Consider the following 111,580-nt stretch of genomic DNA (forward strand, 5'->3'; position numbering starts at 1 on the left):
AGTTTGAATCCAACTCGAAGCTGAAACGATGATTCTGTTTCGCACTTCGTGATCTCACAGCGGTTTGAATGTACGTGTAGTTACTGTTCATTATTCATCTCTTAACTCCCGCCTGAACCGAGAGCATTTTCTCCAGTTCAGCTTTACCCAAATCCTGTCGGCCAGTGTAACGCCTCATTTGAAAGACCTACAAAACTAAATTGATCTTTTTCCTCCGATCAGATATTTTTTTCATCACTTTTTCGATTTTTTTTTGTCCAAATTATTCGCATTTTTTTGTTAAATTCTTGTCACTTTTTCGTCCATTTTTTCCAAAATGTTTCGTCAAATTTTTCTCACTTTTTTGTCAATTTTTTGTCGTTTTTTGGACGTTTTTTGTCACTTTTTAGTCAATTTTTTCTCACTTTATTGTCAATTTTTTGTACATTTTTTGTCACTTTGTCAAATTATTCGCTTTTTTTTTGTCAAATTCTTATCACTTTTTCATCCATTTTTGTAATTTTTTCCTCACTTTTTTGTCAATTTTTTGTCACTTTTGTCCATTTTTTTTGTGTCACTTTTTTGTCACTTTTTCCACATTTTCATCATTGTTTTCGTCTCAGTTTTGTTGCTATTTTCACACCTTTTTTTCAGAACCTCTTGAATTGGTCGATACATATTTTGACTTTTTGTACTAAAATATTGACAACTTCAAAAGAACCTCAACTCAAACAACCAAGGAATGTTTTTTGCATTTTTACATAAAATGTGTTCCTCAAAGTTTGGATCCAACTCAAAGCTGAAACGATTATTCTGTTTCACCAGCGCTTTGTTTCGCACTTCTCACAGCAGTTTGAATGTAGTTACTGTTCATTATTCACCTTTTAACCTCTTAACTCCCGCCTGAACAGAGAGCATTTTCTCCAGTTCAGCTTTACCCAAATCCTGGAGGCCAGTGTAACGCCTCATTTGAAAGACCTACAAAACTAAATGGATCTTTTTCCTCACATCAGATTTTTTTTCATCACTTTTTCGATTTTTTTTTTTTTCTTTCATTTTTTTGTCACTTTTTCTTCCATTTTTCTAATTTTTTTCATCAAAATCTTCTCATTTTTGTCGAATTTTTGTCCATTTTTTGTCACTTTTTTTTTCCATTTTTCTCACTTTTTTCATCACATTTTTCTCACTTTTTCTTCCATTTTTCTATTTTTTTTCCTCAAAATTTTCTCATTTTTGTCGAATTTTTGTCCATTTTTTTGTCACTTTTTTTTTCATTTTTCTCACTTTTTTCATCACATTTTTCTTACTTTTTTGTCAATTTTTTGTCAGTTATTCATCAAATTATTCACATTTATTTTGTCAAAGTCTTATCACTTTTTCGTCCATTTTTCTAATTTTTTTGTCACATTTTTCTCACTTTTTTGTCGAACTTGTCACTTTTTCGTCCATTTTTTCCTCACTTTTTTCACATTTCCATCCTTGTTTTCGTCTCAGTTTTGTTGCTATGTTCACACCTTTTTTCCAGAAGCTTTTGGATTGGGATAAAGCTGGAGAAAATGTGCTCTGTTCAGGTGGGAGTTAACGGGTTAAATGTCCACAATTTGTTTATGAGACTGACATTTATTGCTCTTTCCTTTTACTATCGTTTTTGCTTTTGAAGGGTATACCCAGTAATGCGGACATGCGTGGTCAGTTACTGCAGGTTGTAGTATTTGCATGTGTTTCCCAGACCCGTATCGGCCTATTACATCGCATTTAGATTCAGCTGATACTCCATTTCCTACAGAGGACTTCCTTAAAGGGAAACCTCCCTGCAGTGCAAACAAATTACACGCTCGCGGACCGGGGGAATCCCTTCATCATTGACTTATTGCAAACACTGGCAGCTGCCCATCACCAGAGGCCTCATGTAAAGTGTGGACTTCCCCTTTCCTCAAACTGACCCTCGTTTCATTAACTCAGAACGTCCTCTTCACACCCTCTGACCTGGCAAAGGATTTAAGCAAATGGTTTACAAAAATGGGAATCCACTTTTTGTTCAAAGCAATATAGACTTTATATCCTTCATAATGTTCACTCTTTATATAGACACAGACGGCATCTCGTCATAGAAGGGGGCGTGGCTTCGCCGAGGGGGAAAATAGAATCTTTAGAAAAACACAATTTTTCAATCTTTTTTTTGCTATTTTCTGGTGGAATATGAACTTATTTCACACATAAATAAAGTCAAGTGTAACTCGGGCCCATGTGGATATTTTCTCACAGCAGATTGTTCAGTAGAAGTGAAAACACGGCAGTTTGCAGCAAGCGCTAGCTAACCGTTAGCATTAGCCCGATGCTAACATGAAGCATCAGGTTAGCATTCTCCGTTATTTATGTATTTATGGGATGTTGAACCACTTTGCTCCTCCCCATGTCTTTGTATCTTTATGTAGTAGAAACTATATTCATAATTCAGCATTTGTTCAGCAAGTAGTTTTTGAACAATTAGAGAAAGTTTAGATAGATAATATAAGGGGCGTGGCTTCGCCGAGGGGGAAAATAGAATCTTTAGAGAAACACAATTTTCACTCTTTTTAGCCATTTTCTGGAGGAATATGAACTTATTTATCACATAAATAAAGTCAGGTGTAAATCGGGCCCATATGGATATTTTCTCACAGCAGATTGTTCAGAAGAAGTGAAAAAACGGCAGTTGTAGCAAGCACTAGCTAACCGTTAGCATTAGCCCGATGCTAACACGTAGCATCAGGTTAGCACTCTTATGTATTTATGGGCTGTTGAGCCACTTTGCTCCTCCCCATGTCTTTGCATCTTTATTTAGTAGAAAACTAATTCAGCATTTGTTAAAGTAGTTTTTGAATAATTAGAGAAAGTTTACATTTTTTCAAAATTGTTTTCCCCCTTAACTGTTTTCAAACATGCCCATATATGGTCATATTGGAAAACAGTTAAGGGGGAAAACAATTTTGAAAAAATGTAAACTTTCTCTAATTATTCAAAAACTACTTTAACAAATGCTGAATTATTAACATAGTTTTCTACTAAATAAAGATACAAAGACATGGGGAGGAGCAACGTGGCTCAACAGCCCATAAATACATAAATAACAGAGTGCTAACCTAATGCTAACGGTTAGCTAGTGCTAGCTACAACTGCCGTTTTTTCACTTCTGCTGAACAATCTGCTGTGAGAAAATATCCACATGGGCCCGATTTACACTTGACTTTATTTGTATGTGATAAATAAGTTCATTTTCCTCATTAAAAAGGCAAAAAAGAGTGAAAAAATGTATTTCCCATAAGATTCTATTTCCCCCCTCTATGACGAGATGCCGTCTGTACACAAAACAAATGTTTCCATCCAAAATATTTGCACACATGCAGCCAGTGCATTCGTAAAAAAAAAAGATTTATAATAAATGTGAACAGGTAACATTATAATTTAACATTGTAAGTCTGTGGCTTCTCTGCACTCGGTAACGTCAGTCTCGGTCACTCGAGCTGGTTCTTCAGAGTCCAGAAGGTCCAGTGTTCTCCCGTATTCAGCGCCGGAGATTTCACTACAGTCAATACTTGTTGATTCCAAATATTCGCACTCCGTGAAACTGGGGCAGTTTGGGTAACAGGACACTCAGGAGGGAGCAGGTGTTGACTAAGAAATGTGTCGCGTCATATTTGGTGTAAAAACTGGCCAGAATGTACCTGTGGAGGAGAACACAAAAGGAAAGGTTTGAATACTCGAAGTGTTTCCCACAGGTTAGAAAAGAAAAAAAAAGATCATCACTTTCAATTTGTTTGACGCTGAATGTTTCATATAAAATACGGCAATGATCAAACAGTCATTTTTGTTAAGCAGTACTAAGTAACTTGTTCACCTTAAATCCTTTCCGTAGGCGCTCTGGGGGTAATTAGCTTGTTGCACGGTGTGGCTATGCTAGTTCCTCTGACGTGAAGTTGTGAGCGGCAGTACTTCCTGTCTGTTTTCTTTTCCTGGAATAATAATCATATTGTCTATAAATTATGTTGTGGCAGTGAGTTCCCGGTAGATGATCATTTACTGTGTTCAAATCTTGATGTAATGAGTTCAGAAGAGACGCCTGTGATCATAAAGGATAGATAGTTTGTCTAGAAGCTAAAGGCTAACATGATATAATTTTTTAAAATAAAAGGCACTATTTCAAATTGTATAATGGATGAAATGAATGTTAGCCTTTAGCTTCAAGACATACTCACTGATCCTTATAAACATAGACGTCTCCTCTACGGAAATATTAAAAGGTCTAAGCTAATCTTAATGGAAATTAATACGAACAGGAAGTACTAGCGCCCACAACTTCAGCTCAGAGGAACTAGCGTAGCCACATTGTGCAACAAGCCCATACAAGTCTTAAAGGAATAGGCCACCGTTTTTACATACTGAGATATGTTCTTACCTTAGCTTTGACGAGTTCTTTAGGACCTGTCTGATCTTCAGTCACGTAAACACAGCGCAGACGGCGTTAGCATTTTTTTTTTTTTTTTTTTTTTTATTTGTATTTTTTTATTTAATTTATACATGGCACATAAATCACTGCAGTATAATACAAAACAAAACAAAAAAAAAGAAAAAGAAAGAAGAGGGAAAATAATAATAATAATAATAAAAATATTGAAAAAATGTAGATGAGAGAGAGATGAAAGAAGAAAAAAATAAATAAGAATAAATAAATAAATAAAAATAAGTAAAGAAAAAAAAAAGAATAAATAACTAAATAAAAAGTTGGTAGGCAGTGGGGCTAATCCAAATACATAGTATTTAGTCAAGGCTTCTCACTGGACAAGTCATCACCTGAGAGTATTTGTTAACAATAATAATAACAGTAATATCGTTGTTGTTATTATTATTATTATTATTATTATTATTATTATTATTATTATTATTATTATTATTATTGTAGTTGTTATCATTATTACTTATCTTTTTCCTAAATGCTAGGCTGTTAGCATATTATTTGTCCTTAGTGCCTTGTTTTAATTCTATTGGGTTCTGATATAGTGTGGCCTGGGGGCCTCACAGGGCTAGATATAGAGTTGGTCTATTGTGCCTTTTTGAGAAGCGTTGACGTGTACATTATGATACAGTTACTCCATTACTGGTTGTTTTAATGTATTCCAGGTAGTCCTTCCATTTTTCAGTGTAGCTCATATTCCGGTCCATAATATTAAATGACATGTGTTCATATGAAGCCACCTTGGCAAGTTCTGTAAACCATTCTGCAAAAGGGGGTTCATCCGCATCCTTCCAGTGACGCATTATTACTTGTTTCCCAATCATGATACTGGTCTGGATGAGGTCCGATGATGTGCACCGTGTGGTCATTTGTGGATCGTTCAGAATAAAAAGCCGTGGAGTGAATTCGAAATTAGCGTGAGTCATGTTTTTTAGACATCCATAAATCTTCATCCAGAAGTTTTGAGTTTTGGGACATTCCCAGAGGAGATGTACCAGGGTTCCTTTATTATTACATCTCCAGCAAGTGTCCGAGTCCACAAGGTTTAATCTGAACAGTCGTGAGGGAGTCCAGTAGTAGCGATTTAATACTTTGAAGTGAATTAGCTTGATCTTAATATCTCTAGACAATTTGTTGGTATTTTTACATATTCTTTCCCAGTCTTCATTTGATAAGTGAATTTTTAGGTCTGAAGCCCAGATCGATTTCAGAGCGTATGACCTAGGGTGTTTCTGATGAAAAATTAAACTATAATAGAAGGATGCCTCATGTCCCGATCCCATTTTTTTAACTATTTGTGATAGAAGGATTGAATGCTGTGGTGGGGAATGTTTCCCTATAGTGCTAAATAGTACATTTCGAAGTTGCAGATATTGCCAGAAATGAGTATTCTTCAAGTTATATTCAGAGATTAATTCTTCAAAAGATTTAAGTACGTTTCCTTTATATAGGTCTGCAAGTTTTTTAATTCCCTGAGCAAGCCAATCCTTCCAAACAAAAGAGCGTTTACCTATTTTAAGTTTGGGGTTATTCCATATACAACTTTCAGAATTCAGATAAACATTAACATTGAACATAAATGAAATCTTTTTCCATACATTAAAAAGGTTTGCAATAATGGGATGGGATTTGGTAGTTGAGGTCATCTTGGTTGATAGCGCGTCTATTGGATTGAGTGGGGAAAACAGTCTGGACTCCATCCCTATCCAGGGTGGGGCTCGTTCAGGTGGCAGTGCCCATTGAGCAATATGTCTCAGGCAGAAGGCATAATGATATAGAATTAAATCTGGAAAACCCATGCCTCCTTTTTTAACAGGCATTTGCATTTTACTGAGTTTTAATCTCGGACGTTTCCCATTCCACATGAATTCTTTGCAGATACGATCAAATTTATCAAAATATTTTTTGGGTATAGCAATTGGTAGACATTGTAGTAAATAGTTCAGCTTTGGTATGCTATTCATTTTCAGCACATTGATTTTTCCCCACAATGAGAGGGATAATAAAGCCCATCTTTGTGTATCGAGTGTAATCTTCTTCAGGATTGGGTCAATGTTTTTTTCTATAATTTTGTCAATTTTGTGAGGAAACAAAATTCCCAGATATTTTATGCCTTCTGTGGGCCACTTAAAAGAGCCGGCTTGAAATAAGGTTTTTGGACAGAATGAAGTTAGCGGTAAGGCTTCTGATTTGGACCAATTTACTTTGTATCCTGATAATTTTGAAAAGTGTTCTATGGTTTCCAACAGTGCTGGTACAGATCTAGTTGGGTCCGATGTGATCCATAAAATATCATCAGCATACAACATAAGCTTATGATTATAGTCATTAATTTTGATACCTTTAATATTAGGGTTATTGCGAATAGCTGTCGCTAGAGGCTCGAGCGCGAGACAGAAGAGCCCAGGAGAGAGAGCTGAACCCTGCCGCGTGCCTCTGCTGAGTCTAAAATATGAAGACATAAGACCGTTAGTCAGTACCGCAGCTGTTGGCTCAGTGTACAATGTTTTTATCCATTTTAGAAAAATGTCACCAAACCCAAATGCACGAAGCGTATGAAACATATACCTCCACTCAAGACGATCAAACGCTTTTTCGGCGTCTAAAGATATTACAGCAGTTGGATCGTCTGAGTCTTTTACGTGCCACATTGTATTGATAAGTCGTCTGACATTGTCTGATGAGTGTCTTTGCTTCACAAAACCCACTTGGTCCGGGTGAATAATTAATTCGAGAATTTTGTCAAGCCGCTTGGCCAGTATTTTCGAGAGTATTTGACAGTCTGCAGATATCAGACTGATGGGGCGATAATTTTTGCAGTCAGTCGAGTCTTTGTCTTTTTTGAGAATCAAAGTAATTATGGCTTGATTTAAAGATGGAGGTAATATTCCTGTTTCATACGCCTCTGAAAGCATCTGATGGTATAAAGGCAGCAGGTCTTCTGCATAACATTTATAAAATTCAAACGTGAACCCATCTGGGCCGGGGGATTTTCCTGATGGTAGAGTCCCAATTATATCCAGTATTTCTTTTGTAGATATAGGAGAATCTAAACAAACTTTCTGTTCCATATTAATCTTTGGCAGCTTTAAATTGTGAACAAAAGTTTGAATTTCCTCATCTATCGCTGTACTTTCAGATGTATAGAGATTGACGTAATACTTTTGGAATGCATCATTTATATCCTGGGCTTTATTTCTTAACGTACCCTCAGCATCCCTTACTGCTGCTATTAATGATTTGGCCTCTTTTTGTTGGATATAACGAGCTAGCAGTTTACCTGCTTTGTCACCAGATTCAAAGATTCTTTGTTTGGATTTAAACATATAATACTCAGTTTTCTTTGAAAGAATAGAATTATATTCATATTTTAACTGAGTCAGTTCATTTAGAGTCTTGTCTGAGATATTTCTTTTTAAATTATCCTCAGTAATTTTTATATTTTGTTCTAATTGTAATAATTTGGCAGAGTCGGTTTTCTTTTTGTGTGAGGCATATTGGATAATATAACCTCGAATAAAGGCCTTCATCGCCTCCCATGCAATCATAGCAGAGGGTGCTGTGGGTACATTAGTTTCCATATAGAGTTTAATTTGACCTCGGAGTTCTTCTTTGAACGTTGCATCTTTAAGTAGTGATGAGTTTAGACGCCACATACGGGTTCTTTCATTATCATAATAAAGGGTCAGCGACAATCTTACAAGGGCATGGTCTGAGATAAGTATATTATCTATACAGGAGTCAACAGTTGAGGATAGTAATTGTGAGGAGATGAGAAAAAAATCTATTCTAGAAAATACCTGGTGAGCTCCTGAATAGAAAGTATAATCTCTTTCTGTAGGGTGTCTAAGCCGCCAAACATCTATAAGACCGAGAGAGCGACAGATTCTTTTAACTATTTCAGCAGAGTCTGTCGTTCGGTTGCGAGTTGGTCTTGTACAGTCCAGTATATTATCAAGAACAATATTAAAATCTCCACCAAGAATTATGGGATATTGACCAAGCATATTTAATTTATTCTCGAGATTTGCAAAAAATTGTGGGTCATCAATATTAGGGGCATAAAGACAGCCTAGGATTAACGTTTGTCCACATATTTCTGCTAATATTAATATAATTCTGCCATCTTCATCTTTAATCTCTTGTTTAAGTTTAAAATGTACATGTTTATTTATGAGTATTGCTACACCTCGGCTTTTAGATGATCCAGCACAAAAAAAAACATGCCCGACCCAGTCTCTACAAAGTTTTGATGATTCGAGCGGGGACATGTGTGTCTCTTGTAGAAACACTATGTCTTGCTTTTTACTTTTAAGATGCCTTAGTACCTTTTCTCTTTTGCTCGGTTTACCTAATCCGTTCACATTCCAGGTGGAGTATTGTAATGTTGTTCTTTTACTGTTCATTTACGTAATTTCATACATAAGTGCACATATATCGATATTGTGTAGCCCACACTGCCTAAAAAGGAAAAGAACAAAAAAGAACAAAAATAGAACAAAAAAACAGCAACAAAACTGGGGAAAAGCAAATACATACAGCACTGTTTCTTTTAGGGTCTCTCCATTTAAGGGAGACTTAGTGAGCTGTATTAGCAGTGATATCAAACTGTTTGTGTCCATGACTTACAAGGCAGTAAGTAAGTGCCCAAAACACAAAGAGCCCCCTGCTTGGGTAAGATTAATACACTCGTATCATTTTTGGAAATTAATATGCTTTTATTCAGTTTAAGAAGAAGGTAAAAAAACAAATAAGCATCTCCTTTACCATGAAGAGATTCCTGGGATGGTGACATTGGCTCGAACCGGCCAGCGTTGTTTCTCCAGGTGAGCCTATCTCAAGGCTCCCTGGTTCATCTGTAACTTCAGTAACAGATCATGTACCTCCCAGTGTCTTGATGAAATCCATGGCGTCCCTTGGATCCTTGAAGAGTTGTGGCGATGCAGTGAAGATCTTCATTTGGGCAGGGTAGAGAATTGCAAATTTAATATGCAACTCGTGTAGTGCCCTCTTGCACTCGTTGAACGCTTGTCGCCTCTTCTGGGTTTCTTTGGAGAAATCTGGGAATATCATCACCTGTTTGCCGTCCCACATAGTGCGTTTCTTGCCGCGTGCAGCATCCATAATGGCTTGTCGGTCTTTAAAGCGTAGGAAGCGGGCAATAATCGCTCGAGGTTCCCCAGGTGTCTCTGGCTGTGGGCCCATCCTATGCGCCCGATCCATTTCGAATCCTCCTGGCGGGGGGTTAAGGTCCAGAGTTGTGGAGATAAAGTGGTTCAGAAAAGCCACCGTATCCCCCTTTTCCAATTTTTCGGGTATCCCGACAAAACGGAGGTTGTTGCGTCTCGATCGGTCTTCAAGAAGAGCCACTCGATCTGTCAGTGTCTGTACGTCAGTTTTAGTAGCAGCTGGATTAGCTTTAATGCTAGCCTGCATGCTAGCTTGCTCGTCTTCGAGTGTACTGACACGCTCTTCAACTGTGGTTAGGCGTGAAACAATGGAAGACAGTTTTTGGTCCACAGAGTCCACAGAGCGGCGAATTTCTTTTAGGTCAGCAGTTTCCGCCGCTATTTTGGCAAGCATATTGCGAATCTGTTCCATGTCTTCGGGATTATGAGCCATATTGGAGGTGTCCTGCTTAGCCTTCGCTTGTGTCATCAGTCTGACTTTCCCAGATCTAAGTTGCTTAATGTCCCCAGCCGGTACTGACTTGGGGTCCAAGGGCATATTTTACCCCTCAACTCATAGTCCGAAAAGTTTGAGTGTAGTGGATTATTTCAAGGATATATAATCAATGTTTTACCCTTTAGCAGCGGGAGCACACGTTTCAGGCGACCATCCTACGCCAGGTCACGTGACCCCGGCGTTAGCATTTAGCCTCTCCCTCTCTCCTCTATAGCTCCAAAACAGGTCAAGATAGAAGCTACCAAGCTCTTCCACGTTTTCCCTATTTAAATATGGTTACGTGAAGTGTTACACTACAAAGTATAATTACACAAAATTAAACAATGTGGATTTTCTAAGCGGATAAAAGGGGGAACTATATTGTAAAGCGTAATAATACCAGGAGTAATTTGGCATCCGCACAGAAAAGTGAAGATATTACTGCGCAGATGTCAAACTACTCCTGGTATTATTACGAAGAGCTTGGTAGCTTCTATCTTGACCTGTTTTGGAGCTATAGAGGAGAGAGGGAGAGGCTAAATGCTAACACCGTCTGCGCCGTGTTTACGTGACTGAAGGCACGGGTGAAGATCAGACAGGTCCTAAAGAACTCGTCAAAGCTCAGGAAAGAACATATCTCAGTATGTAAAAACGGTGGCCTGTTCCTTTAATGGGATGATTGGGGGGTCTTTAATCTCCCCCTGGTGTCTCCAGCCAGAGAAACACACTTGCAGATTTTCCTGCTCCGACCCGGAGGCACAAACACACACTAATGGAATCACCAAGAAGAAGCTAGCAGGCTAACGGGCAAAGCTAACTGCGGGCTAGCGTCACTTTAAACAGTATTTACAGCCAAGTGTGAGTGAAAAACAATCTCCGTTGTGTAATTGGATGCACAATATCCCTCTGTCCCTTTGCCTTTTCTGTCAGCGTAGTATTTACTCTCACAGACGTTTAAGGAATAAAAAAACTTAACTTGCTACAACACCTGCAGTGACGCGTACGGCCTCTAGGGGTGTGAGTTACTTGGTACTGCTTTAAACTGTCACAAACCACTGGCTGACAAGACTGAGTTATTACTATTGTAACATTGAGCATATCGTCCGTGGAAATAAATCAACAAATAAGCTGAAAAGTACTGTATAAAGCCAAACAAAACCGGCCCTCCATCATCAAACTCGGGCCCTCGAGATGATTTTGAGAAATATTATGACCCAAATTGGAGATCAAATGCCTGTTAAAGGACTCTAGAAATGTGAAAAATACTGTCAATTCCTTCAAATGTCTTGGCAGAGCAGCTTTTTATAATAATCCTAAAAGAATAATCATCTAAAAGGAAGAAATGACTTAAATCTACTTGAATTAAGAGGTTAAATCTAAAGTTTGAGTAGATTTGGTCTGACCTAAGAGCAGATATAACCTATTCTTACCAACGGAACAGGCAAGTTTTTTCTTTATTCAGATTATTTTGTACAATTTCAAGTGATAAATAAATCATTTTACAGTAAAAGTTAATTTGTCTGATTTCCATTTCTTCGATTGGCATAAGCGTTTTCATCTGATCTTAGATTAGTTCGAACCGACTCTTTATTCAAGCGATTTAAATTTTCTAGGGATGCACCGATACCACTTTTTCTAAAACCGATACGAGTACTTGGATTTAAGTACTCGCCGATACCGAATACCGATACGAGTACAAGGCATTTTCTTCAACATTCTTACTTTTCTCACAGCAGATTGGTTTGTAATTAGTTCATTCACTCATGTACATTTCCTTAAGTAAAGTAGGCGACACTTTTAAGAGCAGTTATATTAGAATTGTGCTGAAGCCATTTATTTATTTATTTTAAATTCAATCCATCACAGACAGAAAAGCCCATGTCCTAAAGCTCCACAATGCCTGAGCTTTATTCATTTATGTGTTTTTATTTAACAATAGTATTGAGATGTGACTTAAATGGTCTCTTTTCGTCTTTACTTCAGCTCCTGTAGATTTTCTCGTGTGTTTGTAGTAACTTAGCGAGTAGCTACAGCGTTTTCATTGTTCTGCTGCAGCTCATTTTCCCTCAATATAAACATGCTGTATGTCTTTCATTTGGATTTTCTGAGGACTTAGTTAGTTTTTCAGATGAATAAACCCCTGGGCATAAAACGGCGTCAGAATGGCCAAAACTGCTAGCCGCGAGTTAGCAACGTTAGCCTGTATGTTGTAAACACTGCAGACGCTGCAGCACGAACAACATTAAGCTCTGGTTAAATCCAGCTCAGACTCTGGTTTAGAGAGCGCAGTCTGTAATAAAGTCAGCTCTATGTGGAATATTGTGTTTACACTAAACAATTCTCCAGTTTGTTGTCTTGAGAGCTGCGCCTCGTAGGTCAAATGGTATCGGTTTCTGGTCTCGGGACCTCATGAATGAGTACGAGTATGAGTACAAGCATGTGGTATTGGCCCGATACCCGATACTGATATTGGTGCATCACTATTAAAAATGTTAAAACTAAGTATTTTCATCCTCCTACATGTTCCAGCCATGTCCTAATATGTAGAATGAGCCCAGACTTGTTCTAAACTGCCTCTAAAATCCTGCACCGTCACTCAAAAAGGTGTTAATTTGAGCTTAATATAGAAGCTGCAGCTACACACAAGACCTGAGGTGGCAGTAGTGAGCATAAAATGACTAACTTGCATCTAACCCCTTAAACTACAGTTAATGCCCAAGTTAGTGCATAGTTCTTCACATACTTATTCATTCATACATATTCAAGTGTTAGTCCCGCTTAACTGATAACTTGTTCATGATGAATTATGTGTTAACTCATAATTTATTTAAAAAAAGTTGTAGTTATTATAAAGTGATACCAAATTTCGATATACATTTCTGTCAACATTGCTCACCCCAGTCGGTGCTATTTCAGCGCTGACCAGAGTTATTTATGTGGACACTTTTCAGTATACTTCATGGTCATGGGTTACTACAATGATGCACTTCTTCACTGATTCCCTCAGGAAGGACAGTCCTGCGCTGTGTTGAGAGACAGTGGAAATGACTCACAGGACGATGGGAGAGATGGTGAGGAATTTGCGCGAGGCGGTGAACTGCACTCCATAGTCCATCTGTTCCCAGTGAGTGAGCAGCCGAGCTTTGCCCTGGTCCGGAGTCTCGAACGGGGTTCCCTTCACCGTGTGCAGGAAGAGGTACATCACCTGCACGACACACAACATGAGGCTCGGTTCACTCTTTCTGTTCATCTCCCTCTCTCAAACAAACTGTTGTCCTGCACCACAGTCACGTCTCCTGAATATAATACACCACAGCACTAGGTGAAGGAATATCCACATCAGAAGAATCCACAGTGTATCGCAGAAGCAGTGAGGTCTTCCATGTGGGTAATGAAGGTTCTTGGGTCATCTTCTGTTCTCTAGAAGAAGTGTAGGACGTTTGACGAAGCCTTTTGGATGAGGCGAAACGGCTTCAACTACAGAGTACAGAAGATGACTCAGGAACCTTCACTGAAGATGGACAACTTCAGAAAACTGCTCAGTCCTGCTCATTAATATTTCATAATGTAGCTACAATTAGGCCCATTAAGAAAACATAACCTAACCTGGCTAACCCATGCTGCTGTGTGCGCTTTAATCATTTGGAACTGCACAGCAGCCTGGGGACCATGGCCCAAATTTTCGCATGGATTTGGGAACCAATCACAGAACGAGGAGGGACGGTAAGGCGATGACGAGCTATTCGATATACGGAAGCTTGGAGTTTATTTAAGATTTAAAAAAAGGTTTATTTACGGATCCAACATGACAGCAGCAGACACAATGGTATTTTTCGATCAAGCTTTAGACCTTGTTCTAAATAGTTTAGCTAAAAAGTTTACAGCGGGTACGTCACACGTCATCTCATACGATGATACAATTAAGTGGCCTCGTGCAGATGCATGATAGACATTCGTATCGCCCAATAAGCGACTATGGACGATCTTAAACCACACCTCTCCTACGAGAAAATGAATTGGTGACACCAGACTAAATATCACTAGTGATTTTAGTCTGGGGTTAACCAGGCTAAACATAACCCTTTCTTTAAAAAAAAATATTTCTGTTTTAGATATTCCTTGCCTGCTCTCAAAAGTAAAACCTCTTAATAAACCATGGAGTTTTCAAAAGTGTAGTTTTATCGTCTTCATGCCTCTGCTGTGATTGACAACTGTCTCCATGGAGACTCAAGGGAAAGGGGCGGAGTTAAATGGTCCGCTCAGAGCAGAGTGAGAGACCGGGGAAAGTGAGAAAGAAAACTCCGCCGTGTCCTCTTAAACACAACACGTGGCCTTTGTGAAGCAGCAGATCGTCAGAAAGTCGCTGCTGGTGTCACTTCACTACAGAGCGTCTAAAACGCTGCTAAACTGGCCGCACGTAGGGGGGACATGGAGCGGCAGACTCGATTTTACGATTTAGCCATTTTCCAAATCGGCCGTTTTTAAAAGCGTGAATTAATCCGATTAATCGCCCAGTCCTGGGACCATCGGTGTATTCTCCCCTCTCTCAAGACTGTTTAACAGTGGAAGCACTACATCATAGGATGTCAATGCACAGAAAAGTAAAGGTACTTTAACCTCTTAACTCCCGCCTGAACCGAGAGGATCTTTTTTCCTCACGTCATCAGATTTTTCCATCATTTTTTTGTTGGGCATTCAACTCATTTTTGTAACTTTTTCGTCAATTTTTTATCACATTTTTTTGTCATTTTTTTGTGTGTCATTTTTTCATCTTTTTTTTATCAAATTTTTGGCATTTTTTTGTCACATTTTTATCCCATTTTTGTCATTTTTTCTTACATTTTTTGTCAATTTCTTGTGACATTTTTGCCCCTTTTTCATCAATTTTTCGTCACTTTTTTGTCAATGTTTTCTCACTTTTTTGTCACATCTTCATCATTGTTTTCATCTCAGTTTTGTCGCTATTTTCACAGCTTTTCCCCAGAAGCTTTTGTATTGGGGTAAAGCCAAACTGGAGAAAATGTGCTCGGTTCAGGCGGGAGTTAAGGGGTTGATGATACTTGGTTTACAACTGTGCAATAGGAAAAACAATATTCCAATACCTATACTACAATGTGTGTCATCTAGAACCAGAAAACAGAACAATCAATTGATTGATAAAAAGACAATTTATATATATTCCAGACAGTTGTAGAATATTGCAGTTCTTCAAAACATTGTGCAGTTTTTTAATTTATGTCGGAGTTCATGGGAATGGGCTTTCCAGAGAGAACTTGTGGTTTATGAAGACTTGTTCAAATGTTGATGATGATTGCATCATTTTACACTGGATGCCCTCCCCAGCTCGCCCCAATATTACACTATATATTTATTAAAGGAACAGGCCACCGGTTTTCCATACTGTGATTTGTTCTTACCTGAGCTTAGACGAGTTGATCCGTACCTGTCTGGTCTTGGTGTGTGTGAAAGAGTTCTTCCAACTTCACCCGTTTGGAGCTATAGGAATATGTTGGGAGACGCCAAATGCTGCTAACATCATCTTTGGTCGTTTTGCGTGACTAAGGGCACGCACTACGACCAGGCAGGTACACATGAACTCGTCTAAGCTCAGGTAAGAACGTGAGTATGTAAAAACGGTGGCCTGTTCCTTTAACCCCTTAACTCCCACCTGAACCGAGCACGTTTTCTCCAGTTTGGCTTTACCCCAATCCAAAAGCTTCTGGGGAAAAAGGTGTGAAAATGGCAACAAAACTGAGACGAAAACAATGATGGAAATGTGACAAAAAAGGGAGAAAACATTGATGAAAAAGTGGCAAAAATGTCACAAAAATGTCATGAGAAATTGACAAAAATGTGACAAAATGTGACAAAAAAAACTACAAAAATATGACAAACATTTGAGATAAAAATGACCAAAAATCAACAAAAATAAATACAAAAATGTGACAAAAAAATGACAAAAAATTGATTAAAAATTACAAAAATGTGACAAAATGTGACAAAAAAAAACTACGAAAATATGACAAAAATTTGATAGAAAATTGACAAAAAATGTATTTAAAAAAACGGAAGAAAAAATGACAAAAAACGACCAAAAAAAAAATACAAAAATGTGACAAAAAAATGACAAAAATTTGATTAAAAAAATACTAAAATGGACAAAAAAAATTGGACAAAAAATGACCAATAAAAAGACAAAAAATATGACAAAAAAATTACAAAAATATGACAAAAAATTGATAAAAATTTGACAAGAAATTGAAGAAAAAAATGACAAAAATGTGACAAAAAAGTTACAAAAATTAGTTGAATACCAAACCAAAAAAATGATGGAAAATAAAATCTGTTGACGTGAGGAAAAAGATCCTCTCGGTTCAGGCGGGAGTTAAGAGGTTCAGTAGGTTGTGATGTCACATGACACAGCCTGTACTGCAATGACAGTGACTGAAAACTATGACATTGTGTGTGTCCATAGACTATGAACAGTTAAAGGAACAGGCCACCGTTTTTCCACACTGAGATATGTTCTTACCTGAGCTTAGACGAGTTGATGCGTACCTGTCTGGTCTTTGTGCGTGCCCTTAGTCACGCAAAACGACCAAAGATGATGTTAGCATTTGGCCTCTCCCAATGTGTTCCTATAGATGGTTTTCCATTGACGTCACGCTCCCGCACAGTTCCATACGGCGCCATCTTGTGTGTCTAGGGTCTAATTGTTTGTGTTGCGGATCATTGATAATATGGTGATGAAATAGCGCTCACACCTGTGTTGTGTGGGGCTGATCCCGACATGACGAAGAGAAAACGTCTCAATATCCCAAAAGTAATTCATCACTAAGGAACAGAAACAGAAAAACTACGAGAGATTTAAACTATGGCCGCCGACCGCTCGTCCCGGGTGTCTGAGTCTCATGCCTTGGCTGATGTTCCTGGTTTTGCCCGGGTCTGTCAGCTTTTATCTGACAGATAAATGAGAAGAAGTGGCGTCAAACAGATTTGACAGCGGGGCTAGCTGCTAGCATGAAATAAGGCAAGTCTACGATGAGCTCGTAATAGACTTGTATGATTTCATGCTGCTGCCAAACGCAAACCAGGAGCAGTTAGCAGCTCGCAGAGAGAGGAGACTCGGGAAGTGAGACCCGGCGAGAACGAGAGGCGGCCGGGGAAGAGCGTGAGGAGAAGGCCGGGGAGGTGAGAGCGAGGCGGCCGGGGAGAGTGTGAGGAGAAGGCCTGGGAAGAGCGAGAGTCGGTCGGGGAGAGCGAGAGTCGGTCGGGGAGAGCGAGAGTCGGTCGGGGAAGAGCGTGAGGAGAAGGCCGGGGAGGTGAGAGCGAGGCGGCCGGGGAGAGTGTGAGGAGAAGGCCTGGGAAGAGCGAGAGTCGGTCGGGGAGAGCGAGAGTCGGTCGGGGAGAGCGAGAGTCGGTCGGGGAGAGCGAGAGTCGGTCGGGGAGAGCGAGAGTCGGTCGGGAAGAGCGAGAGTCGGTCGAGAAGAGCGAGAGTCGGTCGGGGAGAGCGAGAGTCGGTCGAGAAGAGTGTGAGGGGAAGGCCGGGGAAGAGCGAGAGTCGGTCGGGGAGAGCGAGAGTCGGTCGGGAAGAGCGAGAGTCGGTCGGGGAGAGCGAGAGTCGGTCGGGAAGAGCGAGAGTCGGTCGAGAAGAGCGAGAGTCGGTCGGGGAGAGCGAGAGTCGGTCGAGAAGAGTGTGAGGGGAAGGCCGGGGAAGAGCGAGAGTCGGTCGGGGAGAGCGAGAGTCGGTCGGGAAGAGCGAGAGTCGGTCCAGAAGAGTGTGAGGGGAAGGCCGGGGAAGAGCGAGAGTCGGTCGGGAAGAGCGAGAGTCGGTCCAGAAGAGTGTGAGGGGAAGGCCGGGGAAGAGCGAGAGTCGGTCGGGAAGAGCGAGAGTCGGTCCAGAAGAGTGTGAGGGGAAGGCCGGGGAAGAGCGAGAGTCGGTCGGGGAGAGTGTGAGGCGGCCGGGGAGGCGAGAGCGAGGCGGCCGGGGAGGCGAGAGCGAGGCGGCCGGGGAGGCGAGAGCGAGGCGGCCGGGGAAGAGCGTGAGTCGGCCGCTGTTACTCTCTTGGTTCATCAGGAGGTAAACGCAGCACAGATCAGCACTGATACACGTTATAAATACAGCCATTCCTCATTGTTTAACCGCTCACATGACGGCTGTTTGGTTCGATGGACAAGTTTAAGCCCACGCTGTGCCCTACGTGTTTTCCTGTTATGATGACCGTGCACGAGTACATCACAATGATTAAGTTAGCCTCCCCATCACACAGCTCATTGTGAGTGAAAAAAACACATTAGCGACTAAAGAACGGCCGCAGTCGACACAATTATTCATGAAATGTGCATGCGAGTCGTGCATGAACATTGTCGAACGCCACACAAAATGGCGGCGCGGCACAGAGGATCATGGGAACGGAAAACCATCTATAGTTGGAAGCGACCAAGCTCCTCCACGGGCACAAAGACCAGACAGGTACGGATCAACTCGTCTAAGCTCAGGTAAGAACATATCTCAGTATGGAAAAACAATGGCGTGTTCCTTTAAGACCCAGCTGTAAAATGTCCTCTGACTGACTGCAGGACTCCGTTGCACTGACCGCATTGTGGATGACGTTAGTGAGGGTCCAGACCAGGGGCACAGTGAAGAAGGGGATGCTCAGGAGGACGATGTGCAGCACGACGGTCAGGAGCAGGTACGTCAGCCAGATGCCACGGCTGTTCATCACACGCGTGTTCGGGTTCACCTCACTGTGAGCTACGCCGACATTCATCTGCAGTCAACACACAGGGAATGTTAGGATAAGGTGGATCATCAAAACATCATTACTACATGTATTATCATCAACACATTTCATCAAAGTTGTTTTTAATGTATATCAATGTTTGTGAAGCTTTGGAAAAGGTAAAATGTCTGTTATATGCGGATGATCCCAGCCTGTTCTGCTCTGGGAAGGACCTGAAACGGCTCCTTTCTACAGCAGAAGACGAGCTCACAGTCCTAAAACTATGGTTTGATCTAAACAAACTCTCAATGAATCAAAGTAAAACAAAATATATTATCTTTGGAAATAGAAAAGGCAGGGATCATACATATTTGTTGGAATATTGAAATGTATGTTACTAACTCCAGATACATGATTATTTCTCTTCTGTTTGACACTTGATATTGTTCATTATTTATGTTTTGTTTTCTGTCTGTAAAACGTTTTCACTTCAGCCTAAACCCGTTCGGTCGTGTTGTACAAAGAATTGGAAATGTTTGTATAACGTCTAACGTCTTAACTCCCGCCTGAACCAACAGCATTTTCTCCAGTTCAGCTTTACCCAAATCCTGTAGGTCAGTGTAAGACCTACAAAGCTCATCTAAATGGATCTTTTTCCTCACATCATTTTTTTTCGGGGGGGTTTTCAACTAATTTTGTAGCTTTTTTGTCATTTTTTTTAATCATTTTTTAAAATCATTTTTTGTCAGATTTGTCTTTTTTTGGGTCATTTTTTGTCTTTCTTGTGTGTCTTTTTTAGTCACATTTTTGTCAATTTTTTTGTCTTTTATTAATCATTTTTTTGTCTTTTTTTAATCAATTTTTTGTCTTTTTTTGTCACATTTTTTGTCTTTTTTTGTCACATTTTTTGTCTTTTTTTGTCACATTTTTTGTCTTTTTTTGTCACATTTTTTAATTCATTTTTTGTCTTTTTTTAATCCATTTTTTGTCTTTTTTTGTCACATTTTTTGTCTTTTTTAATATTTTTTTTTTTGTCTTTTTTTAATCATTTTTTTATCACATTTTTTGTCTTTTTTTGTCACATTTTTTGTCTTTTTTTAATCCATTTTTTGTCTTTTTTTATCGCATTTTTTGTCTTTTTTTGTCACATTTTTTGTCTTTTTTTAATCAATTTTGTCACATTTTTTGTCTTTTTTTAATCATTTTTTTTGTCTTTTTTTGTCACATTTTTTGTCCTTTTTTAATCAATTTTTTGTCAAAATGTTCTCACTTTTTCCATTGTTTTCATCTCAGTTCCGTCTCTATTTTCACACCTTTTTCCCCAGAAGCTTTTGGATTGGGGTAAAGCCAAACTGGAGAAAACGTGCTCGGTTCAGGTGGGACTTAAGGGATTAAAGAAATGAACCGACCGAATAAACTACATAATAATAAACTTTTACATAACGAGGTAAACGATTGACTTTGTCCAGTATGAAACATTCCCTGTATTGATGTCCAGTGACTCCGCCCCCTTCACATCCCTTATTAAATTAAACTAATCCACACGAGCAACAGCTTTGTCCGTTTTCTCCACCCTTTACACAGACACGTTGAATATAAACTGTTTCCGAGCTAGTTTTGGGGGCTTTTCCTCCCAGCTCTGGACGCTTTTGAGCCGCGTGCTAAGTTCGCTAACTGTTGGCTCGCGCTCGCGCTCGTGAGCAGGAACGAGCTGGAGCCGAGTCCGCGTCAGTCCACGTGCGCAGCTTCTTTCTCCTAAATGTCAGCGCACGTCCTGAACTACAGTTTGTGGATGAAACAATCAATTGGTGGCTGACTAAATACTTTTTTGCCCCACTGTATACATATTTGTTGGAATATTGAAATGTTATGTTACTAACTCCAGATACATGATTATTTCTCTTCTGTTTGACACTTGATATTGTTCATTATTATGTTTTGTTTTCTGTCTGTAAAACGTTTTCACATCAGCCTAAACCTGTTCGGTCGTGTTGTACAAAGAATTGGGAATGTTTGTATAACGTCTAACGTCTTAACTCCCGCCTGAACCGAGAGCATTTTCTCCAGTTCAGCTTTACCCAAATCCTGTAGGCCAGTGTAACACCTCATTTGAAAGCTAAGATCTACAAAACTCATCTAAATGGATCTTTTTCCTCACGTCATCAGATTTTTTCCATCTTTTTCGGGGGGGTTTTCAACTCATTTTGTAGCTTTTTTGTCATTTTTTTTTAAATCATTTTTTAAAATCATTTTTTGTCTTTTTTTAATCAATTTTTTGTCTTTTTTTGTCACATTTTTTGTCTTTTTTAAATAATTTTTTTGTCATTTTTTGTCACATTTTTTAATTAATTTTTTGTCTTTTTTTAATCATTTTTTTGTCACATTTTTTGTCTTTTTTTAATCAATTTTTTGTCTTTTTTTGTCACATTTTTTGTCTTTTTTTGTCACATTTTTTGTCACATTTTTAATTCATTTTTTGGCTTTTTTTGGTCATTTTTTGTCTTTTTTTAATCAATTTTTTGTCTTTTTTTGTCACATTTTTTGTCTTTTTTAATCAATTTTTTTGTCTTTTTTTAATCATTTTTTTGTCTTTTTTTGTCACATTTTTTGTCTTTTTTCAATCAATTTTTTGTCTTTTTTTTGTCAAAATTTCCTCACTTTTTCCATTGTTTTCATCTCACTTCCGTCGCTATTTTCACACCTTTTTCTCCAGAAGCTTTTGCATTGGGGTAAAGCCAAACTGGAGAAAACGTGCTCGGTTCAGGTGGGACTTAAAGGGTCAAAGAAATGAACCGACCGAATAAACTACATTATAAACTTTTGCATAACGAGGTAAACGACTGACTTTGTCCAGTATGAAACATTCCCTGTATTGATGTCCAGTGACTCCGCCCCCTTCACATCCCTTATTAAATTAAACTAACCCACACGAGCAACAGCTTTGTCCGTTTTCTCCCCCCTTCACACAGACACGTTGAATATAAACTGTTTCCGAGCTAGTTTTGGGGCTTTTCCTCCCAGCTCTGGACGCTTTTGAGCCGCATGCTAAGTTCGCTAACTGTCGGCTCGCGCTCGCGCTCGTGAGCAGGAACGAGCTGGAGCCGAGTCCGCGTCAGTCCACGTGCGCAGCTTCTTTCTCCTAAATGTCAGCGCACGTCCCTGAACTACAGTTTGTGGATGAAACAATCAATTGGTGGCTGACTAAATACTTTTTTGCCCCACTGTATACATATTTGTTGGAATATTGAAATGTTATGTTACTAACTCCAGATACATGATTATTTCTCTTCTGTTTGACACTTGATATTGTTCATTATTATGTTTTGTTTTCTGTCTGTAAAACGTTTTCACTTCAGCCTAAACCCGTTCGGTCGTGTTGTACAAAGAATTGGGAATGTTTGTATAACGTCTAACGTCTTAACTCCCGCCTGAACCGAGAGCATTTTCTCCAGTTCAGCTTTACCCAAATCCTGTAGGTCAGTGTAACACCTCATTTGAAAGCTAAGATCTACAAAACTCATCTAAATGGATCTTTTTCCTCACATCAGATTTTATCCATCTTTTTCGGGGGGGGGGGGGGGGATTCAACTCCTTTTGCAATTTTTTTGTCATTTTTTTAAATCATTTTTTAAAATCTTTTTTTGTCAGATTTGTCTTTTTTTAGTCACATTTTTTGTCTTTTTTTGTCACATTTTTTTGTCTTTTTTTGTCACATTTTTTGTCTTTTTTTGTCACATTTTTTGTCTTTTTTTGTCACATTTTTGTCACATTTTTTGTCTTTTTTTGTCACATTTTTTGTCTTTTTTTATCACATTTTTTGTCTTTTTTTAATCATTTTTTTGTCTTTTTTTGTCACATTTTTTGTCTTTTTTTGTCATATTTTTGTCACATTTTTTGTCTTTTTTTGTCACATTTTTTGTCTTTTTTTATCACATTTTTTGTCTTTTTTTAATCATTTTTTTGTCTTTTTTTGTCACATTTTTTGTCTTTTTTTGTCACATTTTTGTCCTTTTTTAATCAATTTTTTGTCATTTTTTTCTCAAAATTTTCTCACTTTTTCCATTGTTTTCATCTCAGTTCTGTCGCTATTTTCACACCTTTTCCCCCAGAAGCTTTTGCATTGGGGTAAAGCCAAACAGGAGAAAACGTGCTCGGTTCAGGTGGGACTTAAAGGGATTAAAGAAATGAACCGACCGAATAAACTACATAATAAACTTTTGCATAACGAGGTAAACGATTGACTTTGTCCAGTATGAAACATTCCCTGTATTGATGTCCAGTGACTCCGCCCCCTTCACATCCCTTATTAAATTAAACTAACCCACACGAGCAACAGCTTTGTCCGTTTTCTCCACCCTTCACACAGACACGTTGAATATAAACTGTTTCCGAGCTAGTTTTGGGGCTTTTCCTCCCAGCTCTGGACGCTTTTGAGCCGCATGCTAAGTTCGCTAACTGTTGGCTCGCGCTCGCGCTCGTGAGCAGGAACCGAGTCTGCGTAAGTCCACGTGCGCAGCTCTTTCTCCTAAATGTCAGCGCACGTCCCTGAACTACAGTTTGTGGATGAAAACGAAATTAGGACGGAGCAAACTTTACCTTCCCTGTTGTCGTAGCTCAGCAGGAAATTCCTCGTTTTGTGAAGCCCCGCCTTTGTTTGACTTGTGTCGCTTCCTGTAGCTGCGGTGCGGTGCGCAGAGGAGTGTGGATTTCTAGAATAGGAAGTTTGAGCTACTTCCCCTGAGGCTACAGTGAAGTAAATATACTCAAGTAGAAGTGCAAAGTAAAACATAATGACTCGAGTTTAAAGGCACTGTGTGAAAATACCAGTTCTGAATGACTGAGCGTGATTAACAACAGCTCAGTGCATGTAGATACTTATATCTTATGTGATTTGGTTTTGCAGTTGCACAAATGCTGCTGGGTCTTTGGGCAAGACACTTTTCTCACAACGACTGTGAACGGTGGATTCAGACAGGACAAGTTTCCACATGACTTCCTACAGAGGCTGCTCAACACCACTGACTGACAGATACAATGATAATAATAATAATATTAATAATAATAATAAAAAAATAATAATAATAATAATAATAATAATAATAATAATAATAATAATAATAATAATAATAATAATAATACATTGCGCATGGAGGGTCAGCTGGTGAGTGAGGTAAACCATGAGAGTGATGCACGCTCAGCTTTCCCTTAAGGAACTGCAAATGCTAAGTTTTTATTATAAAGACAGAGACTTCCAGGTGAACTGTTGGAGTTTTTAACAGTAACGTGTGGCTTTTACACGTGTGAACATTAAGTCAGTGACAGAAAACTTCCTGGTTGAGCCACAGCTGAGCTCACTCTTCTTCTTCCTCCAGCTGGGTTTGCATCACTGCTGTGAGGAAGTGCTTTTCTCTGACACCACGCGCGCGCAGCAGGAAGTACCTGGGAAGTGGCGGATCTGGAGCGGAGTGTTTGAGGAAAGCACAGGTTCCTCCTTCTCTCTGCATGTTTGGGAGTTTTACTGAGTGAGGGAATCCTCACAGCAGGAAACACTAGTCTGTGTCACTCATGAATCACAGATGATCAGATCAGTGTTTTCATTGATGTTTTTATTGAAGAAAATACAGTTTTAATATAAACAGGGCTACAGTGCAGTTTAGAAATAATAAATACAGTTGTATTAAATAGCCTAAATATGTTTTAAATAGTAACTCAATACTTAAATAAATATTATAAATATATTCTGAATAAATATTTTGACATCAAAAGATTCCTTTGGAATTACACAGAAGAAACACTGATACATCAGCTGTTGGCCCACAGGGCTGAGACTCTGATCAATGTGATCAATGTGATCAATGCATTAGTTCCTCAGCGCACAGTCCGGAGCGCTGGGCTCCGCGTGCTTGGCTGGATCCCCGGGGAAATAGACGCGCGCAGTGAGGATGGAGAAGGAGAAGAGGCGCTCCATGAGGTAGTGACACAGCAGCTCCTCCTGCCAGGTGTCCTTCAGGTTCAGCTCATTCACACTCATGTGATGCGCCTTTGGGTTGGAAAAGGAGACAATGAATACATAACAAATGCGTATCAGTAAATGTGTTTTATAAATACAAATCTGGGCTTGGTGTTTTTCCTGAGCTCACCTTCTGTTCGTAGCCCGTCCTGGACCGCACACATGTGCTCATGTCGTCATGCAGATCATTCAACACTGGCTCCACTCTCAGGGCTGAGGAGCAGCTCTCAAACTCAGAGACAACCTTCACAAAAGACTTGTATCTTGTGAGGACGTCTAACATCTTCTCTATGCACGGCTGAAGAAGACAGAGAAACATAAATAAACTTCTGTTTCACATGAATGTTGCCTCATACATTATGTCTGAATGTTTACCCCGGGCGTGTGTCTCAGAGTCCCAGGGTCACACATGTCCCGCGCTTCCATCCAGGCGAGAGAAGTGGTGAAGTCCTTAAACCCTTTGGGGCCACTTCTAGCCTGAAAACAAACGAGAATAAGAGACGTGGAAACAGAGCGAGCGATTTTCTTCTATAACACACAAGAATGTTAATAAAAACTCTTACCTCATGTCTCGCTTTTCTATTAAACTCAAATGCGCTTTTGGCCACGTTAGCGCAGGCATGATCTGCAGTCGGGGCACTTCTAACAGTTACAGCAAAGATATACATAATGTGACAAATAACAACAAGTCTCTTCAGAGTAAAATCCATTTTGCAAGTTCAGGCTGTGCTTCAGTTGGCAAGTGGCAGATGCTGTGGTGATTCCTGCTCTGACCCTGCCTTTATGAGATGCGCGTGACTCAACTGCGGGGTTTTCTCCTCCTCGCGCTACCTGTCCTCCTCTTATTGCGCGGATTTGTGTATAGCTATGAGCAACACAGAGTAAACGGAACCTCCTGAATGAGATAGAAATTAGGAAAATCTAAGTATTTTATAGGCTCGCAGAACGTGGGCTGGGCTATAGGAGTCGCTGGGGAGCAGCCAGGTCACATTTTTGGAATTTCTAGACGCAATAAAACGCTGACATTAACAGGTCCGAAAATTAAGTCGCTTTGTTTCATGTTCAGGGATTGACAGAGTAACCCCAGTTAGGGCTGATCAAGTTTCAGATCTGTTAGGTGAGGGAAGTGAGAAAGCCTTGATCATTTAAGCCTCAAAAACTTAATTGTTCAAACAAACTTTCCTGAAGTGTCCACAGCGAAACTGGCACAAATGTGAGCTCCCAGTGGACAATACGGGCATGTTCCTCCTTAAGGTCAAACCAAACCCAAATAACCACTTTTTTTTTATTTTTTTATTTAACATAAATGTAATTACAAAACAATACTGCAGTATTACCACTAAAACATGTATAATAGGTTCCTCTCTGGGGTCCAGGACTCCCCTGAAAAAGACATTCTTAATGGTAAATGGTCTCAACTTATAAAGCGCTTTTCCACCTACATTAGGCACTCAAAGCGCTTCACAGCAAGGATCCACTCACCCATTCATGCTCTCATTCATACACCAATGCACGCAGACACTGGGGGCAATGTGGGTGAAGTGTCTTGCCCAAGGACACAACGACAGTGTGCACTTTCAGGAGGTGGGAATTGAACCCCTGATCTTCCGATCATGAGACGACCTGCTCTACCATCTGCGCCACCGTCGCCCGAATCTTAGTGGGACTTTCCTGGTTTGCCCTTATCTGAACTGAGCAAAGCTTCTCAGCTACAGCCAGTGGAACACCTCATTTGAAAGCTAAGACCTACAAAACTCAACTAAATGGATCTTTTTCCTCACGTCATCAAATTTTTTTTCCATCTTTTTTTGGAGGGGAGGGTTTCAACTCATTTTTGTAACATTTTTGTCATTTTTTGTCCATTTTTTCGTCAATTTTTAATCAATGTTTTCTCACTTTTTTGTCACATTTCCATCATTGTTTTCGTCTCAGTTCTGTCGCTATTTTCCCATCTTTTTTCCAGAAGCTTTTGGATTGGGGTAAAGCCAAACTGGAGAAAATGTGCTCGGATCAGGTGGGAGTTAAGGGGTTAAACCCAAATGCAAACTTTTAAAGGCGGACCATTAAGGTTTGAGATGTTTCCTGATGTGTTGGGAAATGGGACGACCATCTATGACCATGACTGAAGACTCATCAAATACTGTAGTAGGTGCAAGCCAAATATTAGGGTGACACGATGTCGTCATTATTAACCTCTTAACTCCCGCCTGAACCGAGAGCATTTTCTCCAGTTCAGCTTTACCCAAATCCTGTAGGCCAGTGTAACGCCTCATTTGAAAGACCTACAAAACTAAATTGATGTTTTTCCTCATATCAGATTATTTTTCGTCACTTTTTTAGTTGGGCAGTCGTCTCATTTTTGTCAAATTTTCCGGGTTTTTTTTGTCAAATTTTTTGTCACTTTTTTCACATTTTCATCATTGTTTTCGTCTCAGTTCTGTCGCTATTTTCACATCTTTTTTCCAGAAGCTTTTGGACTGGGGTACAGCTGGAGAAAATGTGCTCGGTTCAGGTGGGAGTTAAGGGGTCAACTTTAAGTATTAGGGTTCGGATTAGGATTATTTGTATTTTTAGACAAACCGACTCATAGATCTATACAAACTCACAGCAGACGTCCCTCCGGAGCAGACAATCTAGCACTAACCATGGACAAACTCAAGTAAAGGCGGCTCAAAGAACATGCGCAGGTCTCGATACTGACTCCACGCATTGTCCAGAGGGTAAGATGTTGAACTGGTGAAGGTTTGTTCAGATTAGGTTCGGGAGTTTGATGATACAGAACATTTAAAATCTATTTCAAAATGATCCTTTCTGATTGAAAAACAAAACATAAACACAAGACAGGAATAGGTTGGTTCTAGCTTTATTCTACTTCTGTGTAGTAGTTTGTTTGTTTGTTTTTAGCACTGTCCCTGATTAAATGAGGTCCATTTAGGGCAGGGGTAGGCAACGTCAGGCCCAGGTGCCAAAACGGGCCCTCCATCATTGAACCTCTGGCCCTTGAGATGATTTTGGGGAACATAATTACACAAATCAGAGCTCAAAAGCCTGTTAAAGTATTCGAGAAATGTGAAAGATACTGTCAATTCCTTTAAAGTTTCTTAGCAGAACACCCATTTAGGCCATGTGTGATGCACAACACAGCCGACAATCGGAGGGTCCGGCCCTTGGTCTTTTGACCATGAAGAAAATTGTCCATCCACCGAGCAAACTTGCCGACCCCCAAATTTAGGGAGTCCCGTTTGTTCCCTGCCTCGCCAATAAAACCCACAACATGAGGAAAAAGTTATTTAGGACTTGCCGCACAACTGTCGCATTGAAATATTGAGACTTGTGAAAATAAACATGAACTCCATTTTGTTTGTTGTCTCTTAACCCCACCTGAGAACATTTTCTTCAGTGTAGCTTTACCCGAAGAAGTAACAGTAACACAATAAAAACGCGACAAAAACACACGACTAAAGAGTGATGAAAAAACAACAAAAACATCGATTAAAATAGACAAACGGAAACACTTCCAAAGAGAGACGGAAAAGCAACAACAACAAAAAAACAAAACAAAATGAAGTCACTTTGGCCTCGTCGCCACGGACCGGTCTTCGGTTACAATACGTTTCCATGGTGACAAGGCAAAAGTGACTTCATTTTGTTCTGCAGCTCAAGAACAAGATGTTCTTTAGTCTTGTGACGTATGAATGAGCCTTTAGTCATGTTTTTGTCACTTTATTTGTTGGGTCACTGTTGCTTTTCCGTCTCTCTTTGGAAGTGTTTTTGTTTGTCTTTTTTAATCGCTTTTTTGTTGCTTTTTCATCACTCTTTAGTCGTGTGTTTTTGTCGTATTTGTATTGTGTTACAGTTACTTTTTTGCTTCTAGATTGGGGTCTTGTGAAGCATGAATGAGCCTTAACCCCTTAACTCCCACCTGAACCGAGCACGTTTTCTCCAGTTTGGCTTTACCCCAATCCAAAAGCTTCTGGAAAAAAGGTGCGAAAATAGCGACAAAACTGAGACGAAAACAATGATGAAGATGTGACAAAAAAATGAGAAAACTTTGACAAAAAATGACAAAAAGCAAAAAATAAAAATGACAAAAAATGTGACAAAAAATGTAACAAAAAAAATGACCAAGAAATGATTAAAAAAATGATTAAAAAATGTCAAAAAATGTGACAATAAATGACAAAAAAATGACAAAAAAGTTACAAAATGAGTTGAACCCCCAAAAAAGATGGAAAAAAATCTGATGACGTGAGGAAAAAGATCCATTTAGATGAGTTTTGTAGGTCTTAGCTTTCAAATGAGGTGTTACACTGGGCCTACAGGATTTGGGTAAAGCTGAACTGGAGAAAATGCTCTCGGTTCAGGCGGGAGTTAAGAGGTTAAAGAGTCAAAAAACAAAAGATCAATGAGAATGAGCAACAAAAAGCTGACAAAAACACACACAAAAACGCCTACAAAGATGAGTTCTGCAGGTCTTAGCTTTCAAATGAGGTGTTCCACTGGCTGTACCGAGAGGCTTTTCAGAAAATGTGCTCAGTTCAGGTAAGGGCAAACCAGGAAAGTCCCACTAAGATTAAGCATGTCTTTTTCAGGGGAGTCCTGGCCCCAGAGAGGAACCTATTATACATGTTTTGGTGGTAGGGGAAACCAGAGCACCCGGAGGAAACCTTCCCAGACACGGGGAGAACATGCAAACCCCACACAGAAAGGAACCCGGGTCCTTCCTGCCGCCAAAATGATATAGTCAAGTTATTGAGTGATTCCAGAACAGGTGCACTTTGATAAAGCCCTGTTAGCATTAGCATGGTGCCTTTGCTGCAACTACAATAGCCCATAAAGCGGATTATTATCAAACTTAACAAAAATATGGTCATAAAAACGCATCAGATTCACAGTTAAGACTTGATAAACCAATGGGGCGCAGTGGAAACAACGCGTCCATCACCAACAGTAAACATAGCCCAGAAGCTAACTAAAGTAACAGTAAACATAGCCCAGAAGCTAACTAAAGTAACGGTAAACATAGCCCAGAAGCTAACTAAAGTAACGGTAAAACATAGCCCAGAAGCTAACTAAAGTAACGGTAAAACGCTAACGCAATCTCTAAAGCAGGGGGGCCCAAACTTTTTGTCTCCGAGGGCCAATATTAAAAAGTGCCTGTGAGTCTCGGGCCAAACACGGCGATGTCAAGCACGAAAACACATATAACTGCAAATATAAAGTTACTTTATTTTATTTTTTCGATAGCCTACATTTGCATTTGTTTCTATACCTGTAAATAACATGCTATATTAAAACAAATGGTAACTATGGCAAAAAAAAAATCAACCATTGTAACAATTTAGTGCAAAAAAACAACAACACCTGTATCTACAGCACCTACAGTAACTTTACCTCATTTGTTAACTGAAAGAAAATGCCACATTAGATTATTTTGAAAGTGTCAGTTCAGCATCAATTCTTTTATAAGTCAGTTTTTAGCATAAACTGTTGTTGATGTCAACGACCTTAGCAATAAAAAAATTGAAAAACTGTGAAAGTTGCTGCTACAACGCTCTGTAATTGATAAATACCAAGACACCACAACAGTGTTTCCTTAACTTTGCGAAAGGAGTGAAACAGCGCCCCCAATTTGACGCTGGTGGTCAAAAAGTGTACTGCACCCATATTTACCTTTGAGAATGAATGAGAGTTAGTATTAATTGGGTAAATCCAAACTGGAGAAAATGTGTTGTGACTAAATTCATTGCCATATTAAAGTGATAGTCCGGAAGTTGAAATGTTTTTTTTTCAGCAAGTGCATTGTGTCACTCATGAATCACACAGATGATCAGATAAGTGTTTTCATTGATGTTTTTATTGAAGAAAATACAGTTTTAATATAAACAGGGCTACAGTGCAGTTTAGAAATAATAAATACAGTTGTATTAAATAGCCTATATATGTTTTAAATAGTAATTCAATACTTAAATAAATATTTTAAATAAAAGAAATATTTAATTTAAATATTTTGACATCAAAATATTCCTTTGGAATTACACAGAAGAAACACTGATACATCAGCTGTTGGCCCACAGGGCTGAGACTCTGATCAATGTGATCAATGCATTAGTTCCTCAGCGCACAGTCCGGAGCGCTGGGCTCCGCGTGGTTGGCTGGATCCCCGGGGAAATAGACGCGCGCAGTGAGGATGGAGAAGGAGAAGAGGCGCTCCATGAGGTAGTGACACAGCAGCTCCTCCTGCCAGGTGTCCTTCAGGTTCAGCTCATTCACACTCATGTGATGCGCCTTTGGGTTGAAAAAAGAAAACAATGAATACATAACAAATGCGTATCAGTAAATGTGTTTTATAAACACAAATCTGGGCTTGGTGTTTTTCCTGAGCTCACCTTCTGTTCGTAGCCCGTCCTGGACCGCACACATGTGGTCATGTCTTCATGCAGATCATTCAACACTTCCTTCACTCTCAGGGCTGAGGAGCAGCTCTCAAACTCAGAGACAACCTTCACAAAAGACTTGTATCTCGTGAGGACGTCCAACATCTTCTCTATGCACGGCTGAAGAAGACAGAGAAACATAAATAAACTTCTGTTTCACATGAATGTTGCCTCATACATTATGTCTGAATGTTTACCCCGGGCGTGTGTCTCAGAGTCCCAGGGTCGCACATGTCCCGCGCTTCCATCCAGGCGAGAGAAGTGGTGAAGTCCTTAAACCCTTTGGGGCCACTTCTAGCCTAAAAACAAACGAGAATAAGAGACGTGGAAACAGAGCGAGCGATTTTCTTCTAAAACACACAAGAGGGTAAATAAAAGACTCTTACCTCATGTCTCGCTTTTCTATTAAACTCAAATGCGCTTTTGGCCACGTTAGCGCAGGCATGATCTGCAGTCGGGGCGCTTCTAACAGTCACAGCAAAAACATACAACATGTGAAAAATAACCACACATCTCTTCATAGTATAATCCATTGTGCTTCAGTTGGCAAGTGGCAGATGCTGTGGTGATTCCTGCTCTGACCCTGCCTTTATGTTGCGCGTGACTCAACTGCGGGGTTTTCTCCTCCTCGCGCTACCTGTCCTCCTCTTATTGCGCGGGATTTGTGTATAGCTATGAGCAATACAGAGTAAACAAAACCTGAACTAGATAGAAATTAGGAAAATCTAAGTATTGTATAGGCTCGCAGAACGTGGGCTGGGCTATAGGAGTCGCTGGGGAGCAGCCAGGTCACATTTGTGGAATTTCTAGACGCAATAAAACGCTGACATTAACAGGTCCGAAAATTAATGTTCAGGGATTGACAGAGTAACACCAGTTAGGGCTGATCAAGTTTCAGATCTGTTCATGTTTCTCCTTAAGGTCAAACCAAACCCAAATAACCACTTTTTTTTTAATTTAACATAAATGTAATTACAAAACAAAAGTACTGCAGTATTGCCACTAAAACATGTATAATAGGTTCCTCTCTGGGGTCCAGGACTCCCCTGAAAAAGACATGCTTAATCTTAGTGGGACTTTACTGGTTTGCCTTTACCTGAACTGAGCACATTTTCTGAAAAGCTTCTCGGATACAGCCAGTGGAGCATCTCATTTGAAAGCTAAGACCTACAGAACTCATCTATGGATCTTTTTCCTCACGTCATCAGATTTTTTTTCCATCCTTTTTTGGAGGGGTGTATTCAACTCATTTTGTAACTTTTTTTGTCATTTTTTTGTTATTTATTGTCACATTTTTGTCACTTTTTTTGTCGTTTTTTGGCACTTTTTGTCTAAGTTTTCTCACTTTTTTGTCACAGAGGTATTCAAATAACCACGTAAAAAAAAAAATGTTTTGGTGAATGGTCGGCAACAGCTGATGCATACAGGTTTTATAAAATGATAGATCTGTTACAGCGCAAGAGAAGCAATGCCCTGTTTATGGACATTGTTTTTTGCTGATTATAGGATTTTAATAAAATGTTTATCAAATATGAAAATGTAAAATGCCGACCACGGCCAACGGATGTGATGACATCGCGATCGCTCGTGTTTTTTCCCTGCCTCGCCAATAAAACCCACAACATAAGGAATATTGCGACTTGTGAAAATAAACATGAACTCCATCCATCCATTTTCTTCCACTTTATCCGGGGCCGGGTCGCGGGGGCAGCGTCTCAGCAGAGATGCCCAAACTTCCCGATCCACACACACCTCCTCCAGCTGTTCTGACCCCGAGGCGACACCAGGCCAGCTCGGAGACATAGTCCCACCAGCGTGTCCTGGGCCTTCCACGAGGCCTTGTCCCACTAGGACATGCCTGGAACACCTCCCGCGGGAGGCGACCAGGAGGCATCCGGAACAGATGCCCGAGCCACCTCAGCTGCTCCTTTCTACGTGAAGGAGCAGCGACTCTACTCCGAGCTCCTCTCGGGTAACTGAGCTCCCCAGCCACCCTGCGAAGGAAACTCATTTCGGCCGCCTGTATTTGCGATCTCGTCCTTTCGGTCATGACCCAAATCTCATGACCATAGGTGAGGGCGGGAACGTAGATCGATCGGTAAATCGAGAGCTTTGCCCCGACTCAGCTCCCTCTTCACCACGACAGACCGATACAGCGACCGCATCACTGCTGACGCCGCACCGATCCGTCTGTCCATCTCACGCTCCATCCGTCCCTCACTCGAGAACAAGACCCCGAGATACTTGAACTCCTCCACTTGAGGTAAGGACTCCCCACCGACCTGAAGAGGGAAAGGAGAACCATGGCCTCCGATTTTGAGGTGCTGATCCTCATCCCGGCCGCTACACACTCGGCTGCAAACCGCCCCAGAGCAGCTGAAGGTCCTGGTTCGTTGAAGCCATCAGAACAACATCATCCGCAAACAGCAGAGATGAGACTCTGAGGCTCCCAAACCGGACCCCCTCCGGCCCCTGGCTGCGCCTAGAAATTCTGTCCATAAAAGTGATGAACAGAACCGGTGACAAAGGGCAGCCCTGGCGGAGACCAACACGCACCGGGAACATGAACTCCATTTTGTTTGTTGTCTCTTAACCCCACCTGAGAACATTTTCTTCAGTGTAGCTTTACCCAAAGAAGTGACAGTAACACAATAACAACGCGACAAAAACACACGACTAAAGAGTGATGAAAAAACAACAACAACATCGATTAAAATAGACAAACAGAAACACTTCCAGAGAGACGGAAAAGCAACAACAACAAAAAAACACAACAAAATGAAGTCACTTTTGCCTTGTCGCCAAGGACCGGTCTTCGGTTACAATACGTTTCCATGGTGACAAGGCAAAAGTGACTTCATTTTGTTCTGCAGCTCAAGAACAAGATGTTCTTTAGCCTTGTGACGTATGAATGAGCCTTGAGTCATGTTTTTGTCACTTTATTTGTTGTGTTCTTGTCTTTTTCAATCGCTTTTTTGTTGTGTTTTTGTCACTTTTTTGTTGCTTTTTCATCACTCTTTAGTCGTGTGTTTTTGTCGCATTGGTATTGTGTTACCGTTACTTTTTTGCTTTTAGATTTGGGTCTTGGGAAGCATGAATGAGCCTTAACCCCTTAACTCCCACCTGAACCGAGCACGTTTTCTCCAGTTTGGCTTTACCCCAATCCAAAAGCTTCTGGAAAAAAGGTGAGAAAATAGCGACAGAACTGAGACGAAAACAATGATGAAGATGTGACAAAAAAGTGAGAAAACTTTGACAAAAATGGACCAAAAAAAAGTGTCCAAAAAAGACAAAAAAAATGTGACAAAAAAAATGTGACAAAAAAATGTGACAAAAAATGACAAAAAAGTTACAAAATGAGTTGAAACCCCCCCCAAAAAGATGGAAAAAAATGTGATGACGTGAGGAAAAAGATCCATTTAGATGAGTTTTGTAGATCTTAGCTTTCAAATGAGGCGTTACACTGGCCTACAGGATTTGGGTAAAGCTGAACTGGAGAAAATGCTCTCGGTTCAGGCGGGAGTTAAGAGGTTAAAGAGTCAAGAATCAAAAGATCAATGAGAATGAGCAACAAAAAGCTGACAAAAACACACACAAAAACCTACAAAGATGAGTTCTGTAGGTCTTAGCTTTCAAATGAGGTGTTCCACTGGCTGTAGCCGAGAAGCTTTTCAGAAAATGTGCTCAGTTCAGGTAAGGGCAAACCAGGAAAGTCCCACTAAGATTAAGAATGTCTTTTTCAGGGCAGTCCTGGACCCCAGAGAGGAACCTATTATACATGTTTTAGTGGTAGGGGAAACCAGAGCACCCGGAGGAAACCTTCCCAGACACGGGGAGAACATGCAAACCCCACACAGAAAGGAACCCGGGTCCTTCCTGCCGCCAAAATGATATTGTCAAGTTATTGAGTGATTCCAGAACAGGTGCACTTTGATAAAGCCCTGTTAGCATTAGCATGGTGCCTTTGCTGCAACTACAATAGCCCATAAAGCGGATTATTGTCAAACTTAACAAAAATATGGTCATAAAAACGCATCAGATTCACAGTTAAGACTTGATAAACCAATGGAGCGCAGTGGAAACAACGCGTCCATCACCAACAGTAAACATAGCCCAGAAGCTAACTAAAGTAACGGTAAAACATAGCCCAGAAGCTAACTAAAGTAACGGTAAAACATAGCCCAGAAGCTAACTAAAGTAACGGTAAACATAGCCCAGAAGCTAACTAAAGTAACGGTAAAACATAGCCCAGAAGCTAACTAAAGTAACGGTAAACATAGCCCAGAAGCTAACTAAAGTAACGGTAAACATAGCCCAGAAGCTAACTAAAGTAACGGTAAAACGCTAACGCAATCTCTAAAGCAGGGGGGCCCAAACTTTTTGTCTCCGAGGGCCAATATTAAAAAGTGCCTGTGAGTCGCGGGCCAAACACGGCGATGTCAAGCACGAAAACACATATAACTGCACATATAAAGTTACTTTATTTTATTTTTTCGATAGCCTACATTTGCATTTGTTTCTATCCATGTAAATAACATGCTATATTAAAACAAATGGCAACTATGGCAAAAAAAATCAACCATTGTAACAATTTAGTGCAAAAAAACAACAACACCTGTATTTACAGCACCTACAGTGACTTTACCTCATTTGTTAACTGAAAGAAAATGCCACATTAGATTATTTTGAAAGTGTCAGTTCAGCAACAATTCTTTTATAAGTCAATTTTTAACATATACTGATGTTGATGTCAACGACCTTTGCAATAAAAAAATGAAAAACTGTGAAAGTTGCTGCTACAACGCTCTGTAATTGATAAATACCAAGACACCACAACAGTGTTTCCTTAACTTTGTGAAAGGAGTGAAACAGCGCCCCCAATTTGACGCTGGTGGTCAAAAAGTGTACTGCATCCATATTTACCTTTGAGAATGAATGAGAATTAGTATTAATTGGGTAAATCCAAACTGGAGAAAATGTGTTGTGACTAAATTCATTGCCATATTAAAGTGATAGTCCGGAAGTTGAAATGTTTTTTTTTCCAGCAAGTGCATTGTGTCACTCATGAATCACAGATGATCAGATAAGTGTTTTCACTGATGTTTTTATTGAAGAAAATACAGTTTTAATATAAACAGGGCAACAGTGCAGTTTAGAAATAATAAATACAGTTGTATTAAATATCCTATATATGTTTTTAAATAGTTACTCAATACTTAAATAAATATTTTAAATAAAAGAAATATTTAATTTAAATATTTTGACATCAAAATATTCCTTTGGAATTACACAGAAGAAACACTGATACATCAGCTGTTGGCCCACAGGGCTGAGACTCTGATCAATGTGATCAATGTGATCAATGCATTAGTTCCTCAGCGCACAGTCCGGAGCGCTGGGCTCCGCGTGCTTGGCTGGATCCCCGGGGAAATAGACGCGCGCAGTGAGGATGGAGAAGGAGAAGAGGCGCTCCATGAGGTAGTGACACAGCAGCTCCTCCTGCCAGGTGTCCTTCAGGTTCAGCTCATTCACACTCATGTGATGCGCCTTTGGGTTGGAAAAGAAAACAATGAATATATAACAAAGACGTATCAGTAAATGTGTTTTTTTTAACACAAATCTGGGCTTGGTGTTTTTTCTGAGCTCACCTTCTGTTCGTAGCCCGTCCTGGACCGAACACATGTGGTCATGTCGTCATGCAGATCATTCAACACCCGCTCCACTCTCAGGGCTGAGGAGCAGCTCTCAAACTCAGAGACAACCTTCACAAAAGACTTGTATCTCGTGAGGACGTCCAACATCTTCTCTATGCACGGCTGAAGAAGACAGAGAAACATAAATAAACTTCTGTTTCACATGAATGTTGCCTCATATTATGTCTGAATGTTTACCCCGGGCGTGTGTCTCAGAGTCCCAGGGTCACACATGTCCCGCGCTTCCATCCAGGCGAGAGAAGTGGTGAAGTCCTTAAACCCTCTGGGGCCACTTCTAGCCTGAAAACAAACGAGACGAGAATAAGAGACCTTTTTTCTTCTATAACACACAAGAGGGTAAATAAAAGACTCTTACCTCAAGTCTCGCTTTTCTATTAAACTCAAATGCGCTTTTGGCCACGTTAGCGCAGGCATGATCTGCAGTCGGGGCGCTTCTAACAGTCACAGCAAAAACATACAAAATGTGAAAAATAACCACAAATCTCTTCATAGTAGAATCCATTGTGAACCTGGGCTGTGCTTCAGTTGGCAAGTGGCAGATGCTGTGGTGATTCCTGCTCTGACCCTGCCTTTATGAGATGCGCGTGACTCAACTGCGGGGTTTTCTCCTCCTCGCGCTACCTGTCCTCCTCTAATTGCGCGGGATTTGTGTATAGCTATGAGCAACACAGAGTAAACGGAACCTCCTGAATTAGATAGAAATTAGGAAAATCTAAGTATTTTATAGGCTCGCAGAACGTGGGCTGGGCTATAGGAGTCACTGGGGAGCAGCCAGGTCACATTTGTGGAATTTCTACACGCAATAAAACGCTGACATTAACAGGTCCGAAAATTAATGTTCAGGGATTGACAGAGTAACACCAGTTAGGGCTGATCAAGTTTCAGATCTGTTTAAAAAAGAAAAGAAAAAAGTTTCAGATCTGTTAGGTGTGGGAAGTGAGAAAGCCTTGATCATTTTAGGCTCAAAAACTTAATTGTTCAGACAAACTTTCCTGAAGTGTCCACAGCGAAACTGGCACAAATGTGAGCTCCCAGTGGACAATACGGGCATGTTCCTCCTTAAGGTCAAACCAAACCCAAATAACCAACAACAAATAAAGTAAAAGAGGTTTCGCACAAAATCATCCATACATATTATCCAGGTAATTGTTTTTTGACTAAATTCAAAAGGGACATTGGTGTGAACTGCTCTGTTTGTGGAGATCATCCAGAGACATGTTCTTGCCCCAAGAAGTTCTGGAAGGACTTATGTAGTTTTATGATTGGACGTCTACACAAGGACTTTACATTGAACTGGGACAACGTTATTTTTTGTTTCTTCAGAAAGCAAAAGAATGAAGACTTATCCCTTTTGTCCAAATGTTATATTCACAAATGTAAATACTCTAAGCAGAAACCCAACTTTACACATTTTTTTAGTGATACTCTCTCATATATCAAGATTTTGGATGGTTCTGATAACAAAAAGGCTCTAAAAAACTATCAGTATTTGCTCACAATACAATATAAGTGTAACTGAATAATTGTATTGTGCAATTCTGTTACCCCCTGGCATACTCTGTATATTCATATACTTTAAAAACATAGAAAAAAAAGAACATAGAAAAAAAAAGAGAAACCCAAATAACCATCATTTTTTTGTCACTTTTTTTTGTCTTTTTTTGTCACATTTTTGTCATTTTTTTGTCACATTTTTTGTCATTTTTTTGTTGGTCATTTTTAGTGATTTTTTGGCTTTTTTGTCATTTTTTTATCACATTTTTTGTCATTTTTTTTGTCTTTTTTGTCAATTTTTTTGTCACATTTTTGTCATTTTTTGTCACATTTTTTTTTGCCTTTTTTTGTCACACTTTTTGTCATTTTTTGTCATTTTTTGGCTTTTTTGTCATTTTTTGGTCACATTTTTGTCAATTTTTTTTGTCATTTTTTGTCACATTTTTTGTCATTTTTTGTCAATTTTTTTGTCAATTTTTTTGTCAATTTTTTTGTCATTTTTTGTCCATTTTTTTGTCACATTTTTGTCCTTTTTTTGTCCTTTTTTTGTCTTTTTTTGGTCATTTTTTGGTCATTTTTTGTCAATTTTTGTTTGTCTTTTTTGTCATTTTTTTCCACATTTTTTGTCATTTTTTTGGTCATTTTTTGGTCACATTTTTGTCATTTTTTTGTCATTTTTTGTCCATTTTTTGTCCTTTATTTTGGCTTTTTGTCACATGTTTTGCCTTTTTTTTGTTTTGTTGCTTTTTAGTCATTTTTTGTCTTTTTTGTCAATTTTTTTGTCACATTTTTGTCATTTTTTGTCACTTTTTTTTTTGCCTTTTTTTGTCACATTTGTTGTCATTTTTTTGTCATTTTTTGGCTTTTTTGTCATTTTTTGGTCACATTTTTGCCAATTTTTTTTGTCATTTTTGGTCACATTTTTGCCAATTTTTTTTGTCATTTTTTGGTCACATTTTTGTCAATTTTTTTTGGCTTTTTTGTCATTTTTTTGTCACATTTTTTGTCATTTTTTTTGTCTTTTTTGTCAATTTTTTTGTCACATTTTTGTCATTTTTTGTCACATTTTTTTTGCCTTTTTCGTCACATTTATTGTCATTTTTTGTCATTTTTTGGCTTTTTTGTCATTTTTTGGTCACATTTTTGTCAATTTTTTTGTCATTTTTTGTCAATTTTTTTGTCCATTTTTTTGTCACATTTTTGTCCTTTTTTTGTCCTTTTTTTTTCTTTTTTTTGTCTTTTTTGGTCATTTTTTGTCAATTTTTTTGGTCTTTTTTGTCATTTTTTTCACATTTTTTGTCATTTTTTTCACATTTTTTGTCATTTTTTTGTCATTTTTTGGCTTTTTTTGTCTTTTTTTGGTCACATTTTTGTCATTTTTTTGGTCATTTTTTGTCCATTTTTTGTCCTTTATTTTGGCTTTTTGTCACATTTTTTGCCTTTTTTTTTGTTTTGTTGCTTTTTTGTCATTTTTTGTCCATTTTTTGTTTTATTTTTATTTAACAGAAATGTAATCACAAAACAAAAGTACTGCAGACGTTCTCAAACAACCACTTTTATGCCACGGAGAATATTTTGTTGTAATAAAGGGACATTCGCGCACCGCTTGTGAACCCACGTGACCCGGAAGTGCTTCAGCGGCCGCGATGTTTTTGTTGTGATGGAGACGAACATGGACAAACTCAAGTAAAGGCGGCTGAAAGAACATGCGTAGGTCTCGATACTGACTCCACGCATTGTCCAGAGATTGCGTTAGCGTTTTACTCGGAGATGTTTGTAGATACGCGGGTAGAAGCTGCAAAACGCTGCTCTTTAGCCCCGTTACTTTAGTTAGCTTCTGGGCTATGTTTACTGTTGGTGATGGACGCGTTGTTTCCACCGTGCCCCATTGGTTTATCAAGTCCTAACTGTGAATCTGATGCGTTTTTATGACCATATTTTTGTTAAGTTTGACAATAATCCGCTTTATGGGCTATTGTAGTTGCAGCAAAGGCACCATGCTAATGCTAACAGGGCTTTATCAAAGTGCACCTGTTCTGGAATCACTCAATAACTTGACAATATCATTTTGGCGGCAAGAAGGACCCGGGTTCCTTTCTGTGTGGGGTTTGCATGTTCTCCCCGTGTCTGGGTAGGTTTCCTCCGGGTACTCTGGTTTCCCCTACCACTAAAACATGTACAATAGGTTCCTCTCTGGGGTCCAGGACTCCCCTGAAAAAGACATTCTTTATCTTAGTGGGACTTTCCTGGTTTGCCCTTACCTGAACTGAGCACATTTTCTGAAAAGCTTCTCGGCTACAGCCAGTGGAACACCTCATTTGAAAGCTAAGACCTACAGAACTCGTCTTTGTAGTTTATTGTGTGTGTGTTTTTGTCAGCTTTTTCATTGTGTTTTTGTCAGCTTTTGTTTCTTGACTCTTTAACCTCTTAACTCCCGCCTGAACCGAGAGCATTTTCTCCAGTTCAGCTTTACCCAAATCCTGTAGGCCAGTGTAACGCCTCATTTGAAAGCTAAGATCTACAAAACTCATCTAAATGGATCTTTTTCCTCACGCCATCCGATTTTTTTCCATCTTTTTGGGGGGGTTTCAACTCATTTTGTAACTTTTTAGTCATTTTTTTTGTCATTTTTTGTCAAATTTTTGGTCATTTTTTTTGTCTTTTTTTGGTCATTTTTCGTCAAATTTTTTGTCATTTTTTTGTCACATTTTTTGTATTTTTTTTGTATTTTTGGTCATTTTTCGTCAAATTTGTTGTCATTTTTTTGTCACATTTTTTGTCACATTTTTTGTCCTTTTTTGTCGCTATTTTCTCACCTTTTTTCCAGAAGCTTTTTTCCAGAAGCTTTTGGATTGGGGTAAAGCCAAACTGGAGACAAACTTTGTTGAGTTTTTGTCACATTTTTGTTGAATTTTTGTCACATTTTTGTTGAATTTTTGTCACTTTTTTGTCACATTTTTGTCACATTTTTGTCACATTTTTGTCACATTTTTGTTGAATTTTTGTCACATTTTTGTTGAATTTTTGTCACATTTTTGTTGAATTTTTGTCACATTTTTGTCACTTTTTTGTTGAATTTTTGTCACATTTTTGTTGAATTTTTGTCACATTTTTGTGGATTTTGTTGTCACATTTTTGTCACTTTTTTGTTGAATTTTTGTCACATTTTTGTCACTTTTTTGTTGAATTTTTGTCACATTTTTGTCACTTTTTTGTCACTTTTTTGTCACATTTTTGTAATTTTTTGTTGAATTTTTGTCACTTTTTTGTGGTGTTTACATCCTTGTTTTCTTCTCATTCTTTGTGGTTGTTTTGGTGCTTCTTTCCCCAAGCAGCTTTTTGATTAGGGTAAAGCCAAACTGGAGAAAATGGGATCTGTTCAGGGGGGAGTTAAGAGGTTAAAGAGGGGAGGAATTTGATTGTTTACTTTCACATTTCATCTCGATCTCCTCACTTTACAAACTTACAGACTATCACTTTAAGCTTTTTTTTTGCATTATTTACATTAAACTTTGCTCTTCCATGACTTCATTTGTTGGCATCATGTTCCAGGTTGAAGCCAGTGGACAATGATGAACTTTGACGGGATGAACCCTGGGATGGGTGAATACGCTCCCGCCCTTCACAGCGCCCTGGAGCCTGGGATAGAGCCCTCCATGGACCCCCACCTGAACCCCAGCCTGATGCCCCCGGGGGTGGAGCTGGACCCGGAGAGCCTGGGCGTGACGGTGCCCGAGCAGGTGCACCTGGTGGAGGGCATGTTCTCGGAGCTCCACAGCGCCGTGTCGGAAGTGGGCATCCCGGTCACTGCGGTGCATTTCGATCTCCAGGAGGAAATGCTTTGGATGGGCAATCACAGGGTAAGGAAATGTTCTTATTGTATCGATTTGAGATTCAAGCAAGACTTTCCTCATGTTGACGTCTTTGCAGGGTCACGCCACGTCCTTCTTTGGTCCGACGATGGGGCGATACTCGTCCTTTCAAGCGCACGCGTCAGACGATATCCGGCACATCCAGAGTTTGGAGACTGGCGTGTTGTTTCTCTCCAAAAACGATCTCAAATGCTGCACTCGAGGAGGCCTGGTCATGTTTGATTACCCGTGAGTTTGAGCAGATGCTTCCCCGACATGAAAAAGACTTTAACCTCTTTTAACTTTAACCCCCACCTGAACCGAGCACATTTTCTTAAGTTTGACTTCACCCAAATCTGAAAGCTTCTTGAAAAAAGTGTCAGAATAGGGACGAAAATGAGGATGAAAATGCAACAAAAGAGCGAAAAATCTATGAAAAAGTTGCAAAAAGCCACAAAAGAGCAACAAAAAAGTGATTAAAAAAAAGAGCTGAAAAAGTAACAAAAGAGTAACAGAAAAGTGATAAAAATGTGTGACGAAAACACAACAAAAACAAGGGTTAGAAAATGTCAAAAAAGTGATGACAAAGCGGCACAAAGAGATGAGTTTTGTCGGTCTTAGCTTTAAATGAGGCGTTACTCTGGCCTATGACTGTAACCTTTTAGATTTGGGTAAAGCGGAACAGGAGAAAATGCACTTGGTTAATGCAGGGGATGTAAGGGATAATGCACTCCAATTATCAGAAATTACTGAGTTATTCTGAAACTGAAAGTGTTCATTGGGGCCTGTTTGCTTATTTTTTTAAGTCCTGGGCAGGAGTTGTTTCACTTTTTGACCAGTTTTACCTGAAAGTAGTTCCAGCTCAGTTGTTTATCGTTACTATGGAAACAGCTGCAAGTGTAGTGATATAGAACGTGATTTAACTGTTTTTTTTAACTGATACATTATGTAAGGATTAAACAACGAGGAGCCGCATTAGACGGTTATAACGCCCGACACAGTGTTGTTCCTCCTGCATTATAACGTCTAACGCGGCTCCTCGTTGTTTAATCCGCTTATACCAGGGTCCCACAAACGGAACATTTATAATAAATATTTGTTTCATTTACTAAAGTCACTAAATCTGCCAGACTACGGGACTATTTTGTGTGGGTTATTAGCCGGTCACTGAAGGCTGGTCTCAGAGCGAGTCATTCTCCGCAGCTATTACGAGGATCTCAGTCAGGCTCAACGACACAACATCAGCACAGAATCACAACACAACAGGACTAACCCGGAAACACTTTTCCCTGGAAGTAAACACCGATATGCGGCACTCGTGGGCAGGAGTTATTTACCTTTTACGCTGTTTAACCTGAAGCTAAAGCTAGCTAGCTCAACCAGCTCAACTGTTTATGGAAACAGCTGCGGTGGAGTCGCTCACACCTGGGCCCCCCCAACTGAAACTTTTATGTTTGACTTTACTAATCCAGACAAATATGCTTCAATGCAGGATCATTTTATGTACGCCTGAAAATGATGAATAGCCTTAACCGTTTTCAATAGAAATGTAAAGCTCATATGTTATTAACAGTAGCTAACCTAGCTGCTCACTCTCCTCTACAAACATTTAGCAAACGTTTTGTTTTGGCCAAAAACGTTGAAATGAAACAAAATCCATCTCATACGTTCCTGTCAGTCACTAATTACGCCTTTATCTGACTCAGCTGTGTCAGGCGTTGCTATGGCGACGCCACAGCGGAGTGATATCCCAGTGATTTAACTACCGGACTACGTGTGCGGTTATACCAAAATAATGCACCTGCCAATCAGAATCCAGTATTCACCCAGACCATGGTATAAGAGGTTAATAATGAAAGGTTTTATTCACATTGTTTTCCTGACCACTCGTTTCAGGATGGAAGAGGCCGCGGACATGCACAGTCTCCTCATGACTGACAACAACACTGCTATTCTGGGAGGGCTCCAGAACTATGTCGTTGAGGTGGATTTAAATACAGTTCAAGAAACGCAAAGGGTAAAGTGCTTAGATCAACTTTTTGTTCCTTAAATAGCGTTTACAATGTAAATCTCACTGTGTTTTCTTTGACAGTTCACTGTGGAGCTTCCAGGAGTGGCAATAATGCGACAAACGGGGCGATTTTTCTTCTGTGGACACACGTCTGGCAAAGTATGGAATAGTTTTTTATTTCTCATGTAGTTTTTCCTCACACACCAAAAAAACAAATAAAATAAACACGCTCAGAATAAATCATTAATAATCAATGAACTCAGCGCCAAATAGACATTGAAGTTTGGGGGGAACTGAGCTTTCAATTTCAAACCTGAGTTTACTGACGACTGACTTATAACCAGAAGTGCAAATATTTTGAGGGACTTTTTCAATGTGTAGAGAAAGTTTTCAGAGAAAGTTCCAAACAAAGTTCAAGGTGGTTTTTGGATCGTCTTTAGTAGTGGAGTAAACAAAACCTCCCTCTCTTGGTACAGTTTTTTTTTTGCGAACTGAATTTATAGTTTCTGTGTTCCACAATTCTGGATGCTTTTGAACGTCTTTGTCGTGTTTGTGTGAGGTTTGGAAGATTATTTTCTCTGCAAAAAGTCCATAAGATTCAAGATTTTTTATTTGTCAAGCCATGTGAATGGTTTGAAATTATGTTTCTCATCCTTGATTGTGGAGGGGGGAGGGGGAAGAGGGGTGGGAGAGAGGTTAGGGAGTTGAGCTTCCCGATGGCCCCTCAGTCGACTGGAACTGGCCGGTAGATTCTGCAGTCTCCTCCCTGAAGGCATAACCTTGAAGAGACTATGTGATGGGTGCGAAGGGTCCCTGGCGATTTTGATGGCTTTGCGGGTGAGACGGGTGGAGAACATGTCCTTAATAGAGGGGAGAGGGGCTCCGCAGATCTTCTCCGCATGCTTAATTATGCAAAATGGACTTTTTCAAGCTTACATCATGTTATTATGTCGTTCCCTCATTAAAAACATGCCTGAAGTGTTGCCTTGGCACATTCACGTATTTTTGAGTAATCTGTAAAAACTCTGATGGCGGCCATTTTAGGGATAGGTTTGCCTGAGTCCTCCTAGGAACGCCCCCACCTCCTGGAGACGCCTCCGAGCTTTCGTCACCAGCCGAGTAACCAACCACTGCTCCTCAGCAGAACCCCCTCCCCACTGATGCCACAGACAGCGTGTGGAGGGGGCGTGTCGGAAAGGCTCAGAGGTTCTTAAAGAGACAGAGGCCTATTTCAAGACATTCACTACAGCCATTTTGAGAGAGACATTTTATACAAGGCAGTTATTCTAATTTACTGCATTTACAGACCAACAGAAGGTTTGGTCATCATTGTAGTGTGATATAGACTGGTGCTATGGGACTGAAAGAAGCAAAATCTTTAAACAGATTAATTGCTAAGCTCTTCCCAGAGGACGAGGAGCTGATCAGTGCAGGACACCATGCTCTGAAACTGGGACAAACAGCTGCACCGTTTCAGAGCATCAGAGGAGACTGAAGGCAGCCCGATCTCCTCCGGGTGCTGCGGTTTCCTCTGACCCACCGAGGCGGCGCGGCTCAGTCGCAGCGGCTCAGAACTAACACCTGAATACTCTCTCGTTGAAAGTACTTGCTTACTGAAAAAGGAAGAGAAAACTATGGATGGATTTGATCATTTAATTGTGACTAAGATACTTAGAGTAAAGTGGCCAAAAACCTCAAAACTAAAATGCACACCTGTTGTGTCCTTGGGCAAGACACTTCACCCTCCTTGCCTCCAGTGTCTGCGTACATTGGTGTATGAATGAGAGAGTGAATGGGTGACTGGTTCCTTACTGTAAAGCGCTTTGGGCCTGATAAAGGTAGAAAAGCGTTGAAAAAAAGCGTAAGTTGAGTCCATTTAAAAAAAGAAGATAATCTTTCCTTCAGTATCTACCTCTTATTTACAATGAATTATTTTTTGTTGCTAACTGATATTACAAAGAGGTCATTCTTTTAGCTCTAGTGTTTTGTTCCTGCTTCTCTCACGCCCCTGTGTCATAACCAGATGACGCTTCGGGATCTGCGCACGTTTAAAACGGAGCAGGAGTTCGACGCCTTCTCCGGGAGCCTCTCGGACTTCGACGTCCACGGGAACCTGCTGGCGGCGTGCGGGTTTTCGAGCCGCGGTCTGAACGGTTTGGCGTGTGACCGTTTCCTGATGGTTTACGACCTGAGAATGATGCGAGCCGTGACTCCGCTCCAGGTTCACGTGGACCCTCTGTTTCTGCGCTTCATCCCGACGTACACGTCCCGCCTGGCCATCATCTCCCAAACAGGTACGAACTGTAGCGGGTCAGCTCATGTATGGAGACGAGTAACTCTAAACTGCGTTCCAAATTATTATGCAAATTGGATTTTTGTGTCAAAATGGTAAAAAAAAAGTTTGAATGAAACTCATGGATGGTTTTGTGTCTCGGGCTCTATGAATCACTGACATTAATCTCAGAGACCTGGGATTATTAGTTTTAAGGTTAAGCCCAGTTAAGGGAAAAATTACTGAAAAAGGGTGTTCCACTTTATTATGCAGATCATCATTTTCAAGCAATATGGGAAAGAAAAAGGGTCTTTCTGCTGATGAAAAGCGTGAAATAGTTGATTGTCTTTGTCTAGGTTTGAAAACCTTCGATATTTCATGAAAGATGAAGCGTAATCATCGTACTGATAAGAGATTTGTGGATGATTCAGAGACACTCCGGTTTGTGCAGATAATGGCACAATATGGACGGTTTCTGCCAGATAAACACATCAGATTATGAGAACAGATGCTACAAAGAAGCATACAGGTATTTGAAGCTGCTGGTGCCTCTGGAGTCTCCCGAACATCAAGGTGTAGGACCCTCCAGAGGCTGCAGTTGTGCATAAACCTTCTATCTGGGCCTCCCCTGAACTGTTCATTGAAGCTGAAGCAGAAACGGCTGCAGTGGCTCAGAAATACATGAGACTCATTTTCAAACAGTCTTGTTCACTGATGAGGCCGTGTGACCCTGGATGGTCAGATCAATGCAGTAGTGGATGGTTGGTGAATAGCCACAATGTCCCAACAAGGCTCTGACGTCAGTAAAGAGGGGGCGGAGTCATGTTTTGGGCCAGAATCATGGTGAGAGAGCTGGTTTAGGATCCCTGAAGGTGTGAAAATGACCTTTGTAAAATATGTGGAGTTTCTGACTGACCACTGTCTTCTATGCTACAAAATGAAGAGCCGTGTTTTCCCGAACGAAATCCTCTTCATGCATGACAACGCTCCATGTCATACTGTAAAGAAAACCTCTGCATCACTGGCTGCTATGGGCATAAAAGGAGAGAAGCTCATGATGTGGACCCCCTCCTCGCCTGACCTCAACCCTGTTGAGAACCTTTGAAGCATCAACGAAAAAAACTTCTATGAGGGTGGGAGGCAGTTTTCATCCAAACAGCAGCTCTGGGAGGCCATTCTGACATCCTGCAAAGAAATCCAAGCAGAAGCTGTCCATAAACTCACAAGTTTAATGGATTTAAGCATTTTGAAGCTGCATCACACAAGGGCTCCTATGGTAAAACATAACTTGACCTGTTAATACTTTTTTGATTTAAATAACTTTTGATTTCAGTAAATATGACCTCCTAATGCTACAAATTCAACAAAGGACCATTTTCAGTTAATTACAAGCTTTCAAATGTATTGAAACGATGAGTTGCATAATAACTTGGAACAGTGGATTTTGAGGTTTTTACTATATTTATTTTTGAAAAAAATACTGTTTTCACTGGGAGATTTTTTCCACCACATTTAAATGATCCTCGACCAGTTAAAGACTTGAAAATGATGCTGACTTTCATTTGAGTCGACAATTTAGAAAATCTTAGAAAAATATCATTTGCATAATAATTTGGAACGCAGTGTATATGGACACTAGTAACTCTAAACTGTCTGGATGACTTGATGCCTCTCTGTTCCTTCCAGGCCAGTGCCAGTTCTGCGAGCCCACCGGTTTGGCAAACATGGCCGATATCTTTCACGTGAACACCGTGGGCCAGCTGCTCATGAGCTTCGACGTGTCGTCCAGTAAACAGGCTCTGGCGTTCGGGGACTCGGGCGGCTGCGTGCACCTCTGGTCCGACGCTCCGGAGGTGTCGTTCAACGATTATTCCCGGGAGACGGAGTTCGCTCTGCCCTGCATCGTGGACACACTGCCTCAGCTGGACTGGCACCACGACCTGCTGCCTCTGTCTCTGATCCCGACGCCCCTCACCTCCGCCGAGCCGCTGCTGTCGGACTGGTCGCTCTCCCTCGCCACGCCCTGCCCCAGGTACGCACAAGAACTCCATTTTGTGAGAGGCAGCAATTGTATCCCATGGACCGTACCAGACAGGAATATTTTCTCTAGAGGGGTGCGTGGGGGGATAGAGAGAGGGATGGGGGGATAAGGGCGAGAGGCGGTGTTACGTGCTGGTGTTGATCACGTTTCTGCTGCGTTAAGAATATAGTATAACTCAGAGTGGATAAATAATGTTTATAGTTTGTCCTATAAGAGCTTAAAGGGGGGGTAATATGCAAAATCAACTTTTTCAAGCTTTCCATCATGTTATTATGTCATTCCCTCATTAAAAACATGCCTGAAGTGTTGCCTTGGCACATTCACGTATTTCTGAGTAATCTGTAAAAACTCTGATGGCGGCCATTTTAGGGATAGGTTTGCCCGAGTCCTCCTAGGAACGCCCCCACCTCCTGGAGACGCCTCCGAGCTTTCGTCACCAGCCGAGTAACCAACCACTGCTCCTCAGCAGAACCCCCTCCCCACTGATGCCACAGACAGCGTGTGGAGGGGGCGTGTCGGAAAGGCTCAGAGGTTCTTAAAGAGACAGAGGCCTATTTCAAGACATTCACTACAGCCATTTTGAGAGAGACATTTTATACAAGGCAGTTATTCTAATTTACTGCATTTACAGACCAACAGAAGGTTTGTCATCATTGTAGTGTGATATAGACTGGTGCTATGGGACTGACAAAAGCACAATACCCCCTCTTTAAAGCAGTACTAAGTAACTCATACCCCTAGAAGCCATAAGCGCCACTGGAGGTGTCGTAGCATGTTGCGTTTTTTTGCTCATTAATTTTCTGTGAGAGTAAATACTACGCTGACAGAAAAGACAAAGGGAGAGAGGGATCTTGTACATTCAATTACACAATGGCTGTAAATACTGCTTAAGTGGGGCTAGCCCGCAGTTAGCTTTGCCCGTTAGCCTGTTAGCTTCTTCTTCGTGATTGTATTTGTGTGTAGTGGTGGTCCCTACCCGGAGGCGCAAAGTTACAATTGTGGTTTTCTGGCCAGACACACCAGGGGGAGATGAAAGACCCCCCAATAATTCCCATTAACTCTTGTATTGCCCCCAGAGGGACAACGAAAAGGTTTTGTTAAGGTAAACAAGTTACTTCTGGCAGGTCTTGCTGACGCACCAGCTCCGCAGAACTATTTCGGCAGGGCTGCGATAAGTCTGGCTGTGATTGGCTGGATTTTTAGTGGGCGGGGTTATTTTGGCGGAAGCGGGAAGCGAGAATCCAATGTTTGCTTCCTAACACCGGTGCGGAAAACGGAGACAACATGGATAGTTTTGCGGCACCGCTGGCGGCAGTAAAATATTTCACATGGCAACAAAGTCCTGGGGAGAAACACACAGACGTTTTGGGCGAGGACGAAGAGGAAACAGAAGAGCCTGGCGCTACCTGCGTGAAAGAGGCGAGTGAGTGATGAAGAAAAAAGTGGTTCAGGCTCGTGTACGGAGGGAGACCAGGCTTGTACATCTTAGACCTTCATCAAACACTGGGAAACGTCACCAATATGTTCAGTGAAGGTTCTTGGATGGACAAAACCTGTACTGAGCTACACAGACGTCAAACAACATGATTTTACCGAGTGACACGGAGGTAAGCTTTGAACGTTAACGTTAACGTTTTCTAACATAATAAACCAGCGGGAGATGTGGCTAAACATGAAGTCAATCTTCAAAATGTTTGCAATATCGTGACTGATACATTTTATAATAGTTTAAACTCAAATAGCTCGTTTTATTTCGGTCATTCCTTGTTTGTTTTGGCTGTGGAAAAAGGGCAGCAGCACGTCTTGGGGAGTATGAGATGTCAGATCCCAGACCAACTTTGTTCTCGTCCTTTTTGCCTCAAGAACAAGAACAAAGTTCTCGCCTCTTGTGGAGTATGAAGAGGCCTTTAGTTTTTACATTTTTTAACTCTGTGTAATCGCTTTAAACCATCGGCTGCTGCAGTTGTGTGTCTGCAATATGACTGCCTCGTCTGAATCAACGCTGCTGTTGCACCAGACTGAAAATAGGACCCGTTGAAAAAAAAATCCTTTATTTGTAGCAACTTTTTGAAGAGGAGTTCTGGCCAAGAAGAGGCAGTAAATAATGCACTTAGTTACCATTATCCTTAGTTCTGTGTGGGCCAATGAACCAGAACAACAAATTATCATTTGAAGTTGAAAGCTCAATTGAAGAAGAACGGACAAACTGTTGCTCAGTGGAACAACCATTGTTTTATTGGGATGTAGTTGGGATTAAATAAACAAGATGAACACAAAGCACATTCAATTCAGACAAATTTACAAAATCTTCGTGAGATCGAATCCCAGCTCCAATAAATTTCTGAATCCGTCTCCAAACAACCTTTTTCTTACTGTACTTTCCTGACGTCAAATAAAACTTGCAGGCCATAAAAAAATCAATAATCTGTCCCATGTTCCTGGTAATAATGTAACGGGGAGGGGGAAATATGCAAATGCAAGAGTCATTGTTTTATCAAGTATACAGATTATTCACTGGGGTTTCTCTATGTAAATTTTGCATATTGTCCGGCTAGTATGACTGTCATGTGCTCATGTGTTGGAAAAGCGAATGTACAACACTGAATGATGCTAAATGAAGAAGTACAGCACGATTATCCTCGTGTGTGTTTGCATTTCCGTGAGAGCGCTAACACCTGATCCGCGCTGATGCAACGATATCGAACCACAGTTAGTTTAGAACATCTTCGTTTATTGATGGAGATGTTTTTATTAGGGATTAGACCCACAAAGCGGCAATTTATCACAGAATTGTTGTTTTTGTACCACAGCGTGAGACAAAAACACATAATACCTTAATATTGCAGTTATTTATATATTTACAATTCTATTACATTTCTCTCCTGTTTATCAAAACATTAGCATATTTTCTCACATCCAGATACACCATTCCTTCCAGATTTCAGTATACCCTTCATATTTTTTAAAGAGGGGGTATTATGCTTTGTTCAATCACACAGCACCAGTCTATATCACACTACAATGATGACGAAACCTTCTGTTGGTCTGTAAATGCAGTAAATTAGAATAACTGCCTTGTATAAAATTGCTCTTTCAAAATGGCGGTAGCAAATGACTTGAAATAGGCCTCTGTCTCTTTAAGAACCTCTGACCCTTTCCGACACGCCCCCTCCACACGCTGTCTGTGGCATCACAACACTGCGCTCGTTGTCTCAACTGTATTGAAACTACGATTGGTGCATTTTCATTTTTATTGTTGGAAAGGAGCTACTGTTTATCACTTTGGGAACAATGGCCACACAGGATATTATTTGGAGACGAACCTTCCACACCGGACGCTTGGAAGAGGCTCCTGCCTGAAAAATAACTGCTGTTTGGAGGCTATCTCTTTGCATCTGCCATGCCCTATGGATCTCTAACTATACCCCCATGGACGACACCAGGATCTGCAGGAGCCCATACGATTCAAAGACGGACATTATCTGTGCAGGTGGACAGTGGTTTTTCGAGGTTACCCGTTAGCTTGTTATAATCGACTACAGCTCATTGTTGATGAAAAGTCTGCAATAAACCACAAATGTGTAAAGCCAGGCTCATTGTGTGATCATCGTAAAGGCTGCTTCAAGTAGTTGCTGCTTTATTGACGTTATTTGTGCATAATATGCTGCCTGTTTTCAATGAATGTTGTGAAGGTGAAGGTTGTTAGCTTGTCGCGGCTAACAGTGCCTTAGCTCCGGGAGAAACCACTCGGCTACGACTCACTGTAGATGAAATGTGAGCAGTAAACTACAAAATCAACAAGCCAGGCTCCGTGTGTGATCATCATAAAGGCTGCTTCAAGCAGTTGCCTGTTTTAGTGACGTTTTCAATGCATAATATGCTGCTTGTATTCAGTGAATTTTCCCGTTAGCTTGTCGCGGCTAGCTTGTTAGCTCCGGGAGAAAGCCACTCGGCTATGACCCATTGTAGATGAAATGTGAGCAATAAACTTCCAAATCAACAAGCCTGGCTCCGTGTGTGATCATTGTTAAACGGTTCTTTATGTGTGTGGTGGTTTTATTGACTTTATTTGTGCATATTTCTCGTTTTCACGTGATTACTCGAGGTTTAGCTTAGCATTAGCTTTCTCCGGAGGCTCTGTGCATCATCAAAGCCCAGCGCAGAACCAGACACTGAAATAAGCGTTCTTGTCACCGGTTTTGATCCTGGGTATTTCGGTAACAGAAACACTGATGTGTGTCTTTGTAAAAGTCTGCTGTGGCTCCGGTTCACAACACATGAAGCTAATCCTCCATGATGACTCTGTTTACATCTTAGGGCTAGACACTGCGGGGAGGGGGTTCTGCTGAGGAGCAGTGGTTGGTTACTCGGCTGGTGACGAAAGGATCGGGGCGTATCCTGGAGGTCGGAGGCGTTTCCTGAAGGAATCAGGCGTTTTATCCCTAAAATGGCCGCCATCGGAGTTTTTACAGATTACTCGAAAATACGTGAATGTGCTAAGGCAACACTTCAGCCATGTTTTTAATGAGGGAATGACTTAATAACATGATGTAAAGCTTGAAAAAGTCGATTTTGCATAATACCCCCCCTTTAACTAATGCTTTTTACACCCGAAGAGGTAATACTTAGGCAGTGTAGTAAATGCCAGTTTCGCCTGTGTTATCTCCTGCTGGCACTTCATATCATCAACTTTCCAGCGGTTAAAACGGTCCAAATCAGAGCTTTCTTTGTCGCTTTACGCTAACTATCAATACTGTTTGGTCGCCGAAATAAATTCCATTACCCATAATGCAACGGCCGACCCGAGATGGGCGTTCGGCTTATTGACTTATCGAAGGACCAAATAGCAGGGTTTATTCTGGCTGAAGTGAATGCATTTTAAAGCAGTATATTGGGATCTGAACTACGGTAGAAGCAGAAACAAACTGGGATATGAAAGAACACTCACAATATCATCAGTGGCTAAAAATGCTTCAATGATCGGCAGCTGGCGTCGTCTGAAAAGGTTGTTGGACTTTTCTCGTTGTAACCACAGCTGTGCGAGCCAGAAAGTAAAGGCCTGTTCATACTCCACAAGACACGAGAACTTATATGTACGTAAGGTGAATATGGTGGGAATATGGTGGGACATTTAACTTTAAAGGTGCACTATGTAACATTTTAGACTTGATATTTGCGTGTATTTGACCTTTTAGAGACTCGGTGGCGTTATAGGGGCAGCATAGCACCTTTGCTTTCCCTCACAGTGGCCTCTATGACGCTCCAGATTCCATTGTTTTGGGGTTTCTTGTCATGGTCTGCTTTCCGTTGCCCTGTTTTGGTTTGTTTTCTTGAGTTTATGTCCTTGGTGTTTTATTTTGACATGTCTTTTTGGTCCGTTGTGATTTTCTGTTTGACTTATTGCCTGCCCCGCCCTAATGTGTCTCACCTGTGCCCCGTTTCCTCATGTATTTCTACCCCGTGTTTCCCTCGTTCTTTGTCAGTTCATTGTCTTCATGTCCGTTTGTTAGTTTGTGAGTTTCAGTTTCTCCTACTTTACTTTTGTTTTTTGTCAGTTTCTTATTTGGATTTTTGCACATATTAAATCAGTTCCGTTGCAGTCTGCATTTTGGGCCATTTCTCTCTTCATTTTACTTCAAACCGTGACATTTCTGCCCCTATTCTGGTATGAACCCCCCCCCCCCAAAAAAAAAAAAACAAAAACAAAAATGATCCTGGAGTCAGGGGCAGACTGGGACTGAAAAACAGCCCTGGACTCTGGTCAGCCTGGCCCAAATTAGCGTAAATGTGACACTTCCACAAATACACATGTGAACTTCTGACCACCCGCCTTAACCGAGAGCATTTTCTCCAGTTCGGCTTTACCCAAATCTAAAAGCTTCTTGACTGGAGAGCAACACTGTAACGCCCCATTTGAAAGATAAAATCTAGAAAAGTGATGGGAACGTTTTGTCACATTTTGTCACTTTTTCATCAGAAGGATGTAGCGCGGGCTTGCTTGTTTTTTGTTGTGTTTTTGTCACTTTTTTGGTGCTTTTCCAGCACAGTTTTGTGTTTGGATGCTTTTCTTTTTAAGCTTTTAGATTTGGGTAAAGCTCGGTTATGCCCAGGGTAAGGGTAAGGTAAAGTGAGAGGCCAGACCGGTGGCCCTGGAGCCAGTGGCCCTTCTGTGCTCTTCCAGAATACAGGACATATGGCCAGTCCACCCCTGTCCTGGAGCGTCATAAAGGCCACTGTGAGGGAAAGCTAAGGTGCCATGCTGCACCCATAACGGCACAGAGTTATTAAAAGGTCAAATGCACGCACATATTTTTTTCTTCACCTAAAATGTTGCATAGTGCACCTTTTAATAGTGATTATTTTTTAATGTGTCATATTTTATTACTAAAAACACAAACACACCTAGATCTGTCTTAGCAGTGGAGGACCACACTTCAGAACAGTTTAACAAGTGGCACAAAATTAAAGACTTGGTTCCATTTCCAAAGTGTCACGTCCCATCTTATTAACAACAGCATTAATATGTTCTGTCCAATGGGTGCTGGCTGCTCTGCTTTGTGACCACGACACTGTAGTACCTCCATATCGCCGCTAGTTCCCCATTGAAAAGCATTGGAGTTTAGACACCTTAAAAACAACCTTAACGCCTGGTTTCAATGTTTTCAACACTAGACTAGGCTCGATATTCCTCCTGAGATAACGCTGGGTTAGTCACAATTTATGAAACCAGGCTGGTTTTCAGAAGAAGAATTTTAGAAATCTCGTGACGCGTGACGTGTAGCTCGCGCTGCTCCAATGCTAACAGTCCGACCCTCATTAAAAGGGGGTGTATTATGCAAAATTGACTTTTTCAAGCTTTCCATCATGTTATTCTGTCATTCCCTCATTAAAAACATGCCTGAAGTGTTGCCTTGGCACATTCACGTATTTGTGAGTAATCTGTAAAAACTCTGATGGCGGCCATTTTAGGGATAGGTTTGCCTGAGTCCTCCTAGGAACGCCCCCACCTCCTGGAGACGCCTCCGAGCTTTCGTCACCAGCCGAGTAACCAACCACTGCTCCTCAGCAGAACCCCCTCCCCACTGATGCCACAGACAGCGTGTGGAGGGGGCGTGTCGGAAAGGCTCAGAGGTTCTTAAAGAGACAGAGGCCTATTTCAAGACATTCACTACAGCCATTGTGAGAGAGACATTTTATACAAGGCAGTTATTCTAATTTACTGCATTCACAGACCAACAGAAGGTTTGCTCATCATTGTAGTGTGATAGACTGGTGCTATGTGATTGAAAAAAGCAGAATACCCCCTCTTTAATATTCAGAACTAGCATAGTAAACCGTGCAATCATCTGCGTACAATGTCATGGATGCACTTTTCATAGTGAAAGGTAAATCATTAATAAAAACAGAGAAGAGAAGAGGTCCCAAACAACTACCCCCTAATCCACAATGCTCATTTAAGTGATTTTATTACCACTGAAAGAATTTATGGGCACAGGGTCTCACAGGAACACACACAAGTTTACACAGATTGGAAAGTCGGCGGGTCTTCAGCAAACCGCACCGTTCTTTTATTGCAAATGCCTCATGATAATGCAGCGGGTTTCGTAAGGCCTGGATGCGTCGTGCCCTCATAGCTTCTGTGCAACATCAAAGAAATCTATTGACACAGGATTGAAAAAAGATGTTCTCAGTACATCGACATTACATCATCCTTCCTCGTTTGTGCCTCTTTTAACGGCAGTGAAAATGGAGAAGTTGGGCGATACACATTATGAGCTCACCCCTGCCAACAAAACAATGCGAGTGTTTGATAACAAAGCGGGCGCGTCATTTCTGCTAAAGCGGCAGATCCGTATTTACTTAAGCGTGCAAATAAAATTAGGCTTACGGGACCAAGAACGCGCAACCCCTTGACCGCAAAAGGTCACGCTCGCTAATAGGGCTGAAAAAATAATAATCACAAATATTATAAAAAAGTCTTTATTTTATTTGTATATTTATTCATAAAAAAAGCTATGCTGGATATTTTCTGTTTTCTGACAAATGATTTCAAGTTTGCCTTGATTAAGGAGAGGTTTCTGTTTCACACCTGCCCCCTGCTGGCCGGCCCTCACACCTGCACAAGCAAACTGAGCAGCGCGGCCTGATGACATCATCACACAGCGCCGTTTGTTTTTGTGTCAGGCAAAAGCACGAGCCGTGGCACGTGAAAAGCGAAGGGAAAATAATCCCAGCGGCCTGAAATAATGCAAGTCTGCTTTGCAAAACAAAATAAAATAAAATAAATCAATTAAAAAAAATGAAATTTTTATTTATTTATTTATTTTTGATTATGCAAATTTTGTAATCGTTTAGGGCAGGGGGGGGCAGAGGCGAAGGGCCGGTTTTCTTCATCGTTAAAAGACCAAGGGCCGGACCCTCCAATTGAAGCACTTGACTTTCTACATATGCCAGAGTTGTACATCATATACGCTGGGAAAATTTCAATCGCTTGAATAAAGAGTCGGTTTGAACTAATCTAAGATCAGATGAAAACGCTTATGCCAGGGGTGTCCAAACTTTTTTCATGGGGGGCCACATATTGGAGCGTACACGGGGTAAAGGGCCATGGGTCGGTGGTTAGTTCCACGAAACCTTTGAGTAGCAGAGGTTTAAATTGTGCCTCATGCCTTTATTTATGCTTAAAACCTTAATGCCAGCTCTGTCTCACAATAAAATGCTAGTTGTTAGGCTAGAATTGTGTAGAATTATTACATATTAATATAAAAAGGTCCATCTCTGATGATGTGAACCGATTCAGCAAGCAGCCCGAGGGCCACCAAAAATTGGTCTGAGGGCCACATTTGGCCCGCTGGCCGCACTTTGGACACCCCTGGCTTATGCCAATCGAACAAATAGAAATCAGACAAATTAACTTTTACTGTAAAAATGATTTATTTATCACTTGAAATTATACAAAATAATCTGAATAAAGAAAAACTTGAAAAAAACACATTTTATTTATCACATTTTTGTATTTTTTTGTCATATTTTGTCACATTTTTGTCATTTTTTCGTCCAATTTTGGTCAATTTCTTGTGACATTTTTGCCACTTTTTCATCCATTTCTCGTCACTTTTTTGTCAATGTTTTCTCACTTTTTTGTCACATCTTCATTGTTTTCGTCTCAGTTTTGTCGCTATTTTCACACCTTTTTTCCAGAAGCTTTTGGCCTGGGGTAAAGCCAAACTGGAGAAAATGTGCTCGGTTCAGGTGGGAGTTAAGGGGTTAACTGCTCATGATTCCTCCTCCTGTTGTTATTATGTCTCATCTGTACATTAGGCTTCTGACGTCAATATGAGGCGGATTTTAGGAATGTTTAAAACTAAAGAACTCCTTTTGCTGCCTCTTGCAAGTTTGCATCTTCTTTTATATTATATATATTACATAATTTTTTATCATTGATACGTCTCTAATATAACTCACTTATATAACGTGTTAAATCTGTTCTTCCAGGCGAGCCCCTCCTGTGGATCCAGAGATTTTGCGAACGATAAAGACTGTTGGGTTCATCGGCTACGCAGCGAATCCTCGCACCCGACCGCGCAACCAGGTCTGAAAACACTAACCTCTTCTTCTAATTACGGGTTCCCACGGGACAATGAAAAGCATCAATAAAAGTGCCAATATTAAGGCTTTAAATTCGATTAAAGCTGCATTATGCAACTTTTTATGCGGGAAAAAAAGTTGATACTTGTTTGTATTCGACCTTGTAGTGACTGGGTGCACTGCAAAAAGTGGATTCTAAGCAAGTAAAAATGTCTTACTTTAAGAAATAAAGTAATTTTTAAATTTTTTTCCCTAAAAAGTAATCATGTCTCACAGAGCAAAGTTTTCTTGAGGAAAAAAATTCTTATTTTAGGAAATAAAATCTAGCCATTTCTTGTTCAGATAAATTCGCTAAAAAACGTGCTAGTTTTTGAATGTTCTTCAGCTTTAGACAGAAGAATAGTTTTTCTTTTTTTTAAGAAAAAATAAGATCAAAACAACTCTTAATGTAAGAACTAATTCTCACAGAGAGATAATACATTCTTTAAAGTGGGCGGCTCGGTGGCACAGCGGTTAGAAGGTCCTGGGTTCGATTCCCACCAGGACGGGGCCTTTCTGTGTGGAGCATGTTCTCCCCGTGTCTGTGTATGTTTCCCCACCACTATAAACATGTACAATAGGTGAATCCTCCAGCAGGTGATTCTGACCATCAGCCTGGCTCCACATCATGGAGACGGGTCCCCGGATGCAGGCAATATTTTCCTTAAATATTAGTATTTATAAAGAACATTTTGCTCAAAAATGGGTGTAATTTAGAACATTTGACTTAAATCAAGCAACATTTTTACTTTTTCACTAAATAAGAATGTTTTCCTAAAATTATTCAATTTTCTGAGGACATTTTGTTTAATTGTAGTTATTTATTTGCTCAAATTTAGTGCTTCTTTCTTGTTTTATAAGAAAAATATTCTAGAAATAAGAATTCTTAGCAAGAAAAAAATGCTGACCCCATTGGCAGAAAGACAAAATCTCTTATAAGATTTTTTCCCCTTGTTTTTAGTAGGGTGCTTTTTGCAGTGTGTATGAGTGGTCATTATGGCGCCTTTACTTTCCATCACAGTGGTCTCTACAACGCTCCAGGGTCCATTGTTTTGTAGGTTTTCTGGCGAGAGGGTCCGTCAGCAGTGAGAACCTACAAAGCAATGGATCCTGGAGAGATGTAGAGACTGTGATGGAAAGTAAAGGCGCCACGCTGACCACTCACACACCCAGTCACTAAAAGATCAAGTACACATAAATATCAACTTTTTTTGTTGTTACATAATGCAGCTTTGAAATTAGAAGTAAATGTCTTGTATGATAATGGCCCAAAACACCTCCAACTGCAGTTTTCTCTGGAATTGTTCACAATGTTTCGCTTAATTGTTAAATATGTAAATTTCCCCGTCGTTCCCTCTGGTGGATGGAATGTTTGCAAATCTTCAGTACGGAAATATGAAACACTTTTTTTTGCATTTGCAGCGTTAAAAACATAGTATTTGGGCATTGAAATCTCACTTAAAAAGCGTTAAATATTCGCTGCCTCTAATGCAAAACCCTATGACCAACTCTGAGCTGTAGTTTCGGAGACTCTCTGACCCCAAAACCCAACAGTTCTCCATGTCATGTGATTCATGGAGGGTTTTTGCGGCGCTTTTGACCCAACTTCCTCACAGTGCAGTGGAAGACAACAGACCTTTTTCCTGTTTCCTGGCCGATCCAGACACTTCCACTTCACTCGAAATCTTCAATGATTCCCCCTGAAGTTGGAAAGTCCTTATTTCCTGTATTGCTTCCTATGCTCTTGACACTGAGTTGTAGTTGCATTAAAATCACATCGGAAGGTAATTAAAGCGTTTTGATGATGTAAAGTCAAAGGGGAAGTGTGTATTTGAGAAGCAGATATCGAAAACATGAATGAGAGATGTCAATTTATTCAGTTAGTTTATGGTTTTATAGGGTTCATGTGAGACGTTCGAAACAATGAGCTGTAAATGCTGAGATGTGATCATAGATTTAGTCACGATTCGATTCAAATTTGATATTATTAAAATGACACGCTTCCAGTTTTTCCTCAATGACAGGTTTTGGTTGTTGTTTGTAGCAAAAGTTCAAGCAGTTACGAGCTTTATTAGTAACATTACAAGTAGGGATGCACCGATACCGATACCAGTGTTGGGTATCGGGCCGATACCACATGCTTGTACTCATACTCGTACTCATTCATGAGGTCCCGATACCGGAAACCGATACCATTTGACGTGCGGCCAGCGCAGCTACGAGGCGCAGCTACGAGGCGCAGCTACGAGGCGCAGCTACGAGGCGCAGCTCTCGTCTGAGGAGAGAAGAAGCAACAAACTGGAGAATTGTTTAGTGTAAATCCAATAATCCACATAGAGCTGACTTTATTACAGACTGCGCTCTCTAAACCAGAGTCTGAGCTGGATTTAACCAGAGCTAAATGTTGTTTAGCGTCTGCAGTGTTTACAACATACAGGCTAACGATGCTAACTCGCGGCTAACAGTTTGGGCCATTCTGACGCCGTTTTATGCCCAGGGGTTTATTCATCTGAAAAACTAACCCAGCGACTAAAAAGTCCTCAGAAAATCCAAATTAAAGACATACAGCATGTTTATATTGAGGGAAAATGAGCTGCAGCAGAACAATGAAAACGCTGTAGCTACTCGCTGATGTAACCCCTCGAAGTTTGACCCAGGCTGCAGTGATGAGACCACTCGAACAGGTTTTGTGGCTTTACATAAATCTCTGAAATCACACATAACCAGGACAGGTGATTACAGGTGGTCTGATTCACTCTTCTGCCCCTAAACGCACCACACCAGATACAAGAGTATTAATTACAAAGCATTAACTGTACATTTTATCCATGGAGCTATGGCAATTACTCCCCTGACAAGCTAACTGACAACGATTGACAACATCTAAACTTGACCAAATGATAATATACATCCTCCAAAATTCAAATAATCACTTAAAACATAGATTTAGCAGTGTTATGTTGCAGATAAAACAAATTAAACTGATATAAAGTTGAGTAAAATTTCCAAAATGATCATAAAATCACAGAGCCAAACCAGTTACAAACCGTTGTCACATCACACAGCAGACAAAGGGGAGGAGCAAAGGGCGTAGCCATGGAAACCACCTCTGCCAGGCAAAATACACTCCAAATAAAAAGGGGGTTAAAGTTGATTATGATTTTAATAATCGGATACATTTTGATGAAATTCAATAAATAACATTTCTTTGTTACACTAAGTTGCTACAAACACAAGAGAAAATCTACAGGAGCTGAAGTAAAGACATAAGAGACCATTTAAGTAACATCTCAATACTATTGTTAAATAAAAATACATAAATGAATAAAGCTCAGGCATTGAGGAGCTTTAGGACATGGGCTTTTCTGTCAATGATGGACAGAGACATAAAAATAAAAAATTATATTGAAGGAAAATAAAAATAAATAAATAAATGGCATCAGCACAATTCTAATATAACTACTCTTAAATGTGTCGCCTACTTTACTTAAGGAAATGTACATGAGTAAATTGACTAGTTACAAACCAATCTGCTGTGAAAAAAGTACGAATGTTGAAGAAAATGCCTCGTACTCGTATCGGTATTCGGTATCGGCGAGTACTTAAATCCAAGTACTCGTATCGGTTTTAGAAAAAGTGGTATCGGTGCCTCCCTAATTACAAGCCCCTGTTGTGCATGCCGATGTGAGCAGACTTGTGCTTTTACTGCAGTGCTTTTCTGACTGTGCTCTGGATTTTAAGGTCCCGTATAAAATCAAAGACGTGGAGCAGGAGTACGACAGTTACAACCAGGTCCCGGAGTCGCCGATCGGACGCGACGAGGAGCCGCACCTTTACATGGTCCCCAAGAAGTTCAGAAAGGTCTCTTTGTCATGTTTTTCATCATTTTTGATTTGACACTATAAATCAGGGGTAGGCAACGTCAGGCCCGGGGAGCCAAAACCGGCCCTCCATCATCAAACTCTGGCTCTCGAGATGAGTTTGAGAAATACTATGACCCAAATCAAAATGCATGTTAAAGAGGGGGTATTCTGCTTTTTTCAGTCACATAGCACCAGTCTATATCTCACTACAATGATGACCAAACCTTCTGTCGGTCTGTAAATGCAGTAAATTAGAATAACTGCCTTGTATAAAATTGCTCTCTCAAAATGACTGTAGTGAATGTCTTGGAATAGGCCTCTGTCTCTGTAAAGGAATAGGCCATTACATACTGACATATGTTCTTACCTGAGCTGTGACGAGTTCTTTAGGACCTGTCTGATCTTCACCCGTGCCTTCAGTCACGTAAACACAGCGCAGACGGCGTTAGCATTTAGCCTCTCCCTCTCTCCTCTATAGCTCCAAAACAGGTCAAGATAGAAGCTACCAAGCTCTTCCACGTTTTCAGTATTTAAATATGGTTACGTGAAGTGTTCCACTATAAAGTATAATTACACAAAATTAAACAATGTGGATTTTCTAAGTGGATAAAAGGGGGAACTATATTATATGGCGTAATAATACCAGGAGTAGTTCAAAATCTGCGCAGTAATCTTCACTTTACTGTGCGGATGCCAAATTAGAAGTAGAAGCTCCGTTGATTTGAATGGGATTTCCCAACGTTCTACCGGTCATTATTTTCTGATAAAGGACCTCTGGAGTTGGTGCTTTCATATCACTCCGCACGTACGTAGTAGCGACACGATCTGTCCCGTCACAGAGAGAGAAGTCGGGGAATCGCTCGTGAAGTTAGCGTGAGTCTGACTTTCAACTTACCCAGAGATTCACCACCATTCCTCCAACTGCGCCTTCAGCTAAGTAGCTAGGCTAGCTGCTAGCCTTGCTGCTTCTAGCCTAGCAAAACGCTGCCGAGCAACGCGCAAACTTTTGGGAACTATTTGTCGCGGAAGTCATTAAATAAACCTTTCGACCTTCATAAAAGTGTACGAAGTTTATGTTGTGTGTGTTCAGTTGCAAATGGCCGTATAATAAGCGGGATAATGTATAGAGCGCTGGTCATTATCGGGAAAATAAGCACCTTCAGGGCGAAACAAGAGCGGTTCGCCCTGAAGGTGCTTATTTTCCAGATAATGACCAGCGTTCTATACATTATCCCTTACTTATAATGAATATTATCAATGCAAAGTCGACTAAATTAGTCTTAAATTTAGTCGACTAAATTGACATGCAATTTTAGTCGACTAAAACTAGACTAAAATTGAAAAGATTTTTTGGACTAAATCTTGACTAAAATTAAAATACATTTTAGTCAAAAGACTAAAACTAAAATATAATATGTTGTCAAAATTAATACTGCGATGAAGAAAACCGGCCCTTCACCAAGGAAACTTGCCGTCCCCTGCTATAAATGAAAGCAAATATGTAATGCTAATGATGCTGATAATGTTTTGTTTGTTTGTTTGTTTGTTAACTTTATTGTCCCCGTAGGGAAATTTGTCCTCTGCACTCATCTCACTCATTTGTAATAAAGTGATAGGCTTCTCCTTTTCTATTATGTGCTGCTGTGAATATTCCTATTATCATGATCTGTAATGTGCTTTTCACCAGGTGACGATAAAATACTCCAAACTCGGCCTCGAGGACTTCGACTTCAAACATTACAACAGGACGCTGTTCGCTGGTCTCGAGCCGCACATCCCGAACGCCTACTGCAACTGCATGATCCAGGTAATGGATTAAAGGGATGTTTCAGGAGTTTTGACATAGGGCCTCATTTCCTAGTTAGCCAGAGGGTTTTTGATTTCTGGAGATATATATGTTTTTTTAAATTCATGCAGTCCTTATATTTGAAGAGTTTAGTGGTGTTAGGCTAATGCTAGGCTAGTGCATGTCTATGGTAACTAGTAGCCTGTATTAAAAACAGTCTGACCCAAGCACAGAGCACCTGAGACAAATCACTTACAACACCAGACTATCCATATAAATGTCTGTGTTGACTGAATAATTTTTTAATATAACCATTTTGCATTTAAAATAACTTATATTTGAGCAGCAGGGTATATGGACCTGTTGGATAAAAGGGGCCCTTTCTCACGACTGGTCCTTTTTAATGCACTTCACAGAATAGGGCACATACACCAACCATGAAATAATGCTTACACACAAATATAGTTGTGAAGATGGTAATGTCAACAAGAAAGCAACAAGAAATAAATACTAATACTAATAACTACAATAAAGATTCTAGTTATTAAAGAGGGGGTATTCTGCTTTTTTCAGTCCCATAGCACCAGTCTATATCACACTACAATGATGAGCAAACCTTCTGTTGGTCTGTAAATGCAGTAAATTAGAATAACTGCCTTGTATAAAATGTCTCTCTCAAAATGGCTGTAGTGAATGTCTTGAAATAGGCCTCTGTCTCTTTAAGAACCTCTGAGCCTTTCCGACACGCCCCCTCCACACGCTGTCTGTGGCAGCCAGGGGCGGACTGGCCATATGTCCTGTATTCTGGAAGAGCACAGAAGGGCCACTGGCTCTAGGGCCACCAGTCTGGCCTCTCACTTTACCTTAGCCTTAACCGTAACCAAGCTTTACCCAAATCTAAAAGCTTAACCTCTTAACTCCCGCCCGAACCGAGAGGATCTTTTTCCTCACGTCATCAGATTTTTTTCCCATCATTTTTTTGTGGGGTATTCAACTCATTTTTTTTGGTCAAATTTTTATCAAATTTTTGTCACTTTTTCATAAATTTTTCGTCACTTTTTTGTCACATTTCCATCATTGTTTTCGTCTCAGTTTTGTCGCTATTTTCACACCTTTTTTCCAGAAGCTTTTGGACTGGGGTAAAGCCAAACTGGAGAAAATGTGCTCGGTTCAGGTGGGAGTTAAGGGGTTGAAAGAAAAGCATCCAAAAACAAAAATGTGCTGGAAAAGCAACAAAAACACAACAAAATGTGACGAAAACGTGACGACAAAGCGATGAAAAAAGCGATGAAAAAACAACAAAAACGTGAAAAATCCCCCCGAAAAACAAGAGACGAAAACACAACAAAAAAGTGACGAAAATGCAGCGACAACATGACAAAAAGTTACCATAACTTTTCTAGATTTGAGCTTTCAAATGAGGCGTTACAGTGTTGCTCTCCAGTCAAGAAGCTTTTAGATTTGGGCAAAGCCGAACTGGAGAAAATGCTCTCGGTTAAGGCGGGGGGTCGGAGGTTAACATGTGTATTTGTGGAAGTGTCACATTTACGCTAATTTGGGCCAGGCTGACCCGAGTCCAGGGCTGGTTTTCAGTCCCAGTCCGGCCCTGGTTGCATCAGTGGGGAGGGGGTTCTGCTGAGGAGCAGTGGTTGGTTACTCGGCTGGTGACGAAAGCTCGGAGGCGTCTCCAGGAGGTGGGGGCGTTCCTAGGAGGACTCAGGCAAACCTATCCCTAAAATGGCTGCCATCAGAGTTTTTACAGATTACTCAAAAATACGTGAATGTGCCAAGGCAACACTTCAGGCATGTTTTTAATGAGGGAGTGACAGAATAACATGATGTAAAGCTTGAAAAAGTCCATTTTGCATAATACCCCCCCTTTCTGTTAATTTCCATCATTGTAATTGTCAACTTTATAAATGATTTACTCATTATAGTATAGCCAACTTTCATAATAACTAAATCAACTAGCCTATTGGTTCACCGGTGATGATTGGTATTATTCAGCATAAGGAAATACATGTCATGAATCACCACACAGATACTCACACCGTTTTGATGCTCACTGATAACCTGAAGGGTAAACAGTTATCCTTTATGCAACACACAATGTACGGTAAAATGCAAATGATGTCAGACAATATGATCTTGTTGTATCACCGAAAGAAGAACTGATTGTAATTCATAGGCAAGTGCACGGGTGTTACTGTGTGTATACTTACATATGGAAACAAAATAATTCTGAATAACAAAAAAAACAAAAAAAGCCTAAAAGTTACTATTGAATATAGTGCGGGTGTGTTTAATAATGATGAATGAGGGGTCGGCGCATATAAGCTCGGCTTCAGCCTACTCCTTATGAGCTTTATTCTGATGAAATGTTTAATTACTGTAAAAATATGAATGTAAACAGCTCAAATAAACAGCTCAATCAAGCTTCCTGGTTGTAGCTACAAGGGCTGTCACGGTTAATTGTGACCAAAATTATCACGTTTTTCGGTTTTAGCGCGGTATTTTTTTTAAATGTGTGTTAATATGTTCAGAAAGCATTGATAGTCCTACACAAACTGAAATAGTTTCAATAAAGTTTAACAGTGCTTATTACATTTTCACATCAAAGTAAAGGAACTATAATGATGTGTTGTTGATCGTTTCGAGGTATCACAGGTACTATTTATAGCGTCTGAAACGAAGATAAACTGTCTATATCAGGAAAATTGTTGTTGTCCTTCCAGTGAGCTTTCGCTTTGCAGATTTGGGAAAATGACATTATTAAATTCATAAAACTGCAGCGAGAGTGAATCTATTGCAATCTGCCACCGGGAGCCCCGTAACATTGTGCCATCGTGCGGAGGTATCCGGACACGGCTTATGCTGGCGGTGGCGCTGCAGCCGCACTATGGGGCGACTCGTTACATTCTCCCTCAACCCAAAGTCCCACATCAGCATTTCAGCTAAAGCGCTAACGTTAGCTTCCTGCTATAGAGGGAGATGGTCACGCTAACGTTAGCTTACTGCTATAGAGGGAGACGGTCACGCTAACGTTAGCTTACTGCTATAGAGCTGTGGGAGACGGTCACGCTAACGTTAGCTTACTGCTATAGAGGGAGACGGTCATGCTAACGTTAGCTTCCTGCTATAGAGGGAGACGGTCACGCTAACGTTAGCTTCCTGCTATAGAGGGAGACGGTCATGCTAACGTTAGCTTACTGCTATAGAGGGAGACGGTCACGCTAACGTTAGCTTACTGCTATAGAGCTGTGGGAGACGGTCACACTAACGTTAGCTTACTGCTATAGAGGGAGACGGTCACGCTAACGTTAGCTTACTGCTATAGAGGGAGACGGTCACACAGGAGAGTCAGAGGTTCAAAGTCTTGCTGCTTTAGAGACACTTTTTCCTGCACGTTCCACAAACAGGAAAACTGTCTCTATCAACTGTCCTTCAGCTTCTTCAAACACACAAACATGTCCAGACTTCAGGCTCGGTCTCTGAGGCTGATCCTGCGCTGTCGTCTCGGACATGATTCCAGCTTAGAGAAAGTTTAGTTTTGGTTGTAGCTACAGAGGCGCCTGCGGCAGCTTCAGCAGAGGAGACGGCGCCTCATGAGGCTCACTTTGCCTAAACCGCGGGCGCCGTAATCCACTGCGGTAAAATATTTTTTCAAAAGCAAGACGGTAATTATTATTGTCAACATTTTTACCGGGGTTTACCGCTACATCGGTAACCGTGACATCCCTAGTAGCTACGCTGCGGCGGAGTGATCTGCTAGGTTACCGGATCTACAGTAGTTAGTATTAGTTTGTTTACCTGCGGCCGGCATTACTATACGTGGCATTCACAAAGGAGCTTTCTATAAATCAGATATGGCAACGTTTGGAGGACGACCCGATGAGTTTGAAGAGGTTTTTAAGGCTGGCTACTAGTTACCATAGACATGCACTAGCCTAGCACTAGCCTAGCACTAGCCTAGCACCACTAAACTCTTCAATTATAAGAACTACATGAATAAAAAATAAAAAAAATGTCCAGAAATCAACACTCTGGATAACTAGGAAATGAGGCCCTATGTCAAAAATCCTGAAATATCCCTTTAAGTTGATTTCTGCTTTACTCTGAACAGTTGAAGCAGGGAAAAAAACAAAACACACATGCGTCAATACAGCAATGAGTCTTTACAACAAAGAAAAAAGACATTTGCCTCCAAGCAGAAGTGACATCTTGGCCACTGCTTCCTTCTTCCATAGTTCAGGCCTCTTCACTTCTCACTCACCCCGACCAAATCCACAAACCACAAAAAATACGCAACATTTTTCTTGATTTCGTCCTCATTTAGTGGTTTTTAAACGTACATGTCAACAGATGAATTATCATGTAGCTCCAGGCTTATATTTGATCTGTCAATCTGTAAATTACGCTCTGTACATCATGTTTTTTCATATTCATTGCTTTGTTGTTTTTGAAAAGGTGTTGTATTTCCTGGAGCCGATCCGCTCCCTGGTGCAGAACCACCTGTGCCAGAAGGAGTTCTGTTTGGCCTGTGAGCTCGGCTTCCTCTTCCACATGCTGGACCTGTCCCGGGGAGATCCGTGCCAGGTACGGCGAATGTCACGAACTCACAGCGCCCTCTTCTGACAGATACAAGCAGAGAAGGAAACAAAAGATACAACTAAGTCAGAAGTAATTAGTGATGACTGAAACTATGACTAAAGTCTCCAGGTTTATTGAATAGTGAATGAAAATGAAAAGGAGGAACTACAAACATTAACCTTCTATTTGACCTTATATTTTAAATTAAATGCCAAAGGAACGGGCTTTTTTCATAAGGGAGAAAGTCCATGAAACAGAGCAATTTCATTAAATACTGTATGTTAGTATAAAATTATACAAATGTAAGTTCACTAAATAAAAGTTATATCTAGTCAAGTAAAGGGTAATTATTTCACTTAAAGGGGGTGGGGTTTAAAAATGTTAAAATACTGTATTTTCCTCCCCCTACATGTTCCAGCCATGTCCTAATGTGTAGAATGAGCTCAGACCTGTTCACCACAACTGCCTCTAAAATCAAAGTTACTCAAAAAGGTGTTAATTCGGGTCCGAAGGTGCAGTTACACGTATGACCTGAGATGGCAGTAGTGAGTGTAAAATGGCAAACTTGCATCTAGCCCCTTTAATCTTGACTCAAGCTTAATTGATTTAAATTAAAGCCGTACTAAGTGACGTGTTTACCTTAATAAATCCTTTCCGTAGTCCCTCTGGGGGTAATACAAGTGTTCATGGGATGATTGGAGGGTCTTTCATCTCCCCCTGGTGTCTCTGGCCAGAAAACCATGTTTGCAACTTGACTGCCACCGGACCGGAGCCACCAATACACACTAATGGAATCACGAAGAAGAAGCTAACATGCTAACGGGCAAAGCTAACTGCGGGCTAACGTCGCTTTAAACAGTATTTACAACCTCTCCAAGACAATTAATAAGTTAAAAAATCGTAACTTGCTACGACACCTGCAGTTGCGCTTATGGCCTCTAGGGGCAAGAGTTACTTAGTACTGCTTTAACACTGATTACAAATCATTATGCAATGTACTGTATTCAACTAGTGTTAGCTGCTTTGTAAAGACTTTCAAATCAAATCAAAGTTTATTTATAAAGCGTTTTCCATATAAACTCAACGGTGTTTGAGAAGAAGAAGCCAAAGTAGTTCTGATAAGGAGCTGGAAAAATTCTGATAAAGAAAAACTCATGGACACAAATATTGCAACTCAAGTAATAATAATAACGATATGACAAGTGATATATTGGACATGACATGATCATCTGTGGAAACTTAGGTGCATCATATACTGACTTTAACCTCTTACCACCCGCCTAAACCAAATGCATTCTGTCCTCTTTGGCTATTATATAGGCCTGTGTAACGCCTCATTTGAAAGCTAAGACCCACAAAACTGATCTTTTCCCTCGCGTTGTTGCTGTGTTGTGTCACCTTTTGTTTGAGTTTTTGTCAACATTTTTTTGAATTTTTGTAATTTTTTTTCTTAGTTTTTGTCACATTTTTGTTGAATTTTTGTCACATTTTTTTGAGTTTTTGTCACATTTTTGTTGAATTTTTGTCACATTTTTTTGAGTTTTTGTCACATTTTTTTTTGATTTTTTGTCATTTTTTTGTTGAATTTTTGTCATTTTTTTGTTGAATTTTTGTCATTTTTTTGTTGAATTTTTGTCACTTTTTTGTTAAATTTTTGTCACATTTTTGTTGAATTTTTGTCGTTTTTTTGTTGAATTTTTGTCACTTTTTTGTCACATTTTTGTTGAATTTTTGTCACATTTTTGTTGATTTTTTGTCACTTTTTGTTGATTTTTTGTCATTTTTGTTGTTGAATTTTTGTCATTTTTTTGTTGATTTTTTGTCATTTTTTTGTTGAATTTTTGTCATTTTTTTGTTGGATTTTTGTCATTTTTTTTGTTGAATTTTTGTCATTTTTTTGTTGAATTTTTGTCACTTTTTTGTTGAATTTTTGTCACATTTTTGTTGAATTTTTGTCGGTTTTTTTGTTGAATTTTTGTCTTTTTTTTGTCTTTATTTTTGTCGTTTTTTTGTTGGATTTTTGTCATTTTTTTGTTGAATTTTTGTAATTTTTTTGTTGAATTTTTGTCACATTTTTGTCACATTTTTGTCACATCTTTGTCACATTTTTGTTGCGTTTACATCCTTGTTTTCTTCTCATTTTTTGTGGCTGTTTTGGTGCTTTTTTCCAAAGAAGCTTTTTGATTAGGGTAAAGCCAAACTGGAGAAAATGGGATCCGTTCAGGTGGGAGTTAAGAGGTTAAAGATATTGACGGAGAAGCAGACATCGATCCTGATAATCATTTCTATGTGAACAGTTTGATTATAGTTATGATTACTACTCAGAAGATGAATTCAATAAATCAGTCATATCAGGAGGAAGTATCTCCATTATAGATCTAAATTGTAGAAGTCTTTATGCCGATCTCGACGAAATGAAACTTTTCACAAACCCCTTTTTACTGCAGTATCTGAGACCTGAATACTGATGAAGGGGTGGATTTTGAGATGAAGCGGAATGATTTGTACTTTAAAAATAGAGAGAACAAAAGGGGTGGGGGGGTGGCCATATACGTAGACAAAAGACTGATTCATGAAGGGGCGGAGGATGTGACTATAGCTCTTGGTGATCTAATGGAATGTACAGTATTACAATGGAAGTTTCAATGGAAAACAACAAAAACATTAATTATATGAAAACAAAAATCGCTAAAAGTATCTGCATAGCTTATATAACACATTGATTGACTTCCATATCTGACTTATTGTGAGATTTAGGGAAACACGTATAACAGTACTTTAATTATCTTACAAAAAAAGGCATTAAGAATTACAGTGCACATGGTCGGTTATAGAGAGCATACAAACTGTTTATTTTATCAAAGCCACATTTAGACACTTGAGGATTTAATAAATTTCAGGACAGCCAGACATTTTTAAAGCAAGACAAAAAGTGCTACCAGAAAATGAACAAATCCGGTTCAAAGAAAGAGATGGTGCATATTATTTAACCTCTTAACTCCCGCCTGAACCGAGAGGATCTTTTTCCTCACGTCATCAGATTTTTTTTCCCATCATTTTTTTGTTGGGTATTCAACTCATTTTTGTAATTTTTTTTTTGTAATTTTCTCTCACATTTTTGTCATTTTTTTGTCATTTTTTGTCACATTTCTGTCATTTTTTAATTACATTTTTGTCATTTTTTGTTCATTTTTTTTTATCACATTTTTGTCATTTTTTGTCACATTTCTGTCATTTTTTTATTGCATTTCTGTCATTTTTTTTGGTCGCATTTTTGTCATTTTTTCGTCATTTTTTCGTCAAATTTTGGTAATTTTTTTTGGTCAAATTTTTGTCACATTTTTGTTATTTTTTTGTCATTTTTTGTCATTTTTTGAATCACATTTTTGTCAGATTTTTGTCAATTTTTTGTCACATTTCTGTCTTTTTTTTTATCACATTTTTGTCATTTTTTGTCACATTTCTGTCTTTTTTTTTATCACGTTTGTCATTTTTTTCGTCCATTTTTTGTCAATTTCTTGTGACATTTTTGCCACTTTTTCATCAATTTTTCATCACTTTTTTGTCAATGTTTTCTCACTTTTTTGTCACATTTCCATCATTGTTTTCGTCTCAGTTTTGTTGCTATTTCCCCACCTTTTTTCCAGAAGCTTTTGCACTGGGGCAAAGCCAAACTGGAGAAAATGTGCTCGGTTCAGGTGGGAGTTAAGGGGTTAAGAAAGAAATGTACATTTAAGTGGCCAAAAGTAAAAACAATATTTGTGTTATTTATGTCTGATTGGTGCTGTTGAACTGTCCCAGGCCAGTAACTTCCTGCGGGCGTTCCGTACGATCCCCGAGGCGTCGGCGTTGGGGCTGATCCTGGCGGATTCGGATGAACAGACGGGGAAGGCTCGGCTGGGGCGCCTCATCCAGAGCTGGAACCGCTTCATCCTCACGCAGCTGCACCAGGAGACGCAGGAGCAGGAGGGTCCGCAGGCCTACAGGGGCAGCAGCAGGTCACTCTCTTATAGCCCTTTTCCACCGAGCTGGTGCCGGTGCTGGTTCTGGGCCAGTTCCAGTTTCAGAACCGGTTTCTTTCGTTTTCCACTGAATAAACGCTGGCTCTTGGTTCCAAAATCTGGTGCCGGTTGGGAACCAGTTAAAAGCTGGACCAAGAAAGGAGCACCAGTGATGTCAGCGGCTGGGGGCGTGGCTCTCTCCTCCAACAAACAATCAATATTACTTAGTTTGTGCTTAGAACTTCCTGGAGAAGCCAAAACAGTCTCTGTGGAGGAAACTGTTGTTTTGCTTTATGCTCTTTAGCTAAAACAAGAGTTAGAAAGAAGAAATCAAAATGTTAACGGCTGCTGTGACAGGAACATAAACTTATTTTTCTGTATTTTATAACCAGAAGTGGCTGTAGTAAGATGTTACTATCCATGTTTGATGTTGACTTCCCAAAGCGTTGCTATGACAAAAGGCACAGCTCTCATTTTGGTGGAAAACCAAGTCAGTATGGAACCAACCCGGCACCAGAACCAGCCCAGAACCAGCACCTTGGTGGAAAAGCCCTATCAGATGTTCCACTAAACCAGTGCTTAAAACAAAAGGGTTTAACATAATCATCATTCTTTATTCAGCCTCTAGGTCAATAGTATAAAAAGACATATACAGACAACCATATACTCACATAAACAATACATACAAGATTAGAAAAGACAGCTATACCTATGTTTCCATAAAGGAGACTGGTCCTGCACAGCACAAGACCTGGGGTTCACCAGAGCCACCGCCAAAGAGTTCACAGAGTCGTTGAGGCACAGGGGCGGACTGGCCATATGTCCTGGAAGAGCACAGAAGGGCCACTGGCTCTAGGGCCACCGGTCTGGCCTCTCACTTTACCCTTACCCCCGGGCGAAACCGAGCTTTACACAAATCTAAAAGCTTAAAAGAAAAGCATCCAAAAACAAAAATGTGCTGGAAAAGCAACAAAATGTGACGAAAACGTGGCAACAAAGCAAAGAAAAAAGTAATGAAAAAACAACAATAACATGAAAAAAAACCCCGAAAATCAAGAGACGAAAACACAACAAAAAAGTGACGAAAACAGGCCATAAAGCCACAAAAAAAGTAATGAAAAAACAACAATAACGTGAAAACCCCCCCCGAAAAACAAGAGATGAAAACACAACGAAAAAGTGACGAAAAAGTGACGAAAAAGTGACGAAAAAAGGCCAAAAAGCCACAAAAAAAGTAATGAAAAAGCAACAATAACATGAAAACCCCCCCGAAAAACAAGAGACGAAAACACAACGAAAAAGTGACAAAAAAGTGACGAAAACACGGCAAAAAACCACAAAAAAAGTAATGGAAAAAGTTACAATAACATGAAAAAAAACCCCGAAAAAAAAGAGACGAAAACACAACGAAAAAGTGACAAAAACGTGACGAAAACAGGCCATAAAGCCACAAAAAAAGTAATGAAAAAGCAACAATAACATGAAACCCCCCCCCGAAAAACAAGAGACGAAAACACAACGAAAAAGTGACGAAAACACGGCAAAAAAACACAAAAAAGTAATGAAAAAGCAACGAAAAAACGTGACAAAAAGTTACCATCACTTTTCTAGATTTTATCTTTCAAATGAGGCGTTACAGTGTCGCTCTCCAGTCAAGAAGCTTTTAGATTTGGGTAAAGCCGAACTGGAGAAAATGCTCTCGGTTAAAGGAATAGGCCACCGTTTTTACATACTAAGATATGTTCTTACCTCACTTTAGACGTGTTAATATATCCCCGTCTGGTCTTTGTCCGTGCGCTCTGTCACGCAAACGGAGCACATACGCAGCCTCTCCCACATATCACATAGCTCCAAAAAAGCTCACGATAGAAGCTACCAAGCTCTTCCACGAGTTCCCTATTTAAATAAAGTTACGTGAAGTGTTTTCATGCGAAGTATATTTACCCAGAAATGTAGCATGATAAGCAGATAAAAAGGGGGACTATATTGTGAGGCGTAATGATACGAGGAGTAAAACTTCCGCGCAGTAACTCCTAAAGGTTATTGACGGAAGTGAGCGGGGGAAGTCTTTAGGAGTTACTACGCGGACGCTGTGCTCCTCGTATCATTACGCCTCACAATATAGTTCCCCTTTTTATTTGCTTATAAAATCGACATGCTACATTTCTGGGTAAATATACTTCGCATGAAAACACTTCACGTAACTTTATTTAAATAGGGAACACGTGGAAGAGCTTGGTAGCTTCTATCGTGAGCTTTTTCGGAGCTATGTGACAACTGGGAGAGGCTGCGTATGTGCTCCGTTTGCCTGACAGAGCGCACGGACAAAGACCAGACGGGGATATATTAACTCGACTAAAGTGAGCTAAGAACATATCTCAGTATGTAAAAACGGTGGCCTATTCCTTTAAGGCGGGGGGTAAGAGGTTAATGTGTATTTGTGGAAGTGTCGCATTTACGCTAATTTGGGCCAGGCTGACCAGAGTCCAGGGCTGGTTTTCAGTCCCAGTCCGGCCCTGGAACCACTGATCTATGGTATAAAATTCAGAAAAAAAGAAAACTTAACGATATGAACAGTTTTCCTTGCTTCGTGGGGAGTTATGAATCTACTTGTTCTGTGTGCAGTGCCCAGGGCTCGTCCGGGGAGTCGGTCATCGGGAAACTGTTCGGCTGTGAGGTGGAGAACAGCAGCCTGTGTCGCTGTGGGAAGGAGACCGTGCGCTCTTCTCTCACCCTCCTCTTCACCATGCACTACCCCGAACAGAGCTCCCAGGGTGAGAGTCTCCCCACAATACTGCCCATCCTCATTCAAACAAGATCACGCTACAAGATTTTCTACATCTGGATGCACCCGTAAGGTCCCTCACTCTAAGATTCATTGTGTTTTCTGTTATCAGATAAGTTAAAGGAGTATGACTTTGCTGAAATCCTGAAGAAGAGCATTTGTTTGGAGCAGAGCACTCAGGCGTGGTGCGAGAACTGCGAGAAATATCAACCCACGGTGAGTGATCCTCTGTGAGGCTGTACATTAAGAATGGACTAAGTGTGGGTGGCTTCCTTCATCGTGTCTGGGTTTTTGAAGCCAGAGCAATTATATAGAAATGGGGTGAAAATGAAAAAATAAATATAAATACCAAAGGAAAAGGTCAGAATGACAAGCCTGTGTTCAATTATCACTTAAAGAGGCAAAAAAGTTTCAGTGGAAAGGCCGTTTGAGCTAAAGGAACTTCTGGAGCCTACCTCAAATTCCTTATGGAAAGAAGGAGGCTATAATCGCCGTTAATACCGGACTATTTTATGATAGTGAATATAAGCCGCACCAACTAAATTCAAAAGGACAAAAGAAAAGTACATATATAGGCCGCAGGTGTCTGTAGATGTTGTAACATTAGAGCTGACAGACCGCCAGGCAGGTGTCCCTCCTCTTTCTCATTCTCATCTCCTCCTCGCTCGGTTTTCCACAAACATCGTGCTGCATTTTCCACACTTTTACGCACTAAATGGACACCAAACTACTTATTTAGCCCACTCTGAGGCAGTGTTGCTTTCGCCAACGAAGACGATAACGATATCTTTTCGTTGACGCCCCTTTTTTTAATGACTATACCGTAACGATGACGAGCTAAAATGAGCTCTTTGGGGACGAGAACATGACGAGACGTTTACGAGTTTACGTCAATGAGACGAGACAAAAATGGGAGAAGGTTTTTGGTCAGATCGTTCACACACAGTAGGGATGGGCGGATCGATACCAAAGTATCGATATATCGATACCAAACGGCTATTTTTAAAGTATCGATATTGGGTAAAAAGTATCGATACTAATTTGCATATGTAAAAAGAAGGCGGGGCAGCAATTGTCAACCCAAAAAGATTATTTATTTCTTTGTTCTGAGCCAAAACAGTCCACAACAGCAAAGGATTGAACTGAGCCGGGCATATCATTCTGTTAGGTTATGTTTGTCATTTAAGTATTAATTTAAAATTGTGTTTATGTATTTAATTTCACATTAGTATTGTTTAATCAACCAGTTAAAGTAATACAATTTAATTGACCAGTTAATTATATAAAATAACCAATTTTAGAAATGAATATTGATTGAAATACATTCATCCATATGAAATGACCAGTATCGGTATCAGTATCGGTATCGACAAAAATGACCCTAAAAGTATCGGTATCGTATCGATTCCAAAAAATGTGGTATCGCCCATCCCTAACACACAGAGTTTGTGCGCGGAGTGAGAGAACACACGGTAAACGTGACCCGGATGTGCTGCTCATGATGCGCCCGGGCAGCGGCACCGTGCTGCTCATGATGCGGCGGCGGCGCCTCTTCCTCTCTCTCTCCCCGTGGCGTGCGGTCACTGCTCGCGTACATCCTCCTCGGAGCGTCTGACATCCAGGTCACAGGGACTTTATTGTTTCTCAGGACAGTTTTCAATACTGTGGCGTATGAACACAGAACGCACGTTGAGGTCGGCTACGTATATGCAGACAGCGCTGTTGGTAAAAAAATAATAATCTGGAAGCGACGATCAGAGGACGAGGAGAGCGGGCGCTTTTGGGAAAAGTCCTGTTCACAGTCGGCCACTTCTGCCAGTGCCTGTCGTGGTGTCATCTGTTTGTCAAAAGCCAATAGAAGTATTATTTATCCCAATTCCCAAGACTTATTGAAATTAATTGTAACTTCTTATAATGAAACAGACGAAAACGTGACAAAAACCTTTTTAATTTTCGTCTGACTAAACGTGACTAAAACGATCACATTTTGAAATTATTAAAATGTGACTAAACCTAAAAGCATTTTCGTCCAAAAGACTAAGACTAAAACTAAAAGGGCCAAAAACAACACCACTGTGAGGTAACATTGTTCTGAGATAAAGAGCATAAAGCGATGGTTTCGGCGTAACTCCAGTGTGAAAGCGCTTGCCTGGCCGTGCTTTAGAAACGTGACCGATACACTCAGCAGGTGTACTTCCACACAGCACCCCCCTCCCTGCACCGCAGTCAGGTCTAAGTGGGGAAAAGGGCTGAACTACGAAACGCTACGCTGTTAGCTCGTGAAAATAAATAATAATAAATAAATTAGCCGCATTGTCTAGGCCGCGTAGTTCAGAGCGTGTGAAAAAAGTAGCGGCTAATCTGGAAAATACAGAAGGTTATTCTTTGATGCACAATCTAAGTGCTCTGCATAATAAAAAATATATATATGGGGATATATATATATAAGAGATATAAGTTATAGATTTAAGTTTGATATATTAAAGGCAGGAAACTGTCACGATGAAAGGTGTTATTAAAGACCTTTTAATGCCACGGAAACTAACTCCTAAGCTTAAAAATTACAGTAATGATCCAATGAACATGAAATATAATGAGACACAGCTCACTTTCGACAAAAAATAAGGTAGAAAAAATGCAAAGAAATGTAGTGACAATAAATGTTGAGCCCAAAAATGTTTCTTGAATGATAAGTTAATTATCGTGACAGCGCTATGTGGAAGTCCAGCCTCTTAAAGTCTCACGTCTTTGTCCTCAGGTGCAAACTCGAAACATCCGCTGCCTCCCAGACGTGCTCGTCATAAACTGTGAAGTGAACAGCGCGAAGGAGGCGGAGTTCTGGAGGGTCCAGGCCGAGGTTAGAGATCGACTCTTTTACAGCAGGAGTGGTTTCAGGAGAAATCTGATGTTTTCTGTCTGTTTCTCCAGTACGCGTTCAACAAAGCCAAGCAGAAAGAGGCGAGTGAACCGCCCAAACCCAAGGACCTGCCGCCCCCCATGCCCACAGAGTGGTGCCTCGAGTAAGATCATGCTCTTACATATACGCTGTAATTATACACAATTATTCACTGTAGGAGAGAGTCAAGTGTTTTGCCCTCAGACCAGAGGTGGAGCCTAAATATTCACTCATGAGTCATAAGAATACAGTAGAAGTTAAGTGTTAAAGGGATATTTCAGGATTTTTGACATAGGGCGTCATTTCCTAGTTATCCAGTGTTGCTGGTACCTGGAGATATTTTTTTTGTAATTCATGCACTTCTTATATCTGAAAAGAGTTTCGTGGCACTAGGCTAGTGCATTTCTACGATGTCAGTTAGACGTTAAAAACAGTGTGACCCGCTCCACAGAGCACCTGAGGCAAATCATTTACAACGCCAGACTAACCATATAAATGTCTGTGTCCATAGAGTAATTTGAACCATTTTGCATTTAAAAGAACTTATACTTGAGCAGCATCAGCTTCGTGGTTGTATAAGCTACGCAGCGGCGGAGTGATCTGCTAGAACAGGGGTTCTCAACCTGGGGGTCGGGACCCACTAGGGGGTCGCGAGACAAATTTTGGGGGGTCGCCAGAGCATGTAGATAAAATATGCATTTTAATATTATTATTATGGTGTCGTAGCATATGTGCTATTTTACCTGGATGTCATTATTTGTTCTAAATTTAATTCATTTTTGTTTTAGCCAGTGTTTTTTCTTTGTTTTTTAAGAGTTATAAAGGTCAACCTCTTAACTCCCGCCTGAACCGAGAGGATCTTTTTCAGACCTGGGCAAAGTACGGCCCGCGGGCCACATCCGGCCCGCGAGATGATTCAGTCCGGCCCATAACTTGTAGGGCATAAATTCATAAGCATGTCAAAAAAAAAGTAAGTCTCTAGCTCATTCCTGTGCGGAGTTATGATTTTTTTTTTTTTATTACCAGAATGCTCACTCCAGCCACTAGGGGGCAGATTAAATAAGAATAAAAGTAAAGAATTCCACAGGTGTCCAGCAAAGGGCACTGGCATAATAAGATATAAGGATATAAACAACACATTGTGTGACTTGCAAGTGGGATATGGACAGTCTGCCCCTGGGCAGCTGTGGCTACAATAGTAGCTTACTACCACGGAGTGCGGAGTGAATGAATATTGACTACAATGTAGCAGAGACTTGTGACACAGGCTTGTAAAGTGCAATAAGTGTAAGCCGTTTTTATGAGGCCACAGTCCTGCCAGGCTCATCATTATAGATTTATTGAAAAAAAGTCCTCAATGTATTTTCCCAATCAAAACATTTTTTTTATTTTGGAGCTTTTGTTCATGGACCCCGGCGATACACTCCCGATATATTATACTTATATCCCGATATAAGTTTGAGTTATTGTTGGTGCGGCTCCGACTCAATTCAGGCTCCTCATGTGGCCCCTTATGAAAATGAATTGCCCACCCCTGATCTTTTTCCTCACGTCATCAGATTTTTTTTCCATAATTTTTTTGTTGGGCATTCAACTCATTTTTGTAGCCTTTTCATCATTTTTTTGCCACATTTTTGTCAATTTTTTGTAATTTTTTTGTCACATTTTTATCACATTTTTGTCATTTTTTCGTCAATTTTTTGTCACTTTTTTTTTGTCACTTTTTTTTTTGGTCACTTTTTTGTCACATTTCCATCATTGTTTTTGTCTCAGTTTTGTTGCTATTTTCACAGCTTTTTTCCAGAAGCTTTTGGACTGGGGTAAAGCCAAACTGGAGAAAATGTGCTCGTGGGGGGTTAATGTCCCTGTTTTTCCCATGGTCTGACCCGGGTGGGGCTCACGATCCTAATTAACTGTTATAATGGGGGTCGCGGCTCTAAAAGCTTGAGAACCACTGTGCTAGAAAATAGTCCCTCAAAATATGATCATTCATGTGATGCAAGGTCAGTTATATTCAAAAAATTATTCTATGCAGTAAGGTGCGCTTATTTGGCCGAAATTTACAGTTTTACTGGTTTGCTGATGCCTCTGACCCCTGCAGAATAAAGTGAAGGTCCCGCTTTACCATAAAGAACCTTCTCCACCACTACAACAAAAGACTCCAAGCTGTCGTTGATGTTAAAGGGGGAAATATATGGTATTAGCAACTGGGGTGTGTAAAGTTTTCAACAGGGTTATTTTGGTATTTTATTTTGTTATTGTGATTGGAAACCATGGGAACCACCCCTAAAGGTCAGCACACACTACACGACTTTTATGCCCAATTTCGCTCTAATTCTCAGTCGTGCCGAGTCTTCTCGAGTCGCGTCTAGTCGAAGGCGGTCACACAGAGTCGGGTCGTGTCGTGTGGGCGGTAGAAAGACGCGACTAGACTCCAGTCGTAGGAAATCAAACATGTTTGATTTTTAAGCCTGATTTTGGACACAGGAGAAACGTGGGTGATTTTACCCCAAATGTGAATGACAGAGTGATATAAAGACAGAAAAACACCGCCGCGCCTCCTTTTTTCACTTCTCTGTTGAACCAGCGGCACAAACGACTCATTTCATGGCCACAGCCCCACACACGAAACAGCACAACTTTATATCACCAAAAGTTCACCACAACCACCTTTTCCAGCTACATTTCAACCACGAACAGAGTTTAGCGGCACTTACTGAGTTTGGAGACGAACTGTTCAGCTTCACCTCGCAGCTAACGGCGGCTAGCATCCCCGCTGTCTCCTCCGTCTCCTCCGCTGTCTCCTCCACCTCGAGGCTGAGGTCCGTCTCCTTTTCTTATTAAATCCACTGAAATACGTCCCGCTTCTTCCTGTCACCAACTTTTATCTCCATTTGACAGAACTATAGCCCAGTTGAAGCTCCGTAGTAGCAGTAAGCTAGCGCTGCGGTGTTGTGACATTGTTGACACCGTTGACCAATCGGGACGCACACGTTTTCCCACACACAGGCCTAACTTTGCGGATTTGAGTTCAGTTTTCGAAGCCGGAGGAGAAATGAAGCCGTAGAGACGACAGACGCGCTGTGTTATAAAACATCAGCTGTTCAGAATCGTGTGTCGCTCTTACGATTCTCAGTCGTCATGTGTGAACCCACAGACGTTCTATAATCGCACTGAATCCAGTCGTGTAGTGTGGACCCCCCATTCTATATAAAATCGTTTAAGACTAGAAAAATCGGTAACACTTTACATTACGGGCCGGTAAGTCCTTGGTACTTACAGTGGTAATTGCAGTGGTAATTATACTGGTAATTCTATGTACTTATTGTGGTTCTTACAATAGTACTTATGGTGGTAATTACAGGGGTAATTCTAGGTACTTATCATGGTACTTAAAGGATACTATAGTGAGATTTACAAGGTATGTACTTCTAGATACAGTGGTAACTCTTAGTAATGAAAGTTGTACTTCTTGTTTTCCCTCATGCTGTTTTATGTTGTTTTATAGTCACACAATCCTAGAAATTACGACTGTTTGTAGAAGTACCACATTTACTACTTATGAATTGCTGCTGTAGTATCCTTGAATTACCAATAAGTACCATAGATGTATCACTGAAACTACTAGAAACTATCAATTAAAGTACCAAAGAACATAGAAGTATGACCTTCTTTACTAAGAGTTACCACTGTATCTCAAAGTAATGAGAGATACAGTGGTAACTCTGTACCTCCCAACCCTAACCCTAATTACTAGTAATTATGACTTTTAGTACCACAATAATAACCTAGAGTTATCACTGTAAATACTAGTACTTACCACTGTAAGTACCACTGTAAGTACCACAATAAGTACCAAGAAGAACCACTGTAATTACACTGTAAATACCACTGTCATTACTAGCAATTACCACTATAAGTACCACGGACTTACCGAAAAATCGTGTAGTGTGTGCTGACCTTAACCCTAACCCTAAACCATCAGGGTGTGAAAACTTATCGGCACGACTGTATAAAGTAATGCGTGATGAATGTAAGTTTGTACTGCCTTTGTAAAAGTCTTTGATGAAGTGACCCGTTTGTTGTGGTCCAGTGTGGAGGAGATGTGCAGCATGGAGGGCATCAGCTTCGACACTCGAGCCGAGGACCTGAGGCACGTGTGGATCCCTCTGTCTCTGAAGATGTGCATCAGTAAAACTCAGGGGCTGGAGATCTGCAGCTGGCCCGAGGGAGACGAGGTGCTCTTTTCGTCCACAGTCACGTCTGCGTCACCAAACTGTGTCCAGTGATTTATTAACTGTGAACGTTTGTAGCTGAGTGCGGAGGAGGAGGCCGAGGGAGCGTCTCTGTATGACCTGGTGGTGTCTGTTCCTCACATTCTGGACCTTCGAACGGGAGGGAATCTCGTGGCTCACATCAAAGTGGGAGAAACCTACCATCAGAGAAAAGAGGTTTGTTACTGGACCTTCTTTCCCAAATTCTTTCCCCATTTGTTCTTAATTTCTCACCTGTGTTTGTTTTCAGGGCGTGACTCACCAGCAGTGGTACCTCTTCAACGACTTCCTAATTGAACCTATTGACAAGGTGAAGAAACGATGCACTGTTACTGAATTAAGTTTGCAATGTTAGTGAAATGCATGTACTTCAGAGGGAGCTTGTTTAACCTCTTAACTCCCACCTGAACCGAGAGGATCTTTCTCCTCACGTCATCAGATTTTTTTTCCATCATTTTTTTGTTGGGTATTCAATAGGGGTGTAACGGTACGCTAAAATTGTATTCGGTTCGGTTCACGGTTTTGGAGGGCTCGGTTCGGTTAATTTTCGGTACAAATAAATAAGAACTAACAACATTTTTCTTTTGAAAAGCTGCCAATACACAATAGAATTCTTGCATAAAATAAATAAAAGTGACCCATTTGGGTGATATTTTAAATAAATTGCTCTCTTATAATGAGAGTTACTGTAACTCATGAGAACCATGTGGATTCAACTCAACAAAAAGGCCACAGTGAACGGCTTTTTACTCTCGTCTACTCGCCAAACTACTGTCCGGATACTCTACACTCAACAGACACAGTAAGAAGAGGGTTTAAATGAGAGTGAGGCCCAGAGTCTGCGCAGAGAAAACATGAGAGCTGCGCCCGGGACACGGGGACGTGATGCAGCCGCGGAGGAGCCGCGCATGAGGCGAAGCACCGGGAGACAGACGGCCGAGCGGGACACGAGCGGAGAAGCACTCGCACTATGGAAGAGACAGGGGGAAGGCGGTCGGTCTCTCCTGCTCATTCACTTCACCAGACTACTCCGTTTTGGTGTTATATGTGGCGAAGTAGGCGGAGAGTGAGTGCGCGCTGGAAGAGCCTGTCCCCGTAACAACAACGCGTTGATTAATCAGTGAAACAACACTACGTAGTTTGCGTATAGGAAGAACCGGCTCTGAGCGCTGGTGTAACTTTTTGGCTGAAGTGCGGACGTGATGGGATATTGTAGCGAGGCTCAAGACTTTTAATCAAATACTTAAAGCCAGCGCCTGTAGTTTCTCTCGGCTACTCATGCAGCTTCAATGTACGTCACTCAATAGCGTCCGTGCGGAAACTCGCGTAGGAACTTTGTTCCGCGGCACTTAATATGACGCTAATAATAAATTTACATTATTTAATGAAAATAATACACCGAAACGGTACGCAAGTGGACCGAACCGAACAGGCCGAACCGAACGGTTCAATACATCCCCGTGAACCGTTACACCCCTAGTATTCAACTCATTTTTGTAACTTTTTTGTCATTTTTTTGCCATTTTTTGGTCAAATTTTTGTTTGTTTTTTGTCACATTTTTATCACATTTTTGTCATTTTTTGTCACATTTTTGTCATTTTTTTGTCATTTTTTTGTCAAATTTTTGTCAATTTCTTGTGACATTTTTGTGACATTTTTGCCACTTTTTCATCAATTTTTCGTCACTTTTTTGATCACATTTTTGTCATTTTTTGTCACATTTCTGTCATTTTTTCGTCCATTTTTTATCAATTTTTTGTCATTTTTTGTCATCTTTTTGTCATTTTTTTTGTCATTCTTTTGTCAATTTTTTGTTTGTTTTTTGTCACATTTTTATCACATTTTTGTCATTTTTTGTCACATTTTCATCAATTTTTCGTCACTTTTTTGATCACATTTTTGTCATTTTTTGTTGCATTTCTGTAATTGTTTGGTCAATTTTTTATCAATTTGTTGTCATTTCTTTTGTCACATTTTTGTCACATTTTTGTCACATTTTTGTCATTTTTTTCTTGCATTTTAATTTCTTGTGACATTTTTGCCACTTTTTCATCAATTCTTCGTCACTTTTTTGCCAATGTTTTCTCACTTTTTTGTCACATTTCCATCATTGTTTTCGTCTCAGTTTTGTCGCTATTTTCACACCTTTTTTCCAGAAGCTTTTGCACTGGGGTAAAGCCAAACTGGAGAAAATGTGCTCGGTTCAGGTGGGAGTTAAGGGATTAAAGACAAAAATCAGCAGATTCCAAAACAAAAGAAAAAAGTGCAAGTCTCTTGGCCAGATCTTGTGCCTGGCGCAAGGACAGCGCAAGCTTCAAGCGCTATGGTTATTTTCCATGTGCCTGCGCTACTTATATAAAGAGAAGAGGTCGACTGAGGCGGGTAAAGACACAACGCTTCGATTCAGTTAACTCCGCCCACTCTCTCCGCACATACTTTACCGTAATATAAATAAACAACAATAAGTGAAATTACTTCACGATGCAGTTATAAGGAGTTGACATCTGCAACACAGCTTCATAAATGGCTAACACACATGCTAATATGCTAACACACAAGCTAATATGCTAACACACAAGCTAACACGCGTTTGGACTGACTCACCACTCTGGTCCATCGCTGTTTACATTATGGGACTCGCGTTGGTTATAAAAGTTAATTCACTTTGGTTCTGGCGAAGGTTCATCAAACATCAATCAGTGACAGTCACAGAAAACAATATTTTGGTGAAAGTCGCTGAATCCCGGAGAAAAAAACAACTTCTGACGGGAGTGGCCTCTTCTTTAGGAAGGTTGAATCATAGATATATACTCCTGTCCACGTAGCCAAACGCGCTTCTTTTTCTCCGTGACTTTATCGTTAGGTAAGAATAAAGAACAGGTGTGTCCAGAGGAGGTAACGAGCTCCATCTTCAGCTACAGCGCAAACATGACTGATCTGTTCAGACGCTCAGAGGATGTGTTTGTTTTGGCCACAGCTGACCTGGAAGCACCTCAGGCACATCCTTTCTTTTTCTTTTTCTTTTTCTTTTTTCCTTTTCCTTTATTTATTTATTTCTTACAACAGAAATAATGAAAACGCTGTTTTACAAATTAAAATCAGGCCGTAAGCATAGAATTAAGACATTACATTACAGACGTCGAGCACTTCCGTTCCGCTGTGACGACACAACTGAGCAACTCAGTCGTTCACCAGGAGAGGGCGGAGCCTCAGAGAGCAGGATTCAGGAGGATTACTGAGAGCTGCGTGAATGAAGCCGCAAACCACTCTGGGGGTGTTTTTGATAAGGAAATAGCATAAGAACATGGCTAAAAGCTCCAAAAAGTTGATATTGCATGATATAGGACCTTTAAGTCTGGAGTGGCAAGATCTGAAAGTGCGCTCTTACACTGCACTAAATGTTTACGGTATAGTCGGCGTTTAGAAGTACAAGATTGGACCCTCTATTTCTTATGGTTCCAAGATAAGACGCAAAAGTCGGCAACATGAAATTTATAAAAAAGGTCGAGAAAGTACCAAGTAACAAATAACAAATACCAAAACTGATTCATGGATCTTGATTTTCCTCATTTTGTGCTTTCTCTTTCTCTGTGAGTATTTAGATCTTGCATTGTATTCCACAGCCAAAATGTAAGTCACTCAGGGCTCAACACTGTCAATAGTAAGGACTAATGCTTCCCCTTTGATACCAGCCTCTGTTTAACCATGTGTATTGTGTCGAAACAACTATAAATATTGGATGTCGTGCTCTGTTTCTTCCCCCAGACTGAGGCCGTGCAGTTCGATGTGAGCTGGAAGGTGCCGGGGATTCTGTATTACGCCAAAAGAAACTACCACAGCAAATACGACCCGCGCAGTAAGTCTCCGATCTGCTCGATTCCGAAGAGTTGGACTGACGGTGCATGTTTTGAATTTGCTTCCGTTTCCTTCAGTAAAGAACCCGATCGATGCCAGTGTGCTGCTGACGGAGGCGTCCCTGGCTCGGAAGCAGAGGAAGAGCCACGCCACGTTCATCCCGCTCATGGTCAGCGAGATGCCGCAGGCGGGAGACCTGGTGGGGCTGGACGCGGAGTTTGTCACACTCAACCAGGCACGTACGACCGGGACAGACAGACATTAGTGACTCATTATAATCTAATAAGAAAAAAACATTGTCTAATATGGAATAGTGACAGTTAATTTACCGTAAATTCTCTAATACCTGTATTCCATTAGCGGCCGGGTCTCCGACAGAGGCCGGGTTTGCGGCTGGCGGAGGCAAATTAAAGCCGGTCTCTAAAACAGGCCGGGGCTTTTATTAGAAACTACAGCGGTAGAAATATTCCCCATGTTAGGAATTTGTCTCATACTGGTGTAAATGAAAACTCACGTGCAGGAAGTAACAAACGGGAACCCGGGCCGAGGGGGACGCTGCGGAGGAGCTGATCCGAGCGTAACTTTGACACAGATTTAGCCACTTTTCAAACCTCCAGTGACGATATTTGGAAACAGGGCAACAAATGTTGTGTGACCCTCCAGGGTTTTAATAAAGTCTCCATCGCGTCTTCAAAGCACGTCCAGCTGCTCCGTGTGCAGGTCAGTCCCACGCCTCAAAATAACTCCTCCCATCAGCGCGAGCGTCTCGTCTTCTCTCGGGTCAGTCTCATGATCGATCACAAACACAAACGCTCCGTCTAAACTCGCCTTTTACACAAGATAACAACAAATAATCCGGTCCGTGGTAAAAACGAAACAGAAACCTGCAGTGACACTGATGTCAAAGCTCCGCTAACAGCAACGAAACACTTCCTGTTGTCCCGACAAAAAATAAAAGCGTCAATGTTCCAGCCGCTGTGAGAGGGTTTGAAATGTTTATTAATGAACCTAATATTTTAGGTGCAAATGGACACAAATCTAGTTTTTCTTCATTTTCCTGGTCGTCCCGAGCTTTCGTCCCCAGCCGAGTAACCGACCACTGCTCCTCAGCAGAACCCCCTCCCCACTGATGCCACAGACAGCGTGTGGAGGGGGCGTGTCGGAAAGGCTCAGAGGTTCTTAAAGAGACAGAGGCCTATTTCAAGACATTCACTACAGCCATTTTGAGAGAGACATTTTATACAAGGCAGTTATTCTAATTTACTGCATTTACAGACCAGCAGAAGGTTTGGTCATCATTGTAGCGTGATATAGACTGGTGCTGTGTGAATGAAAAAAGCAGAATACCCCCTCTTTAAAGTGAGTTTTTCTCTTTGTATCTTAGTGAAGGATAACCCTCATCTCCTAACAAATATACTTGTGTAATTCAGGGTGAACTTTATGACTTTCTTGGGCCCGATCTGTCTGCTCCACTGACGTCTGAAGTAGCAGACATTATATTAAAAGACGTCAGTTGTCTTTTTACTACTTCCTTCAGTCGCTGCCGCCTTAAAGTAATAAGATAAGACATCTGGCGTTTGATGGAAAACTGTAAAAAATACCCTTAGAGTGTGTTTACAGTGCCATGTTTGGTTTGATAAGGATTATGGACGTTCATGTCTCTAATTGGGTCCTTATCACTTAGTTATTTGTAAAGCCCCATAAGAGCGACCAAAGCACTTTCCGTAATAAAACCCTGAAATAATCATCTTAGTTAGTGTAATGATAAGAGCAAATACAGATAGATACGCCCGAGAGCAGCAACGTTTAGACATGTTTGTAGAGGCTGAAGCGACTGGATTTGCAGGTTGTTCATGTATTAACCTCTGAACCCCCACCTGAACCGAGAACACTTTGAGATGATGATTGTGTGCAGACGAGGAAGAGCGAACACTGCGGTTTTACTCTTGTTACTAATCTACTTTCCCCTGTGTGATCCTCGTGTGGCAGGAGGAGGCCGAGCTGCGCAGCGACGGCACCAAATCCACCATCAAGCCCAGTCAGATGTCCGTGGCCAGAATCACCTGCGTCCGAGGCCAAGGTCCCAACGAGGGGGTGCCTTTCATCGACGACTACATCTCCACCCAGGAGCAGGTGACGAAGATAATAACCACCATCACAACGGCCCAGGAGATTTATTCATCTGATTTAAAGATCAAGGCCTTTAACCTCTTAACTCCCGCCTGAACCGAGAGGATCTTTTTTACCTCACGTTATCAGATTTTTTTTCCCATCATTTTTTTTGTTGGGTATTCAACTCATTTTTGTTACTAATTTTTTTGTAATTTTTTGTCTTTTTTTTTGGTTCATTTTTTGTCTTTTTTTGACATTTATTTGTCATTTTTTTGTCTTTTTTTGTCATTTTTTTTGGTCATTTTTTTGTTGTTTTTTGTCATTTTTTTGTCTTTTTTGTTGTTGTTTTTTGTCATTTTTTGTCATGTTTTTGTCATGTTTTTGTCTTTTTTTGTCATTTTTTTGTTTTTTTTTTGTCATTTTTTTGTTTTTGTTTTTGGTCATTTTTTGGTCATTTTTTGTCATGTTTTTGTCATTTTTTGTCATTTTTTTGTCTTTTTTTGTCATTTTTTGTTGTTTTTTGTCATTTTTTGGTCATTTTTGGTCATTTTTGGTCATTTTTTTGTCATTTTTTTGTCATTTTTTGTCATTTTGTCGTTTTTTGTAAAAAAAATTTTTTACATTTTTTGTCATTTTTTTGTCATTTTTTGTCATTTTTTTGTCGTTTTTTGTCATTTTGTTGTTGTTTTTTGTCATTTTTTTAAACATTTTTTGTCATTTTTTTGTCATTTTTTTGTCATTTTTGGTCAATTTTTTGGTCAAACCTTTCTCACTTTTTGTCAAATTTTCATCATCAACAGAAACAACAGTTTGACACTTGGATTTTTGTGACAGTGATTTTCTTTACAGTCCATTTATATATCGCACGTTCAAAAACAGGTCTTATTTTTGAGATTTTGTGCTCTTAAAAAGGTCTTAAAAAGTCTTAAATTTGACTTGTCCAACTCTGCAGATACCCTGTTAAGTCATTAAATGAAACGCATTACATCTGATTCAAACTGGCATTAAAAACATATATTTTTTCAAATACATTTTTTTCTTTATAGACAGAACCCACAATAATGAGATGGTTCAACAATTTTTACTGCATTTTTGCTACATTTGTCCAAACTCTGGTCTTCAGCTGCAGTTCTGACTGAAAGCTTAGACTGTTTTGTGCTGAAAGCTCGTCTGCTGTGTCCAGTTCGGTCCTGAGTTTCAGACTTGACTTGTTGTCGCAGGTGGTCGACTATCTGACGCAGTATTCTGGCATCAAACCCGGAGACCTGGACGCCAAGATCTCGTCCAAACACCTGACGACGCTCAAATCCACGTACCTCAAACTCCGCTTCCTCATCGACACCGGCGTCCGCTTCGTCGGCCACGGGCTGCAGAAGGACTTCCGGGTCATCAATTTATTTGTGAGTTTGAAAACATGATTTGAATCTGATTTGACCCCAGTTCATAATGTTCATAAAGGCAAGTTTATTTGTAGAGCACAATTCATACACAAGGCCATTCAAAGTGCTTCACAGTTGCATAAATATAAGAAAACAAATACAATCAATAAAAAAATCAACATAGAATTAATCAATTACAGTAAGAAGCAAGAGTGCAGATAAAATACTTTGTTATTTGCATTTTTAAGTCTTGTTTTGACTCGCTCTGTCTTGACACTATTTTTTCTTGCTCGTTCACACAAAGTTACCAAACCTCTGTTTTGTCGCTCCTTCTCCTCTGGACGTCAACATAAAATTAATCAATTACAGTAAAAGGCAAGAGTGCAGATAAAATACTTTCAGTCATATGCTCGAGTAAATAGAACTGTTTTCAGCCTGGATTTGAACATTGTCAGAGTCGAGGCCTGTCTCACATCCTCATGAAGACTGATCCAGACTTTAGCTGCATGAAACTGCACTGCAAAAAGTAATTAACTAGATCAGTATAAACATCTCAATTTGAGCATAATAATCCAAATTTTAGTTGTTTTGTCTAGTAAAGAAGTTCTTGGGTTTTTGTCCTAGAGTTTTGTCCTAGATTATTTCACTTGTTCTGAGATGTTTCTGACTCGTTTCGATACATTTCGTCCTTATTTCAGGTCATTTTCTTTGCCAATGGGGAAAGAAAATTGGTCTTGTCTCATTGGCAATTTTACTTTCTTATTTCAAGCGAGATTTACTCTAGAACTGGTCTGAAATGTCCTCAAACAAGCAAAGTAAACTTGGTCCGATCAGGAAAAGTGTCTAAATGAGTGAAAACCGCTCAAAACAAGAAACATTTCCTCAATTCAAGTCATTTAAGCCAATGCTTGACATTTACTTTTTGCAGTGTGAAACGCAGCCTCACCGTGTTTAGTCCTGACTCTGGGAACCACCAGGAGACCCCTCAGGGCCCGAGATGGTTCATACGGCTCTAACATGTCAGAGATGGACTTTGGAGCTAAACCATGAAAAGACTTGTAACAAGCAGAGCTGTTTTAAAGTCTATTCTCTGAGTGAAGCCAGTGCAGAGACCGGAGCACTGGACTAATATGGTCGTATTTCCTGGTTCTTGTCAGGACTAAAGTGGTTTGTTGTGTGTTTTTTGTTGTTCATGTGCAGGTTCTGAAGGACCAAGTGGTTGACACGGTCCACTTGTTCCATTTGCCCCGAAAGAGGATGATTTCTCTCAGGTTTCTCGCCTGGTACTTTCTCGGTAAGTTACGGTTTATTCGCCCTCTGGATTCATGAGGTGCAGAAATCTATATTGAAAAGACTATTTTTGAACATTGTAAATGCTTTTTCTTTTGCATTTACTTCTTTTTAATATTCAGGATTATTCTGAACTCAAATATTACACTTTTTACAGTGTGTTCTGTGTTGGATAAGGTTAAAGCAACACAGCAAAAACATTTCACCCAATAAATGGAATCAAATGTGTCTTTGTTGTGAGCGCATCACTTACTAAGACCTGATTGTAACTTAATTGGGAGCGGGACGTCTCCAGCTTGTCTCCATGGAGATATTTAAAGGAACAGGCCACCGTTTTTACATACTGAGATATGTTCTTACCTGAGCTTTGACGAGTTCTTTAGGACCTGTCTGATCTTCACCCGTGCCTTCAGTCACGTAAACACAGCGCAGACGGCGTTAGCATTTAGCCTCTCCCTCTCTCCTCTATAGCTCCAAAACAGGTCAAGATAGAAGCTACCAAGCTCTTCCACGTTTTCCCTATTTAAATATGGTTACGTGAAGTGTTCCACTACAAAGTATAATTACACAAAATTAAACAATGTGGATTTTCTAAGCGGATAAAAGGGGGAACTATATTGTAAGGCGTAATAATACCAGGAGAAGTTTGGCATCCGCACAGTAAAGTGAAGATTACTGCGCAGATTTCGAGCTACTCCTGGTATTATTACGCCTTACAATATAGTTCCCCCTTTTATCCGCTTAGAAAATCCACATTGTCTCCGAGTTTGGTCTTTATCACAGAAATACTTTATTCCCGGAGTTAGCAAACTTTTAGCAGATGTCGTCACTCAATCTGCTGGTGTTCGGACACCGGGCTCTGACCTGCTTTCGGCGTCTCTGAGCTCACGCTGGGGTGACTTTTTTTTTTTTTTCTTTTTTTGTGATGATCGTAACGCCTGTAAAAGTGCCAAAACAGTCGTTCTGTTTCATAAAATAAACGTTTGTAACAATAAATAAATTCAGATAAAATTTTTTATAAAAAACATATCTGCAGCGCGCGTGACGTCACACAGCGCGGAGAAAGTCGTGGCTTGTGTCCGAATCGCCAACAGAATCAGTGGCTATATAGTCGACTATATAGTGCGGGCCTGTGAAGTGAATGAGGGGTTAGGGACGAGGGTGGACATTCGGATACAGCCTTAATCTCTATAGAAGCCAGACTAAAGTGACTCCTCCTCGTCTGTCTATCGTTTCCCTCAGACCTCAGCATCCAGGGAGAGACTCACGACAGCATCGAGGACGCCCGCACCGCCCTGCAGCTCTACAGGAAGTACCTGGAGCTGAGCCACGGCGGCGGCTCCGACGACGTGCGCAAGATCCTGAAGGGCCTGTACGAGAAAGGGCGGCAGCTGGACTGGAAGGTCCCGGAGTCCGAGGCCGGAGAGGGCCAGGGTACGACCCCGGTACAGACGACCGCGCTCGCAGGAAGCGGTAAAAGCATGTCCTTTGTCCCACAGGTGCTGCAGTGTTTCCCTCCGTGATGGGCCTGTGAAGAGGGACGTGCTGGAGGAGGCTCTGCGCGGCGGTCACACTCTCCCATCGCCAGTACAAGGAAAGGCCCTGCACCTGATTAACCTCCACCTGCACCGAGCACATTTACTGCAGTTCGGCTTTACCCAAATCTGAGAGTTTCTTTAAAAAAGTGACAAAAAGAGAGACAAAAACGGGTCAGAAAAGCAACAATAACACAAAGGAAAAGTGAGAAAAATATCCAACTAAAGAGCGACGAAAGAGCATCAAAAAAATAACAAAAAAGTGAGGGTAAAAGGAAGAAATATATATTAAAAAAGAAACATAAAAGAGTGACGTTAAAGGGACAACATGGAGTTTAAATGTTCTACATGTTCCAACAATGTCCTAACGCAGGGGGAGGCAAGTTCGATTTTCTTTATTGTAAAGAGACCGAGGGCCGAAAGCCGCTGATTATTATGATTATTAGCCCAAAGTAAAGCACAACACTGGAAACATGACTTATCTTAAATGAGATAAATGACTTAAACTTGCCTGAATTAAAGTTCTTCTATGTTGAATTTGAATCGGTTTGAATTAATCCAAGACACAAATGCTAAAGCGCGAGAATAAAAAAAGAGAATAACAACTACTAGAGGTTTTATCTCGTTTAAAACCAGACCAAATCTACTCAAACTTTAGATTTAATCTCTTAATTCAAGTAGATTTATGTCATTTCTTCCTTTAAACGATTATTGTTTTTCCAGTGCACTTCCTTCAAATGCCAGTGTTGTACATAATATATGACCTAATCAGGTGTATTGACAGTATTTCTACCTTTTTTTCCTCCCATTTAACTCTAATAATGTTAAAAGTACTCTCTGATTTGTGGAAAAATGTTTCTCAAAATCATCTTGAGGGCCAGAGTTGCTGTGCTGGAGGGCCGGATTTGGCCCCCGGGCCGGACGTTGCCGACCCCTGACCTCATGTGTAGACTGAGCTCAGACCTGTTCACCACAACTGCCTCTAAAATCTTGCTCTGTCGCTCAAAACGGTGTTACTTCGGGTCTGAAGTGCCGTCATGCACGAGCTTAACATAGAAGCTGCAGTTACGCGTATGACCTGAGGTGGCAGCAGTGAGTATAACATGGCTAACTTGCACCTAGCCCCTTTAAAGCAATAATAAGTGACAAAATGGGACAAAAAAGTTAAGTTTTCAAGGTCTTAGCTTTCAAATGAGGCTTTACTCTTTAGTCTATAGGCTATACATTTCAGTCTCCAGTCTGGCGTTACTCAAATCTGTAATGTTACACCTATAACACTTCATTTGAAAGCTAAGACCTTGAAAACTGATCTAGAAGGATGTTTTTTCTCACTTTTTTGACGCTGCTTTTTGCCACATTTTCCATCTGTTTTTTGTCACTTCTCTGTCGCTCTTTTGTGGCTTTTTTCCTCCTCGTTTTCGTCCCATTTTTGCGAACACTTTTTTCAAGAAGCTTTTAGATTCGGGTAAAGCCAAACTGAGCACATTTTCTCCAGTTTGGCTTTACCCCAATCCAAAAGCTTCTGGAAAAAAGGTGGAAAAATAGCGACAGAACTGAGACGAAAACAATGATGGAAATGTGACAAAAAAGTGAGAAAAAACTGATGAAAAAGTGACAAAAAAAATGGACAAAAATTTGACAAAAAAGTCACGAAAATTAGACAAAAATGAGATGACTGAAGTGTGATGAAAAAATGACGAAAAATTGATGAAAAAATGACCAAAATGTGACTAAAAAATGGCACTTTGGCTTTTTTGTTGCTTTTTTACATTGCTTTGTTGTTGTGTTTTCATCTCTTGTCACGTTTTGTTGTGTTTTCGTCACGTTTTTTTTGGGTCACACTTTTGTCCTGTTTTCATCCTCATTTTCGGCTATTTCAATGCTTTTCTTTTAAGTTTTTAGATTTGGGTAAAGCTCAGTTGAGGCCAGCCCGGTGGCCCGAGAGCCAGTGGCCCTTCTGTGCTCTTCCAGAATGGACACATGGCCAGTCCGCCCCTGACGACACATTAATGTGCGTTTTCGTCGACTTTTTGCCACATTTTCCACCCGTTTTTTGTCACTTTTCTGTCGCTCTTTTGTGGCTTTTTCCTCCTCGTTTTCGTCCCATTTTTGCCACTTTTTTCAAGAAGTTTTTAGATTCGGGTAAAGCCAAACTGTAGAAAACGTGCTCGAGGTCAAGACATTAAATTACAAACAATAGAAGAGGAAGCAAAGCAAATTCAACTCATTCCTGACTTTCATTACTGATTTTTATACCATTCCAAATCTCCGTTACAGGAACATTTCACTTTTCTAAGTCACAGAAATGCAAGAAAACTCGCCCTTTAACTCCACAGTAATGATACAAATGCTTTATATTCGATGCTCAGTGTTTTTCCCACAATCCAGTGCAGGGCCTTTGATCATCCGCCACATATCGACTGGATCCGAGGTGTTCGTTCTGTTTTCTCTTGAATGTACAGTTTATACAGGAAGTTGGATCGTGCTCATTGAACATTTTGCTGTTTTTTAATAGTATTTTCTATAATGTTTTTGTGGTTGAAATGACTGTAAAATGATGTAAAACAAATAAAATGTCTCTTTTTTTTTCCACTTTCCAGCTGCTCGTTGTTGTTTTTTAAAGAGAAGCTGTAAAGAGTTCTGTACCAGCGGTGATTCCTGGAGACGTACGGTTTGTGTCATCAACAGAATGTACTTTAATGTGATGTCTGACGCTAAACACAGGTCTGCCTCAAGGGTGCGTATTATCGCCCTTATTATTGTCAATGTTCACAAATGAAATCAGATATGACACAAACCTTAAGGCGAGACACTGCAGGTGAATAGGAAAAAAATGTATATTTACAGATATCAATTTGAAACTGTTGCTGTCGATCACTGGCATAAATGTGAGAAAAAAATACATGGCAAGTTTTCTGTCATTTTATCTTTTCATATAAGAACAAGGTGTTTTATGCCTAAAAATGCCCCAAATTTCCCGACTTTTCGACAACGAAATCTGAATAATGGATAGAGCTACATTCAAATTTATGGTTTCATTTTATGGATAAATGAGTTGCCAAGACTTTTTCAGAGGGGATTTTGGATTTCTTGTTTAGTTTTAAAATAAGCTGTTTTTTTAGTGGAAAAATGTGTAAAAATGTAATTTTCGCTTTATTTTTTGACATTCAAAACTCAATAAATGGGGCTTAAGGGATTAAATAATAAAAAATCCCTCTGAAAAAATCTTCCAAATCTTGTTCAGTCCGAGGCTGGAAAATGTGAAGTCTTTAGATCCGACTGACGTGGACATAGTGTCGCCACAATGACAGAAAAATGTGTTTTGAGAAAAAGGCCCTTGAAATTGTGTTCTCTCATATAAGTCTATGGGGGAACATTGAATCAGCGCAATATTTAAACATGTTATTGTGAAGATTAGGCATATTTTCTGTTTCCGGGTGAAAGCTTATATGTTCAGAGACCAATTTAGCCCAAAACCTGAAAACTGAAAAAAATTGAGTTTTGCCTGTAGTGTCTCCCCTTAATCAAACATGCAGATGACCTGGCATTGGTCGCACGTCTCACCAACATTGACTCGGTGGCTCACGATGTAAACTCGACAGTCGAGCTTATGAAATGGTTCCGGGACAGTAACCTTCAACTTAACGTAAATAAGACAAAAGAAATGTGCTTCAGCGACAAAAGGAAACTGCTCGAACCACTTCAGTTAAACGGACATGATGTAGAGTTACTCATTCAAATATCCAGGAACAATTTTGGACAATTCTTCCACATTTAACGAACATGTTGACTGTGTTTACAAGAAAGCTCAGCAAAGGCTTTTCCTGCGGCGTCGCTGAGAGGGTTTGAAGTCAGTGACCAAATCTTATCAAGGGTTTATCAGTGTTTAATTGAGAGCGTACTGATATTTAACATAGTCTCTTGGTTTGGTCATTGTCAAAAACAAAGCTAAACTTGGCAGAGTTGTTAAACAGGGCAGGAAAATAACAAGAACAAACCAGTTTATCTCAGCATTATAGTAAAGCAGTGCGTCGTGTCTGTATTAAGATCACAGATGACGACAGCCACCCATTGTCCCGTCACTTTGAGCTCCTTCCATCAGGGCAGAGATACAGACTTCCTTGTGCCAAGAAAAATGTGTACAGGAATTCTTTTGTTCCCTTTGCCATCAAGGAGCTGAATAAGTTGTAAGTATTAATGTCGTTCAGCCAGTCTGTTCCTTTTTCCTTTCCTTTAATGAAGTGAACCTGCTGCTGCTGTGGCTGCAGTGAACTGATTTTATTATGAACTGATTTTATTATGAACTGATTTTATTATGTACATCAGTGGTTCTCAACCTTTTAGAGCCGCGACCCCCATTATAACAGTTAATTAGGATCGTGACCCCCACCCGGGTCAGACCATGGGAAAAACAGGGACATTAACCCCTTAACTCCCACCTGAACTGAGCACCTTTTCTCCAGTTTGGCTTTACCCCAATCCAAAAGCTTCTGTGAAAATATCGACAGAACTGAGATGAACACAAAAAAGTGACCAAAATGTGACAAAAAATGACAAAAATTGGATTAAAAATTTGATCAAAAAATTACAAAAATGTGATAAAAATTTGACAAAAAAATTATGAGAAAGTTACAAAAATGAGTTTAATACCCAACAAAAAAATGATGGAAAAAAATCTGATGACGTGAGGAAAAAGATCCTCTCGGTTCAGGCGGGAGTTAAGAGGTTAACCTAAAAAACTCTTAAAAAAACAAAGAAAAAACAATGGCTAAAACAAAAATGAATTAAATTTAGAACGAATAATGGCACCCTGGTAAAATAGCATGTACGCTACGACACCATAATAATAATATTAAAATATATATTTTATCTATATGCTCTGGCGACCCCCCAGTGGGTCCCGACCCCCAGGTTGAGAAGCCATGATGTACATTGCTGGACAAATGTATTAGAATGTCTGAGCGAGACAAAGGCACATTTCTGCCATCATTGTGCATGGTAGACAATAAAGTTTTTTTTAATTATTTTCTATACATAGACTAAAGGGGGTGTAAAGTTCAGTCTGGACAGGAGAGGGCAGCACTGAGGCCGATATCTATGTGCACCGTGTCACCAAATGTCAGATTAGTTTATTATAGTTTGTGGAAACATGTTCTACAATGTATTGAGAGAAACTGCAGGTTTTGGGACAGTTTACTCTCAATATATAAACGTTCACCTGGAAGTTCATTGATTAATCTTTCTAATTCAGCAGCACCGAATATGTCCGGTCTTGTTCTTTGAAGGTTTGATCAGGGGTTTTCAGTATCATATTCTTTCTTTTTCATTAATAACGTGTTTATTCAAAAGCCAAATATATATATTATATTTTATCCCATTATCCCTGTAGCAAATACATCAGCAAGAAAAACAACACAAATTTAAACCTGGCTCTAACTTTTATCATTTGGCCATTTACGATAAAGGCACATTGGACTTTTTACACATACAATTTAATTGTGCTTTTGAAGCCTGTGTTAACAAGTTTCTCAAAGTGCCACTTATGATGTACACTTATGATCACCGATGTTCATTTTGACTTTTTTTTTTATTTAGTTTTAGTCTTTTGAACAAAATGTAATTCAGTTTTAGAGCAGTTTTTTTAAAAAAATCTTCAATTTTAGACCAGTTTTAGTCGAGTAAAATTAAAACAACTTTAGTCGACTTTGCATTGATAATATTCATTATAATCATGTTTAATGTTGTTCCTCTGCTTCATGGAGCTGCTCCACATGAACAAAGCTCAGAGCTGATCCTTTGGCAGAGAATTTACATGATCTGAGGCTCTTTCAGACGCTCAATAGAAGTTTGGATGATTTTAGTCTCTCCTTTTCATTTTTATTTAGTCTTATTTTAGTCGACTAAAATATCTGGACATTTTAGTCACAGTTTTAGTCTCATGAGAAACTTTAGTCAGCGCTTCATTTATAAATGAGTATTTTCAGGAACACTTTTGCTTTGATGTGATGGATTCTCACTCGCACTCATTCACATTCTCATTAAACACATTATATCAGATCAAATCTTTGCCAATCTTTGATCCTAAATATTTCCCGGATCTTTTACCCTGAAAAACTGAAAATTGGGGAAATGTGTTTCCCCAAACGGGGGATCAAAGTAAGCACTGGTTTTAGTCGGCAAAAACATCACTTTGACTGAAAGTTAGACTAAACAGTTTAGTCGACAACACCACGCTCGGTGATGGTTAGCTACAACTGTAGCCACAGCCGCCCTTGGAGTAGACTAACAGAAACTAACAGATACAACATATTTGAATTTAGTTTGTCGTCTTTTCACAAAAAATCAATTTAATTAGTCAAATAATTCTCTTTAATTTTGTCTTAAAAGCTGTAACTTTGGTCTCACAGGCCTATGTGACACATGCATGATGATTCCACAGCTCGGAGAGAGCAGGAACATCTGTTACAGCTGCTGATCCGATTGAGCTAAAGAGCTCATCTTGGGCTTAATGTGAAGCTAATGAGTTGGGGCAGTTTTCTATTTACATTTGAAAGGGTAAAGATAAACACAAAAGACAATAATGCACTCATTTGTGGTTATTAGTAGTAGTTACTATAGTTTATATAGCTGTAGCAGAGGTGGGAGTAAGTGCAAGTGCTTTTCTTATCTATATGACTTTTCTTTTGCATTTTTGTAGATATATATTCAGGGCCGGACTGGGCCTGAGAAACAGCATATTTTAACCTCTTACCACCCGCCTTAACCGAATGCATTCTGTCCTCTTTTTGGCTGTGTAACACCTCATTTGAAAGCTAAGACCCACAAAACTGACCTTTTTCCTCGTGCTGTTGCTGTGTTGTGTCACCTTTTGTATGTTTTTTTTTTCCTTTTTTGTTGAATTTTTGTCACATTTTTGGTTGAATTTTTTCACATTTTTGTTGAATTTTTGTCACTTTTTGGTTGAATTTTTGTTGAATTTTTGTCACATTTTTGTTGAATTTTTGTCACATTTTTGGTTGAATTTTTTCACATTTTTGTTGAATTTTTGTTGAATTTTTGTCACATTTTTGTCGAATTTGTCACATTTTTGTCGAATTTTTGTCGAATTTTTGTCACATTTTTGTTGAATTTTTGTCACATTTTTGTTGAATTTTTGTCACATTTTTGTTGAATTTTTGTCACATTTTTGTTGAATTTTTGTCACATTTTTGTTGAATTTTTGTCACATTTTTGTTGAATTTTTGTCACATTTTTGTTGAATTTTTGTCACATTTTTGTTGAATTTTTGTCACATTTTTGTCGAATTTGTCGAAGTTTTGTCGAATTTTTGTCACATTTTTGTTGAATTTTTGTCACATTTTTGTTGAATTTTTGTCACATTTTTGTTGAATTTTTGTCACATTTTTGTTGAATTTTTGTCACATTTTTGTTGAATTTTTGTCGCATTTTTGTTGAATTTGTCACATTTTTGTCACATTTTTGTCACATTTTTGCCACATTTTTGGTTGAATTTTTTCACATTTTTGTTGAATTTTTGTCACTTTTTGGTTGAATTTTTGTTGAATTTTTGTCACATTTTTGTTGAATTTTTGCCACATTTTTGTTGAATTTTTGTCACATTTTTGTTGAATTTTTGTCACATTTTTGGTTGAATTTTTTCACATTTTTGTTGAATTTTTGCCACATTTTTGTTGAATTTTTGTCACATTTTTGTCGAATTTGTCACATTTTTGTCGAATTTTTGTCGAATTTTTGTCACATTTTTGTCACATTTTTGTTGAATTTTTGTCACATTTTTGGTTGAATTTTTGTCACATTTTTGTTAAATTTTTGTCACATTTTTGTCACATTTTTGCCACATTTTTGGTTGAATTTTTTCACATTTTTGTTGAATTTTTGTCACTTTTTGGTTGAATTTTTGTTGAATTTTTGTCACATTTTTGTTGAATTTTTGTCACATTTTTGTTGAATTTTTGTCACATTTTTGGTTGAATTTTTTTCACATTTTTGTTGAATTTTTGCCACATTTTTGTTGAATTTTTGTCGAATTTTTGTCACATTTTTGTTGAATTTTTGTCACATTTTTGTTGAATTTTTGTCACATTTTTGTTGAATTTTTGTCACATTTTTGGTTGAATTTTTGTCACATTTTTGTCGAATTTTTGTCACATTTTTGTTGAATTTTTGTCACATTTTTGTTGAATTTTTGTCACATTTTTGTCGAATTTGTCGAAGTTTTGTCGAATTTTTGTCGAATTTTTGTCACATTTTTGTTGAATTTTTGTCACATTTTTGTTGAATTTTTGTCACATTTTTGTTGAATTTTTGTCACATTTTTGTTGAATTTTTGTCACATTTTTGTTGAATTTTTGTCGCATTTTTGTTGAATTTTTGTCACATTTTTGTCACATTTTTGCCACATTTTTGGTTGAATTTTTTCACATTTTTGTTGAATTTTTGTCACTTTTTGGTTGAATTTTTGTTGAATTTTTGTCACATTTTTGTTGAATTTTTGCCACATTTTTGTTGAATTTTTGTCACATTTTTGTTGAATTTTTGTCACATTTTTGGTTGAATTTTTTCACATTTTTGTTGAATTTTTGCCACATTTTTGTTGAATTTTTGTCACATTTTTGTCGAATTTGTCACATTTTTGTCGAATTTTTGTCACATTTTTGTCGAATTTTTGTCACATTTTTGTTGAATTTTTGTCACATTTTTGGTTGAATTTTTGTCACATTTTTGTTGAATTTTTGTCACATTTTTGCCACATTTTTGGTTGAATTTTTTCACATTTTTGTTGAATTTTTGTCACTTTTTGGTTGAAATTTTGTTGAATTTTTGTCACATTTTTGTTGAATTTTTGTCACATTTTTGTTGAATTTTTGTCACATTTTTGGTTGAATTTTTTCACATTTTTGTTGAATTTTTGCCACATTTTTGTTGAATTTTTGTCACATTTTTGTTGAATTTTTGTCGCATTTTTGTTGAATTTGTCACATTTTTGTCACATTTTTGCCACATTTTTGGTTGAATTTTTTCACATTTTTGTTGAATTTTTGTCACTTTTTGGTTGAATTTTTGTTGAATTTTTGTCACATTTTTGTTGAATTTTTGTCACATTTTTGTTGAATTTTTGTCACATTTTTGGTTGAATTTTTTCACATTTTTGTTGAATTTTTGCCACATTTTTGTTGAATTTTTGTCACATTTTTGTCGAATTTGTCACATTTTTGTCGAATTTTTGTCGAATTTTTGTCACATTTTTGTCACATTTTTGTTGAATTTTTGTCACATTTTTGGTTGAATTTTTGTCACATTTTTGTTAAATTTTTGTCACATTTTTGTCACATTTTTGCCACATTTTTGGTTGAATTTTTTCACATTTTTGTTGAATTTTTGTCACTTTTTGGTTGAATTTTTGTTGAATTTTTGTCACATTTTTGTTGAATTTTTGTCACATTTTTGTTGAATTTTTGTCACATTTTTGGTTGAATTTTTTTCACATTTTTGTTGAATTTTTGCCACATTTTTGTTGAATTTTTGTCGAATTTTTGTCACATTTTTGTTGAATTTTTGTCACATTTTTGTTGAATTTTTGTCACATTTTTGTTGAATTTTTGTCACATTTTTGGTTGAATTTTTGTCACATTTTTGTCGAATTTTTGTCACATTTTTGTTGAATTTTTGTCACATTTTTGTTGAATTTTTGTCACATTTTTGTCGAATTTGTCGAAGTTTTGTCGAATTTTTGTCGAATTTTTGTCACATTTTTGTTGAATTTTTGTCACATTTTTGTTGAATTTTTGTCACATTTTTGTTGAATTTTTGTCACATTTTTGTTGAATTTTTGTCACATTTTTGTTGAATTTTTGTCGCATTTTTGTTGAATTTTTGTCACATTTTTGTCACATTTTTGCCACATTTTTGGTTGAATTTTTTCACATTTTTGTTGAATTTTTGTCACTTTTTGGTTGAATTTTTGTTGAATTTTTGTCACATTTTTGTTGAATTTTTGCCACATTTTTGTTGAATTTTTGTCACATTTTTGTTGAATTTTTGTCACATTTTTGGTTGAATTTTTTCACATTTTTGTTGAATTTTTGCCACATTTTTGTTGAATTTTTGTCACATTTTTGTCGAATTTGTCACATTTTTGTCGAATTTTTGTCGAATTTTTGTCACATTTTTGTCGAATTTTTGTCACATTTTTGTTGAATTTTTGTCACATTTTTGGTTGAATTTTTGTCACATTTTTGTTGAATTTTTGTCACATTTTTGCCACATTTTTGGTTGAATTTTTTCACATTTTTGTTGAATTTTTGTCACTTTTTGGTTGAAATTTTGTTGAATTTTTGTCACATTTTTGTTGAATTTTTGTCACATTTTTGTTGAATTTTTGTCACATTTTTGGTTGAATTTTTTCACATTTTTGTTGAATTTTTGCCACATTTTTGTTGAATTTTTGTCACATTTTTGTCGAATTTGTCACATTTTTGTCGAATTTTTGTCGAATTTTTGTCGAATTTTTGTCACATTTTTGTTGAATTTTTGTCACATTTTTGTTGAATTTTTGTCACATTTTTGTTGAATTTTTGTCACATTTTTGTTGAATTTTTGTCACATTTTTGGTTGAATTTTTGTCACATTTTTGTTGAATTTTTGTCACATTTTTGTTGAATTTTTGTCACATTTTTGTTGAATTTTTGCCACATTTTTGTTGAATTTTTGCCACATTTTTGTCACATTTTTGTTGAATTTTTGCCACATTTTTGTCACATTTTTGTTGAATTTTTGTCACATTTTTGTTGAATTTTTGTCACATTTTTGTTGAATTTTTGCCACATTTTTGTTGAATTTTTGCCACATTTTTGTCACATTTTTGTTGAATTTTTGCCACATTTTTGTCACATTTTTGTTGAATTTTTGTCACATTTTTGTCACATTTTTGTTGAATTTTTGCCACATTTTTGTTGAATTTTTGCCACATTTTTGTTGAATTTTTGCCACATTTTTGTCACATTTTTGTTGAATTTTTGCCACATTTTTGTCACATTTTTGTTGAATTTTTTCACATTTTTGTTGAATTTTTGCCACATTTTTGTCACTTTTTGGTTGAATTTTTAATGATTTTTTCTATAATTTTTCGTTGTGTTTTTTTGTCCGTGTTTTTCCTCATGTTTTCATCCTCTTTTTCTCGCTATTTCGATACTTCTCTTTTCAGCGTTTAGATTTGGGTAAAGCTCGGTTGAGGCTCCGCTGGCCCTCGAGCCGGTGGCCCCTCTGTGCTCTCCCAGAACGGACACCTGGCCCGTCCGCCCCTGCTGAGGAGGCCCTGCCCCCCCCTCCCCCCCCCCCCTGCAGTGACAGAAGAACACGACTCGGTCCGTATTGCAAACAGTTTATTCGTAGTAAATGAAAAGTGTGCCATTCTGTGAGAGGAGAGAGAGAGCGCGGAGCAACCGGGACGTTTCGGGAAATGTCTTTGGTCCATATTTTGGTGGGAGGCATTTTCAAAATGAGTTGGTGGGAGACAAGAAAGGCACTTGAGTTTACAGTTGTCTCAGAAATACACGAGAAAACCAAAAAAAAAAAGGACACAAGTTTCGAAACGGGGCAAAGAGAAGAAGAAGAAAATCCAAAAAAACTATGTAGCGACCTCCATTATGCCTAATATGAATATCACATACAAAATGCCCCATGTGAGCACAAATTATATAGCTACATAAATGTATATACACAAGAAGAAATAGAGTTGGGAAATAGCAGGAAGAAAAAAAAACATCTTTGGTGGAAAAAACTAAAGTCGCTAAAAGTTTGGAATGTCAAAAATGAGTTCTATCTATAATGAAAAAAAAAAAAAACTAAGTCCAGCGCTTTTAATCACGTGCGCTGGAGGAAAAAGTGCCGATTCGCCGTTTCCTCGCCGTCCACCGCGAGGACCGGGGGCGGAGGTTCCGGGCGCATTTCTTCCCGGTCAGTCAGTGCGGGGAGGCGAGCGGCTTTTCAGAACCAGGGCTTCACGTTTATGGACTTTTTTTTTGTTTGCTTTTACTCCACGGCTTCACGTTTACGGCCGGTTTTCGTCGTGACGTAAAGTGAAAGCAAAGATTTTTAAAGTCACGCGCCTAAAACGGTGACGTGTTGACGTAGGAGCAGCCGAACTGTTTTCCGTTAGATTACCGTTATATTACCGTTATTGCAATATAAAGTGACGCGAGATTTACGCCGTTAGCCTCGAACAAAAATATAGATACAGACGGCATCTCGTCATAGATGGGGGCGTGGCCTCACCGAGGGGGAAAATAGAACGGTTAGTGCTAGATCGTCTGCTCCGGAGGGACGGTCTGCTGTGAAAAACGTGAGATATCATGACACAAATTAAGGTTAGGGCCGGGGAAATGGTTTAACCTCTTAACTCCCGCCTGAACCGAGAGGATGTTTTTCCTCATGTCATCAGATTTTTTTTCCCAACATTTTTTGTTGGGTGTTCAACTCATTTTTGTCATTTTTTCGTCCATTTTTTCGTCACATTTTTGTCATTTTTTCGTCAATTTTGAATCCATTTTTTGTCACATTTTTGTCTTTTTTTTAATAAATTTTTGTCCTTTTTTTGTGACATTTTTGCCATTTTTTTCAGCATTTTTTTGTCATTTATTTATAAATTTTTTGTGACTTTTTTGTGACATTTTTGCCATTTTTTCCTCAATTTTTCGTCAAATTATTCTCACTTTTCTGTCAATTTTTTGTCCATTTTTGTCATTTTTTTTTCTACATTTTGTGTCACTTTTTCGTCACTTTTTTCACATTTCAATCATTGTTTTCGTCTCAGTTTTGTTGCTATTTTCACACCTTTTTTCCAGAAGCTTTTGGATTGGGGTAAAAGCCAAACTGGAGAAAATGTGCTCGGTTCAGGTGGGAGTTAAGGGGTTAACCTTAAGGATTAGGATTATTTGTATTTTTAGACAAACCAACTCATAGATCTATACAAACTCACAGCAGACTGTCCCTCCGGAGCAGACGATCTAGCACTAACCTTAGATTACCGTCAGATTACCGTTAGATTACCCTTAGATTACCGTCAGATTACCGTCAGATTACCGTTACTGCAATATAAAGTGACGCGAGATTTACGCCGTTAGCCTCGAACGAAAATATACGGCGACTGAAAAAAAAAAAAAAAAAAGCGATTTTAGCCATGATTTTTTTGATTCATTTCCATTTTAGCCTCGTTTTGGTCATGATTTTTTTTTTTTTTTTTTAAGTCTTACTTTGAAAAGGCTTCGTAAAATACCGATTGAAAAAATATAGCCTGTATATTGTATTTTCATTGAACAGCCTCGTTTGCTCTGCCGACAAACCGATAAAAAGCCATTCGACGCAACGTGATCAGCAGCGTCCCCGTCGGCCGAATTAGCCTCATTCGACGGCTACATAATTGTTTTAGAAAGAAAAACATGATATTAACTTCCTGCTATTATTTTGTTTGTATGTTTTTTTTTTTTTTTTTGTATGTATGTCCAGCTTTTAAGACACTTTAATTGTTTGTAAACATTCCCGGGTTAGCTTAGCTAGATACAGACGGCATCTCGTCATAGAAGGGGGCGTGGCTTCGCCGAGGGGGAAAATAGAATCTTTAGAGAAACACAATTTCTCACTCTTTTTAGACATTTTCTGGTGGAATATGAACTTATTTATCAGTTATAAATAAAGTCAAGTGTAAATCAGGCCCATATGGATATTTTCTCACAGCAGATTGTTCTGTAGAAGTGAAAAAACGGCAGTTATAGCAAGCGCTAGCTAGCGTTAACATTAGCACGATGCTAACATGTAACATCATGTTAGCATTCTCTGGATTTTTTTCTGTATTTATGGGCTGTTGAACCACTTTGCTCTTTGTATCTTTATTTAGTAGAAAACTATATTCATATTTCAGGGTTTGCTAAAGTAGTTTTTGAATAATTAGATAAAGTTTAGATTTTTCTCCAAATTGTTTTCCCCCTTAACTGTTTTCCAATACGACCATATATGGGCGATTCCAGAGATGCCATCTGTATCTATATCCAATGCTATGACCAAAACTAATGTTCACTTCATCACTAGCTCCGCTCCGCCACAAGGGGCCGCCGTTACCGCCTTCATCTCGCATCCGAACTCGGAGCTCTCTGGATAACTCCGAGTTTACAAGCTGTAAATACAAGCTCCAAGCAGCAGGTCGGAAATCAACCAGTCGCCTCGAACGCACCGTTAACGTAGTTAGTGAAAATCAAAAGTCGCAACTAATTTGTTTTCCCGCCAAAACATTAGCCCGCGAAGTTCATACAAAGTCCTGATTGAAACCAGCCTCTCGCCTCCGCAGGCACTTTCACAAATCAACGGAAAACACACTGGACGTGCCGCGCCTGAACTGCACATATTCAACAATATGACAGCAAATAATAGTCACAAAAAAAACATCGCCCATTTCTCCGCAAAACTTCATGTAAAGATTCACAAATAAAAAAATCTGCTCATATTTATAACGTGGAGGAAAATAATGAAAGAGAAAAATGAGACGTCTTTCCCCCTTTACACGAGGTAAAGATCAGGGCCGGACTGGGATTGAAAAACAGCCCTGGACTCTGGTCAGCCTGGCCCAAATACACATGTTAACCTCTGACCCCCCGCCTTAACCGAGGGCATTTTCTCCAGTTCGGCTTTACCCAAATCTAAAAGCTTCTTGACTGGAGAGCAACACTGTAACGCCTCATTTGAAAGTGAAAATCTAGAAAAGTGATGGGAACTTTTTGTCACGTTGTCGCTGCATTTTTGTCACTTTTTCGTCACTTTTTTTTGTTACTTTTTCGTTATGTTTTTGTCTCTTGTTTTTCGGGTTTTTTTTTCATCTTATTGTTGTTTTTTCATCGCTTTTTTCATTGCTTTGTCGTCACGTTTTCGTCACATTTTGTTGCTGTTTTTGTCACTTTTTTGTTGCTTTTCCAGCACATTTTTGTTTTTTGGATGCTTTTCTTTAAACCCTTTAACTCTCACCTGAACCAGTTTGGCTTTACCCCAGTCCAAAAGACAAAACTGAGACGAAAACTATTACGAAAATGTGACGAAAAATTGTTGAAAAAGTGGCAAAAATGTGACAAAAATGACAAAAAAGTGACAAAAAAATTACAAAAACGTGATAAAAATTTGACCAAAAAATTGACAAAAATGTGACAAAAAAAAAAGAGTTACAAAAATGAGTTGACTACCCAACAAAAAAATGATGGAAAAAAAATCTGATGACGTGAGAAAAAAGATCCTCTCGGTTCAGGCGGGAGTTAAGAGGTTAAAAGCTTTTAGATTTGGGTAAAGCTCGGTCACGCCCTGGGGGAAGACTAAGGTAAAGTGAGAGGCCAGACCGGTGGCCCCAGAGCCAGTGGCCCTTCTGTGCTCTTCCAGAACACAGGACATATGGCCAGTCCGCCCCTGATAACGGGTAAAGCTTCTCTCTGTAGAGCGAGGAGGAAAGCTCGAAAATAAAACTAAATGATCCCCAATGAGGTAAAGACCAGCATTTTGTTCGCAATTTTACACAAACCCAAACATCGTGAGTCAACTTTTGCAGCAAACTGGAAAAATCTCTATAGCTCTCAATGCATTCATGAGTTTGATCGATTTTTACTTTCATTAAATCGTTTATCTTTTTAATTAGGGGGAGAGGGAACAGGGGCTTACAGGCGACTTCGAACAGTATAAATTGCCCAAACACAACACACAAAAAGAAAAAAACAAGCAAAAGTACCACCATCTTTTCGCGCATCCACGTTCGTAAGAAAAAAAACAAGGCAATCGTGAAAACCGTGTCGACTGAAGGCAAAGCATGTCGGACATATATACGTTAAGTGCATATATATATTCAACAAAAGGACACACGTGGAAGAAAATCTGACAGAAATTGGCGTTTAAGGATATCCTACAAAAAAGAAGAAGCGAGCCCTCTGGTGGTTATAAAAGGAACAGCGAAGAACCCCTTTGGAAAAGAATGAAAGAACGAGGAAGGCAATAACAAATCAGGGGGGGTTCTTTTTTTCCACAAACTCATAAATGTAGGTTTTTTTGTAGCAGCCGTAGGGAAAGCTTTTACAGTTTATCTGATATGTTTCACGAGGATTAACAAAAAAAAGTAGTGTTGATTGCGCGTCTGCCACCGATACTTTCACGTAAGCTTTTTCCTGTAGTGACAAAAAAAGTGAAATGTGTGGGGGATTTTGGTGCGAGCCGGAGTAGAAACAGCGCAGAGATTTGTTTCTGAAAAAGGAAAGTTTGACAGGCAGAAAGCGCGACGACGAGATCCCTCCGAGGGGCGGCTAAAGATAGAAATGGCCGTCTTTGAAAGGGGAAAAAAACAGAAAAAAGAGCAGAGACAGTGAGAGCTTTTCAAGTCTGGAGGATGAGCAGACCGATTAGAGACGCTGCAGCGAAGGGATGTCTGAAACTAGAGAAAATGACGGTTAATAAGCTTCATTCGAGCAGCTTTAACACACTTTTTCTTACTCAAAAAGGGGGGAAATGATGTGGGTAATCTCAATTTAAAGTGCGATTTGAACGGTCGCACCGACAAAGCCTTGCAATTTTAGCCGGTGATAATGTCCTCTGCAAAAAAAAACCCTGTCTCTATCATGTACTGCAAAGTGCATGCAATTCTTTTACACAGCGGGAAATGTAAATCGAGGGTTTAAAGTGATAGTCTGTGAGTTTAAAATGCTTTGCGAAGGTAATTTATTGTGTATAATTGACCGGCCGGGGCTGTAATTTGAGGTGACATGAGTAATACAGGGTTTAGATCGTCTGCTCCGGAGGGACAGTCTGCTGTGAAAACGTGAGATATCATGACACAAATTAAGGTTAGGGCCAGGGAAATGGTTTAACCTCTGAACTCCCGCCTGAACCGAGAGGATCTTTTTCCTCACGGCATCAGATTTTTTTTTCCAACATTTTTTTTGTTGGGTGTTCAACTCATTTTTGGAACTTTTTTAGTAATTTTTTTTATCACATTTTTGTCATTTTTTCATCATTTTTTTCGTCAATTTTTTCGTCAATTTTTAGTCACTTTCTTTTCACTTTTTTGTCATTTTTTGTAAATTTTTTGTCACTTTTTTGTCATTTTTTCGTCATTTTTTTGTAAATTTTTTGTAATTTTTTTTGTCACATTTTTGTCCTTTTTTCGTCAATTTTTTCGTAATTTTTTCGTCAATTTTTTCGTCAATTTTTTCGTCAATTTTTTGTCACTTTCTTTTCACTTTCTTGTCATTTTTTATAAATTTTTTGTCACTTTTTTGTCATTTTTTCGTCATTTTTTTGTCAATTTTTTCGTCAATTTTTTGTAACTTTTTTGTCACATTTTTGTCATTTTTTCGTCAATTTTTTCGTCAATTTTTCGTCAATTTTTCGTCAATTTTTAATACATTTTTTGTCATTTTTACGTCAATTTTTCGTCAATTTCTTGTGTCATTTTTGCCACTTTTTCATAAATTTTTCGTCACTTTTTTGTCAATGTTTTCCCACTTTTTTGTCACATTTCCATCATTGTTTTTTTTCCATCACTTTCTTCCAGAAGCTTTTGGATTGGGGTAAAAGCCAAACTGGAGAAACTGTGCTCGGTTCAGGCGGGAGTTAAGGAGTTAACTTTAAGGATTAGGATTATTTGTATTTTTAGACAAACCGACTCATAGATCTATACAAACTCACAGCAGACCGTCCCTCCGGAGCAGACGATCTAGCACTAACCGTTTAGCCGTCGCTGTTGTCGTAGTAACGATAAACAAATGCCTAACTGTTGTTGGAAATATCGTCTCAAATGTCTTTCCTCTTAAGTCACAACACGACCACACTTTTTAGCTGTAGTTTCACATTTATAATCGCTAGTTTAGTCTTATTTCTCTCGATCACTTCCTGCCTCCAGCTGATCCGGTCCAATCAGGAGAGAGGGGGGAGGGGCTTGATCGATCACACCTGAACATTCTGTCCCGCTCGCCTCGTTTCGCGAACTACGAGCGGAAAAATTACGTTTACTTTCGCTCTTTCTCTCCTCACTTTGCAAACTTACAGACGATCACTTTAAACGTCTCGATCTGAGTGATTTCGCTGGACTTTTAATTGATTATTTCACTTGTTCTGAGATGTTTCGCGCTCGATTCAACATGTTTTGTGTTTTATTTCAGCTCGATTTATCCGTCAATAGGGCTGCAGCTAACGATTATTTTGATGATCGATTTATCTACCGATTATTTTCACGGTTAATCGATGAATCGCTGGGCTGTGAAAGGTGCATGGAAATTGTATTTTTTAAATGTTTTGACCACGTAAAGCGAAAGTGGATCCGCTTGAGGACATGTTGATGGAGTAAACTTAAAGTAAACATTTGTAGGCGGCTCTTTGTGCTAATCCTGCTTTCTGATTGGACGAGGCAAAGACAGATAGTTTTACAAAATACATCCAAAATACATAATTGTCATGTATTTTTCGCTCTATTTTAGTCTGTGTTTACTAGAAAACGATTAATCGATTACTGAAATAGTTGTCGACTATTTCAGTAATCGATTAGTTGTCGATTAATCGATTAGTTGTTTCAGCTTGATTTATCCGTCAATGAGGCAAGAAAATCGCGCTTGTCCCATTGCCGGTTTTGCTTTGTTATTTCAAGCGGGATTATCTCAAAACCGGGTCATGAATGTCGACAAAAACGAGCAAAAAAGAAAAAAAACACACTAATATTCTCAAAGTCATTTAAACCCACATTTTTTTAAAACATTTTTTCATGTTATTGTTGTTTTTTCATCGCTTTGTCGTCACATTTTGTTGTTTTTGTCACTTTTTTGTCGCTTTTCCAGCACATTTTTGTTTTTGGGATGCTTTTCTTTAAACC

The 111,580-nt window shown here is 39.6% G+C and overlaps 2 protein-coding genes across 2 annotated transcripts; one reads left to right on the top strand and one right to left on the bottom strand.

The window, feature by feature from the left end:
- Positions 1 to 3,327: 3,327 nt before the first annotated feature.
- On the bottom strand, positions 3,328 to 23,515 carry ormdl2 (ORMDL sphingolipid biosynthesis regulator 2). The gene is made up of 4 exons (XM_079558860.1): positions 23,455 to 23,515; positions 18,733 to 18,906; positions 13,189 to 13,340; positions 3,328 to 3,683 (listed from the first exon to the last, which is right to left on the bottom strand). Exons 2-4 carry the CDS (start codon positions 18,904 to 18,906, stop codon positions 3,548 to 3,550), a joined length of 462 nt encoding a protein of 153 aa, XP_079414986.1. The 5' UTR covers positions 23,455 to 23,515; the 3' UTR covers positions 3,328 to 3,547.
- Positions 23,516 to 40,127: 16,612 nt separating this feature from the next.
- pan2 (poly(A) specific ribonuclease subunit PAN2) lies at positions 40,128 to 92,741 on the top strand. Its single transcript, XM_079558793.1, has 26 exons — positions 40,128 to 40,223; positions 42,066 to 42,373; positions 42,444 to 42,613; positions 44,261 to 44,381; positions 44,457 to 44,534; positions 46,399 to 46,669; positions 48,334 to 48,679; positions 58,184 to 58,280; positions 62,057 to 62,176; positions 63,866 to 63,985; positions 68,432 to 68,560; positions 72,356 to 72,552; positions 75,181 to 75,329; positions 75,453 to 75,556; positions 78,099 to 78,197; positions 78,269 to 78,360; positions 82,330 to 82,474; positions 82,550 to 82,687; positions 82,761 to 82,820; positions 86,277 to 86,367; positions 86,444 to 86,601; positions 88,356 to 88,499; positions 89,699 to 89,878; positions 91,058 to 91,151; positions 92,390 to 92,581; positions 92,647 to 92,741. Exons 2-26 carry the CDS (start codon positions 42,083 to 42,085, stop codon positions 92,679 to 92,681), a joined length of 3,621 nt encoding a protein of 1,206 aa, XP_079414919.1. The 5' UTR covers positions 40,128 to 40,223; positions 42,066 to 42,082; the 3' UTR covers positions 92,682 to 92,741.
- The last annotated feature ends 18,839 nt before the right edge of the window (positions 92,742 to 111,580 follow it).

Source organism: Gobius niger (assembly GCF_951799975.1).
Source record: "Gobius niger genome assembly, chromosome: 6".
NCBI classification, from domain to species: domain Eukaryota; kingdom Metazoa; phylum Chordata; class Actinopteri; order Gobiiformes; family Gobiidae; genus Gobius; species Gobius niger.

Coding starts and splice junctions, on each gene's coding strand:
- pan2 (XM_079558793.1), top strand. CDS start 42,083: ATGATGAACTTTGACGGGATGAACCCTGGGATGGGTGAATACGCTCCC. Junction 75,330..75,452: donor CCCCGAACAGAGCTCCCAGG/GTGAGAGTCTCC, acceptor TTCTGTTATCAG/ATAAGTTAAAGGAGTATGAC. Junction 75,557..78,098: donor GCGAGAAATATCAACCCACG/GTGAGTGATCCT, acceptor CTTTGTCCTCAG/GTGCAAACTCGAAACATCCG.
- ormdl2 (XM_079558860.1), bottom strand. CDS start 18,906: ATGAATGTCGGCGTAGCTCACAGTGAGGTGAACCCGAACACGCGTGTG. Junction 13,341..18,732: donor CTAACGTCATCCACAATGCG/GTCAGTGCAACG, acceptor TGTGTCGTGCAG/GTGATGTACCTCTTCCTGCA. Junction 3,684..13,188: donor ACCATCTCTCCCATCGTCCT/GTGAGTCATTTC, acceptor TCTCCTCCACAG/GTACATTCTGGCCAGTTTTT.